This window comes from Oncorhynchus mykiss, chromosome 6 (genome assembly GCF_057628025.1).
Source record: "Oncorhynchus mykiss isolate SJ-2025 chromosome 6, ASM5762802v1, whole genome shotgun sequence".
Lineage (NCBI taxonomy): Eukaryota > Metazoa > Chordata > Actinopteri > Salmoniformes > Salmonidae > Oncorhynchus > Oncorhynchus mykiss.
The window spans coordinates 17,945,646-18,089,824 of NC_143027.1; the positions used below are offsets into that span (position 1 = coordinate 17,945,646).

Consider the following 144,179-nt stretch of genomic DNA (forward strand, 5'->3'; position numbering starts at 1 on the left):
ATTTTATAATGAGAAAGGAGTATCCTGTAGCCAGATAGCATTCGCTATAAATTATTGTTCAGTTTGGTCCCTGAGATGAGGTTCTCATCTCGTTCCTGGTACTTCATAACACAAAATATCCAACTCATCCAATGGCATAAATCAATTGTCAACTCTAGATCTTCCCATCTCAAGTAAAACCCCTTCTTGACCCTTCTCCTGGACAAGCTCACTGAGGGGAGTGAGCCTCTATGTCATACACTATCCCAGGATAAGTGCAACATCAGAAAGGACATACAATGGTTCCAGACACTGCCATACACCTCCCCCCAATGCCAAAGGAGGGAGTGACTTGCGCACAGACATTGTGGAGACAAGTAATCGGTTCCCCATTAATCACGCCATCCCTTCACAAGATTTAAGAATAGGTAAAGACACATTCACATATGAAGACAATGTTCCATCCGGTCCTCTTCCCTTTCTGATATTCTGCATAGCACCAGAGACATGTAAAAGACAGGCCTGACCTCTCCCCTCTCTGGGCCCCAAGTGACTGAGCCCCAGCTGAGGGAAAAGTGCAACTGCCAACACCAAAGTCCAAAGGGATGCATTCTAATAACAAGTATATCACATCAGCATATTATGCAGATAAGACATCTTAATTATTGTACACCAAGTCAGAACCGTAGGATAAATTAAGAGGTGGAAATAGACCAAATTATTAGGATGAGGCACATGGGCTACTAAGAGCTTACTACACAACATAAACTTAGAATTATTTTCTTAGCTACAGTATACATAATTTCCTGGCACTTTACAATTATGGAGCAGCATACAAGACATTTTTGGACTCATCTCATTGTGCTGTGCTCACTTGAACAAGGAGGTGGCGCTGCTGTCCTTTGTGGGCAAATTTTGTCATCAAACTTTGCCATCGAAGTCTGGCATTTTCTGGATTTATGGTGCATTCAAGACAACTGGGAACTCTGAGAAAAAGAAAAAAAATCTTCAGGTCGTAGCTCCAGAAAATCTTCAGGTCGTAGCTCCAGAAAGAGGCCAGAGTTCCCCATTTACAATTCAGAGTTGGATGAAAGTTCAAAACTTTTTTTCCCCAGTCGTAGCTCATTTTTCCAGAGTTCCCAATTGTCTTGAACTCACAGTTAGCCACTGATTCCTTCCAAACCACTTTCAGTTGAATTTACGATTTCCAACTTGTTGTGTAATGTTTATGTCCAATGGCCGATGAGAACCGATACATTTTATCTATATTGTTTCTTCATTATTTCTCTTCATATGACAAGGATTCAAAAGGATTTGCCAGTAGATTGTTGACTTGATTCATGATGATGACTGCTAGTTAAGATATTGAAAGTATGATGATGTTGAAAGTATGAGATCCAAACAAAGCTACTGTAGATATAACGTGATTTGACATCATTTTATGTGTGGCCTATGACCTTCAGCCTTCTTGGATGGGCACTTCTGATGTAACTCTATGGCAGCATCCAAGGGGCTAGAATGTTCTAAGTCTACCCTTAGACTTGGTGGTGACGTAGTGTCCCCATGAGTGACAGAACACTGAGCCAATCACAGCGCAAAGCTCCATATCTTCTGCTGGCTTGCACCACCACCACAGAAAGCACTGAGCTAGGCCGAAACACCTGCATTTTGGAGCTCCGTTCCTCAAGAAAACAAAGAGACCATGTTTGTACGCAGCTTTATTACCTCAATGATATATATACACAATTTTACGTTGTTTGCAAACTGATGTGACACGTATTAAAAAACATATTGTATTTTAATTTGATGTTTTGCAAAAAATGTGGGGCTCAAAACAGGTTAACTAGTGTCAGTGGTTGGCAAAATACAATACACCCAGCTGATCTAAAGCAAAAAAAGTAGAATTAAAAACATGGACCTGGGTTGTAGTGCTGCTTGTATTCTTGGCATTCTTGACATCCAGACAGCTGATGTTCAGAAAGAGCGGCAAAATCTGGATTCCTACAAATCAGCTGGTTTAGACAATCTGGACCCTCTCTTTGTAAAATTATCCGCCAAAATTGTTGCAACCCCTATTACTAGCCTATTCAACCTCTCTTTCATATCGTCTGAGATCCCCAAAGATTGGAAAGCTGCCGCGGTCATCCCCCTCTTAAAAGGGGGAGACACTCTAGACCCAAACTGTTATAGACCTATATCCATCCTGCCCTGCATTTCTAAAATCTTTGAAAGCCAAGTTAACAAACAGATCACAGACCATTTTGAATCCCACCGCATTCCCACCGAATCTCACCACATTCTTATCGCCAGACTCAATAGTCTTAACTTCTCAAATGACTGCCTCACCTGGTTTACCAACTACTTCTCAGATAGAGTTCAGTGTGTCAAATCGGAGGGCTTGTTGTCCGGACCTCTGGCAGTCTCTATGGGGGTGCCACAGGGTTCAATTCTCGGGCCGACTCTTTTCTCTGTATATATCAACGATGTCGCTCTTGCTGCTGGTGATTCTTTGATCCACCTCTACGCAGACGACACCATTCTGTATACATCTGTCCCTTCTTTGGACACTGTGCTAACAAACCTCCAAACGAGCTTAAACACCATACAACACTCCTTCCGTGGTCTCAAACTGCTTTTAAATGCTAGTAAAACTAAGTGCATGCTCTTCAACCAATTGCTGCCCGCACCCTCCTGCATCACTACTCTGGACGGTTCTGACCTAGAATATGTGGACAACTACAAATATCTAGGTGTCTGGTTAGACAGTAAACTCTCCTTCCAGACTCACATTAAGCATCTCTAATCCAAAATTAAATCTAGAATCGGCTTCCTATTTTGCAACAAAGCATCCTTCACTCATGCTGCCAAACATACCCCCGTAAAACTGACTATCCTACCGATCCTTGACTTCGGCGATGTCATTTATAAATTATTCCACAACAGTCTACTCAGCAAATTGGATGTAGTCTATCACAGTGCCATCCGTTTTGTCACCAAAACCCCATATACTACCCACCACTGTGACCTGTATGCTCTCGTTGGCTGGCCCTCACTACATATCCATCGCAAAACTCACTAGCTCCAGGTCACCTATAAGTCTTTGCTAAGTAAAGCCCCGCCTTATCTCAGCTCACTGGTCACCATAGCAACACCCGAAGTCTGGCATGCGCTCCAGCAGGTACAGTGCCTTGCGAAAGTATTCGGCCCCCTTGAACTTTGCGACCTTTTGCCACATTTCAGGCTTCAAACATAAAGATATAAAACTGTATTTTTTTTGTGAAGAATCAACAACAAGTGGGACACAATCATGAAGTGGAACGACATTTATTGGATATTTCAAACTTTTTTAACAAATCAAAAACTGAAAAATTGGGCGTGCAAAATTATTCAGCCCCCTTAAGTTAATACTTTGTAGCGCCACCTTTTGCTGCGATTACAGCTGTAAGTCGCTTGGGGTATGTCTCTATCAGTTTTGCACATCGAGAGACTGAATTTTTTTCCCATTCCTCCTTGCAAAACAGCTCGAGCTCAGTGAGGTTGGATGGAGAGCATTTGTGAACAGCAGTTTTCAGTTCTTTCCACAGATTCTCGATTGGATTCAGGTCTGGACTTTGACTTGGCCATTCTAACACCTGGATATGTTTATTTTTGAACCATTTCATTGCAGATTTTGCTTTATGTTTTGGATCATTGTCTTGTTGGAAGACAAATCTCCGTCCCAGTCTCAGGTCTTTTGCAGACTCCATCAGGTTTTCTTCCAGAATGGTCCTGTATTTGGCTCCATCCATCTTCCCATCAATTTTAACCATCTTCCATGTCCCTGATGAAGAAAAGTAGGCCCAAACCATGATGCTGCCACCACCACCTTTGACAGTGGGGATGGTGTGTTCAGGCTGATGAGCTGTGTTGCTTTTACGCCAAACATAATGTTTTGCATTGTTGCCAAAAAGTTCAATTTTGGTTTCACATGACCAGAGCACCTTCTTCCACATGTTTGGTGTGTCTCCCAGGTGGCTTGTGGCAAACTTTAAACGACACTTTTTATGGATATCTTTAAGAAATGGCTTTCTTCTTGCCACTCTTCCATAAAGGCCAGATTTGTGCAATATACGACTGATTGTTGTCCTATGGACAGAGTCTCCCACCTCAGCTGTAGATCTCTGCAGTTCATCCAGAGTGATCATGGGCCTCTTGGCTGCATCTCTGATCAGTCTTCTCCTTGTATGAGCTGAAAGTTTAGAGGGACGGCAGGTCTTGGTAGATTTGCAGTGGTCTGATACTCCTTCCATTTCAATATTATCGCTTGCACAGTGCTCCTAGGGATGTTTAAAGCTTAGGAAATCTTTTTGTATCCAAATCCGGCTTTAAACTTCTTCACAACAGTATCTCGGACCTGCCTGGTGTGTTTCTTGTTCTTCATGATGCTCTCTGCGCTTTTAACGGACCTCTGAGACTATCACAGTGCAGGTGCATTTATACGGAGACTTGATTACACACAGGTGGATTGTATTTATCATCATTAGTCATTTAGGTCAACATTGGATCATTCAGAAATCCTCACTAAACTTCTGGAGAGAGTTTGCTGCACTGAAAGTAAAGGGGCTGAATAATTTTGCACACCCAATTTTTCAGTTTTTGATTTGTTAAAAAAGTTTGAAATATCCAATAAATGTCGTTCCACTTCATGATGGTGTCCCACTTGTTGTTGATTCTTCACAAAAAAATACAGTTTTATATCTTTATGTTTGAAGCCTGAAATGTGGCAAAAGGTCGCAAAGTTCAAGGGGGCCGAATACTTTCGCAAGGCACTGTATATTTCACTGGTCATCCCCATAGCCAACCCCTTCCTTTGGCAGCCTTTCCTTCCAGTTCTCTGCTGCCAATGACTGGAACGAATTGCAAAAATCACTGAAGCTGGAGTCTCTAACTTTAAGCATCAGCTTTCAGAGCAGCTTACCGATCACTGTACCTGTACACAGCCAATCTGTAAATAGCACACCCAACTACCTCATCCCCATATTATTACTTACCCTCTTGCTCTTTTTCACCACAGTATCTCTACTTGCACATCATCATCTGCTCATCTATCACTCCAGTGTTAATGCTAAATTGTAATTATTTCGCCTCTATGGCCTATTTATTGCCTACCTCCCTACTCTTCTACATTTGCACACTGTACATTGATTTTTCATTTTTTCCCCCTATTGTGTTTATGTGTAAATGTGTTGTTATTTTTGTCGCACTGCTTTGCTTTATCTTGGTCAGGTCGCAGTTGTAAATGAGAACTTGTTCTCAACTGACCTACCTGGTTAAATAAATGTGAGAGAAAAAAAAATGCATTCATCATTACAATGCCCTACTCATCGAGCTGTTTGACCCTTGTGAAGCTCCGTAGTGTAACTAGGAAGGGATTTGGTTACTAAGCGAAACGGGAAGAGAGAAATCTAAGGATTTTCTCCAGCCGCAAACTAACATAACTTTGAAATTATATTTTGGAGAGGGAACGTTGACTGGTAAGCAATTTGATGCAAAAAGTACTTTTGTAAAGACAAATGTCGATTAGCACTTTACGCTAGCTAACTTTTGTTAGGACTTTACTGATGGCGTCATATTTTGAATCTAGCTAGCTACGCTATCTACTGTAGCTAGCAAGTAACGGCTTTGTCCATTGCTTTTGTCTAACAGAAGCAGTTGTATCCGTTTCTAAATAGGTAACTGAATAGAGTTTTCCCATCTAGATCTATATGGCTCTACCAACCCTCTCTGCCCACTGGCCTAGTCGAGTTCGTTCTCTGGAAAGACAGATGATGCGGCACTGCCGGCAGCGGGAACAGGAGGCATGTTGGCGGCAGCAATGGGAGATGAACTCGAAGTACTACAGACAACAGAACGTTGTAAGCAGTAAGCAGGCACACTGGAGTTCTCGTCAATCATACCAGGAGAGGTAGGCCTAATTCTCAAGGGCTGTATTGTTTGTACTTCAGAAACGGATAATTGACTGAGATACTATGATGGGAATTAGGCTATAACTAATTTCATGCTTAAAAAAATGTCCTGATTCTCCAGTCGTATTGATCCAACTTTTCTTGTAGTGGCAATAGTTCAACAATGATAAGAACACCATCAGTAGATCTAATGGATGATACTTGAAAACCATTATCACTAGTTAATGGCTTATCTCCTTTCTCTCCCATCCATCAGTATGTCAGCATACCACAAAGAGAGACTGAAAGAGGAGAAGGTGGTGAGTCTGGAGAAGCGCAGGGAGCGTCTCAGGACCCTGCTCCAGAAGGAGCGGGACCAGCTTGAGGCTGAGTTACGGGATGTTGTCCCTGACAGGAGTACACTGACTAGGCAACTGGTGGACAAGACCAAAGACCTCCGCTCAGGCCGAGAGGAACGAAGGAAGAAGGTATAGAGGCACCAACCTCATCCGGTTTATTCCTCAAAAACAAATAAGATACACGAGCATTGAGCTGGCAGAGCGCATGACCATTGACATATGATTTTTGTTGTTTTACTATTCCACCACACAGCTAGCAGAAGAGCTGTTGAGGGAGCACTGGAAGAAAAACAACCCTGAGTTGCAGAAGGTTAGTGGCCGACGAATTGGAGGTTTAGGATGCCATGACTAGCCCTTGACAGTTCGTCACAACAACATGTGTTTCTTATTGGACAAGTCCTTCCCGTTTCAGTCCATTTGGTGCATAATGAACACAACACTGGTGACTAAGTGCTGTATAGTACAACTGTATAGTACACTTGATCTGGAAACCAAAGGGCTTGTGATGCAATTGTTCCATCTCGTCTGTGTATCGAATCCTGATTGAACAGTTTGTGTCTACAGGTCGAGTCAACTTTACATAAAGATCATGTGGTGAGCCAATGGCAGACACAGACCTTGGTGAAAAAACAGGTATGCGCTCAATGCTACAGCCAGTATTACCTTTTTGTCGGAGGGTTTAGTTCACTTCAGTTAGTGCGCTTTAACTCAGGTTTGAGTATTTAATTTCAAGATGGTCATTAGTATTTAAAGAGCATTCTTTCATCTGTGAGTACAGTATTCTTTTATGGAAATAAACTCCAATTAGACTGCTCTTTACTCAGGGTGAAAAATAAGGCATTCCTTAAATATGTGGATATCCAATGCTTATTCAAAATAAGACAAATAGTGTAGACATATCTTAAACTGATTATCATTGAAAGACAATGAAGTGGTAAGCCAAAGTAATCCCTGCATTGAAACCTGCAGCATGAGGAGGCAGCCCAGGAGGAGAAGAGGCGCTTTGAGAACGAATACGAGACGAGTCGACGGGAGGCGCTGCAGAGGATGAAGCAGGCAGAGGAGAGAAGAAGAGGAGAGGACAGGGAGAGAGCCAAGGAGCTCCGCAAACAGATGGAAGAGCTCAAGCTCCGGGAGGAAGAGGTAAGCAAGCAGCTGTCGTTCAGTCTCTGGACACTTTAGTTCTGCAAAGGAGGAAAATGGTACTGTTAAACCATAAGAAGAAGCACCGTACATGGTGTAGTGCATTGAGTAAAGCAAGACTATGGAGACCAGTCAGACGACATATTAATACAAATTTGTCCATTTCAGAAAATTTGTCTTGCATCTCATCTCAAAGTCAACAGCATCACCACATATACTGCGTAAATACATACAACAATATAAATCACAAGCAAAATACAACAAAAACAACACGTGGATACAGTCCATGGGGTAAGCAACATTTCAGATTCATGGGGGTGGCGGGCAGTCGTTTGTTTGATACTGGTGAGGACGAATGATTTCTGGTATTGGCAGCCTGTTGGTAAGACCTGGTAGTCCCGCATAAGCCTAATTTGGAATTGCACTGTAAATGCTGGTAGTGTGACTGAGCCCCTATGCTATCTCTGTTTCTCAGGCCAGGTGTCTGAAGAAGGAGCAGGAGGCCCTGCTGTCCCAGCGCTGGGAGGTGGAGAAGCTAGAGGAGGAGAGAAGGAAGGTGGAGGAGTGCCACAAGAAATCTGAAATGGGGTAAGTGACTCTCCCATTGGAAGAGTTCAGTCAAGGATGAAAACTATAAATAAACCATCTGGACTGAAAAACTGCCTCATGTCCAGTAGTTGTTGTTTTGTGGTTTGATCAAACTGTTTCCTTTCTCAGGCGATTCTTGACCCGCCAGTACCGCGCCCAACTGAAGAGGAGAGCCCAGCAGGTGCAGGAGGAGCTGGTTTGTCCGCTTGTTTTTTTAATTGCTCAGCTGTATGTGAATTGACACACCCTTCACCAGTGACCACTGCTTGCAATGCCTGTGTCGTTCACCAGGAGGCGGACCGCAAGATTCTGGCAGCCCTGCTAGAGGGGGAGCAGGAGGACCAGCGTCTGGAAAGCGTTCGGCGGGAGAGGGCAGTGGCGGATGCCGCCTGGATGAAGCACGTCATTGAAGAGCAGCTCCAGCTGGAGAGGGAGAGGGAGGCAGAGTTTGATGTCCTGTACCGGTCAGTAGAACCAATACTATCATGACTCCCCCTGCCAGTCTAGGTCTGACTATGGGGTGGAGATCTAAGTTTGTATTGTATAAGTTAAATTATTGGTCTTGTCAGGGAGGAGGCCCAGCGTGTTTGGGAGAAGCGGGAGGCAGAGTGGGAGAAGGAGAGGAGAGCCAGGGAGAGGCTTATGCAGGAGGTGAGTGGGCCTGAGGGGAAGGGAGGGTAGGACATGAGCAACACACCAAGGAGTGCCAAGCTTGCGTCTTTGTATCTACAGAAGACTAGAGAATCCAAGCGTCTCCTTTTCTCCCTGGAAGGTTCTGGCAGGCAGACAGCAGCAGCTGGATGTCAAGATGCAGGAGAACCGTCAGGCTCAGGAGGAGTCTCTGAGGAGGCGCGAGGAGCTGATCGAAGAGCTAGAGCTGGAGCGGCAGACCAGACGCCAAGAGAGGGAGGAGGACGAGGGTCACAGGACGGCTCGGATGCAGGAGATCAATGCACAGGTTGGCGGGGGCCTTCAAACTCCAATTCTAAAAGGATGTATGAAAGGCCTTGAACAGCCTGTGTTGACCTGGATCAGTTGTTGACATGGGTTAGAGGATGAAGCTGTCTGTGGCTCATTGTTCTCTCTCCCCTGCAGGTAGAGCAGCGGCGTCGGGAGCAGTGGGAAGAGCAGCGACAGAGGGAGCAGATGGAGGAGGTGGAGAGGGAGGCCCTGAGGCTGCAGGAGGAGGAGCTGAGGCTGGAGACTCATAGAATGGCCCAGCAGGGCTACCAGGACAAGGTACTGAACCACGGTCCTGTTCATTTGGGCACACAATATCAACATTTTTACCTGGCAGCTATACAGATAACAATTCATTTGGAAAATATACTGAACAAAAATAAACGCAACATGCAACAATTTCTAAGATTTTACTGAGTTACAGTTCATATAAGGAAATCAGTAAATTTTAATATATTCAATAGGGCTGAATCTATGGATTTCACATGACTGGGAATACAGATATGAATATGTTGGTAACAGATACAGTACCTTAAAATTATAGGGGCGTGGATCAGAAAACCAGTCTATCTGGTGTGACCACCATTTGCCTCATGCAGCGCAACACATCTTTGCATGGAGTTGATTGGGCTGTTGATTGTGGCCTGTAGAATGTTTTCCCACTTCTCTTCAATGCCTTTGCGAAGTTGCTGGATATTGGCGGGAACTGCAACACCCTGTTGTCGTGTCTTGGCTATCATTAAAACCTCTTCAGTCTCCCCCTCCTTTTTCGAACATTCTGTTAAAAATCGTGCAACATTTCAGCGTCCTGCTACTCATGCCAGGAATATAGTATATGCATATGATTAGTATGTGTGGATAGAAAACACTCTGAAGTTTCTAAAACTGGTTAAATCACGGCTGTGACTATAACAGAGCGTGTGTTTCAACGAAAAGCGCAAGAAAAACTGGTCACTGAAAGCTGAAAATAATATCCATGCGCCACTTGCATGTATTGTTTAAAGGACACCAAATTAAATATGGCCACGGATGCAATTCCTACAGCTTCCACACGATGTCGCCAAAAATCCTTTGAGACATGACCAATAGATCCTTCATTCCATCCAGCCTACAACAATCGATTTTGGAAGAGAGAAAAATGGACATTGTTTTCTTGAGTAGCTGCTATTGAATACAGATCGCCCAGTGATCAATTTGATCGCTTATTAACGTTTACAAATACCTAAAGTTGGGTTACAAAAGTAGGTTGAAGTGTTTTGTCAAAGAATATAGGCAACTTATATCATTTTAAAAAATGACGTTGCGTGTTGGAAGAGAGCTTTTTTCCTGAACCAGACAGGCTATACAAATGGATATTTTGGGCATACATGGACGGATTTAATCGGGAAAAAGACCCAATTGTGATGTTTATGGAACATATAGGAGTGCCAACAAAGAATATCATCAAAGGTAATGAATGTTTTATATTTTATTTCTGCGTTTTTGTGTAGCGCCGGCTACGCTAATTCTTTTGTTTACGTCCCCTTCAGGTATATTGGGGTGTTGCATGCTATCAGATAATAGCTTCTCATGCTTTCGCCGAAAAGCATTTAAAAAATCTGACTTGTTGGCTAGATTCACAACGAGTGTAGCTTTAATTCAATACCCTGCATGTGTATTTTAATGAACGTTTGAGTTTTAACGAGTACATTTAGCATTTAGCGTAGCGCATTTGCATTTCCAGGTGCCTACTTGAGACGTCTGCGTCTCAAGTAGGATCAAGAGGTTAATGTTATGACAATTGTTTTATCAAATCAATTAACTATGTTTAATTATTACGTTGTTTAAATGAATCATCGCAACCATTAAAACTCATTAGCAATCTTTGGGGCACCACAGAAAAAGTTTATTTAACGAGTTACCGTTTACCTTCTATCAGTCTCATTCTGAACATTGTTGACTTCAAATCTGCACAAACCCTAGTCTCCATGATGAATTAGCGATACACAAATTGGCGTAATTATTTATTTACTAACTAAATAATCACACAGAATTACATAAACACACGGTATAGTTATTGGTTACTAACACAATGCAATGAAAGGTCCCTAGTGGACTAAACCGTTATGATGGCTCGTTACACAAACTGAAAAGGGAGGGGAATGTAAGAAAGTGGGAGAAAAGACAAAGGACTTCACTATTGTACATACAGCTGATAACTATGCTCATGGAAATACTATGCACATGAACGGCTGGCTGCTCATTCGAAAATAATTGCAATGTACATATTTACGATTGTATGCCTTTGTTGTCTCTGTGTTGAAATCGCCGGTCCATTTTCTGAAGAGTCGACAGTTGACAGAAAGTCTGGTTGTCCACCAGAGATCCCCCCTCCTTTTTAGTCGTAGCTTGTTCAGCAGCTCAGTTTCTTAGAATAGAGTGGTGAGAGGAAATTGTTCTTTGTTTCTCGTCTTCGGTCGAGTTTCCTAGACTATTTTACATATACAGCAGCAGACTGTGAATGTGTAGTCTTTAGTTTTGTAGATTTCTTAACCATTTGTAACATATTCTGCTGGCGCTGCTGGTAGCTGGTCTATAGAGTCTAACGTTTCGTGATGTCCGGTTCACACCGTCCACCTGCTTGGTCTCTTTTTTTTAAATATATTTTTTATTTAACTAGGCAAGTCAGTTAAAAACAAATTCTTATTTACAATGATGGCCTAGGAACAGTGGGTTAACTGCCTTGTTCAGGGGTCTCTATTGTCTAACCATTGCAACATGTAGCCACAGCTCCATGCTCTCTGGTCTTGTAGAGATTTTCTTCTTCTCTGTTAAAAGTTTCGGAGTTTCTAGCCATTCCGTACCTTTCAGCTCACACTGTCGGTCTCGCTGGCCTAATATACATTTTGTCACGAGTCCTATTTAAGCACTCGGGGGGTAATGTCTGTGCTCACGTCGGTGTGGTGACTGAGTGGTTAAGACTTCCTATGAAAAACAATTCTCTCATTTAGAAGGCTAACATCACATTACATCTTCTCACAAATAGTTTCATATTTCTGTCAGCTATGATCCTCACCCAAAAAGGCAAGTCATGACACTGTCGTACACGTCGATCCAGAGCATCTCAAAAACAGCTCAATTTGTGACATGTCTAGTGAGTATGCAGGCCATGGAAGAACTGGGACATTTTCAGCTTCCATGAATTGTGTACAGATCCTTGCGACATGGGGCCGTGCATTATCATGCTGAAACATGAAGTGATGGCGGCGGATTAATGCAATTGTGTTCGTTGTCCGTAGCTTATGCCTGCCCATATCATAGCCCCACCACCACGCCATACACGTGGTCTGCAGTTGAGGCCGGTTGGACGTACTGCCAAATTCTTTCAATTGACGTTGGGAGGCGGCTTATGGTAGAGAAATTATCATTAAATCTTCTGTAACAGCTCTGGTGGACATTCCTGCAGTCAGCATGACAATTGCACGCTCCCTCAACTTGAGATATCTGTGGCATTGTGTTGTGTGACAACCACTATTTTGTGTAAATATCATGCTGTTTAATCAGCTTCTTGATATGCCACACCTATCAGGTGGATAGATTATCTTGTCTAAGGAGAAATTTGTGCACAAATTGAGTCGCTTTTGTGCATATGTAAAATTTCTAGCATCTTATTGCAGCTCATGAAACATGGGACCAACACTTTACATGTTGCATTTATATTTTTGTTCAGTGTATAAGCCTATTGCGGTTGATTTGGATTGATATCTTACCATGTTTGCTCTTAATTGCTAAAGCACTTGATTAGTTTTGTCTCATATTCATACTGTCTTCCTCTCATAGATTCGTAGCAGACCCCGATCAGCCTGGACATGACGATCCTGTGAGGCCAAAAAAGACACGGCACAATCATATGTTTTTATACACATTTGTCCAAAAAGTTCATCTTAATGCGTTTAGAACTCATCAAGTATTCCAACACCATGCTCGTCAGTTGCAGAAAGTGGTTGTAGAGTTTTACAAAATGGTGTGTAAGGGATAGCGTTACAATCTTGGGTTTTATGTTTATATAATCTTTTTGATTTAAAATTGTTTCATTAAAATAAATCACTGTTCCTTTCTTTGCACATTTTTCTGCTCTCATGGACGAAGCACATCACACAAGAATATAACAAACAATTACTTGGTCATTAATAGACAGAATAACTACATTATCACAAATGCAACATGAGAAGGTTAATTATAAATTACTTTTATAAAAAAAACACACAAACACTGCATCTATGATAACTGCAGGACTGACACCTATTGAAAGTCCATTCAGAACAAGAGAAGCACAGAGGGACATTTCCTTGATCACATTTCAAGTACAGTATAACACAGCTCTGAACCATCTGCTAATAATGACGACCACCCGCTGGCAGAATTGTAGAGGAGATATCTACAGGGGATATCTACAATCCTATCCAATTAGTTGCACATTTAATACAAAATTAGTAGCATTACGAAATGGAGCACAAAAACACACGGAAGAGGAAAAATGATTAATAAGCTACAGATCTAGCTATGGTCACAGCACTAACACTGTTCACACAAGCAAATAGGGCACCCTGTCTACCATCTTAGATGGTTCAAAAAATATATCACTAGAATTCAATACAAACAACATTTTGCTGGTGAAGAGCATCATTTTCCCCCCCTGAATAAGTGTTGATATGAAATAGGCATAGATAGCTGTAGATGCATTTCAAAATGGAAGCAATAACACAGGGGAGGCACATTGGCATTGCAGGGATACGCAAATGTGCACAGATGAGATGGTTCAAGTCAGTTCCAAATCTCCCAACATTCCTTCCTACACTTGCTGGAATCACATTAAATTATACATTAGAATTCCATAGTTAGGTTACAGCAGGGATCATCAACTAGATTCAGCTGCGGGACTATTTTTTTGTTGAGTACATTTTCAGGGGGCCGGAACATAAATACTAATAATTTGTAGACTGCAAATTGACTGCAAGAAGCCCAAACAGATTGTTTTTAAGTTATATATATTTATATTAAAATCACTGGAAAAATATATATATATACACACAGTACCAGTCAAAAGTTGACACACGTTCTCATTCAAGGGTTTTTCTTTTACTATTTTCTACATTGTAGAATAATAGTGAAGACATCAACTATGAAATAATACACATGGAATCATTTAGTAACCAAAAGTGCTTAACAAAGCAATATATTTTAAGTAGCCACCCTTTTGCCTTGATGACAGCTCTGCACACTCTTGGAATGCTTTTCCAAAAGTCTTGAAGGAGTTCCCACCTATGCTGAGCACATGTTGGTTGATTTTCCTTCACTCTGCGATCAAACTCATCCCAAACCATCTCAATTGGGTTGAGTGAGGTCAGGTGATTGTGGAGGCCAGGTCATCTGATTCAGCATTCAATCACTCTCCTTCTTGGTCAAATAGCCCTTACACAGCCTGGAGGTGTGTTGGGTCATTGACCTGTTGAAAAACAAATTATAGTCCCACTAAGGGTAAACCAGATGGGTGGCGTATCGCTGCAGAATGCTGTGGTAGCCATGCTGGTTAAGTGTGCCTTGAACTCTAAATAAATCAGACTGCCCTTGAAGAAACTGTCAAAGTCCTTGAAATTTTCCTGATTGACTGACCATGTCTTAAAGTAATAATGGACGGTCGTTTCTCTTTGCTTATTTGAGCTGTTCTTGCCATAATATGGACTTGGTCTTCTACCAAATAGGGTTGTCTTCTGTATACCACCCCTACCTTGTCACAATACAACTGATTGGCTCAAACGCATTGAGGAAATAAATTGCACAAATTAACTTAACAAAGCACACCTGTTAATTGAAATGCATTCCAGGTGACCTCATGAAGCTGGTTGAGAGAATGCCAAGTGTGCACAAAGCTGTAAACAAGGCAAAGGGTGGCTACTTTGAAGAATCTCAAATATAACATATTTTGATTTGTTTAACACTTTTTTGGTTACATGATCCCATATGTGTTATTTCATAGTTGATATCTTCACTATTATTCTACAATGTAGAAAATAGTAAAAAAAGGAAAACCCTGTAATTAGTTGTGTCCAAACCTTTGACTGGTAGTGTGTATATACACACACACACACACACACACACACACACACACACACTTTTTTCCCCCAGAGCAAAATAAATATCTAAAAACTAAAAATAAACATCCTCTCACCTGTCAACTGTGTTTATTTTCACCAAACTTAACATTGGTAAATATTTGTATGAACATAAGATTCAACAACTGAGACAAACTGAACAAATTCAACAGAAATTGAATAATGTGTCCCTGAACAAAGCCCTCACCCTCCGATCCAACAGGTCCCAGACGTGCTCAATGGGATTGAGATCCGGGCTCTTTGCTAGCCATGGCAGAACACTGACATTTCTGTCTTGCAGGAAATCACGCGCAGTATGGCTGGTGGCATTGTCATGCTGGAGGGTCATGTCAGGATGAGCCTGCAGGAAGGGTAACACATGAGGGAGGATGTCTTCCTTGTAACACACAGCGTTGAGATGACAACAAGCTCCGTCCGGTGATGCTCCAAATTGATCCCGCTCCAGAGTACAGGCCTCGGTGTAGCACTTCAACGAAAAACGCAAATCCGACCATCATCCCTGGTGAGACAAAACCGCGACACATCAGAGAAGAGCACTTCTTGACAGTCCTGTCTGGTCCAGCGACGGTGGGCTTGTGCCCATAGGCGACGATGTTGCCAGTGATGTCTGGTGAGGACCTGCCTTACTACAGGTCTACAAGCCCTCAGTCCAGTCTCTCTCAGCCTATTGTGGACAGTCTGAGCACTGACGGAGGGATTGTGCGTTCCTAGTGTAACTCGGGCAGTTGTTGTTGCCATCCTGTACCTGTCCCGCAGGTGTGCTGTTCGGATGTATTGCTCCTGTGCAGGTGTTACACGTGGTCTGCCACTGCGAGGACGAACAGCTGTCCGTCCTGTCTCCCTGTAGCGCTATCTTAGGCGTCTCACAGTAAGGACATTGCAATTTATTGCCCTGGTCACATCTGCAGTCCTCATGCCTCCTTGCAGCATGCCTAAGGCACGTTCACGCAGATGAGCAGGGACCCTGGACATCTTTCTTTTGGTGTTTTTCAGAGTCAGTAGAAAGGCCTCTTTAGTGTCCTAAGTTTTCGCAACTGTGACCTTAATTACCGTCTGTAAGCTGTTGGTGTCTTAATAACCGTTCCACAGGTGCATGTTCATTAATTGTTTATGGTTCATTGAACAAGCATGGGAAACAGAGTTTAAACCCTTGAAGATCTGTGAAGTTATTTGGATTTTTACAAATTATTTTTGAAAGACAGGGTCCTGAAAAAGGGATTTTTTTCGCTGAGGGGGGGGGGGGGGGGGGGGGGCAAATTAAACCACCCATGGGCCAGGTGGAAATTATAGGCAATTAGCAAGACACCCCTAATAAAGGAGTGGTTCTGCAGGTGGTGACCACAGACCACTTCTAAGTTCCTATGCTTCCTGGCTGATGTTTTGGTCACTTTTGAATGCTGGCGGTGCTTTCACTCTAGTGGTAGCATGAGACAGAGTCTACAACCCACACAAGTGGCTCAGGTAGTGCAGCTCATCCAGGATGGCACATCAATGCGAGCTGTGGCAAGGTTTGCTGTGTCTGTCAGCGTAGTGTCCAGAGCATGGAGGCGCTACCAGGAGACAGGCCAGTACATCAGGAGACGTGGAGGAGGCCGTAGGAGGGCAACAACCCAGCAGCAGGACCGCTACCTCCGCATTTGTGCAAGGAGAAGCAGGAGGAGCACTGCAAAATTACCTCCAGCAGGTCACAAATGTGCATGCGTCTGCTCAAAAGGTCAAAAACAGACTCCATGAGGGTGGTATGAGGGCCCGACGTCCACAGGTGGGGGTTGTGCTTACAGCCCAACACCGTGCAGGACGTTTGGCATTTGCCAGAGAACACAAAGATTGGCAAATTCGCCACTGGCGTCCTGTGCTCTTCACAGATGAAAGCAGGTTCACACTGAGCACGTGACAGTCTGGAGACGCCGTGGAGAACGTTCTGCTGCCTGCAACATCCTCCAGCATGACCGGTTTGGCGGTGGGTCAGTCATGGTGTGGGGTGGCATTTCTTTGGGGGGCCGCACAGCCCTCCATGTGCTTGCCAGAGGTAGCCTGACTGCCATTAGGTACCGAGATGAGATCCTCAGACCCCTTGTGAGACCATATGCTGGTGCGGTTGGCCCTGGGTTCCTCCTAATGCAAGACAATGCTAGACCTCATGTGGCTGGAGTGTGTCAGCAGTTCCTGCAAGAGGAAGGCATTGATGCTATGGACTGGCCCGCCCATTCTCCAGACCTGAATCCAATTGGGCACATCTGGAACATCATGTCTCGCTCCATCCACCAACACCACGTTGCACCACAGACTGTCCAGGAGTTGGCGGGTGCTTTAGTCCAGGTCTGGGAGGAGATCCCTCAGGAGACCATCCGCCACCTCATCAGGTCATGCCCAGGCGTTGTAGGGAGGTCATACAGGCACGTGGAGGCCACACACACTACTGAGCCTCATTTTGACTTGTTTTAAGGACATTACATCAAAGTTGGATCAGCCTGTAGTATGGTTTTCCACTTTAATTTTGAGTGTGACTCCAAATCCAGACCTCCATGGGTTGATACATTTGATTTCTATTGATAGTTGTGTTATTTTGTTGTCAGCACATTCAACTATGTAAAGAAAAAAGTATTTAATAAGAATATTTCAGTCATTCAGATCTAGGATGTGTTATTTTAGTGTTCCCTTTATTTTTTTGAGCAGTGTATAATGGGCTTCTTAAATTCACTTCCAGGCCGCAAGCTGGACTGGGGACCGCCGGTTTGAGACTCCTGGTTCAGATAAGGAGCATCAAAGTGGATGACAAGCCTTAAGGAGGGTATATGCGATAGTTGGGAGTCTTTGTGGGCGAGGAAGACATATCTAGAACCACAAAAAAAAAAAAAAAAATATATATATCAAGAAGTGCGGTTTAGAAACTGCACATTAGCGACAAAGGATCTCCACAATCATCTTGTCAGTATTTGGCTGTACTGTAGATTCCTGAAATAGCTCACGACAAATCAAGTCCATAGAAATAAATCTACTAGTACAGACTCTCCCTTGCAGTTAGTAGAGCTCTGGACACTTTCCCATAGCTCAAGTTAAGTTGTATTTTTGTCCCAATGTTTTAACTTCAACACTCTTTATAATTGCGTACATTTGTCTTTAAATAAAAAATGACATGCAAATATCACATACACATTAAAAACAGAAATAAATGTGTTTTTTTTATATATAGATTTTTTACAACAAAGTTAAAGGATGAACAATACGGAGACATTTCGGGCCTTCAGATATCTAAAAGGCCTGCGACAGGCGGCAGTGGTTATAATGGTCAGTTGCTGTTCTCCTTGGTGGTAATGGTGACAAGCTGCTTGGCCGCCTTGGCGATGTCATAGGCACACTGGATAACCTGCTGGGTGACCAGCTGCATGTCAGGCCCTGGACTTCCCTCTGGGGGCACTGCCTTCTGACACTCTCCCTGGAGCCGGAAGGCGCTGGACGTCAACAGGCGCAGGGGACCTCGCACTGTCTCCGAACGTGGTCTCTGAAAGGTGAGATGAGGTTACAGGGTTCATCACAACACACAATCAAACTTTATTTCTATACCACATTTCTTAGAGGATGCAATTCAAATTGATAAACATAAAATACAAGGTGAGGGGAAAAAGGGTTAAAAGGCCTTTGCGTGTGTGTGTGTGTGATGGTACCATGGACCGTTCAGTGAGCTTACCTTGGGAAAGAGGGCAGCCATTTCCGTCACAGCCACATGTATTCTTTCGGAGCAGGGTATAAAGCTTTAAGAGGAAAGCATCAGGAGGAGAGAGGTTAATAAGACAGACTTTTAATGTCATCATTATTTCATGGAGAAAAAAATAAACTTATATTAAAATGTTTTGCAATCCCAAAACAACCATTTTCAAAACAAGACAGATCTGAGTTTTTAGTCTAGGTGAAGAGGCAAAACACAATTCAACACTCAGAGCTACATGCTGAAAAGCAAACTGCAGTCCATTCTTCGTGCTTGGCTAATCTATTATGCTATTCCAAATATTGCATTCTGACACGGTCAAACTGCAGCTGCCATAATTACCGTAGCCTGGGTGCCAATCAGTTTCTGCACTGAGGAGTTGGCAAGAGAGCAGAAACATATTGGTACCCAGGCTATAAATCATGGGTAATATAGACAGGAATGAGGGATTAGAGCTGATTATGTGTGATGAACTATCAGCTATGACAAAACAAGAAAATAAAAAATATAATTGCTCATTTGGACATTACACCATTCCCTAACATAAACACATATAGAAATAATCGTATAAAGTTGATTAGCCCTCTTATCTAATTTAGATGACTACTAAATATTCAACGAAATACCAACTAAACAAATCATTGGTACCTTGAATATCAAAAGTTTAGTTTTGAGGTAGTGGTGTTTGTACTGATGTTTGCAATGGAAGTAATGAAGAGAGTAGGTGAGTGAGTTCTTTAGGATCAACCTTACACACTAACGCCTAGCAGGCCACACATAGCAAAAGGAGGGAATCAGTCATCAGAATTTGGCAACCGAGCAGGGGTAGGCAAGACAGAGAAGGTGTGTAAGAGCGAGGGAAGGTGTGTAAGAGAAGGTGTGAGGGAGAGGGAGATGAGACACTGTGCCTAAGAAGCAGGGGCAGAGGCCAGTAAAGTACCAGGCGGCAGGATCGAGGGAGCGCAGGTTGAGGGGCTGCAGGGGAGAGGGGGCCTTCTCGGCCCAGGGCACCAGGCTGCTGAAACAGCCTAGACTGTGCCTGAGCCGGCGGACACCCTCACAAGGTCTGCTTACAGGAATAGAGGGGGAGAGACCAGAGGACCACAACACCCTCGAAATAATGACACGCGAGAGAGGACACGGGGTGGGAGAACACAGAAAAAGACAGAGGTGAAATCATAGAGGGAATAATAAAAACACTGAACTGAGAAGAACACACAAAATGCAGAGCTCCAGTAACCAAATCAGTGACAGTGGGGGAACTCAATCTAGGAAGTGGAGGTACTTTGATGAATACACAATAGAGAATTTGTGAAGCTGTGATGAATTCTGTTAGACAGAAAAAGCCTAGTTTTATCTCAATAGAGATAGTTACAACATAGGAGTTATATTTAATTTGTTTTTTCGATGTTGAGCTCATGACCTGCCACTTCTTCCTCACCTGTCGTGCTTGTTCTCCTGTGCAGCGCGGAGCAGATCCTGGATGTTCTTGGTGATCTGCTCTGTCTTGCGAATGACATCCTCGGTGCTGGGGAGCGCAGAGTCTGGCTCGGCTTCAAGATCATCCAGTTCAGGGATGGAGCTGCCCTCCCCAAGCCAGCCACTGCTCCTAAGCCTCCCCCTCCTGCCCACACTGCCAGGGGGGGGAGAGACAGCGAAATTAAGGATGTTACTACAATCTCTGCACCCTTACATCCAGACCTAACTTTCACCACCTGATGTGTAACACTGGAAGCAGTGGCAACTTTGAAGGGCCGATTTCAAATCTGACAGTGTGCCTTTGCTTTGTGTGGCTTGTATCAGTGAATTAGCTGTCCGTGCACACAGAAGTGTGTGTGTTCCTACCCTGAGTCCTCCAACTCAGAGTCATTGGTTGTGTTGTCATAGTCACCGTCTGACATGCTGCTCTGTTTCTCCATCTTAGAGGCCTAACATGAGAGGGAGAGAAAGGAGAGTAAAACAAATTGTCACTGTGACAAATACCAATGAAAATGCAAGCAAGAACTGCCAATGCATCATACAAAATAGTTTCTAGTGGTATAGCACAAACCATTACATCATACCTAGGCATAAACGTAAATAGAAACTTGGACAGAAATTTTCTTAAACAGTTTCACTAACAACTTACAGTATAGTATGTATGGCAGTGACAAATTGAATGAACTAAAACCATGGGAAAGAAACACAAAGACGACAATGCATAAAACAAGTCAACATCGAAAGCAAAACAGAGAAGCCTTTTGAATTTCATTGCCAGGGTTAGTAAAAAGAGGTTATCCGGGGTTCAAAACTGTTTTAGTTTTTTTGCCCTCAATATGAAACCTATCCAAATTGGTAACATTTGCAAATTCAATGTCGATAGGCTACTGTAATAGAAACCACACTGGTTGATTGATTGGTACCATGCCAAGTTGGGATGCTAGGCTTGTCCAATGTCAATGAAAACCTTTGAACTCCTGCTAGTAAAAGACGGAGACTCGTAGACAATATTAAAACTAACAAAGTAATAGCCTAAACCATGGCAGGGAATGAAGTGCCAAATGTAGTCCAGGAAAAGCTTCAAACACTGCCATGCTGGCTGCACCCTTTTTAAAATGCACACTCCAAGACAGATGAAGTCAGGGAATGACTGGATATCTATCAGACAAACAACCTCCAATGAATTACATCAGAACCATGATCCATTCTTTTCCAGAGCTCTGATCCAAGACTTTCATTCAGAGTCATAAATTTCATGACATCATGGAATCAAGGTTCTGATTAATTTGGGTCAAAAGCTTAAAAGCTGCACTGAGTCATCGACTGAGGCGATGCTGATGGAGGTGCTGGATAACAAATGTATCTGACCATTTAAAGTTAACTGTGCTCAATACTGTATACTACGTGCTCCATCCAGCCTGTAAGCATTGTGTGCTGCGTCACAAGACTGGTGGATAATAGCTTTACTCTAGTATCAGATTGGAAGCTTGGGCGCACAGCACTGACCCTGCACTGTCGCGTCCTTGCACATTCCTCGCTCTTTCAGCAGAGAAGAGAAACTATGTAGAAGCAGTGAGTTTCAAAGAAAAGAGCAGAGACAAACACCCAAAGGGGGACACAGGCCACATACAATAGTTACATACCCTTTCCAGCCTAGCCCAATAGACCCGATCAAAAAACATCCTCTTCCTGTCTGCAGGGCAAGATGCCACAGCCCACACAAACACAATACAGCAAACTGCTGAAAGTGGGGTTAGCTTGTACAAGTGTTTTGTCAATTTCTTTACCACTGGGTTTGAAGTTTTACACATTGGTCAGTCAAAGGCCCTGTCCAGAAATAACCCCTAGCCCTTATGCACTTGTGGAGATCTGAGAGCTTCCCCTTGCCCACTGATAGGTTAGATAGAATTGTTAATATATTGCTTAAACCTTCACCAGATCTCCACAAGTGTCTAGGGGGTAGGGGCTAAGGGCTGTTTGCTTCTGAACAGGTCCCACCTCTTGGTGCGGGACAGACTCCTGGATAACCGGTGAGTTTAGATGTTACTAGAGGCGAGGGAGGGCATGCTGGATGACGTTTACTGGGCAACGGCCATGTGCTGGTTAGAGGGAGAAAAGAGGTCATCAAGTTTAAAAGTATTGCAAAATTTTAGCTTGGAATGTGGAAGGAATTTGCATTAGGAATGAGGAATTTGGGAAAATGGGAAAATTCTCAATAGGCTGACTTCAACTGGCAACTGGTCTCACGGAGGGTAGGCAAACCTTTGCATTGAGATGGGTGTGTGATCTTGGCGCATAGTGCTGCTTCATTGAAAACACTCTAGCTGATTGTAACAGGCATGATGAGGACAATGATCGTGGAGATGTATGGGTGGTTGTGGTGGAGATTATATATACACACAAAAGTATGTGGACACCCCTTCAAATGAGTGATTTCTGATATTTCAGCCACACCGGTTGCTGACAGGTTCAAAATAGAGCACACAGCCACATTATCTCCATAGACAAAAAAATTGGCAGTACAATGGCCTTACTGAAGAGCTCAGTGACTTCAACGTGGTACAGTCATAGGATGCTACATTTCCAACAAATCAGTTCGTCAAATTTCTGCCCTACGAGAGCTGTCCTGGTCAACTGTATGGGCTGTTATTGTGAAGTGGAAATGTCTAGAAGCAACAACGGCTCAGACGGAAAGTGGTAGGCCACACAAGCTAACAGAATGGGAACGCAGAGTCCTGAAGCTCGTAAAAACCATGTGTCTTCGGTTGCAACACTCACTACCGAGTTCCAAACTGCCTTTGGAAGCAAAGTCAGCTGTTTGTCGGGAGCTTCATGAAATGGGTTTTCATGGCCGAGCAGCCGCACACAAGCCTAAGATCAACATTCACAACGCCAAGCGTTGGCTGGAATGGTGTAAAGCCTGACGCCATTGGACTCTGGAGCAGTGGAAACGCGTTCAGTGATGAATCACGCTTCACCATCTGGCAGTCCGACGGACGAATCTGGGTTTAGCGGATGCCAGGAGAACGCTACTTGCCTAATGCATAGTGCCAACTGTAAAGTGGAGGAGGAATAATGGAATGGGGATATTTTTCATGGTTCAGGCTAGGCCCCTTAGTTCCAGTGAAGGGAAATATTAAAGCTACAGCATACAATGACATTCTAGACGATTCTGTGCTTCCAACTTTGTGGCAACAGTTTGGAGAAGGCCCTTTCCTGTTCCAGCGTGCACAAAGCGAGGTTCATATAAAAATGGTTTGTCGAGATTGGTGTGGAAGAACTTGACTGGCCTGCATAGAACCCTGACCTCCACCCCATCGAACACCTTTGGGATGAATTGGAACGCTGACTGCGAGAAAGACCTAATCGCCCAACATCAGTTCCCGACCTCACTAATGCTCGTGGCTGAAGGGAAGCAAGTCCCCACAGCAATGTTCCAACATCTAGTGGAAAGCCTTCACAGAAGAGTGGAGGCTGTTATAGCAGCAAACGGGGGACCAACTCCATATTAATGCCCATGATTTTGGAATGAGATGTTCGACAAGCAGGTGTCCACATACTTTTGGTCATGTAGTGTGGTGGTAGAGATACTTCACACAAGCTCTGTGTGGCACAAGAAGTAAGAATGCTCTGACTTCTGCGGTGGCGGGCATCGTAGACGTCACCAGGACCCTGAAAGCCAGGTCCTGGTGACGTCCCTGGAGACCTATATGGGTGGTGGTGGTGGTGCTAGAGATATGTATGAGTGGTGTAACGAAGGCAGCCCATGGGGTGGTGGCTTGGCTCATGCAACAGGACAGGTAGGGAGGAAGCAGCATATGAAGGACAAAAGGAGGGAGGGAGGAGAAGGGCTCCCAATGGATTTGCTGTGTCAAGAGGCATGGACCAAGTGAGGAGGTACTTAACCCTTTGAGCACTTTCGTCCTGTGACCAGGACAGGGTGGATGGGAAGGAGGGGAGGGATGAAGAGGTCACAAAAGCACCCCTTCCCATCTAGAAAAGGGTTCAAATTATATGTAAAAATTAAAATAAAATTAAAATAAGAATTGTTAGTGCTCCCATGAACAAAGACTTAATGCAAGTAACAGTTTTTGGGAGTACTAAAATACATTTTTAATAAAAACAAATCTTTAAGAAACCAAAATCAAAGTAAGAATGAAGAAAACCATAAAATGTGATGATAAATGAGACTGTATGACAAGACATTTGACTTGAATAACTGCATTACAATCATTGCCATGTTGGATCTGGGAATACTGGACCTCATCCCATACCTAGAACATTTTAAACATCTAGACAATGAACATATTCTACCTTTGATACTGCATAGTACAAGATTGTTTCATAGCAATATTGAAAGGGGCATTCCGGGATTCGAAAAACAACAAGGCAGTCACTCCACCACTTGTTTTTGTAAACACCTGAGTGGTGGGGCTAGATAAATGCAACCATTATAAAATCCATAGACAGAAGGAAAGACCATCAATGAGGTAAAAAAGTATAGTTTTAACCATGTTCTGCAGCTACAGGCTACAGCAGGGTTTATTCAAATCTTACCCTACGAAGTCCGGAGTACTGCTGGTTTTCTGTTCTACCTAAACATTAAAATTGCACCCACCAGGTGTCCCAGGTCTAAATCAGTCCCTGATTACAAGGGATGAATGGAAAAAAGCAGTGGAACTGGCTTCGATGGGTAGATTTATAATTACATTGTTCACAAACAATGGAGGAAAGCAAACTTATATTTTGGGTTCTGATAGAGTAGGACACGAAAATTTGCTCCGACAGTGAGTCACGTGGCTGCGGCTCGCTATATAAAGCAGGCAGACCGGCATCAACACTTTCAATTACTATTCGATTGAATGTTAGAATGACAAAAACGAGTGACCTAAGCGACCGAGCGTGATATGATCATCGGTGCCAGACGCGCCGGATTCAGTTTCTCATAAACAGCCGTCCTTCTGAGCTTGTTATGCACGACAGTGTCTAGGGTTTACAGAGAATGGTGCAACAAATAAAAAAACATCCAGTCAGCGGCAGTCCTGTGGGCGAAAACAGCTCGTTGATGAGATCGAAAGGAGAATGGCAAGAACCAGGCGGGCGACAAATAACCGCGCAGTACAACAGTCATGTGCAGAAACGGCATCTCAGAACGCACAACTCGTCGATCCTTGTCACGGATGGGCTATTGCATCAGACGAACACACCGGGTTCCACACCTATCAGCTAGAAACAAGAAAAAGCGGCTCCAGTGGGCAAGCGATCAACAATACCAGACAATTGAGGAGTGGAAAAACATTGCCTGGAACATAACAGTGAGTTCGGTTTAGTCTGCACTGTCTGCACAGTCCTCAGACCTCTACCCAATAGAGCATCTTTAGGATGAGATGGAACAGGCTGTTCACAGCATGAATGTACCACCGTCCAATCTGCAGCAACTGCATGATGCCATCACGTCAGCATGGACCAACATCCCTGTGGAACGTTCCAGACACCTTGTAGAATGCCCCAAAGAATTCAGTCTGTTCTGGAGGCAAAGGGGGGTTTGACCTGGTACTAGATGGGTGTACCTAAAATCATCCAGTGAGTGGAGATGTACCAATCCCGGAATGCCTCTCGAAATACCAGAACAGTTTAGTTCAATTACAAAAACACCAAATTCCTTTTGTTTAAAAATGAATTTATACACACCAGGATTTAGAACCATAAATTAATGTTAGTTCAAGGGTTCAAACTTTTTTTTGCCCGCCGACCCCATTTCAGTATAAATAAAGTAATGTAACCAACGGCCAATGTGAATTTTATTTATTTATTGGGGGTATGACAATCTATTGCAAATCAGTCTGACACCATTTTTGACAGTATCTCAAGCTGAAGGTTTGAAGAGACTGAAATGCATCAGAAAGGTAGTTCAGAAGATCATAATGATTTTTTATGGTCTTCTGTGTAGAAAAGAACACCATCATTGATGACGTTCTTCTCCCCCCTTCTGTTTTAGTGCTTGGTCTTGTGCACTTGTTTTAATAAAGATTGTGGGCATTGTAGAGGGAAACAGAAGACATGAGTTTTATCTTTCAGTGACAGGGTCATAATATTTTGTAGCTTAAACAGTTCAAACGGTAGAGCCATATTTGTAGGCAGAAAACAAAAACCGCTCTGTTTATTACAACCACATCTAGCGACTACTGGAGGTTATTGACATAAACCCAGTTCTATCAACCAAGCGTGAGTTTCTCTCACGACCCCATTTCCAAATCACCACATGAGGTCGCGAGCCTAGTTTGGGAAATTCTGTGTTAGTTTGTCATGGAGACATAAAAATAAAAAAAACTCTGAACATTTTTTATGGGATGTTAATGTTTAATGCTTATTTGAAATGAGATACAAACCTTCCAAATATTTCAGATTGAAATTAAAATAACAAGTGTGATTCTGACATCTTTCATATTGTCTGAGACAATGTCTGAACAGAGAGTACTCCAAGGGCCCTGTTCAAATACCTTAAAATGCACCCATCACAGATCTAACACACTAAGATTTCTGAAAGCAATTGAGTGGAAATGTTTTCACATATCTACGCACCTATAGATCTGTGATTATCTTAAAGGGATAGTTCACCCAAATTACAAAATGATACATTAGTTTCCTTACCCTGTAAGCAGTCTATTGACAAGGTATGACAGCAATCCATGCTTTGTTTTGATTTGTTATGGTACCAATATCAGCATTTTTTTTTGCACCATGTTCAAATCTATGAGCTTCACAATCAATTTGAGATTATTTCGGATGATACAGATGTTAATATCGGTACCGTGACTTGAATAGGATTTGTGCCACAAATGCTAACACATTAGCATTTGGAAACAGTGCCAGGGAAACTAAACCAAAGCATGGATTGCTGTCATACATTGTCCATAGACTGCTTATAGGGTAAGAAAACCAATATGTAATTTGGTGAACTATCCCTTTAAAGAAAGGGAGAAGATGGATGCATTCTAAAAGGTCTTGGAACACAGCCTAGGAAACACTGTGGAAACCAACAGCCCAGAGAAGAATCCTATGAGACTGCAGGCATTCAGAGCAGACACAGAGTTGAGACTAGCTGCCTGTGACCTGTGTGCTTGACATTGTATTGGCTGATTATCACTATCAGGTTCAAGATGCCAAATAACAGCTACCAGCAAACACTACAGTACACCAAAGAAAAACAGAAAAATAAATTAAAAGCAGAAAGGAAAACGGAAGATATAAAAAAATATTTAAAAAGGCTGCAGGAAAAGAGAATGAGAAATGGTTGAGGAGACTACAAGAAGATGGAGATGGGAGAGCGAATGGCAAAGGAGGCTGGCTGCGGGATATTTACTTACATGAGGTGGGAGGAAGGGTTGCAGGGTGGGGATACCCTCCTCTGGGTAGGGGGTCTCCCCCTTGGGGAGGTAGGGCTTCAGGCCCGAGCCAGTCTCATAAATAGACATGGACATGGGCCGGCTGGCCCGCGCTGACTGCCGGCGCTTCATGGCCGAGGGGCTGGAGGAAGGAGGGTCAGTGTACTCTGACCCACTGCTGATGGGGACCTGATAGATATGGGTGGTTGGGCCCTGTCGCCTGAGAGACGTGTTCTCGCTTTGCAGAGAATGCAGCTGGAAGAGACGGGTCAGCAAATACACTAAAAGGGCGCTTTTCTTATCAGCAAGCAAGGTGTTTAAGTTTTCTAGCTTTAACGCATGCTTTATTCTCCACGGGGCGAATCCTAACTTTCACTTAAGTTGAATTTCACTTGCCATGAATTGGTGTCAATGGGAGACTAAGTGAAAGTTAAGATTTGCCCCCATTTCTCTACTTCTAAATGGTTGATTTCCGGTGTTGGGAACCGTCAGCATCAATCTGTACTAAGCTAAGTCCAATGTTATAGGCTACTACTTATGTCTTTATAACATGCTAATTAAAATAGTTAATCTTCTTGTTAATCATGTCCCCCCCTGGTGTTACTCATGCTAGGCATTCGAAAAACTCCACTCAAATCACAGCAAGAGAAAGCAGAAAGGGCACCAGGCAAGCCAGGCAGTTCAGATAGCTCCCGTCTCTGTTTGAGATGATTGACAGATAAGATATGAGTACCAGGGACAAAAATTGTGTGCCAGGGATGCCCAGACAGTGGCAGAGAGGCATCCAGAAAATACAAAGACCCTGTTAGATCTTGATAGTCAAAGAGATATGACCCCATCAGTGTTCTCCATCTTGTGCAATTGCATTATCTGGTTCATAGAGTTGGAAAGAGGGCACACCCCCACTTTTCCAATATTGCTCCTGTGACAGCACGAGGAACATCACTGACTGGTTGATTCTGAATGGTCAGATAGCTAGCAACAATGACAAGAATTTGACTTGTGGGGAAACGTAGGTGTCTCATTTCAGCTTGTATCTGGTTAGTGATACCATGTCTTGCTTTTAGGTGTTTTGACTGATATCATGGCTATGCGAATATGGATAGAATTTGCTAGCTAGCTAACCAACAACTGTAACAATGTATTTGCGAGACAACAAGTGCTCATGGTGCAAATGTATTTATGTTTTCAATAAACATTTGGAGAATAAATATAGTTTACATGTTGTCAACAGTCTAAGCCAACCCCATCTGTTTTGCCGCATAGTTGCACACGCATGGGTATTGTTGCTAAACAACCAACCCGTCTACAGTGGGCTTTCAATTTTAAAGTAGTACATTTCTTATTCTTCTACTTCTATGAGATTACTAGTGGTTCATAAACAAAATGAAGAGATGCATACCGCCACCTACCGTGCTGGAGTTTATATAGTCTGAACGGGCATAAACCCAAGTTTGTTGATTTACTGCCACCTGCCGTGCTGGAATGTTTTCTCAGGAGTAAAATTAATTGGCTGATCCCTCCTACTGACCTGGATGGAATTCTGTGATCCAATTGAACCCATAGGAAGTCCCACTCAGTTGACTAGTTTAAAACAGTGTAAGACCTCAATGACGCTGCACATTCCAAAACAGGCTTTTGCAAGTGCGCACTCTATCCAACTCTATGGTCTGGTTGAAATCTAATGCAGGGTGAAGTGTGCCATTTCATTCATAGAGGGCAAGGGGGAAGTTCTCTGACAGCTAAGACAGAGTATCCTATCAGTTAAAACAATGCCAGCCCACATAGCTAAATCACATACTGTACACATCCACCACTGAGGAATCCCAGTTTGGCTTGTACTGTTTGTCCCATAGAACAATAGTATTCACGACCCAGGGCAAAGTGGTTCAAAGCCACGATCCGGAGCCTGTATGGCTGCTGTGGCTACAAAAACAGCTATTCAAAACAGCTCACCACCTTGTAAAGGCATTCCCCATATTTCTAGGGTTTCTCAAATCGGTCCTTTTAAAGGCCGTTTGTCACACCATGTACGCTTTTTAGGTCGACAGGCAGCTGTTGATTGGAGGAAATTATAGTTTGGTCTATTCCAAATCAAGTGGTGGGACTGCTGTTGAGCTGAAACAAACTCCGGATTGTGGGATTTAGTATGATACATTATTGGGGTCATAGAGGTAGGGAAGACTCCAGGTTAGAGCAAAACATTCTGTTAACACCCACTATGCTGAACTCTGGAAGTGACTGTACTCCTGGGCTGTAAATAATATTTACCACAACAGAGGAACAATGGGACCTTTTCGTTTGACAAGGTAAATGTGGCACCTGTGTAAAAGTAAGACCGGTGTGATCTCACACCTTCAAGTGGACAATTCTGATGAGCGACATTTTTTTTTTTAAGTGTAAAAACAAAAACCCTTATTAAAAATGACCGATGCTATGCTTGCCATGTTAGTCACTGTGGGAACGACAAGGGGATGGAAACTCACAGTGCGAGTGATGTCATGCTGATTACTTGAGCATGCCTGTTAGTCATACCATATGAAATAACATGGGTTTTACTGTATCATACACTGTATTCAGGGGAGGAGGGATATGGTTTTCCACAATGCAGTGGCGCAAGAATGCATCTATTTAACACAAGTAAAAAAAATAAAAATAATAATAATAATAATAATAATAAGTCAAGCTATAGAAGCCATTGTCTGAACATGGACTGAAACATGCTGTCCCAAACGGTGGAGCAAGAGGGAGAGTCTTGCCTTGCAGGAGAACCTCCCCAGCAGTCTGGTGGTTACTGGTTAGGACCCTCATAAGAAGGGTGGGGAGGTTACTGCATGGGGGAGGGACCAGAGCTCGGCTGACCAACCACAGTGCCTCCCCGAGTCCAGCCCTCCATCTCATCGGCCAAGAGGCGGACGGACCGGACCGGTGGTGTTAGTGATCTGATTGGTGGATCTCTGCAGTGGGTGGTACCTTTTTCTGCATCAGTCGCAGTTCGCCGCTTAAGTTGCTGTTGACCTTCATCAGCTGCTTGATCTTGGCCTCCGAGGCAGACAGGGCGTGCTTCACCTCCAGGAACTCCTGCACCGTGACAGGTCCGTCTGACAGGTCCGAGTCCAGACTCTGTAGAGGAAAAAGTCAGCGATTGAAAAGCCAGACTGCAGGTGCTCAATTTCAGTTTCCATACAGTCCTGTACTTGAAATCCTTTACTTGGTTTGCGTGCTACGCCATCGCGTTAGTTACCTTGGTCCGGTCCTTGCCCGAGGGTGGCTCCTGATCCGTGTCCTCGTCAGAGGCCACACTGTCGTAGTCCGGCTGGTCATTGTCCAGACCCTCACTGCCGCGCCGGATGCTCACGCTTTTTAGGATAAGTTCAATGTTTTCTGTAAGCACAAAGCAGCAAATGAGAAAATAAATAAAATGGGGCACCTTTCTCATTTCGTCGAAAGAACAATTTTGATTGCATGCGTGTGAGCTATGTGCGTGTGAGAGAGAGGTAGTAGATCCATTATTGTCCAGTACTCTACCTTTGGGACTCGTCGTAGAGTTTCCCAGCTGTCGACGCTTCGCGTCACTTAATATGTCGATGACAAGTGTTGCAAATTCATGTGCATTGAATCTCGCAAGTTTTTGCCGTCCCTGGAGAAAGAAATATTATACATAATGTATCCTTTCCTATTGCATCTGATGACATTTCCTGATGTATTTATTTACTTACTTACTCGTTTGACATCTTACTGCATTGTTAGGACCTGGTAATATAAGCATTTTTCTGCACCCACTATAACGTCTGCTAAACGGTGTACGTGAACAATAAACTTTCATTTGAAACTGAGAGAACCGGTCATATTTAAAGGGAGGGAGAAAAACAGAGGGGAGAATATACAGTTGAAACAAAAGTATCTATATCCACAGTATGCAGCAGGCTTGCCTGGTTTCGTGTTGATGAGTACTCTGGGTTCACAGGAAGGAAAGGCACCACGGTGGTGTCTGTCACCAGCGTGCTGTGGTTCTGTGTTGCCAGCCATACTGTGCAGAACATAGGGGTGTTGCATCAAGGCCATGTTTATTAGGAAACGTAAACAGAAAACTTTTTGCAACAGGAAACAAAAAATGCCTGTTTCTTATTGGACAAGTCAAGGTAGTCCCTCCCAGTTTCAGTCGGTTTTCTTCAGTTTGTTGCCTAATGAACACCATCAAGATGTTTAACTGGACATGGTGGACTAAATGCTAAGAAACATGCACTGATGTTACTCCACATCACTGTCGGTCCCTCAGTGTGTCTTACCTGCATCCGTCTCCCGTCTGTCCACCTCGTCATACACGTCCATCGCCAGCTCCTCAAACAAATGATTACTGAGCTGAAATGAAATTTGTGAGAAATCAAACCAGAACTAGTTCTATGATATGCTTTGGTTACATTATATGCGTCTCTATGCATTATGTACTGTATGATATTACAATCAAAACCTGAATGACTAGAACACTTACAGACTGGAGTTTCTTCTTGGCTGCCTTTGCCAGTTCTGATAAATCTAAACTGCTGTAGATGGGAAAAAAATACATCTGCTTAGCCTCTGATTTAGAATGGGAGGGAAAATGGTCAAATCGCATTATGATCAAATACTTACATGTTCCTTATCCATCAAAAGAGAGCAATACAAAAAGAGAACATGCTTCATTTGAGTTCAAATACCAGAACTATGCTATAATAAGACCAGAAATGTCAGATTTTTCTCAGATATGCATTATTATAACAATAATTTTGTTGTTTTAACTATGAAACAACTGTTTTGGCCTATTTCCTGTCATGCTTGTTACAAAAAGCCACAGAACATGTCCTGGCAGGCCCAAGAGTTGGATTGCACGGTCAAAGAAACAGCTCATGGTTTATTTATTTATTTTTATATATATATATATATATATTTTATCTAAGAATGATCCCCATAAAGTGATATATTTCATTAGTCTGGTCCCAGATCTGTTTAAACTTTTTTGACAAATCCTCTGGTTGCCATTTGGCATGACAACAAACATAGGGGTTGGCTATACAGCACAAACAGTCTGGGACCAGAATAGTATATTATGCATTGACCTACACAATGCTTCCTTACCTGTCGGCCATCTGTGGGACGATGAAGTGTTGGCCATTTTTATGATCTGAAAGCAAGCACGGACATAATATGGATTGTTGTGATCTGAACTCATGGGAGTTACCGTATGTGATGTTGAGTAACCCCCGAGACTAGGCTGCAAACATTGAGTGTGTGTTGATTTAGCAAGCAAAAAACTGCAGCTGACAGAGGTTTGTAAAAATGGACACACAAGGCTTGCACCCTAGCTTGAGAAGGCGAAGGACTCTCGTCACTTACCAGGCTTTCTTCCACAGAGATAGAAAGCCAGTCTGTCGGTAAGTTCATACTGAATCTCCACCAGCCTATCAGCCAGGTCATGGTAGCCAGCTTGCCTGAGAAACACACGAGAGAAACCAGTTATGCCTCTTCTTACCCATAACAGCCAGCCTGGTAGCAAAGCCACACTCTTATTTATGACTTGGATAAAAATAAGTTTAATATTCTGAATGGTGAACTATCCCTTTAAAAGGCTGGATGCTGCAGTACCTTGCATAGTCAATGGGAGTCTTGGCGCTGGTGTCGGGGGCGCCGGGGTCGGCCCCGTAGACTGTCAGCAGCTCGGCCTGAAACACCTGGCCTGCCTTGGCAGCCACATGCAGCGGCGTATTCCCTTTTTCCTGAAGGAAAGGTAAGACACCACCCATACGGGAACAATTAAAACTAGGAAGAAAGAAAGACTTCAACACATAGATAGGGTGTGAGAAAGGGTAAGGGTCTGTTCACACTGCTTGCGGCATAAACACTATGCCACAAAAGGTTAAACCTATGAAAATAATTCCTTTTTGGAATGTTTTTTTTCCACAAGCAGTGTTCTATTAAGTTGCTCTTGTACCTGTGAGCAAAACAGTAATACTGGTAGTAAAAATGTAGTATTAACATGCTGTTAAGGATATGTTTAGAAGCTAGATAGGGGAGAAATGAGATGAGTGATCATAGAGTCTTACTGGGTGAAAGAAGTTGGCCTGGGCTCCCAGAGAGAGTAACCTCAGACATGTCTCCAGGTTACCAGTTCGGACACTGGAGTGAAGTTGCTGAGAGAAAATAAAATCAACATCTATTAGTAAAATATTGCTCATTCAAGCCAAATAAACCTTCATTAGCACAGAGTGGCCGAGATCTCACCTTGCTTAAGTCCTTGGCAGTGAAGCTGTCGTCATCTCGACAAGGCATCCGGTGGACAAACGCCAGCATTTGGTATTTGGCCTTTATGAACTCTGTCTTATTTGGGCTATGGGAATGACAAAAAGAAGAGGGGGTAAACAGCAGAGAAATGGAGTAAAGAGCCTCGTGGGAGGATATCCAGCACTTCAATTTCAAGCAACACTCACTCTTAAGTTCCCAATACCCTTGTCACGCTATCGTGCTGACCCAAACCAGCACTTTGGGGAATGTGTAACCAGGTCAATGCAGTTTAGCATGGTTCGTATCAGCTCAGTAGTGTGAAAAGGGTACTAGTGCAACTGGGCCAAATGTCCCTCCTTCACTTGTGAATAAGTGTACACTCCTGGCTCACTAAGCAGCCATCAAACACTCATGACTCACTGTACTTTGTCCTGAGGGTTGGCCTTGCGTTTCCCACTCATCACAGACGCTGGGTCCAGTAGAGAGTGTTCCCATATCGAATTTGCACTGTTGTTGTATAACATCTGAACCATCTGATTAAAAGACAAAGATATGATCAATTAAACTAAACATACCAACAGCCTGTTCTATCACAAAAGCAGAAAAGGGGATAGCTTTGACCACAGTAAAGGGGTGTGTGTGTGTTGGGGATCTTACCTGTAGCTGTGTAGGAGCCCATGGTGTGTGAGTCAGGTGACGCACTTGGGAGCTGTGTCTGCCCAGACTCCGATGAACACTACAGCACTCGTCGCAGATCAACACGCCCCTGTTCACAGAGGCCCAACGAGGCTCTAAGCATAAAGGAAACAAATACATACCTACAGTAAATACATACATACATACATACATACATACATACATACATACATACATACATACATACATACATACATACATACATACATACATACATACATACATACATACATACATACATACATACATACATACATACATACATACATACATACATACATACATACATACATACATACATACATACATACATACATACATACATACATACATACATACATACATACATACATACATACATACATACATACATACATACATACATACATACATACATACATACATACATACATACATACATACATACATACATACATACATACATACATTACATACATACATACAGTGGGGAGAACAAGTACAGTGCCTTGCGAAAGTATTCGGCCCCCTTGAACTTTGCGACCTTTTGCCACATTTCAGGCTTCAAACATAAAGATATCGAACTGTATTTTTTTGTGAAGAATCAACAAGTGGGACACAATCATGAAGTGGAACGACGTTTATTGGATATTTCAAACTTTTTTAACAAATCAAAAACTGAAAAATTGGGCGTGCAAAATTATTCAGCCCCCTTAAGTTAATACTTTGAAGCGCCACCTTTTGCTGCGATTACAGCTGTAAGTCGCTTGGGGTATGTCTCTATCAGTTTTGCACATCGAGAGACTGACATTTTTCCCATTCCTCCTTGCAAAACAGCTCGAGCTCAGTGAGGTTGGATGGAGAGCATTTGTGAACAGCAGTTTTCAGTTCTTTCCACAGATTCTCGATTGGATTCAGGTCTGGACTTTGACTTGGCCATTCTAACACCTGGATATGTTTATTTTTGAACCATTCCATTGTAGATTTTGCTTTATGTTTTGGATCATTGTCTTGTTGGAAGACAAATCTCCGTCCCAGTCTCAGGACTTTTGCAGACTCCATCAGGTTTTCTTCCAGAATGGTCTTGTATTTGGCTCCATCCATCTTCCCATCAATTTTAACCATCTTCCCTGTCCCTCTTCGCTGCATCTCTGATCAGTCTTCTCCTTGTATGAGCTGAAAGTTTAGAGGGACGGCCAGGTCTTGGTAGATTTGCAGTGGTCTGATACTCCTTCCATTTCAATATTATCGCTTGCACAGTGCTCCTTGGGATGTTTAAAGCTTGGGAAATCTTTTTGTATCCAAATCCGGCTTTAAACTTCTTCACAACAGTATCTCGGACCTGCCTGGTGTGTTCCTTGTTCTTCATGATGCTCTCTGCGCTTTTAACGGACCTCTGAGACTATCACAGTGCAGGTGCATTTATACGGAGACTTGATTACACACAGGTGGATTGTATTTATCATCATTAGTCATTTAGGTCAACAATGGATCATTCAGAGATCCTCACTGAACTTCTGGAGAGAGTTTGCTGCACTGAAAGTAAAGGGGCTGAATAATTTTGCACGCCCAATTTTTCAGTTTTTGATTTGTTAAAAAAGTTTGAAATATGCAATAAACGTCATTCCACTTCATGATTGTGTCCCACTTGTTGTTGATTCTTCACAAAAAAATACAGTTTTATATCTTTATGTTTGAAGCCTGAAATGTGGCAAAAGGTCGCAAAGTTCAAGGGGGCCGAATACTTTCGCAAGGCACTGTATTTGATACACTGCCGATTTTGCAGGTTTTCCTACTTACAAAGCATGTAGAGATCTGTAATTTTTATCATAGGTACACTTCAACTGTGAGAGACGGAATCTAAAGCAAAAACCCAGAAAATCACATTGTATGATTTTAAGTAATTAATTTGCATTTTATTGGATGACATAAGTATTTGATCACCTACCATCCAGTAAGAATTCCGGCTCTCACAGACCTGTTAGTTTTTCTTTAAGAAGCCCTCCTGTTCTCCACTCATTACCTGTATTAATTGCACCTGTCCACACATTCAATCAAACAGACTACAACCTCTCCACAATGGCCAAGACCAGAGGGCTGTGTAAGGACATCAGGGATAAAATTGTAGACCTGCACAAGGCTGGGATGGGCTACAGGACAATAGGCAAGCAGCTTGGTGAGAAGGCAACAACTGTTTGCACAATTATTAGAAATTGCTGAAGTTCAAGATGACGGTCAATCACCCTCGGTCTGGGGCTCCATGCAAGATCTCACCTCGTGGGGCATCAATGATCATGAGGAAGGTGAGGGATCAGCCCAGAACTACACGGCAGGACCTGGTCAATGACCTGAAGAGAGCTGGGACCACAGTCTCAAAGAAAACCATTAGTAACACACTACGCCGTCATGGATTAAAATCCTGCAGTGCACGCAAGGTCCCCCTGCTCAAACCAGCGCATGTCCAGGCCCGTCTGAAGTTTGCCAATGACCATCTGGATGATCCAGAGGAGGAATGGGAGAAGGTCATGTGGTCTGATGAGACAAAAATAGAGCTTTTTGGTCTAAACTCCACTCGACGTGTTTGGAGGAGGAAGAAGGATGAGTACAACCCCAAGAACACAATCCCAACCGTGATGCATGGAGGTGGAAACATCATTCTTTGGGGATGCTTTTCTGCAAAGAGGACAGGATGACTGCACCATATTGAGGGGAGGATGGATGGGGCCATGTATCGCCAGATCTTGGCCAACAACCTCTTTCCCTCAGTAAGAGCATTGAAGATGGGTCGTGGCTGGGTCTTCCAGCATGACAACGACCCGAAACACACAGCCAGGGCAACTAAGGAGTGGCTCCGTAAGAAGCATCTCAAGGTCCTGGAGTGGCCTAGCCAGTCTCCAGACCTGAACCCAATAGAACATCTTTGGAGGGAGCTGAAAGTCCGTATTGCCCAGCGACAGCCCCGAAACCTGAAGGATCTGGAGAAGGTCTGTATGGAGGAGTGGGCCAAAATCCCTGCTGTAGTGTGTGCAAACCTGGTCAAGAACTACAGGAAACGTATGATCTCTGTAATTGCAAACAAAGGTTTCTGTACCAAATATTAAATTCTGCTTTTCTGACGTATCAAATACTTATGTCAGGCAATAAAATGCAAATTAATTACTTAAAAATCATACAATGTGATTTTCTGGATTTTTGATTAAGTCTCTCACAGTTGAAGTGTACCTATGATAAAAATTACAAACCTCTAGATGCTTTGTAAGCAGGAAAACCTGCAAAATAGACAGTGTATCAAATACTTGTTCTCTCCACTGTACATACATACATACACACACACACACACCTGAATATTTCACCAACTCAATTGCAAAGCCTCATTTGGCTTTTGTTCATTCATTTGTAGTTGAATACACTGAGAAGGACCTGTGGGTGAAAATGCACTGACACAGTGCTTGTCTGATTCTCATCCTAGCCTACAGCTTAATGATCACTCATTACAACTGCCACTTTTCATATCATCTAGAGGCTACATCAGCAGTCACTGTTTGAAATCAATCAAGCCAACACTTACACGGCTTTCCTTGGTTACTGGCACCTTCCTCATGACTGGGCTTTTCCATTGCTCCCCTCACATTCATTATTCAAATCTCTGGCATGCTGCCTTTGGCAGCCAGGCCACTTCACTTCTCACTCAGCTGCAAACTCACTCTGGCCCCAGCCTCTCCATTCTCGTGGCATCCCAGTTGGGCTACACTGACAAGACAGCCGGCCCAGATACACCCTTGGAATCTATATGCCTGAACTGATCCTGCCTGAACGGATCCTGCCTGTAGATAAAGGAAACCCTATTGAGGCTAACATGGAGACAACTTCAGGGCACATTATTCTGATAGCACTAACTTCTATTGACAGACTTTTTTCAAAGCTGTCACATAATTACAATGCAAGTCATATAAGAAATAGCAAATAGCTCCTACAGGCTAAACTGTCCGTTTAGGTAGTGAAGTCATGCAGAGCGCAAAGTGGAAGTTGAACCACATGTCCTCTTTCACTAGCTAACGTCCGTCTAAACAGCCACAAAATATGTGCACATTACAGGATTGTGCACTCCACCGAGCAACGTCTTGGGATGGTAGTCTCATTCTAGGCTCATGATGGGGGTGAGCATGAGAGATTCATCATAGATCACGCAGACCTTCAAAGAGAACCACTAACTGCAGAGAGAACTGAAACTTATTTGAACTTGCACACCGTGCTGCTGGTAAAGTAACAGCAAACACCCAGAGAGAGGAAGGGACAGGCCTACTGAGACAGACTGTATACAAACCATGGAGCAAGACATCATTCACTTTCAGTCTCATCAAAACACAACAACGGCAGTATTAAGGGATGTTAGATTTCTGTATTTTCAGCAGCAGTCTCTTCCCTAGTTTAATTTCAAGGTGTGATGCAAATGACTCCAAAACATAGGCTAATCTGGACCCACTTTGTCAATTGAAACCAACAGGCCAGCTCTTAAGGCAGGGGGCAACAGATGTACCATGAGGACTGCCTTAATGCCCCTGACCTGCATTCTCCTCACCATGTGACCCGATAAGCACAAGGAGAGAAGTGATCTGCTGATCATTATTTCCAGTCAGAGAATGCTCAGTTTTCAACAACTGAGCCCTGGAGTCAGAACTAAGTAGGCTAGGCTGTTTTCTTCTAAACCCCCGTTTATAATGTTTGAGTTGGTTGAGACTTGAGTAGATGTTCACGCCCCCTGGGTAACTTGCTCTTTCACTTCAAAATAGATATATGCAGAACCTTCAGTCAAGAATTCTGTCGAGTACTGCAATGAATGTCTAAATACAGTATCGGTGTCGACAGTGTGTTAGCTTAAACACTATGTGGCATTTCATTGAGATGCATGCTGCTAGCTCATGTTACTGACCAACTTACAATTACTCACTATTGGACAGGAGCGTCATAACATCTAAAATGACTACATTTCACTGACAAACTTACCAACATATAGGTTAACTAACAAACAAAATTGCAACTCATCAGAGAAGCAAATTGCAAAACTGGTCGACTGGGTGACTGCCACTCTGAAATGATGAGTGGCAGTGGGGTTGTCACGTCTCTCTGGCGACAGCTGAAATGTGTGTTGGGGCTGCAGACCAGTCAGGCTCCTGCACCTGGTGTACCGTTCTGCGTCTCTTCCTCTTCCTGCTCAGTGAGATCTGGGTGCTGAGAAGCCCACCCTTTCGTCAACAAGTGTAAAGTGCTGCTAAATTAAAACGCACGTCTGTACCCGCTAAAAATATTCAGACCCCAACAACAACTGGTAACAGCCCCACAGAGGGGCAGTCCAGGCCAACTGGTGTCAGGAGGGAGGGACATAGACACATTTTTAGTAGGACTGTCAGGGAACGGGATATAGGAAAATGCCGAAATGGATATAATGAAGTACAATGAGTGGTAAGATACATTGGGTATGGGCTAGCCTACTTCAGAATGGCTCTAGGCTACTACAGGGCAATTCCACAATAAGAGAATGATACTTAGACTCCGATTTGTCACTTTAAAATGTGTGTCAAACAAAAATCAATGGTTGCAAAGTTAAACAAACCGTACAACTTTCCACATGCACAACTTTGAACAATTTCAACTGAACATTTTATAAAAACAGATTTCCTTGAAGAATAGTGTAGGTACACGGTCTCAGCATAATTCTGTTACTGTAGAATTGCCCTACAGCTTAACCATCGTTCCCAAGTTTAATTGCAAGAGAGTGCCGGCTGGAGGACGAGATTACATACAGCTAGGCCTACTTATTGTCACAATAAATTAGGCTAGGCCTATTTACTAAGTAGGCTTTTCAATATTATTCTAACCAAGTAGCATTCTTCTTTTAACTTGGCACATCAACAACTGACAAAATGACAATAGAAAGCCCCATCTACCACTATTTGTTTGAGAAACAAGTGCACATGCTTTAAGCCTAAACAGATTTAAAACTCTGTGAGAGAGTCTAATGTGTACTATGTACTGATAGAAGAACTTAAATCAGCAGTGGAGGATGAGGCACAATAAAGATGTGGAACATTTTATACAAAATCAAATACAATAGCAACAATTGTCACTGCATCCTCAGCAACTAGTTAATTCAGTCAACATCCTGTTTTTCTTCCTATGTTAATTGGACAACATCATTCCAGTACGAAACGGACTAAACATTATCCAAAACGGCCCCTCACGACGCAGCACTGAAGCCATTAGACTCTCTCACAGAGAAACAGCATGGTACATGTTTTCTACCCATTTCGGATGAGCTCTAAGGGTGTTTTCACATATAGTCCTCCAAAATAACAGATCTCAGTCCTCTTTAAAAGAGAACTCTGGAGTAAAAAAAAAAAAAAAGAAGCAAAAATAACTTAGTTATCGTTGTATTCACACTGCCCATGCCATTGAATGAGGACTCAACTCTTCTGCCAGTTCACTTCACCCATTTTGTGGTCTCAGTCCTCTTTGCATTCACATTGCTACATTCAGAAAGGAACCAAGATCATTTTACAACATTCACTCAATGCACTCTGGGTTTTCACAAACTGCAGGACAAGCCATTCCATCAGAACATGTTATCGGACATCTAGACACCTACTTACATTTTGGAAGTTAATAGATTGCATTTGGTTAAAATCTGACATAATAATTGTAATCAGAAGATACCAATAATATTTACATTTTGATAGTAACAAAATAAAATAGGCCTATCAGAAGAATAACTGCAGATTAAATAATGCTGTAATTGAAAATTGTACACCCAATGTAGACTACTGCCCCTAAAATAGAATTCAGCTAGAATTGATTTTGTACCCAATGTTATGATTCTCACCAAATATGTTGTCGTCCTCACACTATTCAAACCCCACAATCCAATAAACAATTTATGAAGCTCTCTTAGCCGATAGAACAAATATTGAAAACAATTAATCTGAACTGAAAACACTACAAATATTTTTTTTATTTCTGTGCATCCAAAAATGGCACACATTTTTTTTCCACGAACCTGCACATCTTCTCTTGTTTGAGGAACCAATGTGAGGGGTTATGGCAGGGGAAACGGTGTTGCATTGCGGAGCGGTGTGTTCACATTGCCCTAAAAAAGGAAACCGGACCACTAAATTCAAGCGAACTAAACTCAGACCACCTCTCAAGATGGTCTCAGTTCAGTTTGCTTTGTGGCCTCTTTTGAGGGATCTGAGTTCCTTTAGAGTGCTCACACACTGCACAGAAAATTAATAGAACTGCACTGAGTTCACAAAAATGATCTGAAAGGGACCAAGTGTGAAAGCACCCTAAATTGTTAGGATATTGTAATTATTCTATAAGATAACAATGTATGTATGGTATTTGTAATGGATTGTTTTGTTTACTAACCACTGATAAAGAGAGCCTCTGAGTGAAGTGACAACACCATCAATCTTAATTTTTAAAATAAAAATGTCACCTTTATTTATCTAGGCAAGCCAGTTAAGAACAAATTCATATTTACAATGACGGCATACATCGGCCAAAACCTGACGATGCTGGGCCAACTGTGCGCCGCCCTATGGGACTCACAAACACAGCAGGTTGTTATACAACCTTGTAATCTCAGGTTGACAGTTGGTTCATTTCCCCCAAAATGAACAGCAGAGATTGTAACTATAGGACCCAACCAGTTCAGATGTGGAAGAAGCGCGCACCTGGTCTGATCTTCTACTCATCATCATGAGTTGACAACTTAAAAAAGGTACTCAGCAATATGACTTAAATGCAGAAAATAAACAGCATAGTGTGTCAACTTCCACAACTGAGTTGAAGCTCAACTTCTCCTCTGTGTTGGTCCCGTGGCTACCACGCTGTAACAGCACGTGTGTGAGTGAAGTCTTGTATCTCGCTCAGCTCAATAACTGCAGTGCTGCTTGTGACAACATCCTTTTGTGGAGTCTACCTTTAAGTTGTCAAAACTCATTCCGGAAAGGCAATAAAAACAGAAGCGCCTCTATCCAGGGTTTCCCTAACTCGGTCCTGGCCCCCCCCCCATATTTTTTTTTCCCCCCTAGCACTACACAGCTGATTAAAATACTCAAAGATTGATGAGTTGGTTATTTGAATTAGCTCTGGGGGGGCCCAGAACAGAGTTTGGGGAACCCTACCCTAGGGTAGTGGAATCTAAAACCATGACCACAGGGAAATCTTATCCTTTGTCATGATTCTTCAGAAATCTGCAGCCAGCCAGACACAGACACTAAACACCCACAGTCAGTGGTGTATTCATTATGTGAAACACAAACAGAAATTGCTTGCAACAAAAACTAGTTTCTATTGGTCAGATTCATAAAGGTCCTTCCCCGTTTGGTTCCTAGAGTAAACAGTTTCGGTATTTTGCAATACACAAAACATTTTGCAACGGAATCCACGTAATGAATAAACCCCTGGTGTTCAAAAAAGGCCATGGTGAACACAACTACACCACATTGTAACAGTATATTCTGATATTTGATAGTAGAGACACTTGTTGTGTGTGTATGCCATGTCATACACTTACAGCTGAAGTCGGAAGTTTACATACACCTTAGCCAAATACATTTAAACTCAGTTCATTACAATTCCTGACATTTAAGCCAAGTAAAAATTCCCTGTCTTAGGTCAGTTAGGATCACCACTTTATTAAGACTGAAATGTCAGAATAATAGTAGAGAGAATGATTTATTTCAGCTTTTTTTATTTTTTTATTTTAAGAACAAATTCTTATTATCAATGATGGCCTAGGAACAGTGGGTTAACTGCCTGTTCAAGGGCAGAACGACAGATTTGTACCTTGTCAGCTCGGGGATTTAAACTTGCAACCTTCCGGTTACTAGTCCAACGCTCTAACCACTAGGCTAACCACTTTTTTCTGAGGTCTTGGCTGATTTCTTTTGATTTTCTCATGATGTCAAGCAAAGAGTTTGAAGGTAGGCCTTGAAATACATCCACAGGTATACCTCTAAATGACTCAAATTATGTCAATTGGCCGATCAGAAGCTTCTAAAGCCATGAATCCTTTCTGGAATTTTCCAAGCTGTTTAAAGGCACAGTCAACTTAGTGTATGTAAACTTCTGACCCACTGGAATTGTGACACAGCGAATTATAAGTGAAATAATCTGTCTGTAAACAATAGTTGAAAAATTATGTGTGTCATGCTCAAGGTAGATGTCCTAACAAACTTGCCAAATCTATAGTTTGTTAACAAAGACATTTGTAGAGTGGTTCTAAAACGAGTTTTAATGACTCCAACCTAAGTGTATGTACACTTCCAACTTAAACTGTACCTTGGCAGATTATTTAAAAAAAGTGTATATTCAAATGTACACAGACTAAAGAGACAATGGTCTGTGAGACACTTAAAACTTCAACTGATAATCACATCAAATACATTGTTATTGCAGCAACACTTTGATAGGAATTTGATCCTTTGATCCTCTTTGAAATGATTATGCCTGTAAAATAAATAAAAAAACATTGCATTGGAATAACCACACCATGATGACATCATGCAAAAACTGGCATGACTCATGCACGGACTCAGGAGATGGCTCTGTGCATTATTGTACATCCAATGAACCAGCAGTAACTACATGTTACACTGTAGTTGACAACGTTGGCTACATAGGGGAAGACACTGCTTGTAACAAAACTGAAGGCCACAGCTGCCAACAACTCAACTGTCCTAGGTACCTAGTTTATCTAACCTAATATCACGCTTAATTTGAGCTCATATACGTGCTAGCTACATAAACCAACAAATCAGTCTATGTAACTTGTTATAGCGAAATCTATTAGCCATATTAATACTTGACAGGTATTCTGCCTGGATTATGTATGGTTTGGCTAACCACAGCTAGCTACTCACATTTGATCAGTAACGTTAAGTGACTTACCTGGCACACTGCAATCCGCGCATAGCTCACTATTCCTTAATCGTTTAGACATCCTTGCAGAGATACAAATGTCAATGAAATCGGTGAATCTGTTTATTTACTCATAAAAAAAAAATACAGATCAGTTTGGCAAGGAGCAAATAGGAAGTACAAAGAAGATCTGGTTCCTCTATTTAGTTTCTTGCTCCAACAACGCTACCGTACCACTAAATTAATTATGTTAGCAGCTTGCACACAACAAGCAGCTGCGATTGTCACGACGGAAACTCTCTTGCCACTAGTCTGTAACAGCCAGAGAGGTAGAGGCGAGATGCTCTTTGCGTTAGCCGAGCCAGCTCGTCAAAGTCACTCTGGAATTACGAAATATATCCAACGTGGACAGCAGCAATACACTACGTAAAAATTATGTCTAATTCGGTGGCTGACAGAACGCAAACCGCTAGTGGATGGTGTAGCTACGGGGTGAACTACCTGTGCATAATGTAAAATGGTCAGCCAAACGACTAGCTAGGTAGCTAGCTACTGACATCACTTTAATTAAACAAATTGAGCAAACTAGCCAGCCGTCTGCCAGATATGTGCGCTAGCATAAGAAGGCTAACGAGTTGTTGTTGTGTGAAAGGGATGTGACGTCTATGGTAAACGAGATTGGGGGAATTGTGTAATTCATTTGCAGTTTAATTACGCAACATGCAATATTAAAGCATATTTCTATATTTACCATACTAAATCAAATTATATTTACGAAAAATTATTTGGCACAAATGAGTAAAGACCTGCTTGCCCTGTGCATAGCGTAAATGGTTACGTCCTTGCTTGGAACAATCCATTTTTAAAGAAGGGTACTATATTATTAGTAAATATTGAACTTAACTTTTTTTTTTTTCAGAAATATATACCTGTACTTATATTTATTCTGAAAAATAGTTAAATATTGGTATTTATCCTCTGCCAAAATTGGTTTGTAGAACAAAGTTTATTTCAAACACCCCTATCACAATAGTCTCAACTTGACACTTCCTTGTTTTTCGAAAGTTTTATTTTGTAGAAGTTGGCTAGCAAAATTTGACATGAATCATGACGGAATATGGAGATGACTTGATTCATATTTCTTCAACTTGAACGTTTAGCTTAGGTTGTCCATGGCTGTAAATATACGCTAGCTACATTTAGAAGTTCGAAGTAGGGGAAGATGTTATCCGCGGTCAACGAAGATTTTAGGATGAAGTTTCCACTACATTCATTGGTCTGGGAAAATGATTACAGGAATTTGGAAAACGAGTCAACAAAGGTATGTCAACATATGGACACTGAGCTAGCTACAACTACTCACCTTTTTCTAGCTACATCTCTATCTGCTTCAAAATGGCTGAAACCAGCGTTAGCTACTTGGCTAACTTCTTGCTAGGTACCGGCGTTAGCTGCTTGGCCTGACATGCATAACCATACAATTTGACTGGTCTAATTCCAATTATATCCGTTCACAGATTGCCATGTTGCAACAATGATCGAGATGATACACGTGTATTTTAACATCACTAACTAGTCAGCCTTCTAGCGAATACTTTGCATGGGCTATTAACTGGTGTTCGACACGACACCAGGGGTGTGTTCATTAGTCGCAGACCGTTGCCGGAAACCGTTTAATTTAGGATCCAAAGATTATGGAAATACTGACAAGATACATGTCTCTCCGCACTAACAATCGGAGTCGTTGTCCACAAAGCGGCACGGTGGGCTGTCTGTCTCTCCTTTATTTGGATTGGTGGATACATCTCATTATTGTAATCTGTTTTTGAATATTCGATGGGGTTGTTGACGTCAACTGCCTGTATTGAATGGAGAGAGATGCTATGCTACAGGGAGTTACCGGCTTTCTTAAAGCAAGGTGTAATATCTTTGATTCCCGACGCTAATAAGGATAGACTTTATATAGACAACTGGAGGCCCATAGCTTTTCAATAATGATGAAAAATGATTTGTATTTGCTAAGAGGATGAAACAAGGCTTATATCATATAATTGATGAAGAACAATCTGGTTTTATGCATGGTCGACACATTAGTCATAACATCAGGTTGATCTTAGATATGATTGACTATAATGACCTCATCCTTGATGATAGTTTTCTTATGTTTGTTGATTTTTATAAAGCCTTTGACACTGTAGAACATTAGTTTATGTTCAAAGCAATAACTTTTTTGCGGTTTGGTAACTTTTTTTTAAAGCACTCCCAACTTTATATAGTGCTTGTACTAGCTCTGTGAAATTAGCTCACGGGACATCCCGTGGCATTAGGCAGGGCTGCCCAATTAGTCAATTTTTTTTATTGGTTACTCAAATTATGGCTCTTCATATCAAGAAAGGGACTTTTCAAGGTGTTTCAGCACTTGGCAAGGAATTTAAACTATGTCAACTGGCTGATGATACCACCATATTTTCGAGAGACAGGAATGAGGTTTCTAAAGCAGTTTCCTGTATTGAAGACTATTCCATAGTTTCAGGTTTGAAAATTAATATCAATAAATCAGTCTTATTTCCACTCAAGGACTGTGTTTTACAGGAAGTATATGGTATCCCAATTAAAGATAAGGTGACTTATCTTGTAATTGTTGTATGCAAGGATGAAAAACAAAGGAGTGAATTAAACTTTAACCCCATTATTGAGAAAACAAAGAAGAAATTGAACCTCTGGATAATGAGAGATATGTCATTATATGGTCGGGTTTTATTGTCCAAAGCTAAAGGTTAACGGTTTATGTCTTGTTATCACTTGACTTACCCCCTAAAATTGTGAAGGACTGAGAAGATTGTTTTATAATTTTATTTGGAGGAACAAGCCTCACTATCTACGGAAAGATATTCTCAGTATTACCCAAGAACAAGGAGGTCTTGAGGTTTTATATTTCAATACTCTAAATAATACTTTTAAAATAAATTGGAATCTGAAGTATATTAAGAACCAGAACAGTATTTGGAATGTTTTCCCTAAGTATTTATTTGACTCTGTTGTTGGTTTAGAATTTCTGTTTTGGTGTAATTTTGATGTTGATAAAATCCCAGTAAAATTGGCCAAATTCCATAAGGAGACACTTTTAGCTTGGATGTTAGCATATAAACATAATTATTCCCCTCACAGATACTTTCTATGGAACAACAATGATATACGATTTAAAAACAAGTCATTTTTTTCTAAACTGGTTTGAGAATACAATTATTTTGGTTGGTCAGTTACTGAATGAGGATGGATATCTACTCTCATATGGGGAATTTCTTGATAAGTTTCGAATTCCAATAACCCCAAAATAATATGCATTTGTTTTTAATGCAATTCCAAGGGGTGTTGTATTTTATTTTATTTTTCATTCCTCTGTGTTTGATGTAAGTAACAGATTTACATTCAAATATATTCATTTTCAATATTAACATCCTCAAAGGTAAATGTAGTAATAAACAGATTAGGAATATTGTTTGTGATACTACAATTCCCTCAGCAAGATTTTTTGGTTGAATGTCTATGGTGATATACAATGGGGGAAAGCATGGAAAATTGCTAACAAATATTGTATCAGTAACAAGGTAAAGGACGTTTCATTTATAATATTACATAGAATTTATCCTGTGGAACATGTTTTGGAAAGATTCAAGCTGAATATTGACTATAATTGTGATTTCTGTGGAATGGAGAAGGAGACCATTTTTCATTATTTTTTTGCCTGTATTTATAGTATAATTTTTGTGATTGACATATAGAACTTTCTTACAAAGAAAACAGGACCAGTTATTAAATTGAATGGTTTTGATATAATTTACTTCAAAAATTCTGACATTGATAAAGATGTAGCATGATTCATTCAACTGCTAATAATAATAGGTCCGTTTCATATTCACAAATGGTCTATTTCAAAACTTAACTTTTTTCACTTTATAAATGTATTTAAACAATATGGCACTAGTCAACTAAAATGAAAAACAAAAAGGCAATTCTAACCTGTTGTATTTTTAATGAATATGATTTGTTTGTTTAGGATTCCTGGCAATGTAAATAGTTTATGTATGCTTGTTTGCATGTGACTATTCCTCTTTTGTTAATAACAAATAAAAATAATAAATGAATGAAAAGCTATGCTGATACCTGATGCTATAAATATGCATAGCCATCTCGAGACAACTCCGCTAGTGTTTTTCTTCTCAAATTTGCCAGGATGTCATGTGCCCCACTTTTTATTTAACCTTTATTTAACTAGGCATGTCAGTTAAGAACAAATTGTTATCTACAATGATGGCCTAGCCCGGCCAAACCCTCCCCTGGACGACCCTGGGCCAATTGTGCGCCATGGAGTGGCCCACTGGCTTAGATCGCTGCGCCACTCGGTCCCACTTATATCGGTACAGTCGTAAAAACATAATCATTACGAAACTTCTATTAGATCAAATAAACATCACATAGCAATTAAACCATCATTTTTTTGTTGACCAAATTCGACACTCTCTCATTGACATTCATACAAAACGTATTGCTTGGATGGCAAAAGAATGGAAAAAAAGCCACCTGCTGGAAGGAGACAGATTTTCTGTCAAGTTGGTCCTTTCTTTTCCTCTTCTTCTCCCGGTGTAATCATAACACCAAAAACGTACAAAACATTTCTATTGGACAGGTTTAGCAAAGAGGGCGGGACCTACCAGAATGTGTCCAATATAAACACTTGTTTTTGTTGCTTGGGGTAATGATTACGCCCCAGAACTTGTCCAATAGTAGGCAGGGCAAACCCATTTTTGTGATCTCGGGTCTACACTGAACAAAAATTTGAAAGCAATATGTAAAGTGTTGGTCCCATGTTTCATTAGCTGTTCCATATGCACAAAAGTCTTCTTTCTCTTAATTTGTTATCCCGCTTAGTGAGCATTGCCAAAATAATCGATCCACCTGACAGCTGTGGCATATCAAGAAGCTGATTAAACAGCATGATTCTTACACATCTTGTTCTGGGGACAATAAAAGGTCACTCTAAAATGTGCAGTTTTGTCACAAAACACAATGCCTGCCACATATGTCTCAAGTTTTGAGGGAGTGTGCAATTGGCATGCTGACTGCAGCCAAATCCACCAGAGCTGTTGCCAAATAAATGAATGTAAATTCAGTAAAATCTTTGAAATTGTTCACTGTTCACCAAAATAAATAACTAGCAGCATGTTTTTAGACTCATTCAGTAGTTTTGACCTGATTTAAGTACAATACAATTGGAAATTAATGTTGAAAGTTCAATTTATATTCCTAAAATGTAATAAAAAATGTATGCCGTCTCTGCTTCCTGTTGACAAGACATTTGGATAAATAGCCCAATGTCAACTGTTTTAAAGTGCCCAAATTAATGACTAATATGCAGAAACAGTTTGTTTTATATATTGAAAACCTTTTTGTATATTGAAAACCTAAACATGAAATGTACTATCTACACATACAGTGCCTTCAGAAAGTATTCATATCCCTTGACTTATTACACATTTTGTTGTTACAACCTGAATTCAAAATGGACTAAATCAACAAACAAAAATATTCACCTGTTATATAATACACAATACCCCATAATGTCAAAGTGAAAACTTGTTTTTAGACATTTTTGCAAAAATAACTCATCTTCATAAGTATTCACATCCTGAGTCAATGCATGTTAAAATCACCTTTGGCAGCGATTACAGCGGTGAGTCTTTTGGGGTAAGTCTCCAAAAACTTTGCACACCTGGATTGTACAATATTTGCCCATTATTCTTCAAAAAATTATTCCAGTTCTGTCAAGTTGGTTTTTGATTATTGCAAGACATTCTCTTTCAAGTCTTGCCATAGATTTTCATGCAGATTTAAGTCAAAACTGTAACTCGGCCACTTAGGAACATTCACTGTCTTCTTGGTAAGCAACTCCAGTGTAGATTTGGCCTTGTGTTTAAGGCAATTGTCCTGCTGAAAGGACTTGCCCAGTGTCTGGTGGAAAGCAGACTGAAACAATTTTATCCTGGAAAAACTCCCCAGTCCTTAACTATTACAAGCATACCCATAACATGATGCACTATGCTTGAAAATATGGAGAGTGGTACTCAGTAATGTGTTGTGTTGTATTAGATGTGACCCAAACATAACACTTTGTATTCGGGACAAAAAGTTAATTGCTTTGCAAGATTTTTTAGCATTATTAACTTGCCTTGCTCCAAACAGGATAAATATTTTTGAAATATTCTGTACAGGCTTCCTTCTTTTCACTCTGTCAATTAAGGTTAGTATTGTGGAGTAACTACAATTTTGTTGATCCATCCTCAGTTTTCTCCTATCACAGCCATTAACTTATGTACAGTACCAGTCAACAGTTTGGACACACCTTCTAATTCAAAGGTTTTTCTTAATTTTTTATATGTTCTACATTGTAGAACACCCCAACACCATCACACCTCCTCCTCCATGCTTCACGCTGGGAACCACACATGCAGATATCATCTGTTCACCTTCTCTGCGTCTCACTAAGACACTGCGGTTGGAATCAAAAATCTCAAATTTGGACTAATGTCCATTGCCCGTGTTTCTTGGCCCAAGCAATTCTCTTCTTATTGGTGTCCTTTAGTAGTGGTTTCTTTTCAACAATTCAACCAAGAAGGCCTGATTCACACAGTCTCTTCTGAACAGTTGATGTTGAGATCTGTCTGTTGCTTGAACTCTGTGAATCATTCATTTGGGCTGCAATTTCTGAGGTTGGTAACTCGAATTTATCCTATGCAGCAGAGGTAACTCAGGGTCTTTCCTGTGGTGGTCCTCATGAGAGCCAGTTTCATCATAGAGCTTGATGGTTTTTGCGACTGCACTTGAAGAAACTTTGAAAGTTCTTGGAATATTCTGGATTGACTGACCTTCATGTCTTAAAGTAATGATGGACTACTTAAAGTAATGTTGTTTCTCTTTGCTTATTTGAGCTGTTCTTGCCATAATATGGACTTGGTATTTTACCAAATAGGGCTATCTTCTGCGTACCACCCCTACCTAGTCACAACATAACTGATTGGCTCGAAGTCATTAAAAAGGAAAGAAATTCCACAAATTAACTTTTAACAAGGCACACCTGTTAATTGAAATGCATTCCAGGTGACTACCTCATGAAGCTGGTTGAGAGAATGCCAATAATGTACAAAGCTTTCAAGGCAAAGGGTGGCTACTTTGAAGAATCTCAAATTTAAAATATAACACTTTTTTTTAGTTACTACATGTTTCCATATGTGTTATTTCATAGTTTTGCTGTCTTCACTATTATTCTAGAATATAGAAAATAGTACAAATAAAGGAAAAACCCTTAAGTGAGTAGGCGTGTCCAAACTTTTGACTGATACTGTAACTGTTTTAAAGTCCCCATTGGTCTCATGGTGAAATCCCTGAGTGTGTCCTTTCTCCCTGGCAACTGAGTTGGGAAGTATGCCTGTAACTTTTTAGTGGCTGGGTTTTATTGATCCGCCATCCAAAGTCTATTTAATAACTTCACCATGCTCAAAGGGATATTCAGTGTCTGCTTTTTTTATTTTAACCCATCTACCAATGTGCCCTGCTTTGCGAGCCATTGGCAAACCTCCCTAGTCATTGTGGTTGAATCTGTGTTTGAAATTCACTGCTCGACTGAGAGACCTTACAGGTAATTGTGTGTGTGAGGTACAGAGTTGAGGTAGTCATTCAAAAATCATGTTAAACACTATTATTGCACACAGTGTGAGTCCATGCAATGTAATATGTGACTTGTTAAGCACAATTTTACTCCAGAACTTATTTAGGTTTGCCATAACAAAAGGGTTGCATACTTATTGACTGAAGACATTTCAGATTTTGTATTTTTATTCATTTGTATTAATAAAAAAAAAACATAATTCCACTTTGACATTATATGGTGTTGTGTGTGTGTGTGTGTGTGTGTGTGTGTGTGTGTGTGTAGGCCAGTGACCAAAAATCTGAATATAACCCATTTGAAATTTGGGCTATTTTTTAAAAGTTACGCCGACAGCGTCTTTGCGTTTTGGTACACCAGAATTACATTCATTTCCAATTAAACGTTGCGTTTGCCTTGCAGCATTGCATTGCAGAGGCAGTTGCAGTGCGTTCAGTGTTGTGCATACAGATGGACTGTGTACAGCTGCAGTGATCGGTTAGCTGCTCAGATAGCTGATATTTAAAGTTAGTGAGGGAAATGTAAGTGTCCAGCTTCAGCGATTTTTGCAATTCGTTCCAGTCACTCGCAGCAGAGAACTGGAAGGAAAGGCGGCCAAAGGAGGTGCTGGCTTTGGGGACGACCAGTGAGATATACCTGCTGGAGCGCGTGCAACGGGTGGGTGTTGTTATCGTGACCAGTGAGCTGAGGTAAGGCGGAGCTTTACCTAGCATAGAGTTATAGATGACATGGAGCCAGTGAGTCTGGCGACGAATATGTAGCGAGGGCCAGCCGACTAGACTAGCCACATACAGTTCGCAGTGGTGGGTGGTATAAGGGGCTTTGGTAACAAAATGGATGACATTGTGATAGACTGCATCCAGTTTGCTGAGTAGAGTAAAGGAAGGTATTTTGTAGATGACATCGCTGAAGTCGAGGATCGGTAGGATAGTCAGTTTTACTAGGGTAAGTTTGGCGGCGTGAGTGAAGGAGGCTTTGTTGCGAAATAGAAAGCTGATTCTAGATTTGATTTTGGATTGGAGATGTTTGAAATGAGTCTGGAAAGAGAGTTTACAGTCTAGCCAGACACCTAGGTATTTGTAGTTGTCCACATATTCTAGGTCAGAACCGTCCAGAGTAAAATAACTATTTTATGATTTTGAAGTTTAAAAAATGGTGAAGTTTTCCTTTAAGTGACAGTTGGACTGTCAAATCTGTGTATTGGTGTGTGGCCAGCGACTTTTATAGACCACTTTCTGTGTTTGCAAACATTGCCGCACAGGGGCGATGCTCGCAAGTTGGTGGCAGAGCACTGGGGAATTCTTATAGAATGGCAGCAAAAAAAGCCTCTATTTGCATGTTGCTTTTGAGTGCATTTCACACATTTTAGATTAAAATAGGATTTTAAGGCTCTATATAATGTAATATAATGTCTGTCATCGCAAATCAACTGCATTATACTAAAAAAAACACTTCAGCTTCAACCAGTAAAATGCTACAGCCTATGTCAATGAGCGTTAGCATTCTAGCTAACAATGGCGGCATCCAAAATAGTTATTTTGCTAGATCACAACCTAGTATAATCAAAACATAGTTGTAAGCATATGAGAACCCAAAATACACTACTGTTCAGAAGTTTGGGGTCACTTAGAAATGTCCTTGTTTTTGAAAGAAAGGCAAAAATAATTGTCCAATAAAATGACGTTTCTTGGCAATTTCTCACATGGAATAGCCTTCATTTCTCAGAACAAGAACAGACTGGCGAGTTTCAGAAGAAAGTCCTTTGTTTCTGGCCATTTTGAGCCTCTAATCGATCCCACAAATGCTGATGCTCCAGATACTCAACTCGTCTAAAGAAGGCCAGTTTTATTGCTTATTTAACAGCACAACAGTTTCAGCTGTGGTAACATAATTGCAAAAGGCCTCTGTACTCCTATGTAGATATTCCATAAACAAATCAGCCGTTTCCAGCTACAATAGTCATTTACAACATTAACAATGTCTACACTGTATTTCTGATCAATTTGATGTTATTTTAGTGGACAAAGAATGTGCTTTTCTTTTAAAAACAAGGACATTTCTAAGTGGCCCCAAACTTTTGAACGGTAGTGTAGTTATTTTGTTTAGAAGTAATAAAATCAAAATCTAGGTTATGTTGAATGGGCGCAGATGGCGATGGCTTTCTTACTGCAGCCAAGAGTCTGTGCGTGACGTCAGTGTGTTGTATACTGGAAAGGGGTCCATAAAGAGTCCGCCCCGAATTGTCCGTGCCATTTGAGAGTTAGACCCCATGGTTAATTTTCTATTTCTATTCTTTTTGGGAAGTATAGAAATAGTGCACATAGAATATATATACCCCTTGCTAGACTTGCTTTCAATGAGTGACAGATCTATAACTAATTTTTCTATGTGAATTTGGTGGGTCGCCCAAAAAGTTACATATTGCAGCTAATGGTAGACTCAGCGAAATGATGTTAGCAAGAGAACCACAAATATCGAGATGAGTGAAATGCAAGACTTAGCTCTCACAGTCACATGTTATCTGTGCATGTGCAAGGGATCACATCACGCTGTTCACAGCAAGGTAGGCAGGGCCCAAAAACGACAGAGAATTTGAGCCTTATGTTTCAATGCTCTTAGTTGTTGCGGAAATTGACCCACTATGCTGTTTACTTTCTGCATTTATGTCATAACACGGAGTCCTTTAACCTTTAAGCACTCGATCTTATGTCACCTTGATGAGTAATTCCTCTAAATGTTTAAACCGGACACTCTAGACTAAAGCCTCCGTAGTGTCTGTGCAGCAACTTGAATGTTTGACGTCCCTACAAATAGAAACTCTCGATTTCATTGCAAAATATTTTCCATTTGGAGTAGGGATGCGCATTTGTAAATGATTTCAGTATTCAAATAATATGATATTTTTTCGGTTAACCGGATAGTTGAAATACTTGGGGTAAACTTCAATGGAGACTTTCTCACACAACTCGAGAGATGGAGTCAGTGCGCTGGTGGGGGAGGGGCGAGAGAGGAGCAGGGGCCTGTGTTTGACAGTATGTGTGTGGCACAGCACAAGAGAAAGTAGCCAAACTGACTCGCTACTTAGACAAACTTGTTGCTGCCATAGATTAGATTATCTATCATACCATCAGGTAGTGCCTGTCTTGACTGCATCAAATCATTTGTAAAGAAGCTAGTTAACTACAGTAGCCAGCTAGCTAAAATAATAAAGCTAATTGAGACTATTTTGCTGCGCTCCCCAGTCCTTGTCCACAACAACTCAATCAGTGGAGGCTGGTGGGAAGAGCTATAGGATGACAGGAATGTAGTGGTATCAAACATATGGAAATCACATGTTTGAATCAGTTCCGCTTATCCCATTCCAGCTATTACAATGAGCCCATCCTTCAATTGCTCCTCCCACCAGCCTCCACTGAACTCCATTCATATGAAACAACAGCCTATGTGTTGGTTGATCATTGTAGCCTACCGACATAGGCTCACTTATAAAACGGTCATAACGCTGTTTTATTAAAATGTTGAATGTAGTGGTCTATCGCTGTAAGCTGTTTAGCCAAATCACATAGATCATTTCATTTTAGACAAATCCTTTAAAAAATATATATTATAGGCCTTTCTTTTCTCAAAATGAATACTCTTCCAAGTAATCAAATATGAATATCCATTCAGATATTCCAATAAGCGTGCCCATCCCTAGTTTAGAGTAAACAATTTCCAATGCAAAACATTTTGCTACCGACTAATGAATACACCCCAGGTACCCACTGACTCCTGAAGAATAGAAATGCCTCAAGCTTATAACTGTCTTTCCCTATCATAACCCAAATATATGGTGGTTTTACTCCATTGGAATTGTTTATTTTTGTTGCCAGTTGAGTCTTTAACAGGCATTATATCAATAGCTTCCAGCATAGAATTAGGAATGAGAAAGCTAGCTAATAATTTTAAAGGATCTCTATGGCTTCCAGTGTGTATGATGTCGATCTGATGTGCAATTCTCTTTAGGTAGCTAGGCTATTTGTTTTTGAAGGCATTGCAGTTTGTTTCTTTCTTTCAGAATGACATTGAGGCTGTGGATCCCAGGGGAAGGACACCACTCCACTTGGCTGTGTCGCTGGGACACCTGGAGTCAGTGAGAGTGCTTCTAAGACATGGCGCAGAAGTTACCAAAGAGAACACCAATAATTGGACAGGTTAGGCTGTTCTCCATCACAAGCTACAATTGTCCAAATGTAATTGTGTATTATTAATATTATGAATTCTGCACACTATTTACATTTCCTTCAGAAAGTTTTCACACACCTTGACTTTGTCAACATTTTGTTGTGTTACAGCCTAAATTTAAAATGGATTAAATTGAGATTTGTGTCACTGACCTACACACAATACCCCATAATGTCTAAATGGAATTATATTTTTAGACATTTAAAAAAAATAATAATAATTGAATATTTGAAACATACAATATACTTGCAGTGAAGCCGCTCAATAACTACATCATACCAGTCATCCAACAGATTCCCATTCAGAGTGACACACTGAAGCATCCAGGGTCAATGCCCTGCTCAAGGGCATGTTGACCGATCTACCACCAGGCCAAAAAACGTGAACTCGAACCCTCCAAGATCCACTGACCTGGTCTTGGAGTAATTGACTGACCCAGTCTCTCCAGATCTCCTAACAGTACTATTTCTAGGGTCAATTTTAGATCAATGCTATGCATTTTCAGCCAGACCAGAAACAGGCTACCTGTGGGCAATACCAAAATAAATGGTCTATTGATTCTGTATCCTCACACCAAAATCTGCAAGAATTCTATATAATAATTTTAGCTGAAAATCACTAAGTCTTGAATCTTGCGTTTTTATATATCAACTCATCAACATTTAAGCGTAAGGGGCCTCCAGTTTTTTAGATAGACTGGGTCTTTATATTTTCCATCTGGGTCTTGTTTTAATAATAGAGAAATCAGACCTTCCTGCTGAGTACCTGACAGACTACCATTTCTATAGGAGAAGTTAAAACAGTCTAACAATGGAGCTTTTAGTATATCAAAAAATACTAGTATATCAAGCCCTGGGGTTTTTCCAGACTGAAAGGATTTAATAGCCTCAAAGTTCTTCCTCTCTAATTTGGCCTTCGCACAGATCTTTCTGTACATTTGTTAATTTTCCATTTTTTTATATTATTTGGAAAGAATTCCTTACCATAATCTTCATTCAGTGAGAAAGGATGAGATGGAAAGAGAACATCTGCCTAAAATAATTAGCTTCCTCTTTTAAAATATCATTCAGAGAATCATAGATGACTCCGTCTTCAGTAACGAGTTTCTGCAAATTATTTTTGCGTTCCTGTATTGGAGATTCAAAGAATTTTGCATTTATCTCCATATTCCATCCAGTTTGGTTAATTGTTGTAATAGATTACATTAGATCGTTCTTGAATAAGTTCCTCAAGTTATTTTTGTTTTTCCTCTAACTTATTTTGTATCTCTGTAATATTATTTTTACTGCTATCTACCTGTACTATTAGTTCATGAATTTCCCTCCCTCTTTAGCCAGAAACTGCTTGTTTATTATTGATGAATATTCAATTGAATGACCCCTGAAGGTACATTTAAAGGTATAATAAGGTATATATACAATAAGGGGATTTGCTGAACCTATATTATACTGGAAAAATTCAGGTATAAATTATTTTGTCTTAGTTAAAAATAAGTTGTCCTCCAGTAAACCTTGATTCAATTTTCAATATCCCCGTCCATTTAGAAAATCTATAAGAGTTATGTGAATGCCAATTAGATGATGAGCCGATCACATTCTCCTATTAAAACTTTTTTAACCTTTGATGCATGAGAGAAGAGACAAGAAAGTAGTCCAGATGACTAGCTTGATTAAGTCTCCTCCATGTATATCTCAATAGGTCTGATTTTTTTGTCTCCAAATATCCACTATTTCTAATGTGTCCATAATATTTGTGATTTCCTTAAAACCTCTTAGTGATCCAATCCCGCGCCAATCCCGTTAATCCAGCCACAGTGTCAGATTTCAAAAAGGCTTTACGGTGAAAGCAAACCATGCTATTATCTGAGGATAGCACCCCATCAAACATACACATGAAAATCTTAATTCAACCCGCCAGGCACAACACAAAAGTCAGAAATAACAAATAATGCATGCCTTACCTTTGAAGATCTTCTTCCGTTGGCACTCCAATATGTCCATTAAACATCACAAATGGTCCTTTTGTTCGATAACCGTTATATATCTGCCGTTATATATGCCGTTATATATCCAAAATGTCTATTTATTTGGCGCGTATGATTCAGAAAATACACCGGTTCCAACTCCCGCAACATGACTACACATTATCTAATTATTTACCTGTTAACTTGATCCAAACATTTCAAACAACTTTCCTAATCCAACTTTAGGTATTTTTAAACGTAAGTAATCGATCAAATTTAAGACGGAATAAACTGTGTTCAATACCGGAGGAAAACAAAGTGGAGCGTGCTTTCAGGTCGTACGCCTCAACCACAACAGTACACTTCACCTGACCCTCGTTCTGGACAGCCCTACTTCTTCATTTCTCAAAGGAAAAACATCAACCAATTTCTAAAGACTGTTGACATCTTGTGGAAGTGATAGGAACTGCAAGCAACTGCCTTAGAATTATAGATTTCCATTGAAAACCCATTGAAAAGAGAGTGACCCAAAAAAAAGATTCCTGGATGGTTTGTCCTCGGATTTTCGCTTGCAAAATAAGTTCTGTTATACTCACAGACATCATTCAAACAGTTTTAGAAACTTCAGAGTGTTTTCTATCCAAATCTACTAATAATATGCATATCCTAGTTTCTGGGCCTGAGTAGCAGGCAGTTTACTTTGGGCATCTGGATGGGGAAATAGTGCCCCCTAGCGTTAAGATGTTTAAGGGCGCGGTGATGATAGTTTGTAGAGTGATGACCTTTACGGTCCATTGAGGTACTTAACACTGTGTTATAGTCTCCTACCATAATGATTAGATCATAATGATTAGATCATTTGGGGCGGCAGGGTAGCCTAGTGGTTAGAGTGTTGGACTAGTAACCGGAAGGTTGTGAGTTCAAACCCCCGAGCTGACAAGGTACAAATCTGTCGTTCTGCCCCTGAACAGGCAGTTAACCCACTGTTCCCAGGCCGTCATTGAAAATAAGAATTTGTTCTTAACTGACTTGCCTGGTTAAATAAAGGTAAAAAAAAATTTAAAAAAAAAATTAAAAATTTGTTGCCTGTAAGTTCAATAAATTGTTATAAATGTTTTCGAAGAAGTGTGGATCATCCTGATTTGGACCATATAGATTAATGAGAGAGATCTCTTTTTTGTCCACTTTCATATTCAAAAGGATCCACCTTCCTTGCGAATCATTCCTGACTATTTACACATTCAGATCAACATTTTTGTTAATGAATATCATCACACCCTTCGAGTTCATTTGTCCATGACAGAAAATGATTTCACCACCCCATTCCTTTGTCCACGCTACTTCATCTAAGGATGTAGAGTGAGTTTCCTGTAAACAGTATGTGTTATATTCCTTTTCTTTTAGCCATGTAAAGACTGATCTTCTTTTTTTATAATCTGCTAACCCAATTATAACTGACTATACTTATTTCACCCCTTACCATAACTAGATACTATTCTCAGTCTAAATGGACCATAATTAGTTCTTGTAAAGTTACTGCCATCAGAGGTATTATGAAGTTTAAACTAGAGCTTTCAAATATCTGATATTTAGAATTCAAGAAATAGGTTCTAGCTATATTTGTTTTATTCCCTTGCCTGTTTGTCTGTGAGCCAATGCCACAGATGTTAGGAAATTGAGACAAGATATTATGTGTGTAGCCAATCTGAGTAGGTTGAAGTGTATGATATTGGATGTGATATAGTGAGAGTGTATACGATGTCTGTATAAGAGTAAGACCATAATGTGTGATGCCCAAGTAAATAATAACTCTGCCAATTTGCATGGTTGAGTGTCTGTGGGTAACATGTAGTGCATATAGCCTTAATATTCATAATGATAATTGTAATCCATATCGTATCACAATCATAGTTACATCATAATTACCTTTAACATAATTGAAAAAACATCCCAGCATTTCCATAGCAATTGACGTTTTACGTGATCATGAAAGAGACCTTGCATTACTCTAGAGATGGCCTCACTGCAGTACAGATGTATTCCGTACAATATGTTATTATTCCCCAATGCTCCTATTCTGATATCTTCCCCTTGCTTGTTGTAAACATATAGAAACTTGTAGACAAATACATAAAAAAGATAGACAAACAATAAACACGTTAAATTATCAAACAGTTCTCGACAATAGAGGGAGAGAAGAGAGAAAGCGAGAGTGAGAGAAGAGAGCGAGATTAGGTGTGTGTATAAGTCCGTATGTGTAAGCAAGCATGTAATTGAGTGTGTGTGTTCATATCCACTTCATAATGTTCAGATATTTTTACAGTTCCCATACCTTCTTTTCGTAACCTGAAGTCCCTGTAGAATTTAGTACAGCCATGGTGTTATGGAGCTGTCCCGGAATAGCTGTCCATCTACAAAGAGTTTGTCCACAATATTAAAGGCACGCCTACCATCCTCCCTTTGTTGTCTTTGTACCGGATACAGTCTCTTACGACGTCCGTTTATCTCCCTTGGAAATTGGTCATTGAGACTGAATTTGGTCCCTTTAAGCTCCCTTCCCCTGCTTTTGATCAGCTCCTTTTGTTGGTAGTGTTCAAATTCTCCCAGCCGTAAAGGCTAACCGCGTTGTGGAATCCTTAGCAACAAAACTTTAGTTCGGATTAAAATCGATTTAATGAAAATGTTTTAATATTAACAACAAAGTGTACAATGTTCTGTTGCGCGCTCTGATGACGTATCTCATTTTTACTAATTAATGAAAAGCTGAAATGTCTTGAGTCAATAAATATTAAACCCCTTTCTTATGGCAAGCCTAAATTAGTTCAGTAGTAAACATGTCCTTAACAAGTCACTTGATAAGTTGCATGGACTCACTCTATGTGCAATAATAGTGTTTAACTTGATTTTTGAATGACTACCTCAAATCTGTACCCCACACATACAATGATCTGTAAGGTGTGGTGGTTCATTTCTTTACTATCAAATGAGGAGAGACAAACTTATCACACAAGTCAGAGTTATACTTAAACTGAATCTTTTATTCACTTATTAATAAGCGAGAAGGTCAATACAACGGACATATATAAAGTGAATCGATTGAGTGCTCTACGATAATGATGGCTGGTCGACGATACAAGATCAAATGATTTGTTGAGAGCCCCGAGACAAAAGTACAAAGGTATTTTATAGCCAAGATACACCCCTTTCAACCTACCTACATGAAGAACAACAGATATATAGAATGAGTCACAAGGTTAAGATGTGTATGAAAGATGCCTGTAATACATAGCAGACAGTATCTGCTGTGTCAACAGTTTTCATTGTATCGTGAACCAGTATCTGTCCCTCCGACTCCATACTGGAACCATCTCTCCCTGGTACGGTATAGAACAGAAACATTAACTCATGCTCTGGAATGCTCTTTAGGTTTTATCACTCAAAAGACATTGTAAATCTCCTGTCAGTGTTATCTCCCAGAGTCCCATCCTCAGTAGAACACACACACAATAGTTAAGAATACTCTATTCTGTTGCATAAAACAACCATTTGATGCAGTAAAAGTATTATAACATAGTCTTGCAATTTTGCTCTCACAAAGGTCCCTCAGTTGGGTAGTGAATTTCAAACACAGATTCAACCACAAAGGCAAGGGGGGCTTTCTAGTGCCTCGCAAAGAAGGATACCTATTGGTAGATAGGTTAAAAACAGACATTGAATATCCCTTTGAGCATGGTGAAGTTATTAATTACACTTTGGATGGTTTATCAATACACCCATTCACTACAAAGATACAGGCGTGATTCCTAACTCCGCTGCCAGAGAGGAATGAAACCGCTCTGGGATTTCACAGAGGCCAATGACTTTAAAACAGTTAAGAGTTTAATGGCTATGATAGGAGTATCAACAACATTGTAGTTACTCAATAATACTAACCTAAATGACAGAGTGAAAAAAAGGAAGCCTATAGAGATTTTTTTTTAAATAATAATGTGCAAATATTGTACAATCGAGGTGTATTTGTATTTATTGTGGGTCCCCATTAGCCAAGGGAGCAGCTACTCTTCCTGAGGTCCAGCAAAATTTAAAACATTACATTACATTTCACAACACATTAAGTGTGGGCTCTCAGGCCACTACTCTACTACCACTACTCTACAACACAAAATCCATGTGTCTGTGTATAGTGCGTATGCTATTGTGTGTGCGTGTGTGTGTGTGTCTTACACAGTCTCCGCTGTTCCAGAAGGCGTATTTTTTTTAATCTGTTTTTTAAATCTGATTTTACTGCTTGCATGAGTTTCTTTATGTGGAATAGAGTTCCATGTAGTCATGGCTCTATGTGGTACTGTGCACCTCCCATAGTCTGTTCTGGACTTGAGGATTGTGAAGAGACCTCTGGTGGCATGTCTTGTGGTGTATGCATGGGTGTCTGAGCTGTGGGCTAGTAGTTTGAACAGACAGCTCAGTGCATTCAATATGTCAATACTTCTCACAAATACAAGTAGTGATTAAGTCAATCTCTCCTCTACTTTGAGCCAGGAGAGATTGACATACATATCATTTATGTTAGCGCTCCGTGTACATTTAAGGGTCCGCCGTGCTGCCCTGTTCTAGGCCAATTGTCATTTTCTTAAGTCCCTCTTTGTGGCATCTGACCACACAATTAGACTGTAGTCCAGGTCCAGGCCTGTAGGACCTGCCTTGTTGATAGCGTTGTTAAGAAGACAGAGCAGCGCTTTATTAAGGACAGACCTCTCCCCATTTTAGTTACTGTTGTATCATCATGTTTTGACCAGGACAGTTTACAATCCAGGGTTACTCCAAGTAGTTTAATTGCCTCAATTTCTACATTATTCATTACAAGATTTAGTTGAGGATTAATGAATGATTTGTCCGAAATACAATGCTTTTAGTTTTTGAAAAATGTAGGATTTATTTATTTATTGCCATCCATCCTGAAACTGACTGTAGCTCTTTTAAGTGATTTCTCTCAGCCAATCAGTCATTTGTGTAAGTGTCATACATGTTGAATGCCCTTCCCCATAAAGCGTGCTAAAAATCCTCTGTTATTAATTTGTTTACTGTGAAATAGCATTGTATCTGGTCAAACACAGTTTACTAAGGGTTGGTAATAGTCTGATTGGTCGGCTTTTTGAACCTGTAAAGGGTTCTTTGCTATTCTTGGGTAGTGGAATGACTTGCTTCCCTCCAGGCCTGAGGGCACACACTTTCCTATAGGCTTAGATTGAAGAGATGGCGAATAGGAGTGGCAATATCGTCCGCTATCATCCTCAGTAAATTTTCATCTAAGTTGTCAGATCCAGGTGGCTTGTCATTGTTGATAGACAACAATAATTATTTCACCTCTTCCACACTCACTTGGCCAAAACAATTATTTGTTTTGAATACATTTGTCATCACAGAAGTGTGGTATATGTTTAAATTAACTTCTCATCATAAACATGTTTGTGTGTAGTGCTGCAGGAGGCGGTCAGCACTGGCGACCCAGAGATGGTTCAGCTTGTGCTCCAGAGGAGAGACTACCTCAAAGCCTCTACAGCCCTGGGAGGAGTACCTGAGCTTCTGAGCAAGATCCGTGAGGTGTTCTCTCTCTCTCTCTCTCTGTTTGCTCCCCTCTCTGAAATGTTTTTCACTCATGCATTCAAATAAAAAAATGTAAAGCTGTAAACTCATGCCTCTTTCCAATCCCCCCAGTCCCCAGATTTCTACATGGAAATGAAATGGGAGTTCACAAGTTGGAGTAAGTTCTAGTTGATAACCCCCCCCCCCCCCCCCACCCATTTGAATGTGCCATGTGTGGATGTTTGAGACTTTGTCGTTTATGTTGCTTTCCCATCTGTTCCCAGTCCCCCTCGTATCCCGGGTTTGTCCCAGTGATGTGTGTCGGATCTGGAAGAGCGGAGCCAGCCTACGAGTAGACGCCACCCTGCTGGGCTTCGAGAACATGACTTGGATCAGAGGTCGTCGGAGCTACATCTTCAGAGGAGATGGTGAGTCCCCTTTTCCCTGAGTAAGGCTTTCCCACAACAGCGTTCTACTGACCACTGTTTCAGCAGGCCGTCTCATTTTTTACCTTGTCTTTTACTCTGTTGGCGTATGTTTCACAGTGTGTGCTTGTGCCCATTGGCAGATACCTGGACTGAGTTGTTGGAGGTGAACCATGACGAAGAGGTGGTGGACACGGACCGCTTTGACATCTCCCGGGAGATAGAGGATGTAACACTGAACTCCATGCAACCTGCCGAACAGGAAGTGGCCAAGCGGCTAACCACGCCCATCGTCAACACTTTTCTGGACACCAGGCACATTGCTTTTGAGAGGTAAGATCCAAACCATACTACACTTATCTTGTTTTTCTAATGTGTCATATTCAGTTGAGGTCGGTAGTTTACATACACTTAGGTTGGAGTCATTAAAACCCGTTTTTCAACCACTCCACAAATTTCTTGTTAACCTTTCTAGGGTAGAGGTGGAACGGTAGCGTGCCACCTGGCCAACATCCAGTGAAATTGCAGAGTGAGAAATTCAAAAATACTAAATTCAAATATTTAACATTCTTGAAAATATATGTGTTATACATCAAAATAAAGCTTAACTTCTTGTTAATCCAGCCGCCGTGTCAGATTTCAAAAAGGCTTTACGGTGAAAGCAAACCATGCGATTATCTGACGACAGCGCCCCGCATACAAACACATGAAAATCATATTTCAACCAGGCAGGTGCGACACAAAAGTCAGAAATAGCGATAGAAAAAATGCCTTACCTTTGATGATCTTTTTCTGTTGGCACTCCAAAAGGTCTCAGTTACATCACAAATGGTCCTTTTGTTCGATAATGTCCTTCTTTATATCCATAAAAACTCACTTTAGCTGGCACCCTCCATCAAAATGCATACAAAATGAATCCCAAACATTACTAATAAACTTTTCCAAACAAGTCAAACAACGATGATAATCAAACCTTAGGTATCCTAATATGCAAATAAACTATAAAATTGAAGACGGAGAATCGTTATTGTCTTTACCGGAGAAAAATACCAAAGAACGCGCTTTCTATCACGCGCTTGGAAACACTATAGCCAAAATGGAAGCCATCTAGATAAACTACAATTTTTGGGTCATTTTTCCAAAAACCAGCCTGAAACTCTTTCTAAAGACTGTTGACATCTAGTGGAAGCCCTAGGAACTGCAATCTGGGAGGACTTGGCCTTATAATTAAAGTAATAGCCATTGAAAAAAGTGATAAGCTGACATTTTTTTTGGGGGGGGGGGTTATCCTCAGGGTTTAATCTACCAATTATATGCATATCCTAGCTTCTGGGCTTGAGTAACAGGCAGTTTACTTTGAGCACGCTTTTCATCCGGATGTCAAAATACTGCCACCTACCCCAGAGAGGTTTAACAAACTACAGTTTTGGCAAGTCGGTTAAGACATCTACTTTGTGCATAACACAAGTAATTTTTCCAACAATTGTTTACAGACAGATTATTTAACTTATTATTCACTGTATTACAATTCCAGTGGGTCAGAAGTTGACATACACGAAGTTGGCTGTGCCTCTAAACAGCTTGGAAAATTCCAGAAAGGATGTCATTGCTTTAGAAGCTTCTGATAGGCAAATTGACATCATTTGAGTCAATTGGCGGTGTCAATTGTAGACCTCCACAAGTCTGGTTCATCCTTGGGAGCAATTTCCAAACGCCTAAAGGTACCACGTTCATCTGTACAAACAATAGTACACAAGTATAAACACCATGGGACCACGCAGCCGTCATACCACTCAGGAAGGAGACGCATTCTGTCTCCTAGAGAATAACGTACTTTGGTGCGAAAAGTGCAAATCAATCCCAGAACAACAGTAGACCTTGGGAAGATTCTGGAGGAAACAGGTACAAAATACTATATCCACAGTAAAACGAGTCCTATATCGACATAACCTGAAAGGCTGCTTAGCAAGGAAGAAGTCACTGCTCCAAAACCGCCATAAAAAAGCCAGGCTACGGTTTGCAACTCCACATGGGGACAAAGATCGTACTTTTTGGAGAAATGTCCTCTGGTCTGATGAAACAAATATAACTGTTTGGCCATAATGACCATTGTTATGTTTGTAGGAAAAAGGGGGAGGCTTGCAAGCCGAAGAACACCATCCCAACCATGAAGCACGGGGGTGGCAGCATCATTTTGAGCTCTGACCTCAATCTCATAGAAGATGTGTGGGCGGAAATTAAAAAGTGTGTGCGAGCAAGGAGGCCTACAAGCCTGACTCAGTTACACCAGCTCTGTCAGTAGGAATGGGACAAAATTCACCCAACTTATTGTGGGAAGCTTGTGGAAGGCTACCCAAAACGTCTGACCCAAGTTAAACAATTTAAAGGCATTGCTACCAAATACTAATTGAGTGTATGTAAACTTCTGACCCACTGGGAATGTGATGAAAGAAATAAAAGCTGAAATTAATTAATCTCTCTACTATTATTCTGACATTTTTAAAATAAAGTGGTGATCCTAACTGACCTAAGACAGGGAATTTTTACTAGGATTAAATATCAGAAATTGGGAAAAACTGAGTTTAAGTGTATTTGGCTAAGGTGTATGTAAACTTTCGACTTCAACTGTAAGTCTTCGTTGAAGGACAAGTAAACTTGTACAGGGTTTTATAGTAACAGGACTACAAATTGTTTTCCGCAGAAATAAGTCTGGGATTTGGGGTTGGAGGAGTGACAAAACGGAAGTTGTCAGTGGTTTCGAGGCTAAGGTTTGTGCATTTATTATAACATTCTTGCCCTGTTAATGTTTAATTATTTTGTTGCTTGTCTAGGTTTACTGACCTTACACAAGTTCCTTTCTTTAAAGCTGCAATGAAATCAAATCAAACTATTTGTCACGTGCCGAATACAACAAGTGTAGACTTTAACGTGAAATGCTTACTTACAGTGCCTTGCGAAAGTATTCGGCCCCCTTGAACTTTGCGACCTTTTGCCACATTTCAGGCTTCAAACATAAAGATATAAAACTGTATTTTTTTGTGAAGAATCAACAACAAGTGGGACACAATCATGAAGTGGAACGACATTTATTGGATATTTTCAAACTTTTTTAACAAATCAAAAACTGAAAAATTGGGCGTGCAAAATTATTCAGCCCCTTTACTTTCAGTGCAGCAAACTCTCTCCAGAAGTTCAGTGAGGATCTCTGAATGATCCAATGTTGACCCAAATGACTAATGATGATAAATACAATCCACCTGTGTGTAATCAAGTCTCCGTATAAATGCACCTGCACTGTGATAGTCTCAGAGGTCCGTTAAAAGCACAGAGAGCATCATGAAGAACAAGGAACACACCAGGCAGGTCCGAGATACTGTTGTGAAGAAGCCGGATTTGGATACAAAAAGATTTCCCAAGTATCAGACCACTGCAAATCTACCAATACCTGGCCGTCCCTCTAAACTTTCAGCTCATACAAGGAGAAGACTGATCAGAGATGCAGCCAAGAGGCCCATGATCACTCTGGATGAACTGCAGAGATCTACAGCTGAGGTGGGAGACTCTGTCCATAGGACAACAATCAGTCGTATATTGCACAAATCTGGCCTTTATGGAAGAGTGGCAAGAAGAAAGCCATTTCTTAAAGATATCCATAAAAAGTGTAGTTTAAAGTTTGCCACAAGCCACCTGGGAGACACACCAAACATGTGGAAGAAGGTGCTCTGGTCAGATGAAACCAAAATTGAACTTTTTGGCAACAATGCAAAACGTTATGTTTGGCGTAAAAGCAACACAGCTGAACACACCATCCCCACTGTCAAACATGGTGGTGGCAGCATCATGGTTTGGGCCTGCTTTTCTTCAGCAGGGACAGGGAAGATGGTTAAAATTGATGGGAAGATGGATGGAGCCAAATACAGGACCATTCTGGAAGAAAACCTGATGGAGTCTGCAAAAGACCTGAGACTGGGACGGAGATTTGTCTTCCAACAAGACAATGATCCAAAACATAAAGCAAAATCTACAATGGAATGGTTCATAAATAAACATATCCAGGTGTTAGAATGGCCAAGTCAAAGTCCAGACCTGAATCCAATCGAGAATCTGTGGAAAGAACTGAAAACTGCTGTTCACAAATGCTCTCCATCCAACCTCACTGAGCTCGAGCTGTTTTGCAAGGAGGAATGGGAAAAATGTCAGTCTCTCGATGTGCAAAACTGATAGAGACATACCCCAAGCGACTTACAGCTGTAATCGCAGCAAAAGGTGGCGCTACAAAGTATTAACTTAAGGGGGCTGAATAATTTTGCACGCCCAATTCTTCAGTTTTTGATTTGTTAAAAAAGTTTGAAATATCCAATAAATGTCGTTCCACTTCATGATTGTGTCCCACTTGTTGTTGATTCTTCACAAAAAAATACAGTTTTATATCTTTATGTTTGAAGCCTGAAATGTGGCAAAAGGTCGCAAAGTTCAAGGGGGCCGAATACTTTCTCAAGGCACTGTACAAGCCCTTAACCAACAGTGCAGTTCAAGAAGAGTTAAATGATTTACCAAATAGACTAAAATAAAAAGTAATAATAAAAAGTAACACAATAAGAAAAACAATAACGAGGCTATGTACAGGGGACACCGGTACCGAGTCAGTGTGCGTGCGGGTGTACCGGTTAGTTTAGGTAATTTGTACATGTAGGTGGGTGTGAAGTGACTATGCATAGATAATGAACAGCGAGTAGCAGGAGTGTACAAAATGGAGGGGTGTCAATGTAAATTGTCCAGTGGGATTTTTATTAATTGTTCAGCAGTCTTATGGCTTAGGGGTAGAAGCTGTTGAGGAGCCTTTTTGTCCTAGACTTGGCACTCCGGTACCACTTGCCGTGCGGTAGCAGAGAAAACAGTGTAACTTGGGTGACTGGAGTCTCTGACAATTTTATGGGCTTTCCTCTAACACCGCCTATTGTATAGGTCCTGGATGGCAGGAAGCTTGGCCCCAGTGATGTACTGGGCTGTTCGCACTACCCTCTGTAGTGCTTTACGGTCAGATGCCGAGCAGTTGCCATACCAGGCGGTGATGCAACCAGACAGGATGCTCTCGATGGTGCAGCTGTTGAACCTTTTCAGGATCTGGGAACCCATGACAAATCTTTTCAGTCTCCTGAGGGGGAGAAGGTTTTGTTGTACCCTCTTCATGATTGTCTTGGTATGTTTGGACCATGATAACTCGTTGGTGATGTGGACATCAAGGAACTTGAAACTCTTGACCCACTCCACTACTTTTCCTGTAGTACACGATCAGCTCCTTTGTCTTGCTCACATTGAGGGAGAGGTTGTTGTCCTGGCACCACACTGTCAGTTCTCTGACCTCCTCCATATAGGGCCATCTCATCTTTGTCGGTGATCAGGCCTTCCACTGTTGTGTCATCAGCAAACTTAATGATGGTGTTGGAGTCGTGTTTGGCCACACAGTCGTGGGTGAACAGGGAATACAGGAGGGGATTAAGTACACACCCCTGAGGGGCCCCAGTGTTAAGGATCAGTGTGGCAGACGTGTTGTTGCCTACTCTTACCACCTGGGGGCAGCCCATCAGGAAGTCCAGGATCCAGATGCAGAGGGAGGTGTTTAGTCCAAGAGTCCTTAGCTTAGTGATGAGCTTCGTGGGCACTATGGTGTTGAACGCTGAGCTGTAGTCAATGAACAGCATTCTCACATAGGTGTTCCTTTTTTCCAGGTGAGAAAGGGCAGTGTGGAGTGCGATTGGGATTGCATCATCTGTGTTGGGGCGGTATGCGAATTGGAGTGGGTCTAGGATGTCCGGGAGGATGCTGTTGTTCAGCAGTAGAAACAATAACAAAGCATACTCCCCACTCCTGTTTTGGTAAAAGGCTGAGGGATGGTGCTGGAGAAATGTAACCGGATCTCATATTCATAGACCAAGCTATAGATGTGTTGGACTGACCATCCATGATATCAAAATTATAGTTTTAACCATGTTTTGGGGCTATATAGTGTTTGTTTACATATAAACATTTGTGTAAAACAAGCTTATGCTTTGGGTTCTGATGGGGTACGACAGTTGAACTAAGCTCATTAGTCATTTTAAAGTTATATTCTTCAAGAATCAATGGGTACATATCATTAATTTACAAATCCCAAAATTGATGTAGCAACTGCTGATTGCCCCTTTAATTTGACAATATCTATAGTAGATTTACAGCTTTTTTTAAAGGCTCAGTAGTGTTATTACCTAGTAGCAGTAAAGGGAAGAATAGTATGCTGTATACTGCATGAGTTGTTTTTCTTTTCATTGCAGGTTTTCACTGTGAACAATGTAAATGTGGTGATCCGGACGAGGACAGAGCATCTCACCAATGAGGAGAAAGCTAGAATAAAAAGTAAACACTCTATAATTCCTCTAGGTGGAGGTAGAGAGACATAACAGTTAGATTGTGTCTGAAATGGCACCCTATCCCTATATAGTGCACTACTTCTGGTCTACGAGAGATGGTCCTCATCTCAATGTTTAATAAGCTGCGTCTTTAGTCCCTTTAGTCAGCTACACTGTCACAGTTATAATAACCCAGAGAGAGTACACAGATCCAAAATGACCTGGCTCAGTTTAGGAGCAGACTTGTTGGAGACCAGCGCTGTGTCTGACACATAACGCATTGTCTCTTCTTTTTTTTGTCTTCTAGGTGAGAGGAATGTTCTGGAGTCTCTTCTTGGGACTGTGGAGCAGCAGATCAGCGCTCAAGGGGTAAGAGATCAGTAGACCAGGATTTAAGGTTATGGAGGATTATCTCATCTAATTGTTTTATTTCTTAGCTACATGAACAGAATTTTACTTGCCTTTTTGACTTCAATAAGAACGCTTCATCTTGGTTGATGTTGGCTTCAATGAGAACACTCAACTTGGTTTGTAATGGGTTCAATAAAAACACTCAACTCTGTTCATATTGTGGATAGGACCTCACTCTGGAGTACGCAACACCCACCAACCCCACCGCTATCACACCAGAGGAGTACTTTGACCCTGAGTTTGACCTTGAAGACCGAGACATTGGCCGGCCCATTGAACTCACCATCCGAACCCAGAAGTAAGAAAATGATGCTGTTAAGCAAGGCTTTTTCATTAATATTCATGTCATCAGAAGTCTTGATTGTTTTTATAATGGTTTCCCTCAGTTCATATGAAGGTGTTGGTGTCTAGGTTTTAGCATAAGAGTGGGTATATTAAGATGGGACTACATTGCAGTTCAGTTGAACTACAAATCATCAGATCTACAAATCACCCTGCATCCCAAATAACTACTCATGATGTGATTAAGATTAGTCATTCTTCACCTCCCCTTGCGCAAACTGATTCTTAGGCACCAAAACAAAAAAAATTGACTGAAACAGGGAGAGAAGACCTGAACTTGTCCAATAAGAAACACATGTTTTTGTTTTCCGTTGCAAAAAAGTATTGCTACGGTGTGCACTAATGAATATGACCCTGATATGTCCAGGTTCAAGGGCACATTGTGGATGAGCGAGGAACACCCTCTCTCCCTGGTGGAGCAGGTCACCCCTATCATCGATCTCATGGCCCGGACCAGCAGCCACTTCGCCCGGCTACGGGATTTTGTCACCCTCAAGTTCCCTCCGGGCTTCCCTGTAAAAATAGGTACAGTTAATCCTCTGTGGAAGAGTGAAGAAATGAGAATGTTTACACAAAATGCTTGTGCGGCTCATTCAAACACTACAGATCTGGGGCTGACTGAATCGAGTATCTCAGAGGAGTGCTGATCTAGGATCAGGTACCCCTGTTCATGTAATCTTATTCTATGTGAACTATAAAGCAAAACTGACCCTAAATCAGCACTCATACTCTGACACGCTTGATAAATACGGCCCCTGATTGAGAAAAACTGCGCACACACACATACTCATCAAGTACCACTATGAAAGGCTCACCATAGAGGCATTTGCTTTTAAATAACGGGATGCATAAAGATTATACGTCTTTGTTTCCTCTCACACAGAGATTCCCCTGTTCCACGTGCTCAATGCTCGCATTTCATTTGGTGGTGTCAACAAATGCAGTACGTGCGAACCCCTGGACACGCCACCCTCGGCTGCCACGCCCACACCCTCGGAGGAGGACGGCGGTGAAGCTGCAGGTAGGCACACTCATTCCGCTGACCTGGGTGAAGTGACCACGGCATTCATTCCCATGGGTTATTATGAACACATTTTTTAAATAAATTTATTCAGTTGCTTCTGACAGCTGAACAACAAATAGGAATGTTTGGCGGCTGGTAGCCTAGCGGTTAAGAGAGTTGGGCCAGTAACCGAAAGTTTGCTGGTTCGAATCCCAACGCCGACTAGGTGAAAACTTTGTTGATGTGTCCTTGTGCAATGCACTTAACCCTAATTGCTTCTGCAAGTCGCTCTGGATAAGAGTGTCTGCTAAGTGTATGTAAATGTATCCATATCAATTTCATCTGAAATGTCGATATTGACAGCTTACCAATAATAACAACATTCTCGATTTCTGTTCCCTCCAGTTCCCCCTCTATTCCAGGTGTGTCCCTCTGTATTTGAAGTACCTGCACACTACCGTCACAGAGGAGGAGGGGGCGGCAGCCGCCACATGCCCGTATCCAACCACGACGAGGAGCTACTGCAGTATGCCATCCACCAGAGTTTACTGGAGTCCGGTGGTGGAGACCCGGAACAGGTCTGAGACGCCACACACACACACACGCCACACACACTCCTCGTCAGGTCCTCTTGCTCTCACGGACTCCTCCTCCTCATTTCTCATCTTTTTTACCTGGGATCTGTGTCTGTTCAGGAGGCCACAATATTACAAAACAGATTGTGTAGAACTGATATTATAGGGAATTATGTCCGTTGCAGATAGAACTGGTATAAATGTGACGTGCCAAGCATTTTACCTTACCTACTCCACCCTTAATTTTGACCTCTAGGAAGTGACCTGGGAAGATGCCAATGGGGACCTCACGGACCCTATTCTCAGTAGCCAGAGTGACAGGTAAATCAAATTGTATTGGGTGTGTACACATATTTTTCTAAAGTTGTTGCTGGTGCTTATGTTTCTAGCTCCAACAGTGCCGTATACCTAACAATATAAAACAATACACACAAGTCCACAAAATACAAAGAAAGTAATTAAGAAATATCAGAACGAGGTGTGTGTGTGTGTGTGTGTGTGTGTGTGTGTGTGTGTGTGTGTGTGTGTGTGTGTGTGTGTGTGTGTGTGTGTGTGTGTGTGTGTGTGTGTGTGTGTGTGTATTTATGTATATATATATATATATATATAAAGGTATGGACAGTATATGAATAGAAAAGGTTTGTACAGCAGTAGTTATATAGGATGAGCCATCACTAGAATACAGTATATACATATAAAGTGGGTAAAACAGTATGTAAACATTATTAAAGTGACCAGTGTTCTATGACTCTGTACATAGGGCAGCAGTCTCTAAGGTGCAGGATAGAGTACCGGGTTGTCGCCAGGTAGTAACAGTGACTAAGTTCAGGGCAGGTATTCACAAAGTATTCCTGCACATCACTGGCTACACTATTCACTTTTGCCCAAAGTGACTTTCAATTAGCACAAAACCCACAGACCTGGTATTGCAAGCACGTGTCCAAACAACTTAGCTTTAAAAGCACAATTTTCTCAGCTTTGCTGAGGAATGGCCGGGTGTGCAGTATGTGGATAGGTGCTTTTAAAAGGAAGTTGGTAGTTATTCACAATGGACAACTGTCGTCCAGGAAAGAAACATTCCAAGCCTTTCTTCTCTTTCTGATACCAACACCTGTTGTTCCAGAAGCATCACAGAGGGGGCGCTGGTGGACTTGGGAGACACCACATCGAGTCTGGCCAGCTCAAGCACCTCGACCTCCAGCCCTGACATGGACCTCCGCATGGCCATGGAGCTGTCGGCCCGGGCCCAAGCCGAGGAGGAGAGGAGGAGGAAAGAGGAAGTGGAGGAGCTGGAGATGATATTGCAGCTCTCGCTCACAGAGAAGTAAAAATAGGAAAATATGAGGGGGAAAAATGGTCATTAAGACCACGCCTTGCCATACCTGCATGAACTATTTATAAATCAAGAAGCAGCCACCATCACAACCCTCCCAGTCCAACCCCCACACCCCCCCTTCTCCAATGCAATCCACCATGACACCGGCAAAACCTCCATGTAACAACATTGTCATTAACATAACCATCTGTATTTAATACTTTGATACCTATTTTTGTTTAAAAAACATCAACAAAAATGTTGCTATATTTGTATTTCTATATAACACTTAGGCTCTGTCTCAAAAGTGTACACGCTGTCAAATCCTTGATTCCTCCTGTCCTTCTAAGAGTCATAGCCACTCCTCTCCCGAAGAGGAATCCATGTATTCTTTGAGATTATTTTGGGAACTGTTTCATTTCACTGGAATGTCAGGGTTGCAACCTGTGATTTGAATTAGTTGGGTGTTGCCAAGAGCCGGTTAAACCTGTGGCAGGTAGCACAGGAGGCTGGTGAGGGTAGGGCAGATGACAATAATGGGGGAATGGAGTCAAAGACAAGGAAACCATGTTTGATGTGGTTAATACCGTTCCATTGATTCCATTCCAGCCATTTCTATGAGACCGTCCTCCCCAATTAAGGTGCCACCAGCCGCTTGTGGCTGTTAGCTGCTTTAGTTGTGGCTCTGGAAGGTTGTTCTTTCAGAGCTCTGGGTCATGTCCACGAGGCACTGACTGAAACAGGTAGGGACTACCTGCCCTGTTATGAATATGACTCTGGGAATGGAACTCCAGTGTTCACACAGCCATTTGACAGAGGTTCACGGCCAGACTGAAAGATTGAATATCTCAGGGTTCCATTGTTCTACAGTTCCTTTTCGTTGAAACTATAGTGAAAGTGCAGTATATTCGTTTATTGTAGACACATCGAATGCAGTTTTCTGGTCATGGATTAGGATTTGTTCTACTTTGAACAGGATGGCATCAAACAGTATGACTTGGTGGTGCTGCCGTCCCTTTTTCTTGTTTGCCTGACACTGCATAACTTGAGTCCTTTTCAATCAAAACCTGTAATTCATGGGAAAAGACAAAAGTAAGATTCTTCTTGTGCTGCAGGAATTTATGTTTTGTATTCGTGTTGTAATTGACACAGTGTGAAAATGAACATGATAATTCAAACATGCACAAGAAGACGGAGGTTCTTGACTTGCACCAGAAACCAGGTGTTATTAAATTGGTTGTTATTTTGGAGGTGGTCCGTCTTGTTGGCCATCACCAATGGTCCTTGAGCACCGTTAAGCATCAGCACCACAACTCAACAAAGCAATAGCAGAAGCCACAGTGCCTACCTGTGGTGGATGATAAAGTAGCATACACATGGTTCAGAGGCGCTCGCAAGCAACCAGGGTCCAAACATGGATCATTGTAGGCTATCTATTGGCGATGACATTTTTCGTCCCTTAAATGTAGAAGAATATGGCCATCAGACCTCAAACACAACAGGGTTCTAAGGACTGCTGTCTCTTTTTTTTAATCTTGCAACTACAGACCGACCTGTGGGCTGAGTGACGTGCAAGAAATCTGAGATCAAACATGGATGCCAGCTCAGTGTAGGATCAATATTTTGTACTGAAGGGAGCATTTCCTAGTCTGGGTACCAGTCAATGTCTTTGGCACATGACATAGAGTACAAAGATTGGAATGTTAGCTAAACAGACTGGCAACCAGGCTAAGCATTCCCCTCTCACATGTCCAATTCTAAATGGATCCCTAGACCCTACCTATGCTCTTGTACAGATCTGATAAGATTTGACAGGTGTATGCGATATGGTAATGTGGTAATAATACCTTTTCCTCTGATGGGCCATTTTCACCATATTGCAGATCTCCCCAATAGGGCATAGTAGGGTCTAGGGATCCATTTGGGCTTAGGCCACAGACATGATTGGTTTTGGGACGGGGAGTCCGTGTTAGTGTTATAATGCCACTCAGGCCAGACCTACTAAAGACACCGGAGAACATTTGAAAGGTCTCATCTTTAAAGCTGTGATCAAGGTGCTTCAAAAATGTTTCCTATCCAGTGGTGTTGGTGGATAAAAAAGGAATTAACCAATGTAGTTAATTACAGTGATAACCAACAGCACTTTGGACATGTTTCTGATGCATCGCTTCGCTTCGTCTGTTGTGTTTTCTGGGGGCTAGAGCTGTAAACAGCTAATGATCAAATTGCCAAACCGTAGGACAGTCTCTAATGTACCAGGGTTCGCTTTGATTAGATTTCTTGGGAAAAGTCTTTGTACTGCTTTATTTGCTAGCAGGTAAGCTTATTTTTTAACATGTTAATAAGAATTTGTGAAAACATTTTAAACTGTGATGTTGGATTAAAAAACATTTCTTCAATAAATGCACTTTATTTCAATTCGGGTGAACTGCGGCTGATTCTGTTACAAGTAAGTCTGCTTTTTGCTAAGATTAACAGCAGATGGCACAAACCTATTCATTGTTCAGATCACAAAAGCACAATCCTTAATTTGTTTTTCAGACATGCCTGCTCTGATCATTAACCATTCAATGACTAGCTGTCCATTTCACAGATTTTAAACACTGGATTAATATGTCACAGCAATTTCCTGTGCATCGTTTCATCAATAATCATTGGTATATACTTTATGGTTGGATTACCCTATACATCTATGAATTAATGGTATATTTTGTTGGGCTAAATATAGTAACTGGCTTCATTCAAATCCTGACATCTGCTCCATGTATCCACACTGACAAATTAGAGCGTCTGAACTGCTTATAGTAATTAAATTGGATGCCATAAGAATATTATGGTGGATATACAGTACAGTACATGAGCACTATATTGTGTAGAAGGAATCAACTCTGAAATGTAATTGAAAATTCTATTAGCCCTCTTCATGAACTAAGAGTGATTTCATAATCAAACATCCGTCATCTTTCCAGATTTCACATGAAAAACCAAAATTATAGACACAAAATTAGCAACAAGGGATAAACAAATTTTCCAATCGTTTTGGGTGTCTTTTCCAAATATTCTTATTCATTGTGGATTTTTAGTACAATTTGACATTTCAGGCGAGGGATTTATGGTTTGGGGCAGATTTTCATTTTAGATGCTTATAGAAAAATGCTGTCACCTTTTCTGTCACGTAATGTGTTATTGATCCCTTCTAATTTTGACTGGCATGTGAGTGAGTGCCATTTGAGAATCTCTTTGAAACCAACAGCTACATCAGGGCGTCTTACGTGTTTTCAGCATTATGCAACCGGTCTCACTTTTGTCTGCTGCAACACTTAAAGATGTCGTCCGGGATCTTAAGCACAAAAAAACCTTAACATATTGTATGAATTTGATTTATAATGACTTTTTCGCAATTAGGGTTCCAATTAATCTAAAAGATGTTCGATGGGGTTGAGGTCAGGGCTTTGTGCAGGCCAGTCAAGTTCTTCCACATCGATCTCGACAAACCATTTCTGTATGGACCTCACTTTGTGTACAGGGGCATTATCATTCTGAAACAGGAAAGGGCCTTCCCACAAAGTTGGAAGCACATAATCATCTAGAATGTCATTGTATGCTGTAGTGTTACGATTTCCTTTCACTTGAACTAAGGGGTCTAGCCCGAACCATGAAAAATAGCCCCAGACCATTATTCCTCCTCCACCAAACTTTACAGTTGGCACAATACATTCGGGCAGGTAGCGTTCTCCTGGCATCCACCAAACCCAGATACATCCGTCGGAATGCCAGATGATGAAGCATGATTCATCACTCCTCAGAATGCTTTTCCACTGTTCCAGATTCCAATGGCGTCAGGCTTTACACCACTCCAGCTGACGCTTGGCATTGTGCATGGTGAGGTTAGGCTTGTGTGCGGTTGCTCGGCCATGGAAACCCATTTCAGGAAACTCCCGACAAACAGTTCTTGTGCTGACGTTGCTTGCAGAGGCAGTTTGGAACTCGGCATGGAATGTTGCAACCGAGTCCAGACGATTTTTACACATTTCAGCACTCTGCGTTCCTGTTGTGAGTTTGTGTGGCCTACCACTTTGCGGCTGAGCCGTTGTTGCTAGACCTTTCCACTTCAGAATAACATTACTTACAGTTGATCGGGGCAGCTGTAGCAGGGCAGAAATTTGACGAACTGATTTGTTGGAAAGGTGGCATCCTATGGTGGTGCCACATTGAAAGTCACTGAGCTCTTCAGTGTGGCCATTCTACTGCCAATGTTTGTCAATGGAGATTGTATGGCTGTGTGCTCGATTTTATATACGTGTCAGCAACAGGTGTGGCTGAAATAGCCGAATCCACTCATTTGAAGGGAGAGAGAGAGAGAGAGAGAGAGATATATATATATATATATATATATATATATATATATATATATATATATTGGTGTAGCTTAATTTATCAGTCTCCCATTTCTTCAGGTTTGTTGTGTGCAAATGGCCCAAATTATTGAGTAACACTTTATAATACATTAATAATCCATTATACATGTTTATATATTTTAAATGCTTATGAATATTAATAATGCTTAAGCTATACGTTTCTAAATGTTAACAAATAATTAAAGTTATATAATAATAGTTTATAGTTAGTTTATAGATTGAGCCAAAGCATTTGGGATAAAAGCTTCTGCCAAATTGCATAAATAAAAATAAAATAAAAAAGTAAATTCTGTACAAACAAATGGTTTCAGGTTTGAGAAATGTGCACTGAAACGAGTGTAAATGTGATTGAGAGAGGGCAGACAAACAGCTTGGGGGCATGCCACTCAACACAGCCTCTTCACGCATTTGATCACCACACGAACGTGTGTGTTGTGCATTAGCACTCTTGATGGGAACACTCATCAATGAGCATCAGACTTATATTCATCATTACATTCACTAAACAACAGTTTAAAGAGGCTGATTGAACTTATCCCTTTAATCTATAGTCATGGAAACAGAGTGCACTGCTGGATCTGGGCCCATATTTCTAATGCTTGTCAGAGTAGGATCTAAGATCATGCCCCAATCAACTTGGGCTTGTACCTTACGCTGGGGAGGGATCTACTCCCCAGATCAAGGTATGATAACCAAAGCATGAAGAATTACTGTTGCGTCTACACTGATAAAGATTGATAATAAAGTTACTGGTCCCCTCCCCATGTCAAACACTTGGATTCAGGAGGCAGGACTATTGAGGGGATAGGGTGACATCTCCCTAACTCTTACCTCAACTCCATTCAACACCTTTGGGATGAATTGTAACGCCAACAGGGAGCCAGGTCTAATCGCCCAACCTCACTAATAATCTTGTGGCTGAATGGAGGCAATGTTCCAACATCTAGTGGAAAGCCTTCCCAGAAGATTGGAGGCTGTTGTAGCGGCAAAGGGGGACCAACTCATTATTAATGCTCAGGATTTTGGGATGAGATGTTCGACAAGCAGTTGTCCACATAGCTTTGGTTACGTATGACTCAGTTGGTAGAGCATGGCACTTGCAACGCCAGGGTTGTGGGTTTGATTCCCACAGGGGAGTAGTAAGAATAAAACATTTATGCATTCACTGTCGCTTTGGATAAGAGCGTCTGCTTAATGACTAAAATGTCAACGTAGTATATCATTCATGTCACTCAACACACACAGTCAACCCAATGTATGTTAGTTTTTTTTATCATGTTTTTTTTCAACTTCAGTAGTACCTTGTGGTGGGGTATTTTAAGAATATTCCAATATATCAGGGTAAATAAGCAAAAATATAAATAATATAAGACAACTATAAACAATACATTAAAATTCCTTTAAACGATGACAGCAGCAGGAATATTAAATTACCTTAACAAAAAATATAAAATAATCATATCAATTAACATTTTATATGGCCTATTCAAGACACACGCAGGTAACCTAGTGGTTAGAGCGTTGGACTAGTAACCGAAAGGTTGCAAGCTCGAATCCCCGAGCTGACAAGGTAAAAAAAATCTGTCGTTCTATTCCTAGGCGTCATTGAAAATAATAATTTGTTCTTAATTGACTTGCCTAGTTAAATAAAGTTTTTTTTTTTTAAACACAATAACATCCCACTGGGCACAGACATCAACATCTATTTCACGTGGAAACAACATTAATTCAACCAGTGTAGTCTATTTTATATAAAAATGAGGGACCCCGTGCCTATTGTCTAACATTCCAGTTTATCAGACAGATATGCGTAGACTAGGGTTTTTTTGATTGTTGATTCCCTTGATTGTTGATTCCCTTGGATCCAGTCGGACAGTAGGCATGACGTTGCTGTACACTGCTTCACCGGCGATGCAATGGTTTATACACACAAACTGCCATGACAATCATCACCACCAGCAGGATAGATAAGACGCTAATAAGTACAACTGCAATAGAAAAAAATACAATGTTACAAGCACATACATGAAAGAGATTTTAGACCATTCGTTGCGGCTCCGCCCTCTCACGAGAACACATCGCAAATAAAGAACTACAGGTTAGGAGGACTTTGCTGAAAAAACATGGCACTAATAGCCTTCAATTAACAGTAAAATAACAAAATCAAGGTTGCATACATCTACACACGTTATTTAGAAGATAAGCCTACATTCTTATTTTATTGCCAACAGGTGCGCCCCTGTCGTCTAGGAACACGGGCCTGCAATAGGCAACACATTAACCCGCATAAAACCTTACCCAAATTTTGATTCTGTAGGACTACATACGGCCTTTCATTTAGTTTAGAGTCACCTAGTTGTCCGTTCCCGTTCACAAACGCGCCAAAGGATAGAAAATACAGAATTAGGCTTTGTCGACTAGGATACAACATGATTATGCGAGAGGGAAAATAAGCTTCCACTTTCCCAGCATAATAATAGCAAAGACGATACAGTATGAGGATGGACAGAAACTGCTTCTCCAATACAACGTCCCCGATCACGCTTGTAGGTGACGTCATGGTGACGTTGCCTAGCTAAGATCATGCGCAGATACTCGTCATCGGTCTAATGATCGTCTCGCGCAGAACTGCGTATGTGCAGACCGACAAATCGAAGGCAATCCTTTGATATAAAGTTGTTTTTCACGAAAATGAAATCCTTTCAGTTTATCGCTTTCACAAGGTTGCAGTAAAAACATGTTCAGCTACTTAAGAAATTGGCTCGAATCTCGGTTGTACCTTTAGATTTTGAGAAAATTAACAACCAAGGAATAATTTTTCACTTCTCTCTTTGGCTTCTCAAACCCCATACTCCGGACTGGTCTGCCCATTGAGCTGAGTCTGTCTGCAGAGACCCAGTGGCCAAGTTTGATTCGCAAGCGTTCCCGGAAGTTTCGCGGCACCCTCGTGATATCACATTAGCCTACACTGGGTCCTAAAGCTGCCAGGTAGTACTAAAAATTAACCGTTTTACGCCGTATTTCAGTTTCATATCCAGTCTATCGATCAGTGTCATCTAGTCTAGTGATTGTACTCGGTTACTTATTTAATTGGGCCTACAGTGTGATTTGCGGATAATGTATTTTTTAACTTCCTTGTTATTTTAACTGAATAGGGAATTATGTAGTGGTGGGTTATCGGATAGAATATAAAGGATGTGTTACTCTTTCGGTATTTTGTTCTCGGTTCTCTTATATTAGGAATTCTATAGCCTAATAAACATCTGGTAAGGAAATAAAACAATTCAGTTTTTATAGTGCATATATAAGTCATTACTTTCTCTACATTCCTGAAATGTCAAAGAGCAATGGGGTAAAGTTATAAAGGTTAAGATGCTTGGGGTTATAGACTTACATCATTACTGTGCATGACTGATGTATTTGGCCTTTATCACATCATTTGTTGCCACGAGTAAAGCACATGTACCAGTACCAATACAAACACTATTTTCTTGTAATGAGCCCCAGAAGCATAATTGTTTCTGGAAAGTGTCTCTCTACCAAATGGGGATGGAAATACATTTGGTGTCTTCCTGGCCCCATAAATCATCACTGCAACAAGGAACCTGTAGGGAAACCGAAAACGAAGCACTGTGGAACTAGACTTCTCCACCAGTGATTTTGTGCTTGTGGTAAGATGGGAGGGAGAAGGTATTGTTCAAAGGCCAACGAGTTGGTGGGTTGATGTTTCATTTTGCAAGGATGGGTGATTGTGGCAATTAGACATTATGCTTGCTCTCTCGCTCTCTCTCCCTCCCTCTCTATGTTGTTCATTGTTGCTTAGGAGGTTTGACCAATGAGAAGACATGCAATCAGGCTCTGGACCAAATTATCAATTTCTAAGCAATCACGGGTGCATGTACTAGGTTCCATCAATTGACCGAACTCTGTTTTTGTCTTCAATGTTGTTATTTTTCTATCTTTGGAACATGAATTTAGGTCCCAGGTTAATTAACGTTGTATCTCTCTTCTTCCCTAAACACCAGAAGGTTCATCTACTCTGTATTTGCGCCTCATATTGATTGACACCCTTGAAATGAAACAAGACAGATTGCATAGTGGTAGCCTAGAGGTTAGAAAGGCAGGCCTGCAATTTGAGGGTTGCTACTTCGAATAGCAAAAGTAAATCCCTGATCTGAAAATGACGAGACAAAATATTCCCCTTCTTGTTCATCATGTTATACATTATACACTGAGGGTGTCTGCCTTTTGTCTAACATTGTGGCAAGCTGTGTAGTTCCTTTGGTGACAGTGTAGTCCTTAAATTTCTCTGCAGCGTTTCTTCACATAGTGAAGTAATAAGCAGATGGTAATATAGGAGCAGCCATTGAGCCAGTGCTCCTTTCATGTCTCTTCTGCAGGTCTGTTTGAGATACAACTCTACTGCAACGACCCACACAAAGGGGCTTTGATGTGTGGCGCTCAGCTCCCCTATGTAGAAATACCCAAATGAGGAATTGTGTAAACAAACCCATTGATATTCTGTTCTCCTCATACCAGAGGACCTTGACGCGATCAAGGTCTTCTGGGGCAGGGAGGAGTTGTTCTGTTTAATAAAACATTTAATTAAAACCATTTGAAGCCGTTCTATTCCGTTGTATGTTGATGATTTCTGGATATTGCAAATCAGGCTTTTAATTAGAATCGCTCATTAGGGTGTACAGCGACGGCAACCACAATGACACGAGAGGGACAGCTATCTATAATGGACACCCCTGCCTCCGCACACGTTCAGCTCTGAACATTTACTTACGTTTACTGTTTCTGTCAAGATGAACAGCAGCAAGCGATCAAATCATGGTTTTGTTGTTATAAAAAAAAATACAATATATAGTAATGGTAAGAAGACGAAGAAGACAAAGAAGAAGAAAGTGGACAAAACACAAAGATGTAATACATATGTTTATATATATTTATTTTTTTACTTCTCATTACATGTATACGATAACATTTGCTGCCACATCCTACAAATACAGGGACCTCCATGCTTCCTTTTCTATTTAGAAAGACCGAAATCACAAAACATTCCAAATATTATATAGCATAATTAAAAAGGCTCAACACATTATTCTCTGAAGATAAATTAAACGAAGGTTGAGAATAAATGGAAACATGTTACAATCTCTGATAGGCTTTGATTTGAGTAACAGTTCAAACAGTCTTATCAAATAGAGAGACAATAAACGTTTTTGTTTTTTGTCTGGAGAAGCGAAATATCAATACATATTATATAAAGCTTTGACCTATCTACAATATTTAGGCAGATTTAAGGCAGAAAACACTGGAAGTTGTTTATCCCAACAACAAACACTTAGGAGAATATATTTTGTAGTCCCTTTGCAACTGGTATTTACTAAGAAACTGGTAAAATGGGTACCAACTGGTTCAAACAATTGGGAAAGGCCCAGAAACCAAATACATAACAATAATTATGTTATTATCATTTCACCTACATTTCCAAGTAAATTCCAGGTAAATAAAGGACTATGAAATAAAGCATAACCACAAATGAAATACTTTTAGCAGCTTATTTGGTCTCATCTGCTAACTGCATTCTTTGAGGTAGGCCTAATCCTTTTAACTTGCATGTTGGTGAGGAACTATTGTTGGTAAAAATCCATTGAAAAAACGTTTAAGACATCAACCATTTGTCAGCCACACAGTATAACTTGTTTTACTTATCGCACATAACAAATTACATTATCTGTATGAAAAACAGTTATTGACATGTATATTAATACATATTGGTTATTCATCTTATTGAACTAATACTCTTAAAAAATATCCCCTGCATTTTATGTTTTGGGATGTTGATGAGATTTTTTCCAGAACTGCTTCTCACTGTGGTTGCTTAAAAGGGTACGCCACAAAAAAAACAATGGTAATTTAATGTGACTGGGTCATGTTTTTGAACTCTTAATAATAACCTAGCAAAAATAAGTCATTGATGAGAAGTGACTGCATTGTGTCCTTCAGTCTTACAACCTTATCTTATTATGACAGTCTTAGTAAGATGCTCTTTGTGATTGTGTGGTTGTCTCAAGCCGTAGAAACCTGTCTTGGGATCAGCCATACATTTTCTGTCCAAAATAAAATGTATTTTAAGGATGCTTTCAGACTGAATATTCATTCATATTTCATTTTATCTTTACATTAAAGTCCCCTGTTACACTTTACTTGGATAGTCATACCATCAACAAACTATCTGTTGATAAGCAACTGCTTGCTAAGGTTACAGTTAGGGTTAGGTTTAGAATAAGGGTTAGGGTAAGGGTGAAGGTTAGAGTTAGAGCTAGGGTTAGGATTAGGGTTAAGGTTAGGGTTAGGATTAGTAGATAGTTAGTTGAAATGTTACCGATAGTCTGTAGATATTCTGTAGAGCATCTACAGATGTACTAACAGACTATTTGTGTTTATTGTACTCATTGAGCTACAGAAAAAAAGATTTGTCGAATGCTCCATGAGATTGATCTGTGTCTGCTGATTTGGCTCTCGTTCAGGAGTCTGTTGGTAGCAACATAATGTGCCTGGCTGGGTTCTTGGCAACGTGGGTGCTTCTATGGAACAGTACTCATGTTGAGGGAGTCTGTGTGGATCTCTGGCATAATGGTCCTCTCAGGTCTCAGACACACAGCTAGGCGCTGGGGACAACAACAGGTAGACACCAAAGATGTGGAACAAGAGATAGTTAAACCATGTGTCATCCACTTATCACATATTGACACTGTATACAGTATATAAGATATATGCTTCTTTTACACCACACATACCACACTACTCATCTATGTCTTGTCAATAGCCAGCACAGTGCATGACTGTACATACAGTTGAAGTCGGAAGTTTACATACACTTTGGAGTCAGTAAAACTCTTATTTTAACGACTCCACACATTTCTTGTTAACAAACAATAGTTTTGGCAAGTCGGTTAGGTCATCTACTTTGTGCAGGACACAAGTCATTTTCCAATAATTGTTTACAGACACATTATTTCACTTATAATTCACTGTATCACAATTCCAGTGGGTCAGAAGTTTACATACACTAAGTTGACTGTGGCTTTAAACAGCTTGGACAATTCCAGAAAATGATGTCATGGCTTTAGAAGCTTCTGATCGGCTAATTGACATCATTTGAGTCAATTGGAGGTGTGCCTGTGGATGTATTTTAAGGCCTATCTTCAAACTCAGTGCCTCTTTGCTTGACATCACAGGAAAATCAAAATAAATCAGCCAAGACCTCAGACAAAAATTTGTAGACCTCCACAAATCTGGTTAATCCTTGGGAGCAATTTCCAAATGCCTAAAGTTACCACATTCATCTGTACAAAAAATAGTATGCAGCTATAAACACCACGGGACCACGCAGCCGTCATACCACTCAGGAAGAAGACGCGTTCTGTCTCCTTGAGATGAACGTACTTTGGTGCGAAAAGTACAAAACAATCCCAGAACAACAGCAAAGAACCTTGTGAAGATGTTGGAGGAAACAGGTACAAAAGTATCTATATCCACAGTAAAACAAGTCCTATATCGACTTAACCTGAAAGGCCGCTCAGCAAGGAAGAAGCCACTGCTCCAAAACCGCCATACAACAGTTTGCAACTGCACATGGGGACAAAGCTCGTACTTTTTGAAGAAATGTCCTCTGGTCTGATGAAACAAAAATAGAACTGTTTGGCCATAATGACCGTTGTTAAGTTTGGAGAAAAAGGCGGAGGCTTGCAAGCTGAAGAACACCATCCCAACCGTGAAGCACAGGGGTGGCAGCATCATGTTGTGAGGGTACTTTGCTGCAGGAGGCACTGGTGCACTTCACAAAATAGATGGCATCATGAGGTAGGAAAATTATATGGATATATTGACGCAACATCTCAAGACATCAGTCAGGAAGTTAAAGCTTGGTCGCAAATGGGTCTTCCAAAGGGCCAATGACCCCAAGCATACTTCCAAAGTTGTGGCACAATGGCTTAAGGACAACAAAGTCAAGGTATTGGAGTGGCCATCACAAAGCCCTGACCTCAATCCTATAGAAAATTTGTGGGCAGAACTGAAAAAGCGTGTGCGAGCAAGGAGGCCTACAAACCTGACTCAGTTACACCAGCTCTGTCAAGAGGAATGGGACAAAATTCACCCAACTTATTGTGGGAAGCTTGTGGAAGGCTACCCGAAATGTTTGACCCAAGTTAAACAATTTAAAGACAATGCTTCCAAATACTAATTGAGTGTATGTAAACTTCTGACCCACTGGGAATGTGATGAAAGAAATTAAAGCTGAAATAAATAATTCTCTCTACTATCCTTCTGACATTTCACATTCTTAAAATAAAGTGGTGATCCTAACTGACCTAAGACAGGGAATTTTTATGATGATTAACTGTCAGGAATTGTGAAAAACTGAGTTTAAATGTATTTGGCTAAGGTGTATGTAAACTTCAACTGTACAACACCAGGCTGGATCATGTCTTGTAGATTACATTGGAGCAGTGCTTCTCAGCTGGTTTACTCTCGGCACCCAAACTGAACCAGGTTGTCTCAGTCGCGACCCAATATTGGCATTGCGAAAAATAATTGCCAAAATACAATTTGGGAAACTACTTGTAATGTAGTAAATGTAGCAATTATATGACAAGGGAACAGCATTCCAACTTCTTTCGACGTCAATAATAACATTTTGTCCATATTCTTGATGAAGAATGTTAATAAACTCACTGGTTTGAGACACAAACCAAAATAGCGCTGCTAATAGCTCTATATTGAAAATACTGTGATTGAAGAAAAACATTTCAGAGATGTTTAAAAATGTAAGTTCATTATCATTTCTACCACAAGAGGTTGGTGGCACCTTAACTGGAGCGGTATCAGTGGAATGGTATCAAATACATCAAAAACATGGTTTCCATTTGTTTGATGCCATTTCATTTACTCCATTCCGGCCTTTATTATGAGCCGTCCTCCCCTCAACAGCCTACACTAATTTTAAGCCGTTTAAGTTCAGACTGGAGTCCCAGGTCGTGACCCACCAGTTGAGAATCGCTGCATTAGAGGGCCTGACCTGTTTCAGTGATCCGGGGGTCCACACCAGCTTGTAGACCATATATATGGGGATCCACATGAAGGACGAGGCACCGATGATGTAGCCCACCGTAATGCTCCAGTCTGGGTACTTGTAGTCAAAGAGTTGGAGGGGCGCAGGCTTGAGCAGGGAGCTCACTATTATATACTGTGAAAGCAGAGCGACAAAGACAAACAGTAAAGTCTCACACGCCACACTCATATTTTTCTCAATTAGAATTTACCTGTGACAATGGCATGCACCCTATTAGATGCCCGTTGTGCCTCTACAAATGTTTCTCTTTATTTTGTGAGATGATCACAGACCATCTAGGGAGATGAGGGCAGAAACAATTTAGCCCATACAAAAAAGGGAGAATAATAAAGAAGGCTAGCTCGATGAAAATGTCAGCTCTTTCAGCAGTGGAAGGCTAAGAGAGATTAAAGGAGATGTATGCAAAGTGAAGGCAGGGATATTAAGTTATGCAGGTGAATGAAATTGACATTTACAGGGAAAATATTGTAGAATATAAACAGGAGAAAACAAGATTTGGATAAGACATTGATGCAGGAGGGAGATGTGTGTCCCCTACTTCAGATTGAATAATTGAAGGTGGAGAAGGGTTCTATGCTGAAATGCTTAAATTCTGCAGGTATAACCCATAATGGTGCAGTTATAATACATTGCCATTCTTGCCATGTGCATTTATGACCCTTTTATAATGTCTCATAATCAACTCATAATGAGCCTGATTAAATAACAACCATTTTGAGTCAGTTGATATTAGGATAGTTTTTAGATACATAGCATTTTACAAACTGTATTTTAAGCCACTTTAAAGACTTATACATTCCTATTACAAGTTATAAAGCATTATACCTGTAGGATTTAAGCAAATTGTAACCATACAGTCTCTGGCAAAGTCCAAATGAAATGTTAGCACATCTGATCCTACACTAACCATCCACCCAGGCCTTTTAACCTGCCATGACGATTGGCATGTTAGGGCAAGTTACCCAAAAGGGCCATGTGGAGGATTTGACGTTTGAGATCTTTGAGAGGTTTACAAAAAACTGATGGGGCGCTGTAGGTCAATCAGATTGAGTCAGATTTGTGAACTAATGGATGGCTAACAATGTTAAATCCGTTTGAATTGTTACAGTATGAGGACAGTGCTTGCTTGAATGTGAAACCAGTAGTTCATTGTACAATATATTCCATAATTTCAAATCTTATCGGTTGGTTGCCCTACGGTTGTGCTTACCGCTAGAAATGCAGGACTAATAGCCACCCAGCACACCTTCCAGAATAATCCAGGATAATAGCCCAACATGGATTTAATGTCATTGCTGAATCTTGTGATACCTGAAACAAATGAAAATTGAAGAGAGAGGGTTAAACAACACTATGACAACAACTTGAAAAAAAAATATTCTAAAAATAACTGTCATTTGCAATCTGAAAAATGTATTGTTAACAGGATGCATAATGCACTTCTTCAGCTTTTACAACCACAACAAAATATGGAATTACATGTTAGTCATTTTAGCAGACACTCTTATCTAGTGCAATTTACAGTAGTAATTAGGGTTAAGTGCCTTGCTCAAGGGCACATCGTCCGATTTTTCATCTGATCGGGGATTCAAACCAGCGACCGTTTGGTTACTGACCCAGCGCTTTTAAACGCTGGGATACCTGCAGTATAAATGAGTCAGTATGAATTAAAATGTCTTTCTAATGGAAGATACTACTAGCAGTATAGGAAGCGTAAACTGTAATATCACCATTAGTTCACCATTCTTACCATAGAACCAGGAAACAGCGATGGCCTCAAGAAAACCAACAGCAATGATGGAGGAACCCACCCCAAATTCCTCCAGCAGTTTCACCACATAGGCCCCACCCTGAGAGAAACACATGTTGTCACTCGTGTGGCAAATGTATCATTCTAATCAAGTTACTCAAAATAGAACGGATTGTTAATTTACTATTCATTTATATTATATTATTTAGCCTGTCTACAGTGCCATCTTGAAATGACAACTGTAGCATCAGCCGCTTCCACATTCTAGTCCTCAAGTGCTCTAAGAAATATTTTCTTAACCTGTTGTAGTCTGTCTTCAAAGTGCTAAAGTCTTATTTACATTGGTAAGAGTGCTGAGGGAGCCCAAAAAGCACACAACGACCAAGCCCAGTACAAACAGCTCCCGTCTGTGTGCCAGGTATTCAGGGTATTCATCCATCACAGCAGTAATGATAGCCTCCAGTCCTCCGAACTTAGACAGAAATTAGAGCGGGCTACGTCAATGAGAGTGATTACATACAACAATTAAAGATCACTTAATTTAGAGATAATCTGATACATCAAATTAGGCAAGTCTTCATACCGTGCTGTCAAGCCCAAGAGTGATCATCATCACGAAGAAGATAATGGCGAAGAACGTTGATCCTGTCATGTTGGCTATGGCCTCTGGATATGTGATGAAGAGTAGGCTTGGACCTGGGGGTAAATCCCAGGCTGAGAACAATCTCAAAGCTACAATGTCCTATTCTTGTTGTAGATATAGAAATACATTCTTATTGAACAAGTACAGTCAGTTACAGCAGTGTATCAAAAACATATAAATACACCAAAAACAGCTATTGGAGAAACTTTTTAAGTGGTTTTAGAGAGTTAGAGAGTTTTGGCCACTTACCTTTGTCTCTGGCCACATCCTCCACATTCACATTTCTTTTCTCTGCCATGTACCCCAGCATAGTGAAGATCACAAACCCAGACATGAAGCTGGTCAGGCAGTTCACCAGGCTGGTCACTATGGCGTCACTACAGCGTCACAACACAGAGGCAAACATGGTGCCTGTCTGATCATCTCAAGTATTGTCATTCATATACCTTACTCTGGTTTGGTTGTGAACAGTTGTTACATTGGGATTTTGTAAATGTGGCAACTGCCCCCCAAAATGGATTACCCTTGTAAGACATGTTCTCCAAGCTCGCTAGCCAGCAAGCAAACATAGACAGTGGACCATTGACATACACAGTATTCTAAATGCCATTTTTCATTTCTATGGGGTGGGCATTCACTTTCTTTTCATTAGGATAACCCTGTCAGTAAGAGTAAGTCCATTCACATTCTGTGTGATTCATGAATGTCTCTGAGAAGCAGCAGTGCCACTGTTTCCTCACCTGTACCACTGTTACACTACTAACCACATTAACCATGTCCACGCCAGCCGTCTTACAGGGAGCTTATAATTCAATTTGTCCTTCAGGTGAGCCCCGTCACCCATTCATCTCCCGCGACGCTGGACTCACCACTCCCTCTTTCTAATTATAATTACATTGTCTTAAAGAGTTGCTGTGGGACATCGTAAATAAATCCCTGTGATTGGCCGGTGCTTCCTCCCTCCCCTCCTACATGGGGCTGATGTGTATGAAAATGAGAGCTATAGTTAGCCTGCCCGAGACACATGTTTCTGCCACTGGATGTCAATGCATGACGGCTTTTTGTGAGAGAGATTGGAAACGCTATTGTGGAGATCCAGCCTCACTTCTACCTACCTCACTGGTGTGTGGGGCATTCAGGATGAGGAGCAACTTCCTTTTCCACCCTGGACAAGCTTACCTCCTCTAAGTCATACTGGGTTTTACTTTTTAATTGTTTGGAAGTGATTGATTGATTGATGTGGTTCACAGTTTCAGCAATGGAAGGTTTGTGGGTTTGATTCCCACTGGGGCCACCCTTAGTGTAAGTCGCTTCGAATATAAGCGTCTACTAAATGGCATATGTGAATACAGGCAGATATACTGTAGCTTAATTGATCAAAGTCTCCCATTTCTCCAGGTGTGTTGTGTGCAAGTGACCCAAAAGATTGAGTAACATTTTATAATACATTTCATGAATAATCAATTATGCATGTTTATAAGTGGTTTATATATTTTAAATGCTTATGAATATGAATGTTAATAAGACTTAGGCTATATGTTTCTAAATGGTACCAACCAAATAATTAAAGTTATTTAATAATAGTTTATAAATAGTTAATTTAATGCTTTTTCATGAAGGTTATCACAAAGAGGTGGGCATAATTGAGCCAAATCGTTTGGGATAAAACTTCTGCCAAATTGCATACCTTTTTAAAAAAGTTACTTCTGTAAAAATGGATAATCAGAAGTGTGTATTTACTATTATTCAAAGGAGTTTTAGTATCAGCTCTTACCGATAACAGTTGTTGGTGAAGGGGTTGTAGCTGGAGAGGGCAAGGAGTACCCCAAAGCCTGGCCCCAGGGAGAAGAAGATCTGAGCCGCAGCATCTACCCACACCTACAAAACACATGGAGATGAACTACATTCACATGACCGAACCTGTGGAATTCTATCTCACCATATTCACTAAATAAGCACTTAGGAAATTTACCTGAACTCTCATAATGTCAGACTTGGTGCTTTGACCTGTATTGTCTCCGTGCATTACTCAACAGAATAAAGACCTGTATTAAGCTACTGAAGCCTAACTGTTCCTGTCTGTCTGTCTTTCTGTTTGTCTCTCTACCTGTCTGTCTGTCCAACCTCGACTCAGTGATCGACTAAACATAGTAAATTAACATTTGTATCCCTCCATTTAGTATGATATGTTAAGTACTGAATTTCATACAATATGTTATGAATTTGCAATATGCATGATATACAACTAATTCCAATTTGTTGTGGCTAACATTAGATATGTGCAGGCCCGTGCACAGACCTTTGGTGGAGTAGGTGCTTAAAGTGAAAAAAGGGCACACCCCCAAATACACTGAGTGTAAAAAAATATTAAGGACACCTGCACTTTCCATGTCATAGACCGACCAGGTGAATCCAGGTCAAAGCTATGATCCCTTATTGATGTCACTTGTTAAATCCACTTCAATCAGTGCATATGAAGGGGAGGAGACAGGTTAAAGAATGCTTTTTAAGCCTTGAGACAATTGAGACATGGATTGTGTATGTGTGCCATTCAGAGGGTGAATGGGCAAGACAAAATACTTAGGTGCCTTTGAACGGGGTATGGTAGCAGGTGCCAGGCGCACCGGTTTGTGTCAAGAGCTGCTGGGTTTTCCACACTCAAGAGTTTCCTGTGTGTATCAAGAATGGTCCACCACCCAAAGGACATTCAGCCAACTTGACGCAACTGTGGGAAACATTGAAGCTAGCATTGGCCAGAATCGATGCAGCGCGACATATCTCCGTCGCATAGAGTTGATCAGGTTGTTGATTGTGGCCTGTGGAATGTTGTCCCAATCCTCTTCAATGTTCAATGGCTGTGCAAAGTTGCTGGATATTGGCAGGATATCCTCAATGGGTGACATGTCTGGTTAATTTGCAGGCCATGTAAGAACAGCTTCAAGGAATTGTGTACAGATCCTTGTGACATGGGGCAGTGCATTATCATGCTGAAGCATCAGATGAATGGCGGTGGATGAATGGTATGACAATGGACCTCAGGATCTTGTCACGGCATCTCTGTGCATTAAAATTGCCATGGATAAAATGCAATTGTGTTTGCCTGCCCATACCATAAACGCACCGCCACCATGGGGCGCTCTGTTCACAATGTTGACATCAGCAAACCGCTCGCCCACACGACGCTATACATGTGGTCTGCGGTTGTGAGGCTGGTTGAGGTACTGCCAATTTCTCTAAAACGATGTTGGAGATGGCTTATGGTAGAGAAATTAACATTCAATCATTCAACAGCTCTGGTGGACATTCCTGCAGTCAGCATGCCATTTGCATGCTCCCTCAAAACTTCCCCTTGAGAAATATGTGGTATTGTGTTGTGTGGCAAAACGGCACATTTTAGAGTAGCCTTTTATTGTCCCAAGCACAAGGTGCACCTGTGTAATGATCATGTTGTTGAATCAGCTTCTTGATATGCCACACCAGTGAGGTGGATGGATTATCTTGGCAAAGGAGACATGCTCACTAACAGGGATGTAAACAAAATTGTGCACAAAATTTGACATAAATTATATTTTTGTGCATATGGAAAATTTCTGGAATCTTTTATTTCAGCTCATGAAACATGGGACCAGAACTTTACATGTGACATTACTATTTTTGTTCAGCATATACAGCATATACAGTACCAGTCAAACTCATTCATGGGTTTTTCTTTATTTTTACTATTTTCTATATTGTAGAATAATCCAAACTATGAAATAATACATATGGAATCATGTAGTAACCAAAAAAGTGTTCAACAAATCTAAATGTGTTATATTTGCGATTCTTCAAATAGCCACCCTTTGCCTTGATGACAGCTTTGGACGCTCTTCGCATTCTCTCAACCAGATTCACCTGGAATGATTTTCCAACAGTCTTGAAGGAGTTCCCACATACGCTGAGCACTTGTTGGCTACTTTTCCTTCACTCTGCGGTCCAACTCATCCCAAAACATCTCCATTTGGTTGAGGTCGGGGGATTGTGGAGGCCAGGTCATCTGATGCAGCACTCCGTCACTCTCCTTCTTGGTAAAATAGCCCTTACACAGCCTGGAGGTGTGTTGGGTCATTGTCCTGTTGAAAAACAAATTATAGTCCCACTAAACCCAAACCAGATGGGATAGAGTTCTAAATAAATCCCAGACAGTGTCACCAGCAAAGCACCCACACGCCATAACACCTCCTCCTGCATGCTTTACGGTGGGAACCACACATGCGGAGATCATCCGTTCTCCCACACTCCAATTTGGACTTCAGACCAAACAACAAATTTCCACCAGTCTAATGTCCATTGGTGGTGTTTCTTTTCCCAAGCAAGTCTCTTGGTATGATTGGTGTCCTTTAGTAGTGGTTTCTTTGCAGCAATTCGACCATGAAGGCCTGATTCACACAGTCTCCTCTGAAAAGTTTATGTTCAGATGTGTCTGTTACTTGAACTCTGTGAAGCATTTATTTGGGCTTTTGAAATTTCTGAGGCTGGTAACTCTAATGAACTCATCCTCTGCAGCAGAGGTAACTCTGGGTCTTCCATTCCTGTGGCGGTCCTCATGAGAGTCAGTTTCATCATAGCGCTTGATGGTTTTTGCGACTGCACTTGAAGAAACTTTCAAAGTTCTTGAAATGTTCCTTATTGACTGACCTTCATGTCTTAAAGTAACAATGGACTGTCGTTTCTCATTGCTTATTTGAGCTGTTCTTGCCATAATATGTACTTGGTATTTTACCAAATAGGGCTATCTTCTGTTTACCACCCTACCTTGTCACAACACAACTGATTGTCTCAAACGTATTAAGAAGGAAAGAAATTCCACAAATTAACTTTTAAGAAGGAACACCTATTAATTTAAATGCATTCCAGGTGACTACCTCATGAAGCTGCTTGAGAGAATGTCAAGTGTGTGCAAAGCTGTCATCAAGGCAAAGTGTGGCTATTTGAAAAATCTCAAATATAAAATATATTTTGATTTTATTAACACTTTTCTGGTTACTACATGATTCCATATGTGTTATTTCATAGTTTTGATGTCTTCACTATTATTCTACAATGTAGAAAATAGTAAAAATAAAGAAAAACCCTTGAATGAGTAGGAGTTCAAAAACGTTTGACCAGTAGTGTATAAACAGTGCATTCGGAAAGTATTCAGACCCCTTCACTTTTTCCACATTTTGTTACGTTACTGCCTTATTCTAAAATGGATTAAATAAAAAAAATCCCATCATTCTACACACAATACCCCATAATGACAACGTGAAAACAGGTTGTTAGAAATGTTTGCAAATGTATAATAAAAAAAAAACTTAAATACCTTATTCACATAAGTATTCAGACTCTTTGCTATGAGACTCGAAATTGAGCTCAGTGCATCCTGTTTCCATTGATCATCCTTGAGATGTTTCTACAACTTGATTGGAGTCCTGCTGTGATGACTTCTATTGATTGGACATGATTTGGAAGGGCGCACACCTGTCTATATAAAGTCCTACAGTTGACAGTGCATGTCAGAGCAAAAACCAAGCCATGAGGTTGAAGTAGTAGTCCGTAGTGCTCCAAGACAGGATTGCAAGAAGTTTGGAACCACCAAGACTCTTCCTAGAGCTGACCGCCCAACCAAACTGAGAAATCGGGTGAGAAGGGCCTTGGTCAGGGAGGTGACCAAGAACCCAAAGGTCACTCTGACAGGGCTCCAGAGTTCCTCTATGGAGCTGGGAGAATCTTCCAGAAGGACAACCATCTGTGCAGCCCTCCACCAATCAGGTCTTTATTGTAGAGTGAGATACAGTGCCTTGCGAAAGTATTCGGCCCCCTTGAACTTTGCGACCTTTTGCCACATTTCAGGCTTCAAACATAAAGATATAAAACCGTATTTTTTTGTGAAGAATCAACAACAAGTGGGACACAATCATGAAGTGGAACGACATTTATTGGATATTTCAAACTTTTTTAACAAATCAAAAACTGAAAAATTGGGCGTGCAAAATTATTCAGCCCCCTTAAGTTAATACTTTGTAGCGCCACCTTTTTCTGCGATTACAGCTGTAAGTCGCTTGGGGTATGTCTCTATTAGTTTTGCACATCGAGAGACTGAAATTTTTTCCCATTCCTCCTTGCAAAACAGCTCGAGCTCAGTGAGGTTGGATGGAGAGCATTTGTGAACAGCAGTTTTCAGTTCTTTCCACAGATTCTCGATTGGATTCAGGTCTGGACTTTGACTTGGCCATTCTAACACCTGGATATGTTTATTTTTGAACCATTCCATTGTAGATTTTGCTTTATGTTTTGGATCATTGTCTTGTTGGAAGACAAATCTCTGTCCCAGTCTCAGGTCTTTTGCAGACTCCATCAGGTTTTCTTCCAGAATGGTCCTGTGTTTGGCTCCATCCATCTTCCCATCAATTTTAACCATCTTCCCTGTCCCTGCTGAAGAAAAGCAGGCCCAAACCATGATGCTGCCACCACCATGTTTGACAGTGGGGATGGTGTGTTCAGCTGTGTTGCTTTTACGCCAAACATAACGTTTTGCATTGTTGCCAAAAAGTTCAATTTTGGTTTCATCTGACCAGAGCACCGTCTTTCACATGTTTGGTGTGTCTCCCAGGTGGCTTGTGGCAAACTTTAAACAACACTTTTTATGGATATCTTTAAGAAATGGCTTTCTTCTTGCCACTCTTCCATAAAGGCCAGATTTGTGCAATATACGACTGATTGTTGTCCTATGGACAGAGTCTCCCACCTCAGCTGTAGATCTCTGCAGTTCATCCAGAGTGATCATGGGCCTCTTGGCTGCATCTCTGATCAGTCTTCTCCTTGTATGAGCTGAAATTTTAGAGGGACGGCCAGGTCTTGGTAGATTTGCAGTGGTCTGATACTCCTTCCATTTCAATATTATCGCTTGCACAGTGCTCCTTGGGATGTTTAAAGCTTGGGAAATATTTTTGTATCCAAATCCGGCTTTAAACTTCTTCACAACAGTATCTCGGACCTGCCTGGTGTGTTCCTTGTTCTTCATGATGCTCTCTGCGCTTTTAACGGACCTCTGAGACTATCACAGTGCAGGTGCATTTATACGGAGACTTGATTACACACAGGTGGATTGTATTTATCATCATTAGTCATTTAGGTCAACATTGGATCATTCAGAGATCCTCACTGAACTTCTGGAGAGAGTTTGCTGCACTGAAAGTAAAGGGGCTGAATAATTTTGCACGCCCAATTTTTCAGTTTTTGATTTGTTAAAAAAGTTTGAAATATCCAATAAATGTCGTTCCACTTCATGATTGTGTCCCACTTGTTGTTGATTCTTCACAAAAAAAATACAGTTTTATATCTTTATGTTTGAAGCCTGAAATGTGGCAAAAGGTCGCAAAGTTCAAGGGGGCCGAATACTTTCGCAAGGCACTGTATGTAGTTGTAGATATGTAGATGTAAATGTAGATAACACTTTTATTTCCCTTTTGACCCCCCATTTTAATTGCATAGACAATCAGGGGAAATCCAGATGATCAAATGTGTCACACAAGCATGAGGATGTCGTGCTCGAAGGGGGTGTTCATGAAGGCACCAATGGGATGCTCGGGGGGGGGGGGTTATGCAGCAACCCATGGGATACGCCAACGGGACAAGTGCATTAGCGCATTGCTCTGCTTTCGCGGTGACAGAAGGGCAGAAGAGAGGACTTTTTTCAAGATTTATGAGTTTATGAGAAATTATCTAATTTGATGGGCAATTTGTTACATTTAAAGTTACAAGGCCACCAATCAAAAGGGCACTTTTTTCACAGGAGGGCAAAAGGGCAGGTGCTCCAGCATCCCTATGGCTCTATCTGTGCACGTGCCTGGCTAGGTGGCTAGGTGGCTAACATTAGCTAGGCTAGGGTTTAGGGTTAGGGTTAGGGGTTAAGGTTAGGTCTTTGAGGCCAGGCTGGTCTGCCTGCCTGCCTGTCTATCTGTGATAATCCTCTGCTATTCTAGAGATTTAAATGCTATGCAATTTATGTTCTCATTTTAAAATTGTTCAATTTCAGGCAGCTGATTCCATCCAAGCATCAAATCATATCAAATCAAATCAAGCCTAGTGTTTCTTGCTGAATACATAATAAATACCATGTAACACTTCAAATTAAAGTCTGCACATAATAATATAGTACTTTTTATTAGCATGTATGCACCTTTATGTCTATGCACATTTTGCTGTTTTGTAGTCAGGTAAGCTATTATAAAGGGGGTCATACATGCTGATGTCAAGTCTTGTAATGCATTGCACATCATAATGCATTATACCTGCAGCGTAAGCACAAATTAAAGGGTGTTCATTGAATTGAATTCCAAAATTGTAATTTTCTGTATTTTCCGATGGATTTCTGTGACCTGTTGTGTCCAATGACAGTTGTGCTGAATTATAGCCTCATACAGATCCTATTTCACAGCTGTACTGAGTGATCTGAAGAGGAGCGTGCATTTGGAGAGGGAGAGGAGGACGAAAAGAGAAAGTATATGTGTGATTGCGAGAGAATGGAGTGGGGGGCTTTGTTAATGTAAAAAACATCTAAACCAATTACGCATCTCATTATCGCATGCTGTGGCTTATTTATGCATCTCATCTCATTATTCCCTTGAACCAAAGCACTCACTAATACTGAGCCAACAACACAGCACTGGACCATCAGACACTAGAAAAGGACATATGATAGACTGTTCCCAATATACTGGTTGCAATGAACTCAGGCTGCCATCCCCATCACCAGAAAGGCAAGTTTACAGATGCAGTATTTTTTGTGATGCGCATCACAGCACAGCATACTGCACTCGCCTGGGTCAAAATCACCTGGGGAAAAACATTTTACTGCATTGAATTGAAATAACAAATGCCACACATCCTCTTCATCACCAGGGAAATAACATTATTTTGTATGGGATTGACTGTGTTTGACCACTGCTGTGCACTTCCTTTCTTTGATGGATTTTGACACAGGCGGGTGCAGAATGCTGTGCTGTGACGTGCAAAAAAAACTACTGCGTCTGTACAAACAAATAATGACATCCTTCTAACATCCCATGCCAAGTTTTTGCCCGCTCAGTCTACTATACCAACTCCCATTTGGTACCAAAATCATCAGACAATTACGCAAAATTCTTCAAGCTAGTTGACAGTGTTTCCTGCTCCAAACGGATGATCATATTGAATTGATGTGATCATGTGGAATCTTATCATAACTCACACTGGTCTCGAAGAGTTTCTCCCACTTGGGCTGGAGGTAGAAGACCACTCCCTTCCATGCACCTGGTAGGGTGGCACCACGGATCAACAGGATGAAGAGCACCACATAGGGCAAGGTGGCTGTCACCCACACTACCTGGCACGGGACGGGCAAAGCAGCAGACAGAGAGAGAGAGAGAGAGAGAGATGAGAAGGGAAGAGAAATTGAGATTATAGCCTTGTGAATCACACTGGACAAGGTATTGTAATGACCCTAGTCTATGAACGTCCCCAACTGAAATATCTCTCTGTGGCCAGTGTGTTTGCCTTTGGGTCGAATGACCTGGTACTAACCACCACCATTTTGCTATAATATGCTCAGGTAATTTTCCCCACACACTGACACCCCTTTCCTGGAAGAGTGGCTTGGACTTGTTACCTTCCCTGATGTCTTCACTCCCTTCCAGAGACTGAAGTAAACGATAGTGAAGATGAGGAAGAGGCAAAGCATCAGCTGCCAGCGAACACCCCCCACGTTACTCAGCCCATCGGACTTGTGGATTTCCAGAACATTCCTCCTAAGGTGGAAGAATATATGAGTTGTTTACATGTACTTCCGTTGTCTGTAAGCCTCGGCCTACATACACTGCTAAAACTAAGGATGCTTTGTGGTTCGATATAGATCCTTTTTGAGGGCCATATAATACAGATGTAGGATCTTAATTTGATCACCCTGTTGCAGGAGGAAATTTAATATTTGTAGTGTATTTGAGGTTTAAAAAGGCTTTCCACTTTCCACTTTGAAATTTCAGACTTAATTTACCAAACCCTACAAAAATATCAATTAATTATAATCCACATAACAATTCACATCCTATTGCTGCAGGATTATTTTCCTGCTGTAGCAAATTGGCTCAAATTAAGATGCTACGTCTGTGTAAGCGAGCCATTGAACTATCATTGGTTAGCTAAATAGAGCACCAGTTCTTCTTGCAGTGTGCTAAGTTAATTTCCTGTTTTCTATATAGCTTTACATAATCACAGCATGTTTCAACACTTGTAAGCAAGTGCACTATGACAATGCACTATTGTGAAATGTAAAAGATATCTAAATATTTTAATGCAATGAAATGATAAAAATGATGTCAACCCATTGACGTGGTTTTTCGAGATGATGGTAACAGTATTTCACTGTGCTGTCTGCCACTTACATGCACTTACGTGTAAAATTCCTCAGCAGGTGACCTGGAGTAGTTATTCCAGGTCACGTTGTCTTTCAGGAAGTAGTTGGTGCAGTTTTCAGTGTTCCAGGCATTGTCACAGTTGGTCCAGGGCAGGACACTGGCGAAGGACGAGTAGAAGTAGAAGAGTGCCCAGGCGATGATGGTGTTGTAGTAGAATGAGACGTAGAGCGAGATGACACAGATCGCATACCCAATGCCTGAAACCATGGACAGATGGATCAATGTCATCAGAGAGTAGAGGTGTGTGCCTCAGTGTAAATAGGCCTATTATGCCATTTTGAAATGACCAAGTTACTTTGTAGTAGGTCTAGTGTAAATGTAATGGTACTGTACTTCAATTGACCCACTGTACAAATTATTCCACAGTCACCTTGTGCTGTAAATACACTGTTGAATTGTCAACAGTAAGGGTCACCACGTGAACGTGATAAGAAGATGTGTAGTATGCAGGTAATGTAAAGATGTGCACTAGTGTGGGGTCAGTGAGTTGAGGTGGGTTGTGTATGAAGGTAGATGATTCCAGTCCTACCTTTGAAGATGGGGCATATGTGTTTCCATATGGATATGGCACCAGTTCTGTGGAACTGTCCCAGTGCCAGTTCCATGTAAAAGAGTGGCACCCCTCCAAAAATCGCCATGACAATGTAGGGGATTAGGAAAGCCCCTATACACAGATGTAGAGAGGCAAAATCACAGGTCTGACTCATCACTTTAAGAGGATCACATTGTGTAGATGAAGATGTAGGCCTAACCTCCTCCTCGGGCTATTGCCACAGCGCATAAAGTGTCTGGTGTGCAAGCTAAGATGTGAGACATATTAGGAAGGACAGGCCCTTTACAAATAGTTACTTCTACTACTTCATAGTTTAATGTCTGAGTAAGAAAATCATCCATGTCATGAATTATGATGCAATTATAATGCATTGTAAGACTTTTAAGTCATATATGAGGCCCTATATTATGTATTATAATAATTTAGTAATGATCTAGACTAATTAATAGCCAGTTTGAGACAGTTAAGATATTATGCATAGAGATACCTAACATATTATTTATAAGCATTGCTATAAGACATTATAAAGGCTCATACATTTGTATTAAACAGGTTATAAAGCATTATTTATCTTTAGATACACTTAAACGACTTTTTTGTATTTTGTTCGAAAGGAAATCTTGTTGCGCACATGTTTGGGTAATGTTATAGCGTCTACGTTTTGGTGACAGTTACTTTAATTGAAAGGAATTACATTATTAAAAGATGTGAAATGTCTTTACTTTTCAAACTGACCATCCGTTAAATGATTGGTAGTTTAAGAAAATATATATATATAAACTGTATATCCCTACACATGTTATAACTTTAGAAATACATGCAAATGGCTACATGCGCTACTTTTAAAGAAGCAGTTCTGTCACTATGGTGGATAAAATCAGTGCATCAAGAAATACTCCCTCGAGTTAAATTGCAAACGATAGCCTTCTACAAACGTGGTGTAAATATAACGGTAAATACAAATGACAGACAAAATAACACAAAAAAAGACATTAATCACAGACTGTTTAATTCGTTTATAGCCTATAACCTCGATAGGATATACATTTCCCACTTTCCGTTTTCCATAATAGTGATTAGATTAGAGGTAGGCCTATGCTTTGTAGCCTCATTTAGCGTCCAACAACATTTGGGACATCGAAACTCGTCTCTTTCGAACTAATCTTGGCGGATGAACTCTCCTAGCTAATACTCTAGGCTATATTTCAATCATAAACAGTAAAAACTATGGTACTGTATACGTAGTTCAATGTTTTAATTTGAAGATGAACTAAAAAATATATTTAAGTGTGTTTCAGTGAGTTTATTATTGTGGGTTGCAGGCTATACAGCCTGTGAAGCTTATTTCAGCACCATGGACAGCACAAGGTATAGCCTGTCTACCCTGGTGCGCGCATAAGAGCAACTATCATTTTCAAAATCTTTATTACAAACAGGTTGTGTAAAGAATAATATTTATTAATGGCAGCCTACTATCATATCTACTATCAAGAAAGACGAGACCACATGAATCTAACTAAGGGCATAGATTAGCCCACTAAAATATAAAGCAAATAAATCAGTAATTAGAAAAACTCTTACCGCCTCCGTTTTGGTAACAAATGTATGGAAATCTCCACACATTTCCCAAGTCTACCGCGAAGCCAATGACTGATAAAAGAAAATCCATCTTTTTGCTCCATTTGTCTCGTGTGTCCGTCTGTGTGATCACAGGTACCGGCACAGGGTTGGTGTTGTAACCGGGGTTTGAGGGGCCCTGGACGCTCAAGCTTCCCGCTGGGGCCGCTGAGTCTTGGCGGGTCATGGTTGGCGGACTATCAAAACTCAGTCCGCCGTCTGAGCAGGTAAGTTTTAAAAAACTGACAAGCTTCAGAGGCACTGAAGATTCACGTATTGTGGGCGATGATAGGTCAGACTGGGAGGAGTAAATTGCCAATCACTAGGCTAGTGGAGTAGAACTCCCTCTGCGCACACTAATCAACAAAATGAGCTCCACTCCAACGTCGACGAGTTTTAGGTTCCCTACTTTTTAATAGGTAACATTTTAGACACCCTGCCGTTTTAATGTTGAATTTAGAAGGCTTACAGCCTATTCAAGAGTAGGCCTACTAGGTTATTTGATAAGCAGTTATGTTGAATTGATGTTTTGTTTTAGGTTACCAATATCATTGTTAGGTCACAACAAGTGTCATGATGTATCTTGTCAAGATTAAATTGAGAATGAATTTGACTGGCTGTGGATCTAAATGGTAACTGGCTATGGAGGGAAGGAGGAACTAGCTGGCTATTCAAACTCAATGTAAGCAAATGTTCTAATCTAAAACATATTTGAAGAGGTTTTGATGTTATGGTTCAGGTGGTAGTGTGTTTGCCCATGCAATGTCCCCTGACAAAAAAATGAATAAAGATGGCTAAAGAAGGTTGTGTGTGTGTGCGTGTGTGTGTGTGTGTGTGTGCGTGCGTGCGTGTGTGTGTGCGTGCGTGTGTGAGAAATAAACCTTGACCATTTTGACCTCTTTAATTAGACAAAGTCTCAAAGGGTCTTTGCTTCTTGAGCATAGGGAAATGCTTTTGGTGAGGAGACAACAGCTTAACTGAACCTGGTTAGGGAATCCACCGCTTTTAGCACAGGCCAATTTCAAAAGTCCTAAAGAGTCCTAACCAAATATATATACTGTTGTAATCTTGCAGGTCATTGAGTCGAGAGTGCACCAAATGAGGTTAGTTTGGAAAATGGATATGACAACGAGATAGGACCCGCAGCATTTAAAGACATCATGAACTTTACACTTAATGCAGTCTGACCTGTCGTGAAGAGTTCTAATGTAGGCTTCTGATGCTACACTATTGTTTTATACCATTTATAAAGCAAATTATTTAATTAGAACATTTTGTAAATCACCTTTTAGAGCTGAAAATACAATAATAATTCCAAGGTAACACATATTTACAGCAGCTTACTGTATGTGTCAAAAGCTGTCTTGTTTTTTTATAATCATTCATATCTCATGATGAGGACCTTGTTAACGGCTCCTGTAGCTCAAACCTTATTATATTTCAAACGTCAACTCGCTACCAACGCTGTGACTGGAGACTGAGGATAGGGTAAGGAGCTAGTCAAGGGGAAACGTCATGGCTGCTCAGGCAAAGACTGCGGGGCCCTGAGGGTCAAACCACTACAGTCACAGATCCTGCACTATATGGCACAGGCCATCTTCCACATACAGGCCTGTCAATCTGCGTTGGCACATGGTCAAAAGAACATCGGACTGACAGGGCCTCCCTGCACATGCCCTGGTGCCCATTAGAGACTGTCGACTCTGATCACACATGGACGTGTGCATGATGGGGGCCTTACACTCATATCTCAGGGGAGCTGTCACTGACATCGCCGCTCCCACATTTGGAGCGATATGGATATGCACCATTGTTGTTTCTTTCTTACTATTTTTTGCATTTGTGGTTGCTGGTCTTGTTCTTGTTGGTTTTGGTACTCTTATACATGTATTACTTCTCTTTTTTCTTCTTGTTCTTCTTGTTCTTCTTCTTGTTCTTCTTGTTCTTTTCTGTTCCTATCCTCATTGGTGTCCACATTGTTTTTCTCCGGTGCATCAGAAGCCCAGATCTTTTTAATTGTCTTCTGTGAACTCATCCTTTCTGATTCACAGGAATGCCCTATGTGTTGTTATCAATCTGAGCAGAGATTTCCAGCTATCTACTGGTTCTGTAGTCAGCCGGGGTTTACAGGGGATTACAGACAGGTGAAGGCATCATTTGGCTGCATTCCTATGAGGTTAAAGGGCATTAGGTACCAAACAAAAGAAAACAGACTGAAACATTGCTAAAAGCTTTAAAACATTTCCCCTTGTGTGCCTAAATGAATACAACCCTGTTGTGCTTTGTGTATTGTGCTGGTGTGAGCACTGTGATGGCGTGATAATTGATGGGCCTCCCATCCATGAGTAAGCGAATGGGAGCTGGTACAATGTGTAGTCAGGCAGAAGTTCTGGCATGGCATTAAGGCTACTACATGATCTAAAGCAACAGTAATGAGTGAGTCAACCCAGGAAGGGAATCCCAGTTTTAAAGGCACACTACAGATTTGATGCTGTCGGTAGAAAAAAACAATCACACAATAAGTAATTGTGATTACAACGTGATAATAACTCTCATTAATATCTCATTAGCCAGAATTTAGTGGAAGAAGAACGCTGTCCTTTTGAGGCTGAGAAGAGGTATAATAATAATAATAATAATAATAATAGGTCAAGAAGAGGTATTACATTTCACCGCCAGCATAGCCACTTTGACAGGAGCCATTCAATGTCTATTGAAATTGTGAAATTAGAGTACCTAGAAGTATGGCTATTTCACACTCTTAGTTTCCTAGTTATTTAAGAGTTGCCAAATAGTGTCAGGCTTACCAGTGAAGAGGGTTGCAAAATCTGAGACAGTATTGCTTTCCCCTGGCTTTATTCCAGCTCAGTGTTCATTTCAAACTCAAGTGACCACACCTTGACCCTCTTCAAAACGAGTATGTGAACATGTCTACATGTCATGATGTAAAGCATGTGTCTCCTCTTTGGTATTTTGACAGGCATCAGAGAATAGAAAGCCCAAGCTTTAGTGGGGAAATCAAACATCCTCAGAGGACAGGAAGGCAATGAGAGAGAAATGGTCCAGGCCCACAGAGTAGGAGGCCTGTGTATGGCCTTGCTAAGCAATGTCCACGTCTTCCTCTGTCATCCTACATTACCTGCCTGCCCTTTCACCACCTGATCTAGCTGACAGGTTGGCCCCCCAGGGCCCCCCACCTGCAGCCAGGGGCCAGAGGGAACTCATGCTGTTTACACTCCAATGGGCTGCACCACCAAGGGTTTAGTCAAGTCCACAACCATCACATCTACTGTACTACCTGTCCTCGTCCTTAGACAAGCCCAAACACAGAGTTTCACTTACCATGCTGTCAGTAAATGATACACACTGAGTTCACCCCCCCCCCCCCCCCCCTTGCCCTCAGGACAACCTCAATTCATTGGAGAATGTACTCTATAAGGTATCGAAAGTGTTCCACAGGGATGCTGGCCCATGTTGACTCCAATGCTTCCCACAGTTGTGTTAAGTTGGCTGGATGTCCTTCGGGTCCTACTACCATACACTGTTCAAAGGCACTTCAATCTTTTGTCTTGCCCATTCACCTTCTGAATGACACACAAACACAATCCATGTCTCAATTGTCTCAAGACTTAAAAATCATCCTTTAAACTGTTTCCTCCCTTTCATCTTCACGGATTGAAGTGGATTTAGCTTCCACCTTGATTCACCTGGTCAGCCTATGTCATGGAAAGAGCAGGTGTTCTTAATGTTTTGTATACTCAGTGTAATTATGGGCCCACCAAACAGAAGAAACTACTGTTTGGTGCAATCTAAAATGATGCAGTAGGAAATCATTGTAACGTTAATGACTTAAGAATGACTCTAGCATGACATTTATGCATTCATGATCTATTTTGGTCTAGAAAAATTCTCACTTTCTTTCCTGAATAAATCATTTCCAATGACACTGTCACCATCTACTGGACAATGCCAACTCTGCAATTTATTTCTCAAAAACGTCCATGAAATGTTTAACGATTTCACCAATCAAAACGTAAATGTAAAAAAAGAAGAAAATAATTAGATATATATATATATATATATATATATATTTCTTTATAAAAATAAAGAAAAACCCTTGAATTAGGGTTTTCAAGGGTTTTTCAAGGGTTTTTCAAGGGTTTTTCAAGGGTTTTTCTTTATTTTTACTATTTTCTACATTGTAGAATAATAACACATGGAATCATGCAGTAACCAAAAAGTGTTAAACATATCAAAATATATTTTGTATTTGAGATTCTTCAAATAGCCACCCTTTGCCTTGATGACAGCTTTGCACGCTCTTAGAATTCTGCCTAGAAGGCCAGCATCCTGGAGCCTGTTCACTGTTGACGTTGAGACTGGTGTTGTGCGGGTACTAAACTCAGCAAAAAAAGAAACGGCCCTTTTTCAGGACCCTGTCTTTCAAAGGTAATCGGTAAATATCCAAATAACTTCACAGATTTTCGTTGTAAAGGGTTTAAACACTGTTTCCCAGGCTTGTTCAATGAACCATAAACAATTAATGAACATGCACCTGTGGAAAGGTTGTTAAGACACTAACAGCTTACAGACGGTAGGCAATTAAGGTCACAGTTATGAAAACTTAGGACACTAAAGAGCCTTTCTACTGACTGAAAAACACCAAAAGAAAGATGCCCAGGGTCCCTGTTCATCTGCGGGAACGTGCCTTAGGCATGCTGCAAGGAGGCACGAGGACTGCAGATGTGGCCAGGGCAATAAAATGCAATGTCGTACTGTGAGACGCCTAAGACAGCGCTGCAGAGAGACAGGACATATGAGAACTTCAGTTTCTTGGCAATTTCTCTTCATTTCTCAGAACAAGAATAGACTGACGAGTTTCAGAAAAAAAGTTATTTGTTTCTGGCCATTTTGCGCCTGTAATCAAACTCACAAATGTTGTGTCACACCCTGTCCATGGCAGGAGCTCTCCTCTGCGCCGATGCCCAGTCCAGACACGGCGTCTAGTCCCGCTCCATGGCAGGAGTCTTCCTCTGCACCGATGTCCAGGCCAGGGCTGGTGTCCAGTCCCGCTCCATGGCAGGAGCCTTCCTCGGCATTGAGATCCAGTTCAGGCACAGTGTTCAGGCTGGATGAGCGTGTTCTCCGGCCCGCACCAGAACCACCACCAAAGATATTGGATCCGCGAGCTGAGCGGGTTCTTCGTCCCGCACCAGAGCCTCCCCCGATGCTGGTGGATCCGCGGGATGAGCGGGTACTTCGTCCTGCACCAGAGCCGCCACCGACACTAATCACCCCCCTACCCTCCCTATTTGGTTTCAGGTTTTGAGGCCGGAGTCCGCACCTTTAGGGGGGGGGGGGGGGGGGGGGGGGGGGGTACTGTCACGCCCTGACTATAGGGAGCCATTGTTTCTCTATGGTGGAGCAGGTCGGGGCGTGACTGGGAGTGATGTAGATGATATTTTTCTATGTGGTGTTCTAAGTTTATTTGTTGGTGATTTGTATGATTCCCAATTAGAGGCAGCTGGTAATCATTGTCTCTAATTGGGGATATTTAAGTAGCTGTTTTTCTCACCTGTTGTTTGTGGGATATTGTTTTGTGTTTCACGTTTCGTTCTTTCTTTATTGTTTTGCTTAAGTTTCCCTTAGAAATAAAGATGTGGAACTCAACCTCCGCTGCGCCTTGGTCCTTCTCTACACACGGTCGTGACATGCTGATGCTCCAGATACTCAACTAGTCTAAAGAAGGACAGTTTTATTGCTTCTTTAATCAGGACCACAGTTTTCAGCTGTGCTAACATAATTGCTAAAGGGTTTTCTAATGATCGATTAGCCTTTTAAATGATAAACTTGGGTTAGCTAACACAACGTGCCATTGGAACACAGGAGTGATGGTTGCTGATAATGGGCCTCTGTACACCTATGTAGATATTCCATAAAAAATATGCAGTTTCCAGCTACAATAGTCATTTACAACATTAACAATGTCTACACTGTATTCCTGATCAATATGATGTTATTTTAATGGGCAAAAAAATTGCTTTTCTTTAAAAAACAAGGACATTTCTAAGTGACCCCAAACTTTTGAACGGTAATGTATGTATATTACCCTTAGTGCACAGACAGTGCTGTAACCTACAAAAGGAACTGTTCTTAAGGAAATGCAGAATGAATAATGTTTTTAGTACTCTTAGATAGCATTTCAGTGCTTTTACATCCTGTATGTGAATAAGTGCAGTTCAGAGGAGGCTGGTGGGAGGAGCCAAAGGAGGACGGGCTCATTGTAAAGACTGGAATGGAATATCCATGTACTCTAGGACAGTGGTTTCCAAACTGAGGGATCGGCCGGGGAGGTGCGGGGTCCCCCCCTAAAAAAAAAAAAATTGAAAGTTGTAATAGTAGAATGCACAGACAACAATTTCAAAATTGGGTAGTGCATCATCAGTTTTCCTCTTGTCATGTCAGTCATTGTATACCTTAGAGAGATATTATTAACTTGTTAGAAATCAACAAGCCCATGCCAGCTAATGTTTTTTAGCTTATTTTTTTAGCCCATAGATTTTGTTGTGTTTGAGTCACTTGAATATCACATGAATACACTTTAAACATGGCAAAATGTATAGAAGTGCAAGAAAATTAGCTCTATAATGGCAACATTTTTTCTGCCCCATGATAAAATGTGTAGAATTTCAGGAAATAAGCTTTAAACTTACAACAACAAAAAATCTGCCAACAAGAGGGGTGTGAACAGTTTGTGTCATGAACAGTGCTTGTGCCCATAGAAATATATGTGGTGCGCGCAGGGAGAGGTGGGGATGTTGCCCAAAACTGAAAGGGCAGCCTGAGTGAAAAAGTTTGGGAACCCCTGCATCTAAGTCTACCAGAATCACGGTACAACATTTCACCACAAGACAGAGTAATAATAAAAGGAGATGCTACTGAGTGTCTAAAACAAAATGCATGTGGAAACCGCACAGTATAATTAAGCAATAAGACCCGAGGGGGTGTGGTATATGGCCAATATACCACGGCTAAGGGCTGTTCTTAGGTACGAAGCAAACTCCCAATGTGCCTTATTGCTATTATAAACTGGTTACAAATGTAATTAGTAAAAATAGTACAACTAAATGTTTTGTCAAACCCATGGTATATGGTCTGAAATACCTTATTATAAACTGGGTGGTTTGAGCCCTGAATGCTGATTGGCTGACAGCTGTGGTATGTCAGACCGTATACCAAAGGTATGACAAAACATTTATTTTTACTACTCTAATTAAGTTGGTAAACAGTTTATAATAGCAATAAGGCACCTCAGGGTTTTGTAATATATGGGAAATATAACATGGCTAAGGGCTGTGTCCAGGCACTCCGCATGGTGTCGTGCATAAAACAGCTCTTAGCCGTGGTATATTGGCCATATACTACACCCCCTCAGGCCTTATTACTTAAATGTACTCTGAGTACACAAAACACTAAGAATACCTGCTCTTTCCATGATTTAGACTGACCAGGTGAATCCAGGTGAAAGCTATGATCCCTTATGGATGTCACTTGTTAAATCCACTTAAATCAGTTTAGATGGAAGGAAGAAGACAGGTTAAAGATGGATTTTTAAGCCTTGAGACATTTGAGACATGGATTGTGTATGTGTGCCATTCAGAGGGTGAATGGGCAAGACAAAATATGTAAGTGCCTGAATTATTATGGTAGTAGGTGCCAGGTGCACTGATTTGTGTCAAGAACTGTTTTTTCATGCTTAACAGTTTTCTGTGTGTATCAAGAATGATCTACCACCCAAAAGACATCCAGCCAAATTGACACAACTGTGGAAAGCATTGGAGTCAACATAGGCCAGCATTCCAGTGGAATGCTTTCGACACCTTGTAGAGTCCAAGCCCCGATTAATTGAGGTTGTACTGAGGGGGGTCCAACTCAATATTAGGAAGTTGTTCCTATACACACACCTCAAGTGACGTAATTTAATTAATTCTAATCTATATGAAAGAATGTTGTGTCCCCACTCTGCAACCTGAAGGCAAATGGGATATGTGAATTTAGATATGATATCCCCAACGCACAAGATTCCATTCACACCACTATTGTCCACAGCTTTTTTAACTCCTCCTAACCACCACGGCTTTATTCAAGTCTAGAATAAACAACATGGATAGGATGATTTTTATTGCAGTGTTTAATTCCCAGTGAGTCCAGATCAATGTCTTTAAACAGGAATATTGATTTCTCAGTATATGATAGTGTCATTTACCCCAGAGAAAGAGGCTGTAAGACCAGGACACCAAATCTACTGGATCTGCTCAATTAGCTCTGCTAATATGTTTCAGGGGGTTGCTTAGCAACACATCTTATTGGTGAGGGAAGGCTTTTGTGTATTTTGTAACAAAATGTGCTCTAGGCCAGGGCTCCGGATGTCTACTTCTCTGCAGGATATGGTGAGGATGGATACACGAGACATTTGAAAATGGTAGGCCTAGAATTTTGTGTCTAAACAACTAGACGCACGTGTAGGACAAATGTCCAAACATATCCAATGCATATGATTAGGCCTATGCAGAAAATACAGTATTTCCTGCTGTCTCTGGCTATTTTGTCTTCTCAGTTTTGTTATGGATGATGGTGCATCATCTGTAAAAACTGGCATACATGTGAAAATATGCATGAAGAATATGATGAAGCCATGATAAAAGTTATAGGAATGCTTCATTATTATGGAAATGATTCTAGAAATGAATGGTTAATGATATGCTCCTGACTTTATAAGGCCTCGTGAAGAATACGTCACCTGTTTGGACAAAATCAGGCTATTCAATAACGAATAGGTTACATTATGCCTAAATGGCACTGTCTTTGACTTGTACTCACAGACAATGCAGAACTAAATGTGAAACATCACGGCAAACAGGTGTAAAATAGTCTCTTATTATTCTTGTGTATCATTTTTATCTTGCGTTTCTGGAAAAAGTCTATATAGACTTATTCGAATTTAAGAGATTACTGTAGCTTTAAGAGGTGTGAGTAAAGTATCGAGCGCAGTCTAGCTCTTTTGCTCCACACAGCCACATTGAACTGACAGGAGCAGTGTGAAGGAGCTACGTAAAGTGGACCCGATTCCATAGCAACATAAACAACAACATAAACAACAACAACAACAGCAACCACAATGGCAGGTGAGAGAACACAGGACCGTATAGAACAACCAAATTCAATATCCATCATGTGCTGAAGATGTAAATGTGAAAGGAAATGTGTTATAAAAGAAATGACATGAAATCCTTTCTGTTATGTTTTACAAGCAGAGACGCGACAGAAGCTGCTGCGCACTGTCAAGAAGGAGGTGGGTGTTTTTGCCAGTCTGCAACAATTATCAAATAGGAGAAACAAACACTTTGGTTATGCGTATGGCTAAAATACTCCCTCCCTGTGTAGATACGCTATGCTTGTTTTTTGTTCATTAATTTACTTTTACAGTAACTATTACCATTTTCTTTTTGTGTGCACATATTATGAAAATAGTAGGCTACTACATCCACTCTTGTATTTGCTGTCAATTTTCGCAAATAAGATTAACATTAGGGCAAGGTGTAATATATATTTTGAAGTTGACCATATTCTTATAACTAATGAAGTCTTTAATTATGGGTTAGGGTAAATAGTTGAACTATAAATAATATATGTATAGGGAGGGTCCTGTCATGGAAATCCAGCTAGCCTGTAGAATGCAGTCATGCAAGACTACATTCGCCCTCTAATGTCTTACTAGCATCTCATTATGATACTGACTAAATAAGCTATAGATGTTGAAGAATTGAAGAAGTGTTGCATAGAAATGCTTGTCATTTTAAAGGTATAGTGCAGTTTTAGATAATTTTCGAATTCCCAAAACGTTTTTTAACACAGAGCTCTTTCCCTAATGCACCGCTAATGGATACAATCCGTGTCAACAAGTATTGCTACATTCTCCAAACATGTCTAGCCAAAACGACTCGAGAATTTTTAAAACGGTTAAGAAGAAGATTCGCTAAAACGGTAAAATAAATGATTATCACTTTAATAATAAGGGTTCATACATGCGATATCAAGTTTTAACAGTTTTAAGTAAACATGTATCAACCCATTTGGATTAAAGAGTCCACCCTAACCTCATTGCACAGTTGTGAAATCTTGTGAATAACTTTTTTTGTTTTGTTCAACCTTTATTTAACTAGACAAGTCAGTTAAGAACAAATTATTATGTACAATGAGGGCCTACCAAAAGGCAAAAGGCCTCTTGCGGGGACAGGCGCGGAGTATTGGTGGCAAATCTGATGGCCGAATGGTAAAGCACATTTTATCTGCCGATCTATAAATTACCTCTCCATAATCTAGCATGGGTAGGATGTTCATCTGAATCAGGGTTAGATTGGCAGCTGGGGTGAAAGAGGAGCGATTACGATAGAGGAAACCAAGTCTAGATTGAACAGCTTTGATATGTGCTGAGAGAAGGTCAGTGTACCGTCTAGCCATACTCCCAAGTACTTCTATGAGGTGACTAACTCAAGCTCTAAACCCTCAGAGGTAGTAATCACACCTGTGGGGAGAGGGGCATTATTCTTACCAAACCACATGACCTTTGTTTTGGAGATGTTCAGAACAAGGTTAAGGGTAGAGAAAGCTTGTTGGACACTAAGAAAGCTTTGTTGTAGAGCGTTTAACACAAAATCCGGGGAGGGGCCAGCTGAGTATAAGACTGTATCATCTGCATATAAATGGATGAGAGAGCTTCCTACTGCCTGAGCTAAATTGTTGATGTAAATTGAGAAGAGCATGGGGCTTAGGATCGAGCCTTGGGATGGCTAAGACAGCAGATGTTCTGACTTTATACACTGCACTCTTTGAGAAAGGTAGTTAGCAAACCAAGCCAAAAACCCCTCAGAGACATTAATACTCCTTGCACTCAACTCTGAAGTGGAGGCTGAGGTTTCCCCCACTCTATTTCTATTGTCATCTTCAGCATCTTCTTCATCAAACAATTTCAATCTTTCCAGGATGTCTTTGGGTCAGATTGTTAAACGTCTCATACTTGGTGTAGTAGACCTATAATGGATCAGAGAAATAAAGTTATTTTCCTCTCCTGTCTTCAGGGAATATTTGTGAAGTGATTGTTCGGTTTTGTCGGAAGACTCAGACTTTATCTTTATTGGTCTCATAAAAGCGCAAGACCTTGTGTCAAGCACACAAAGACATCAAATTGTCCATGTCTGGGTATGAATGAAAGAGAGATTTAATCTCCTGTCACTTACTCCTGATCTTCATAAATGCCTGTCACCAGCCTTATCAGCAGAGTACAGACCAACCCTGTATTTAAACCTGCCTGTGTTAAGAGAGCCTACTGAGATTCACTTTCCTCAGGATCCCCCCCAGGTTTAGCTCCCTAGTGCTCAGCGCTTACATTGTAGCTGATTTTTAAATAAACTGCAGTGGAGTGAAGACGGATCACATGACCAGAGCAGTCTGTGTTTCTCCAATTATACAATATGATTGCTAGACTCTCCAGCACACCTCTGAGGCACACAGAATAGTCTGAGTCAGTGATATGATTGCCCAGTAGCAACTATTGGAGTGAAAATGGAAGTAAACGGATTTAGATTATTATTTTATTTTTTTAAAGCACAGATGAAAAGATATCTTACGCCAGGGTGATATCCTCTGAAGAGAGTCTTTATGGTAAGAGGTAGAGCACCCTGCACAAGAGGTTGCTGAAAGGAAATGGAACTTGAGTCACTAAAAGTGACTTAATAAAAGCTTTCTTTTTTGCCATTTCAATGCAAATAGTAGGCATAAAGGACAAAGGCAGTGGCCATCTGTTGAGCGTTTAGCTTAATGAACATTCAGCTGCTAGGCTACATGCATTGTAAGAAACTATGTCAAATGAAGGATACCACCAACAAATGTACATTTTAGTAATTTATCAGACACTCTTATCCAGAGCAACTTAGAGGAGCAATTAGGGTTAAGTGCTTTACTCAAGGCACATCAACAGATTTTTCACTTAGTCATCTCAGGAATTCGAACCACCAACCTTTCAGTTACTGGCCCAACCGTTAGGCTACCTGCCCCATCACAAATACGATGCAGTAGGGAATGTTCACCCGGACATATACGCCAGTAATGATAGTGATTCAGATGTATTCACTCTGTTTGTATTCATTAATTATTTCTCTAATTTCTTAGCTTGGGTACTGTTTGTTTGGTGGCTTGGCAGTGAATGCTGAAAAGCTCTCCCTTACTAACTGGTTACGTTCCACTTTGTGTACCTGGGTCTACACACAAAAAAGTGCTATACAGGTTATACCTGGAACCAAAAAGCGTTTCCTACAGGCGAAGAACCCTTTTTTATAAGAGTGTAGGCCAGAACAATATGCTTCATTGACAGAAGCATGCTTAAGAATAGCCCATACTGGGTGTATCTTGGTGCTCTCTCTATCACTCTCTCTTTCCCTGTGTCTCTCTCTTCCCCTCTGCTACACACATACACACGTCACAAAACACCTGTGTTTACATAAGGAGAGAGCTACACACTCATGAAAGAGTAGAGTACAGAGGACAACGGCTCATCTTTCATTTTCTTTTCTCTATCAGTCACCTTTTTTAGCATGGCTGCTTACTTAGGGACATATGGAAATTGACTGGTGGAGAGGGGCTGGTCCAAATCAAGGTAGACTATGTTAATCTTGACAAACAGAAAATACATCCATTCCTACCCAGTATCGAAGGTTTCTCCGAATGTAATTCAACTTTTTGGTGTTTTGTAGCGGATGTCTTTTCCCATTCATCTATTGGCTGCTGCACAGTTTGGATTGATTGACTTTATTTGTCAGTTAAAAAAATACATATAAACAGAAATATTTTTTAAAGTGACCGGGATTGCACAATAAAATCGGGGACTTATTTCCATTGTGGTCCTTATTTTTTACATAAATACATATATAATTACATAGATAGAAAGTAAAACATGCTCAATCTCTAGATGAGTATCAGGGGAGAGTTTTAGTACAATTCTTACAAGCTTGTTTGGCTGGTAGCTTATTCTTTAGATGTTTGGGGCTGCTAGTGAACCATGATGTGCAGGCATAATCAATGTGACATTGGACTAGCACATTTACAGCGTATCGCTGCAGAATGCTGTGGTAGCCATGCTGGTTATGTGTGCCTTGAATTCTAAATAAATCACTGACAGTCACCAGCAAAGCACCCACACACCATCACACCTCCTCCTCCATGCTTCACGGTGGGAACCACACATGCGGCAATCATCCGTACACCTACTTGGTCTCACAAATACACGGCTGTTGGAACCAAAAATCTCAAATTTGGACTCATCAGACCAAAGGATAGATTTCCATCGGTCTAATGCCCATTGCTTGTGTTTCTTGGCCCAAGCAAGTCTCTTCTTATTATTGGTGTCCTTTATTAGACGTTTCTTTGCAGCAATTCAACCACGAAGGCCTGATTCATGCAGCCTCCTCTGAACAATTGATGTTGACATGTGTCTGTTACTTGAACTCCATGAAGCATTTATTTGGGCTGCAATTTCTGAGGCTGGTAACTCTAATGAACTTATCCTCTGCAGCAGAGGTAACTCTGGGTCTTCCTTTCCTGTGGCGGTCGTCATGAGAGCCAGTTTCATCATAACGCTTGATGGTTTTTGCGACTGCACTTAAAGAAACTTTCAAAGTTATTGAAATGTTCCGCATTGACTGATCTTCATGTCTTAAAGTAATGATGGACTGTCGTTTCTCTTTGCTTATTTGAGCTGTTCTTGCCATAATATGAACTTGGTCTTTTACCAAATAGGGCTATCTTCTGTTTACCACCCTAGCTTGTCACAACACAACTGATTGGCTCGAACGCATTAAGAAGGAAAGAAATTCCACAAATTAACTTCCGCTACCTCATGAAGCTGGTTGAGAGCATGCCAAGATTTTGCAAAGCTGTCATCAAGACAAAGAGTGGCTACTTTGAAGAATCTCAAATATAAACAATATTTTGATTTGTTTAACACTTCTTTGGTTACTACATGATTCCATATGTGTTATTTCATAGTTTTGATGTCTACACTATTATTCTACAATGTAGAAAATAGTATAAATAAAGAAAAACCCTTGAATGAGTAGGAGTTCAAATACTTTTGACCAGTAGTGTATAAACAGTGCACTCGGAAAGTATTCAGACCCATTCACCTTTTCCACATTTTGTTACGTTACTGCCTTATTCTAAAATGGGTTAAATAAAATAAAAACAGAATTCGACACACAATACCCCATAATGACAACGTGAAAACAGGTTGTTAGAAATGTTTGCAAATTTATAATAAAAAAAAAACTTAAATACCTTATTCACATAAGTATTCAGACTTTTGACTGGTACTGTATATATTTTCAAATAACTGCCCTTTTTCTGGCCTCGCAATAGATTTGGAAAAATGGTCAAAAACAAATCTGTGTGGCGCTCGAAAAACCGATGTAGCCCTTGAGCCAAAAAGTGTGTTATTACCTGGGTGAGACACATGACGGATCACAGGAAAGGAAATCCTCTGTTGTCATTGATAATGAGGTAATCACCCGGGTTCCCATAGCTACATGGTTTTGCATATTTAACCTGTTTTACTCAGGGGAATGTGTTATCAAGCTTTGTGAATAAACAATGGTTATTACTAGTGTTGGCAGATTCATAATATATACTACAAAATAGTAATTAGTTAAACTACCTTTTTACCCTATTAATTTTAATGTGAATGAATTCATCAGTCTTGTCTCAAGACTATCACTTCTCAGTATGATGTGAGTCATTCACTCTAAACATGCACCGTAGGAACTGTCAACAGATGTTAGCCACCTACAACCATTTTCTGTCATATAAAATCTGGAACAGTCCATGCAGGAGTATGCCTGAGTAATAGGTAAGTCGCTCTGGATAAGAGCGTCTGCGAATTAAAATGTATTCTTGGTAAGGCTGACATGATTGTGCAAGTTGTTTTTCACTATAATAGCCCATGGGGATGAGAAATGGTGTGTCTTCCCTCTGTTCTGATTGTGGCTGTAGACGAGGAGTTCATGTGAAGACTGTGTAAATCCTGCTTCTGCTCTATCCAAGCCCCATTACACGGTAGTGGAGGGTTGCCAGGTTTGATATGATATTGTCCACCCTGTGACAGCAGAGATGTAGAGTGATAGTTGAGTGAGAACGTACTGAATGCTCCTCATCTAATGATGCCAGCCCTTGAGGAACGCAACAGTAAAGATTCACATTGTTTCAGCATGGAATTGATCTTGTCCTTTGGGCATAAACAAGGCTGCTGTTAGCTGTCAAAAGTATTATTGCTCATAGGGGTACCAAATCAATTTTGTCTAAATGTCATACAAGAGAAATGTTAGAAAAGAGGACTCCAGCCTCAAACGTGCACATAAGGATGACATTTCAACTTTTTGGGAAAGAACAATATGCACAGTTTCCAGGGTCCAACATATTTATTGTTCTGGAATTATGAAATTAAACTGTCTGTATCCCTCCACCTAACTGTTTCCTATGCTGATGAAGGGAAATGTGAACCTTATGATTATGCGTGATACCAGTTATCTGTGTTATGAATGGGCTTGTTGACGTACTCTATCTCTCAGAGATAGCTGCTGTGGACTCTGCTCAGGCGACAATGTGACTCGTGCTGTCACCATAGAAACCTGCAGCTTGTCTGCTAAGACATCTCACCAGTTAGATTCTGTGATGGCTGGATGGGATCCAGATTCTGACTGATGGGAGGATAGAACTAGTAAGACTTGAAAGAAGTGACGTGCCCTGCAGTTTGCACATTTACTTTTCAAATCAAAGTTTATTTGTCATGTACACAGATTCGCAGAGGTTAAAGTAGACTACATGACCAAAAGTATGTGGACACCTGCTCGTCGAACACATTCCAAAATCATGGGCATTAATATGGAGTTGGTCCCACCTTTGCTGCTATAACAGCCTCCACTCTCATGGGAAGGCTTTCCACTAGATGTTGGAACATTGCTGCAGGGACTTGCTTCCATTCAGCCACGAGCATTAGTGAGGTCGGGAACTGATGTTGGGCGATTAGGCCAGGCTCGTAGTTGGGGTTCCAATTAATCCTAAAGGTGTTCGATGGGGTTGAGGTCAGGGCTCTCTGCAGGCCAGTGAAGTTTTTCCACACTGATCTCGACAAACCATTTTTGTATGGACCTCGCTTTGTGCACGGGGGCATTGTCATGCTGAAGTAGAAAAGGGCCTTCTCCAAACTGTTGCCACAAAGTTGGAAGCACGGAATCGTCTACAATGTCATTGTATGCTATAGCATTAAGATTTCCCTTCAGTGGAACTAAGGGGCCTAGCCTGAAGCAAGAAAAACAGCCCCAGACCATTATTCCTCTACCACCAAACTTTACAGTTGGCACTATGCATTCGGGGAGGTAGCGTTCTCCTGGCATCCGCCAAACCCAGATTCGTCCATTAGACTGCCAGATGGTGAAGCGTGATTCATCACTCCAGAGAATTTGTTTCCACTGATCCATATACCAATGGCGACGAGCTTTACTCAACTCCAACCGATGCTTGGCAGTGCGCATGGTAATCTTAGGCTTGTGTGCTCATGATGAAGCTCATGATGAACAGTTATTAAATCCCAAGTGTGTGTCTGTGTGTGTGTGTGTGTGTGTGTGTGTGTGTGTGTGTGTGTGTGTGTGTGTGTGTGTGTGTGTGTGTGTGTGTGTGTGTGTGTGTGTGTGTGTGTGTGTGTGATCAGGCTTTGGGATTGCTATTGTTATCGTGATGGCATCATGAGTCGTGTTTGTGGCTCATCATCATTGCTGTAGCTGACAAGACAGTGGTCTCAGACAACCAATTGCAAGTCAACACTGCATCATGATTGGTTTGTAACCGGTATATATTTTTTCTATTTTAATGCTTTCAAAGGGCAACATTTTATATATGCTGTACTTACACACTTCACTTCATTACACACTTCAAGTCTCAGTTCGCTTACTTCATGAGTCACCAGTATTTTTCACTTTTCAGAAAACTATGTAAAGCGACTTTGGGTCCTAGAAAAGCGCAATATAAATACCATGTACTGTAGTAGTAATAATAATAATAATTAGTAGTAGTAGTAGTATTTCTGAAGGCATATTGAAAATATCTACCCTATATGTTCAATGTTCAAATTGACAAAAGCATTTTGAAAATGTTTCCTAAAGATAACAGCCATAATAGTCAACGGCTAACGCTTCCTTTCAGATCTCAATCTGCCTGGAGTGACTCACAGATGGCGGGCACCCAAGAGCGAGTGCAATCAGGGCTAGTTTTATTATAGGGTTCTGTTGTTGTTGTTTTCTCTTGTTGCTCTCTCCGTCAGTAGCCTTGTGGGAGAAAAGCAGGTGCTTCCTTTGAAATGACTGCTTCCTGCTTTAAAAGCACCTGGATGGGGAGGACTCAGGGAGAAAACAAGGGGATTTGGGTATTCAGAGCTACTTCACTTTTGTATAAAATGTATGCTTTTAATTGAAATGTTTTAAAGAAAAACTACAGTATCAGGAGTACATTACAACACTGTGAAGCTTTGCTTCAAAATGTTTATAGGGGACAGACAATCCTGTAATCCATTCCAGAGAAATACATTGAAGCACAAAGGTTAACGCACCAAAACCTACTTTGTGTGTGTGGGAAAAAATAAAAAGATGGAAGGTAATATCTCCAGCCAGTCAACTGGTCCGATACCATATCAGTGATGTCAGACAAATGAGACAGATTTGCTCTCAAGGCCTCGGGTTGCCTCATTGAATCAGGGTCTGGAGAGAGTGGCAGATCTATCAGGACAGGGCAGTCTGAACATTATACACTAGCTAGCACACTGAGGGCTATAGTGTGTGTGTGTGTGTGTGTGTGTGTGTGTGTGTGTGTGTGTGTGTGTGTGTGTGTGTGTGTGTGTGTGTGTGTGTGTGTGTGTGCGTGTGTGCGTGTGCGCGCGCGCGCGCGTGTTGGTTCGAATAACACATTTAGTTCCTTTTTTATTATTTTTGTACTAATATTTGTATTGTTTTTCAAGTGTGGGTTTACAGCACAGCAATTCATTATAGAGGTAGTGGAAACATCATGATCAGCGCCATCATTATTACTATCTGAATCGCCTACCCATTCCCCAGCTACCTTGAGTCAGTAGGTGTGATCTCCGACAGCAGGAGTACATTACGAATAACACATTTAGTTCCTTTTTTATTATTTTTGTACTAATATTTGTATTGTTTTTCGAATAACACATTTAGTTCCTTTTTTATTATTTTTGTACTAATATTTGTATTGTTTTTCAAGTGTGGGTTTACAGCACAGCAATTCATTATAGAGGTAGTGGAAACATCATGATCAGCGCCATCATTATTACTATCTGAATCGCCTACCCATTCCCCAGCTACCTTGAGTCAGTAGGTGTGATCTCCGACAGCAGCGGGGGTCTGGGTTGCTGTGTGTCCAGCTCCCATACCCTTTCCCAACTACTTTGTAGTGAGTGTCAGTACTATGTGTCAGTACTATGTGTCAGTGCTGTGTCAGTACTATGTGTCAGTACTGTGTCAGTACTGTGTCAGTACTATGTGTCTGCACTATGTGTCTGTACTATATGTCTGTACTATATGTCTGCACTATGTGTCAGTACTATGTGTCTGCACTATGTGTCGTACTATATGTCTGTACTATATGTCTGTACTATGTGTCTGTACTATGTTCAGTCAAGCTAGTATAATTAGTGTTTATGAAGTAAATATGATGGATATTATTAAGGATATGGTCTTCTGAGATACAAACAGGTATACAACAAACCAAATAACTATACAATTCAAATGAGGAAAAATAAATAAATACCAAAGTCATCACCTTTATCATATATTTCATTGCTTTTGTACCTTTTATTTAACTAGGCAAGTCAGTTAAAAAAACATTTTATTTACAATGACAGCCTACAAAAGGCAAAAGGCCTTTTGGGGGGATTAATGTTAATTAATGTTATTTTATTTTTTAAATATAGGACAAAACACACATCACGACAAGAGAGACAACACAACACTACATAAAGAGAGACCTAAAGACAACAGCATAGCAAGCTAGCAACTCATGACAACACTACATGGCAGCAGCACAAAATATAGTACAAACATTATTGGGCACAGACAACAGCACAAAGGGCAAGAAGGTAGAGACAACAATACATCATGCAAAGCAGCCACAACTGTCAGTAAGAGTGTCCACGATTGAGTCTTTGAATGAAGAGATTGAGATAACATTGTCCAGTTTGAGTGCTTGTTGCAGCTCGTTCCAGTCACTAGCTGCAGCGAACTAGAAAGACGCTCGACCCAGGGATGTCTGTGCTTTGGGGACCTTTAACAGAATGTGACTGGCAGAACGGGTGTTGTATGTGGAGGATGAGGGCTGCAGTAGATATCTTAGATAGGGGGAGTGAGGCCTAAGAGGGTTTTATAAATAAGCATCAACCAGTGGTTCTTGCGATGGGTATACAGAGATGACCAGTTTCCAGAGTATAGAGTGCAGTGATGCGTTTTATAAGGAGTACTGGTGGAAAATCTGATGGCCGAATGGTAAAGAACATCTAGCCGCTCGAGAGCACCCTTCCCTGGCGATCTATAAATTACGTCTCCATAATCTAACATAGTTAGGATGGCCATCTGAATTAGGGTTACTTTGGCAGCTGGGGTGAAAGAGTCTAGATTTAACTTTAGCCTGCAGCTTTGAAATGTGCTGAGAGAAGGACAGTGTACCGTCTAGCCATACTCCCAAGTACTTGTATGAGGTGACTACCTCAAGCTCTAAACCCTCAGAGGTAGTAATAACACCTGTGGAAAGAGGGGCATTCTTCTTACCAAACCACATGATCTTTGTTTTGGAGGTGTTCAGAACAAGGTTAAGGGCAGAGAAAGCTCGTTGGACACTGAGAAAGCTTTGTTGTAGAGCATTTAACACAAAATCCAGGGAGGGGCCAGCTGAGTATAAACTGTATCATCTGCATATAAATGAATGAGAGAGTTTCCTACTGCCTGAGCTATGTTGTTGATGTAAATTGAGAAGAGCGTGGGGCCTAGGATTGAGCCTTGGGATACTCCCATGGTGACAGGCAGTGGTTGAGACAGCAGATGTTCTGACTTTATACACTGCACTCTTTGAGATAGGTAGTTAGCAAACCAGGCCAAAGACCCCTCAGAGACACCAATACACAAGAATGGGATGGGGAGTCAAAACACAGGGAGTCGAAACTTCCCAATTCTACCATTAAAATTAAAATGTGCTAGTTCTAGCTTGTGGTTTGGATAATTGTGATGTTTATGATAAAAACGTAATGTTAAAATACTAATGACTATATGCCGTGGCAGAGCCAGGTTGATATTCCCCTTTAAGTGCCTTTGAACCGGGTATGGTAGTAGGTTTGTGTCGAGAACTGCAACGCTGCTGGGTTTTTCATGTTCAGTTTCCCGTGTGTATCAACAGTAGTCAACCACAAAAGGGACATCCAGCCAACTAGACACAACTTTGGGAAGCAATGGAGTCAACATGGGCCAACATTCCTGTAGAATCCCTGTAGAATGTAGAATGCTTTCAACACCTTGTAGAGTCCATGCCCCAACAAATTGAGGCTGTACTGAGGGCTAAAGGGGGGATGTTTTAGCCAACAGAGCAACAAAACTGGAACTCGGGGAAGGTGGTGTCACCAATGTACTCCAGCCAGCATGTTATGGGCAAATTTCACATCCACAAATTGAAATGTCTGTGTTTATCCTTATGTGACCTGACCTCAAACTCCTGTTAGCTTGCCTCTTACACTTTACACCCATTTGAGCTCTTTCTCCTCCTATGAGTCACATATATACCAATGTGACCATCTGGGTTCAAACACTGCGTTCTCCTGTATGCCAAAAGACTGTGTTTGCACACAGATCTGATTCTAGGGCATTAGCAAGTCTACAGGGGCAAGGTTATTCATCACATGATCATGGTTCACTGAACCACCTCTATTACACTTATGACAGATCATTTTACCTTCAGGGCCTGATTTCCCGATAGCAATGGAACTTCGGCTTACAAGTGTTTTAATGATACATCTTTCCTACAATGGCCGAAGATGTAACGTACATTTCCCAAAACACCATGCAGAAAAAACATTCAGTAAGTGTGTCGAAAGAAAGGCAGCACTGCTCTCTGATCAGATTTCTCCATTCAAATTTTACCTTAACATTATAATTTTTCCACAATACTGATGACGCATCAGCTCCTAGAGCAATATTATCACCTAATGGCTGCAAATATTGAGGTTGCTTATTCTAATGCTTACCCTATAATATTGCAATCAATCACAGATTAATTTGGGCACATCATTGTGCACGTGTTGTTACACATCATTCAATATATTTAGGCAAATTACAGGCAGTAGCCTACAATTAGAAAAATAGAGCTCAATTGAATTAACATGAAATTGATTTCAATATTTTTGTATTATATAGGTCTATGTAGCCTATACTGTAGGCTATTTATATTTTACTGCAGTCATCACAGTTTTCATTTGAAGCATCTTTTTATCCTTTTCTTGTTTTTAACAATTACAAAGACAGTGGCAACTTTGTGTTTGCAGTCAACTTCGTTGTGAAGTTATTGGTCACAGAGAGACAGTTAAACATCTTGATTCTATGTTTAGTGGATATCTTCTGTGTATAAAGTGATGTGGTAGGAAAAAAAACACATTGAACGATGCACTTAGTGGTCTGGGGCAGTCGGTAAATAACAAGACATTTCAAGTGCAACTTTAGAAACTATGGTTTTGGGAAACAGCTTGGCGATTTAACGTTGATCCGTTCCAAGGTCCTAACGATGAACATAGCCTTAAGATACTTTTGGGAAACCAGGCCCAGGTTTGTTTAACCATACTAGATTTACAATCCGAGATTGCAACATAGAGGCAGTTAAACAATCAAGTCGTTTGAAATATTTTGCTTTAATGGAGCATTATTTTTCAAATCTGCCCTCTGTAGTGATATTCAAAGCTCCTCTATGTCTGCACAGATGTTTGGGTATCTGTGTGTTTGTGTGTGTGTGGCGTTGTTCTCTAGGCAGGCACCACCTCTCTTTGTGCAGTGTAATAACTCCTCTGAGGAAAGACCCATTATAACAGGAAATGAGTGCTATCTGGGCTGCTCTATCTGCAGGCTGATTTCCAGGATACAGAGCAATGGCAGTGCTAGGATATGTCACCATATTCACCAGGGTCAGAGTTATCAGGCATCTGGGGCGCAGGTCTGATGTTGTCTCTCTCTGTGAGCAGCCTGTGTCCGGGTCAGCAAGGAGGAAACCTTGGTGTTGATTAAACCCACAATTTTTACTCTAAAACTCTCCTCCCGCTTGTTTTTCCGAGGCTGTGTGTCTGAGTGAGGTTTCTGCTGGTTGCGAAGTCACTGAATCAATTAGAGGTGCCAGGCCTGGTGAGACATGAAAAGCGTGTGGCACTGTGCTCTCACTCTCTTTTTCTCCATTCACATCTAAACAGGTTTGATTGTAAAGCCAGTCTGTCAGGTGGGCCCCAGAGGTGTGGATAAATTAGCCCCCCACCCACCCAACATCAGCCCTCTTCAGCCCTATCCATCTGTGATCTGCTTGATGCGAGTTGGGTGACTCATCCTTCAAACTTTGCATGGACTCTTCCCGCTCTGCTTAATCTCTCTCTCTCTCTCTCTCTCTCTCTCTCTCTCTCTCTCTCTCTCTCAACCTCCCTTCCTGTCTCCCTCCCCTCCTATCTGTTCCCAATGTAAACTAATTCTATACATGTTTACTGATAAATCCTTCCCTCCTCCTCACTCCCGTAGATAAGTGGTTTTGTAGAGAAGGTCTGAGTGTCTCCTCCCCCTGTCATTCACAGGTGAAGCAGATCATGGAAGAGGCTGTCACCAGGAAGTTTGTACATGAAGACAGCAGCCACATTGTCTCATTTTGTGGTGAGTTTCAACTATTGGGACATATTTGGCGGTATTTGCTCATTAATCACCTGCCCTACAACAGAAAAAAATCTAACCTTTTGTCATTGTGCCAATCAGAAGGAATAGGTATCCTGTCAGACACGAGTCAATGGTCAGGCGGTTTTTCCCAACATACAGTGCATTCGGAAAGTATTCAGACCTCTTGACTTTTTACACATTTTGTTACGTTACAGCCTTATTCTAAAATTAATTAAATAGTTTTTTTCCTCATCAATACACACAATAGCCCATAATGACAAAGCAAAAACAGGTTTTTAGACATTTTTGCTAATTTATAAAAAATAAAAAAGTTTTAACATACAGTACCAATCAAAAGTTTGGACACACCTACTCATTCAAGTGTTGTTCTTATTTTTTTTATTACTATGTTCTACATTGTAGAATAATAACACATAATGAATAATGTAGTACCAAAAAATATATTTAAGATTCTTCAAAGTAGCCATCCTTTGCCTTGATGACAGCTTTGCATTCAGGCCAAATAATTAAATCTTGGTTTCATCAGACCAGAGAATCTTATTTTTCATGGTCTGATAGTCTTTGGGTACCTTTTGGCAAACTCCAAGCGAGCTGTCATGTGCCTTTAACTGGAGAGTGGCTTCCACCTGACCACTCTATCATAAAAGCCTGATTGGTGGAGTGCTGCAGAAATGGTTGTCCCTCTGGAACGTTCTTCCATCTCCATAGAGGAGCTCTGTCAGAGTGACCATCGGGTTCTTGGTTGCCTCCCTGACCAAGGCTCTTCTCCCCCGATTTCTCAGTTTGGCTGGGCAGCCAGCGCTAGGAAGAGTCTTGGTGGTTCCAAACTTCTTCCATTTAAGAATGATGGAGGCCACTGCGTTCTTGGGGATTTTCAATGCTGCATAAATGTTTTGGTACCCTTCCCCAGATCTGTGCCTCGACACAAGCCTGTCTCAGAGCTCTATGGACAATTCCTTCGACCTCATGGCTTGGTTTTTGCTCTAACATATGCACAAACCGCCCCCCCCCCCCCCCCCCCTCATCTCACCAGAGTGTGCTGTTCTATCTAGCCAGTGCAGCGTATATCCTGCTAGCTGAATATCCTTGTCATCATTCTGACACGATTCCGTGAAACATAAAATGTTACAGTTTTTAATGTCCCGTTGGTAGGATATTCGTGATCGTACCTTGTCTAATTTAATATTGACGGTGATGGCAGCTTTTCCACTCGCCTTCTGCTGATCCTTACGAGGCACCCTGCTCTGGGTCCTCTGTACCTGTGTCTCTTTCTCTTGCCAATGACGTGGATGTTGTCCTTGTCGGGTGTTGGCAGTATATCCTGTCCTGCTTGTTGAAGAAAAAATCTTTGTCTAATCCGAGGTGAGTGATCACTGTTCTAATATCCAGAATCTTTTTTTTTGCCGTAAGATACGTTGGCAGAAACATTATGTACAAAATAAGTTACAAATAACGTGAAACAACCCCACATAATAGCACAATTGGGTAGGCGCCCGTAAAACTGTTGCCATTTCTTCCAGCGACATTTTAGTTAGTGACTATCTGCTGTACTGCATAGGGGGGGTGAAATAATAATTTCACAGTCCCTCAGACATTCTTCACAGGCTCATCAAGCCTTACTGACATCCTGCCGAAGTCGCAGGATATTTTATCAACTGATAAAAGTGGTAGAGGAAAGGTCCAAATCTGCATATCACATCAACCTGTGGGTGGAGGGTTTGAGGGTCTGCTAGCCATGTACAGAACTTTGGTGGGTGCTCAAAGTAAAATTTTAAAAAAGGGCACCTTAATAACATTACATTTTCTGCAAAAATACACTCACTCATCACACATTGTAGGCTAACCAAGCTAGAACCAAAGATGAAATTAACTATCTTTGCTAGAAGCGCTACTGGGCTGGGCTTTATCAGCTGATCATCACTAATCAGTGTTTCCTCTGGACATTTTTGTTCCAGTGTCGTTTATAGAACAACTGTGAAAAGGTCAGCTCAAGTGACTTTTTAAAAGGACATACTTCCCGATGTGTTTTCTTTTATGAACATACCATAAGCCAACATGTCATTGCAATAAATTAGTTTAAACGGCAACATTTTCTCTCAGCCTCATGCCATAAAGTGTAGAATAGCATGAGATTAGCTATAAAACAGAAAATGTTCTCTTTGCACCATGGTAAAATGTATAGAATTGCAGGAAATTAGCTTCAAAACAGCAACATTTTCTCTCTGTCTCATGGCAAAATGTGCATGGTTGAGACTTGACTGGGTGAGGGGTGATATCTGAGGAGGCTTGACAAAGTTCCTAATGTGCATGCCATACCACAAACTGGGGGCTAGGGAAGAATCTAATTTGCATACTCCTCGAGTCATCTCTCCAAAACTACATTGGAGGAGAAGATCAGAGGGGCGGGACCTCGGGCTTTCTCATCCAATGGGTTTTGAGAAGGAGAGAGGAAGAGGAGTATGCAATTAAGATCTTCCCAGTCTCTCCAATGTCTAGTGCTCTGTCTTGAAGACAGTGAACTGAGTTTTCTGCACAGGCAGTTTTGGCTGCCACAGTGGCACAAAGAGCCAAATAACCTTTAAACCGGTGCTTTACCCGGACATATTATTGAAAGTATGTTTGGTATAAATATTATGATGTAGCATTTTAGTTTTTTTTGTTTGCAGTGGCTACAATTACCAAATGAATGAATGTAGCGGATGTAGACTAGATGAATCAACTACTTAGCTAGATTATGTTCATCTTTACTTGATTTGAATTTGTTATGCTACTGACAAACAGTCGAACTGCTGTTGCCCCCTGAGACAACACATGCTAGCAACTCCAAAGTATCCTACTACTGGCTGTATTCATTTCAAACTCACCGCTCTGCACCGGTGGGTAGCCGTGCATGCAACAAGGAAGAGTGCAGCAATGCACTGCCGCTCTCACGGTCGCAGAAGGGCAGGGAGGGGGACTTTTGTTTTAAAGATTCATGCGTTTTATGAGAAATCATCTAGGTTGATAGTTGCGCCACCAATCATAAGGACACTTTTTTCATAGGAGGACAAATGAGCAGGTGCTCTAGCACCCATAGGGCTCTAGCTGTGCATGTGCCCACTGCTAGCTGATAACTGTGTGATCAATCTCCAAGGAAAGGCTCTTCCTCCCCGACTACAACAGGAGAGTATCCTGACTTTTAACAGACCTGGAAGTAAGAGCTTTCCCTTTACCTCATATACCATGGTGGCTGTTAGTGTTAGCTCCCCCCACGTTCTACTATGCTGTCCCAGGTTTTACACCAAGCTGTCACACAAATGTGTCTGTGTGCAGAGATCACAGGATGGAGATGGAGGGCGATGGGAGGGGGAAAGGGAAGGCGTGAGGCGAGGACTTGCTCAGGCAGGTCACCGGGGAGTAATTAGCCTCTATCATCATGGTCAAATATTCAAGTCGCCTAGGCAAGAGCGCCGGGGAAATATCAAGTGTTAGTCACGCCCGTCCCTTCTTCCTGTTCTCCTCACCAAAATAGCTATTATTCCCTTCCCTTCACATTGCTGTGACAGAGATAGTAACCATAGAATTAGGAAATAGAATACTAATTTAATAGGATCTTTATTTAGTCATCCAATTGTTAATGAAGCCGAGCTTTAAAGGTGTATCTTTCTCAAAGTGGTCATGAAGTAGCCTGAGTGCCAATCTGTTTCTGCACTCTTATCAACTCGTTATGGAATTGCCATACCATTTCAATAAGGATATAGCAAGAGCGCAGAAACAGACTGCCCAGGGTAGGCATGATGTTGGCATTCAATAATTAATATAAGCCAATAGTGTGGTTGGCCATATTTAGAATGTGTTGAGTGTGTCGTAGTGCTGAGAATTCCTGGTCAGTGGCAACACAGACACTCTGAGTCCCCTAATGTGTTCTGTTGCCACAGATACGGGGCTGATTAGGGGTCATTACTCCAGTAGCTGTAATTACCTTTTAAATAAGAGTGCCTCCTGTGTCGAAAGTGGACAGGGTCCAGCCACTCGTTTCCTTTAAGTGTTTATTTGACACAAAGGATATTGCTTTGGTTGCATGGCTCCCGGGGTTATGTTAGGCCAAAGTACCGCAAAGCCAAGGAGGTTTCACCCTCTGGAAATGCTGATTTCTTTTCAATATTGGAGTGTATTTTCTAGTAGTTTGAAAGACGAGGGTCACCCTATTGAGACATCTTTGTCACGGAATTACATTTCTCGCCACCTCCTCCATGCTTCATGGTGGGAACCACACATACGGAGATCATCCATTCAGATTACATAGTTTTATGTACTCTGATTGCTCCGTTTTTATTTAGATTTTAGTACATGATAAGTATAGTTTAGTTATTCAGTGCAATAATGGACATGGTATGGAAATTATTTTGACATAGGCTAGGTTATAGCTGTATTGTACTGCCGGTGGGCAAAGTTGGTTGAAAGTACATCACAGGCAGAGAAAGATTCTCCCTCCACTGCTTTCTTTCTCAGTGCTGGTGCACTCCATCAGCAGGGGTTTCCATGACAACCACGGGGTTAGTCCTTAGAGAGAGAGAGCTCAAATGTCAAAACCGCTCAAGGCACTGCCACGTAGGCCTTATAGAAAGATGTGTCTGTTTGTGTGTATGTGTGCATACGGTGCGTGTGTGCACTAGTGTTTACTGGATAAGCTCTTGGCTTAGGAAAATATAATTATGTTTATGGATAACGTAATAAAAATGATTGGCTTATTTGAGTCACTTTCATAACAGCCTCAAGCTGCAGAGCTTGGTCTGAAGTGTCCATCATATGGCTCAGTCACAATTACACAGAAGCTAAGTACTATAATATGCAGATTCTCTATGGGTGTTGAGAGATTTTTATTTAGGACCATGTATCATATTTTTTACAACACAGTATGATGGTAGATGTGTTTTTTTAGAATGTGAATTCCCTTCTATTGACACTACATTTGTGTGCATCACAGGAGGTTGGTGGCACCTTAATTGGGGAGGACCAACTCTGGCGGCTCATAGTAATGGCTGGAACTTAATAAATGTAATGGTATTGAACTCATCAAACATGTAGTTTCCATGTGTTTAATATCATTCCATTCACTCCATTCCAGACATTATGAGCCGTCCTCCCCTCAGCAGCTTTCTGTGGTGTGCATTCATCATCGAATGTCATATAATGTATTGTAACTTGTAACTCACCACCAGCATCATACAGTGATATTACATTTTTAATGAAGTTGAATGAAATATTAAAATGCAGAACATAATGGTGACAAGTTTCAGTGAACTCTCAAATTGTTTCTCATCTATATTTTGAAATGTACTATTATTTCTGTGCCTATTTGTGTGTGTGTGTGTGTGTGTGTGTGTGTGCAGCTGCGGTGGAGGCGTGCGTTCTCCATGGGCTTAAGCGGCGAGCTGCGGGATTCCTGCGTAGCAACAAGATAGCAGCGCTCTTCATGAAGGTGGGGAAGAGCTTCGCCCCGGCAGAGGAGCTGTGCAGAAAGGCTCAGGAGCTGGAACAGATCACGGAGAGCAAGTGAGAGCACACACACCTTTGTACAGACACAAACACACCACCGAATCCCTGTACAGACAGACCATAGCACTCAAAAGCAAAGAGCTGTTACTGTATATTACTGCTAACAAATCCTAAACATGATTTATGTCATACACAACAACTCTACTCACACATAATTATAGTTTACTGATGCAATGCAGGTGTAACATAAGAAATGATCACTGGTAGAAAATAACCAAAAGGTAACCTCTGAGTTCCTCCCTCCCTCCCTCTCCCCTGTTTCTACATTGCAGACGGAACCAAAGTTTGCCCAACCAGGATAGCTTACGGATACTGTCCAGGCTGCCCAGCCTCAGCCCGCAGGTGGTCAGAAACCTTTGGATCCGCACGGCCCTCATCGAGAAGGTGCTGGACAAGATCGTGCTCTACCTCGTGGAGAACAGCAGGTGAGTCACAGGAGGGTGAAATGGCATGGTCACCTGCGGGGAGGAGGCAAAGGAAATCCAGAAATGCATGGCTCACCTCCATAACGTTTTTATGTTCCAGTAAATTCTATGAAAAAGAGGCCATTCTGATGGATCCGGTGGACGGACCCATTCTGGCCTCTTTGTTAGGTAATGATTCCACATGGTTAAGCTTTTATTCATAAACATCTCATCTCAGACAATATACCAGTGTAGTAGGGGATTTCCTCTCACACGGGGCACCAATTTATGTCAGTGATTCTCCTCACACTGGGCACCGATGCGTCTTTTCACGCTATTGTTCTGTACTCTGGCAGTGGGGCCCTGTGCCTTGGAGTACACAAAGATGAAGACGGCGGACCACTTCTGGACAGACCCCTCGGCCGACGAGCTGGTCCAGAGACACCGCATCCACAGTGGCCACTGCAGACAGGACTCCCCCACCAAGAGGCCTGCTCTCTGTGTAAGTTTCCTGGGAAGGGTAGGGGTTCTAAATAATGTACCACTACTCTACCAAACTCCTCCAAATAAGATTGAACATGACCACATTATCCCCTGGTATACATTTCTCTATTGATTATTTCATATCTTTCTTTTGCTGACACTGCACACTATTAGCTCAAACGTAGCGGGGATATCCGTGACCAATCCTGTCATTGAAGCCTCCCCCAGCCTCTCTCTTTCAGTAGTAGAAGACCTGCTGTTGTCAATGCATTAAGGAGCACATTGTGTCCCGTGGGAGAGGACAGAGTGTATTTTCTGGAACTACTCTTCACATTATCATTGACCCCTGCAGCTAGAAACATCTCGCCATGTAGCACCATTCTCATTCTACATTGACAACTGAGAGCTGTTTATTGCAGCACTGTATCTTTTGTACCCTAGAGGCAAACATAATGGGCTTTGTCATCAGAAACAGAGTGGCAAATGGTTTCCCATTTCATTTTTCTTCAATCAACCAAACACATTTCTGATGTTACGTCGTTTGAGCCAGTGTAGCAGCCTGAAATCAAATACATGGCTGAAAGGGTTTCTAAGAGCTGTATAAGCTGGGTAACATTATAATACTTGATTAGCCGTTGCTAATTCATTCCCAGTGGATGATCATTGTGGTTAACTGTATGGAATTAACTAAATGTGCTCAATGGTGGATGAACAATATGGCATCATACATTAATTTTGCACCAGTGATGTGTGAAACTAACTGGCCAATATATGGAAGTTGGCTGGACGGATGGGAGGGTGGATTGAGATGGGGTAAAAACAAACACACTGTCTGTGTTTCCAGATCCAGAAGAGGCATTCCAGTAACAGCATGGAGGAGCGTCCCTCACCTTCAGCCCGGGACTACGTGGAATCCCTGCACCAGAACAACAGAGCCACCCTGCTGTTTGGAAAGAACAACGTGCTGGTGCAGCCGGTAAACAATTCATCCTCCTCCCATCTCTAGGAGGCTCGCCAGTTTGAGTGTGTCAAGAACTGCAACGCTGTTGGGTTTTTCATGCTTAACAATTTCCTGTGTCTATCAAGAATGGTCCATCACCCAAAGGACATCCAGTCAACTTGACACAACTGTGGGAAGCATTGGAGTCAACATTGGCTAGGCGAACTGAGACTGAGGGCAAAAGGGGTTGCAACTCAATATTAGGAAGGTGTTCCTAAGGTTTTGTACACTTAGTGTATCTATAGAGAGATTCGCCATATCGCGCTTTCTGTGGAAGATGATCTCTCAGTGCCCCAACTCCTCCATATTTATGATAGCATTCAGAAACTCAAATATTCAGTGAAAGCAATTATGCCAGTTGTTAACCTTTCTCGGGCAGCGACAACATTCCGCTGAAAAGGTGCGAAATTCAAAAATATTTTTTTGAAATATGTAACTTTCACACATTAACAAGTTCAATACAGCAAATGAAAGATAAACATATTGTTAATCTACCCATTGTGTCCGATTTCAAAAGTGCTTTACAGCGAAAGCACAACATATGATTATGTTAGGTCAGAGTCAAGTCACAAAAATACACACAGCCATTTTCCAGCCAAAGAGAGGAGTCACAAAAATCAGAAATATAGATAAAATGAATCACTAACCTTTGATGATCTTCATCAGATGACACTCATAGGACATCATGCTACACAATACATGTATGTTTTGTTCGATAATGTGCATATTTATATCCAAAATCTCAGTTTACATTGGCGCGTTACGTGCAGTAATGTTTTGATTCCAAAACATCCGGTGATTTTGCAGAAATACTCATAATAAACATTAATTCACAGAATTAAAGATAGACTTCTCCTTAAGTTCTTGGTGACAGGGGGCAGTATGAAATGCATGCCCAAATTCAACTGCCTGCTACTCATCCCCAGAAGATAAGATATGCATATTATTAGTATATTTGGATAGAAAACACTCTGAAGTTTCTAAAACTGTTTGAATCATGTCTGTGAGTATAACATAACTTATTTAACAGGCAAAACCCTGAGGACAAAACAGATTTTTGTTTTTTGAGGTCACTCTCTTTCAAATGGTTTTCATTGGGAATCCAGATGTCTAAGGGACCTTCTTGCAGATCCTACCGCTTCCACTGGATGTCACAAGTCTTTAGAAATTGGTTGAGGTTTTTCCTTTGTTTAATGAAGAAGTAGCCCTGTTCAAAACGAGGGTCACTTCAAGTGTACTGTTAGATAGAGGCGCATGACCAGAAAGCTAGATACAGTTTGTTTTCCTCCTGTATTGAACACAGATCATCCCGTCTTCCATTTTATCGATTGTTTACGTAAAAAAAATACCTAAAGTTGTATTACAAAAGTAGTTTGAAATGTTTTGGCAAAGTTTACAGGTAACCTTTGAGATATTTTTTTGTCACGTTGCGCAAGTTGGAACCAGTGTTTTTCTGGATCAAACGCGCCAAATAAATTGACATTTTGGATATATACCGACGGAATGAGTCGAACAAAAGGACCATTTGTGATGTTTATGGGACATATTGGAGTGCCAACAAAAGAAGCTCGTCAAAGGTAAGGCATGATTTATATTTTTATTTCTGTGTTTTGTGTCGCGCCTGCAGGGTTGAAATGTGCTTCTCTCTCTTTGTTTACGGAGGTGTACCCTCAGATAATAGCATCGTTTGCTTTCGCCAAAAAGCCTTTTTGAAATCTGACATGTTGGCTGGATTCACAACAAGTTTAATTTCGTATCTTACATGTGTAATTTCATGAAAGTTCGATTTTTATAGTAATTTATTTGAATTTGGCGCTCTGCATTTTCACTAGCTTTTGGCCAGGTGGACTAGCGTCCCACATATCCCAGAGAAGTTAATGCAACCGCTGTGTCAGATTTCAAAGAAACTTTACGGAAAAAGCATAATCTGAGGACGGCGCTCAGAACCCAAAACAGCCAGATGAATATCCACCATTTTGGAGTCAACAAAGTTAGAAATGACACCATAAATAGTCACTTACCTTTGATGATCTTCATCAGAAGGCACTCCCAGGAATCCCAGTTCGACAACAAATGACTGATTTGTTCCATAAAGTCCATCATTTATGTCCAAATAGCCACTTGTTGTTAGCATGTTCAGCCCAGTAATCGATCTTCATGAGGCGCAGGCACTTCGTCCAGACAAAAACTCGAAAGGTTCCATTACAGTCCTTTAGAAACATGTCAAACAATGTATGGAATCAATCTTTAGGATGTTTTTAACATAAAACATCAATAATGTTCCAACCGGAGAATTCCTTTGTCTGAAGAAAAGCACTGGAATGAGAGGTAACTCTGCCGGGAGCGAGCGTCATGAGGCCAAGGCACTCTGAGACCAAGGCCACTGACTCAAAGAGGTCTCATGAGCCCCTCCTTTATCGTAGAATCCTCATTCACGTTTCTAAAGACGGTTGACATCTAGTGGAAGCCGTAGGAAGTGCAACTTTATCCATTTCTATTCGGTAGGCCAAGCTTTGAAAAACTACAAACCTCACATGTCCCACTTCCTGGTTGGATTTTTCTCAGGTTTTTGCCTGCCATATGAGTTCTGTTATACTCACAGACATCATTCAAACAGTTTTAGAAACTTCAGAGTGTTTTCTATCCAATAGTAATAATAATATGCATATATTAGCATCTGGGACAGAGTAGGAGGCAGTTTACGCTATTCATCCAAAAGTGAAAATGCTGCCCCCTATCCCAAAAAGGTTAACACCACAACACAGTAGACCTATTTGGAGACACACTGTGAATGCCAATCTGTAAAATCCGGAACAGCTCGGTAGGATCTTATCTCCTGTTTTTGTAGCATAAGGCAGTTTGAAGTATATGGTGTCAAATCCGATTCAAAAGTCGAACGGGCGCAGGATGGATCATCATTGCGCGAGCAAACACTTGAGTGGAGAAAGAAGAAATGTGGTCGAACGAGCAGAGGAAGGGTCCCACGAGCGCAGGCCAGCATGGTGCGCGCAAGTTAAACATTTTTATGTCACCTTTATTTAACCAGGTAGGCCAGTAGAGAACAGGTTCTCATTTACAACTGCGACCTGGCCAAGATAAAGCAAAGCAGTGCGACCCAAACAACACAGAGTTACACATGGGATTAACAAACGTACAGTCAATAACACAATAGAAACATATATATACAGTGTGTGCAAATGGAGTAAGATTAGGGAGGTAAGGCAATAAATAGGCCATAGTGGTGATATAATTACAATTTAGCATTAGCACTGGAGTGATAGATGTGCAGAAGATGAATGTGCAGTTAGAGATACTGGGGTGAAAGGAGCAAAAAATAAATACCAATATGGGGATGAGGTAGTTGGGTGGGCTATTTACAGATGGGCTGTGTACAGGTACAATGATCAGTAAGCTGCTCTAACAGCTTATGCTTAAAGTTAGTGAGGGAGATATAAGACTCCAGCTTCAGTGATTTTTGCAATTCGTTCCAGTCATTGGCAGCAGAGAACTGGAAGGAAAGGCAGCCAAAGGGGTGTTGGTTTTAGGGATGACCAGTGAAATATACCTGCTGGAGCATGTGCTACTGGTGGGTTCTGCTCTGGTGACCAGTGAGCTGAGATAAGGCGCAGCTTTACCTAGCAAAGACTTATAGATAACCTGGAGCCAGTGGGTTTGGCGACGAATATGAAGCAAGGGCCAGCCAACGAGAGCATACAACTCGCAGTGGTGGGTGGTATATGGGGCTTTGGTGACAAAACGGATGGCACTGTGATAGACTGTATCCAATTTGCTGAGTAGAGTGTTGGAGGCTATTTTGTAAATGACATCATCAAAGTCAAGTATCGGTAGGATAGTCAGTTTTACGAGTGTATGCTTGGCAGCATGAGTGAAGGATGCTTTGTTACGAAATAGGAAGCCGATTCTAGATTTAATTTTGGATTGGAGATGCTTAATGTGAGTCTGGAAGGAGAGTTTACAGTCTAACCAGACATCTAGGTATTTGTAGTTGCCCAGATATTTCCTTTGCCTAAGTCAGAACCGTCCAGAGTAGTGATGCTAGACGGGCGGGTGGGTGCGGGCAGCGATCGGTTGAAGAGCATGCATTTAGTTTTACTTGCATTAAAGAGCAGTTAGAGGCCACGGAAGGAGTGTTGTATGGCATTGAAGCTTGTCTGGAGGTTTGTTAACACAGTGTCCAAAGAAGGGCCAGATGTATACAGAATGGTGTCGTCTGCGTAGAGGTGGAGCAGAGAATCACCAGCAGCAAGAGCGACATCATTGATGTATGCAGAGAAAAGAGTCAGCCCGAGAATTTTGACACCTGAAGAAATACATACTACATGTCAAAGACTGCACTTTCACAAATACACGCGTCCCCATATGGATGTCTTTTCTCTCTCTCACATCAACTTTCCAGTTTCCTCTCCAAAATCCATTTTGCTCTCGCAACTACTAACTATAATTGTACAATAGGTATAATTCTAGCCAATGAACATAACCTGTAGCAGTCTACTGAAACGCAATTGGTCAAGTTTTTGGACCAATCACGTATTGACTGCTCTCTAATCTGATGTTTTAGCATAGAGATGAAAAGGGATGGTGAAAGGTGAACGATGTCTGACAATGAAGAGGTAAGTTCCATAGTTTTTCATTAGAGAAACTTGCTAACCAACTAGCTAGCTAATTAACTATGAGTTCAATATTGAAATTAAGTTAGTAGTTATTTGATCTTCTGTTATTAAAGCAGGCTATTGATGAAGCAAGCTATGTTAACATCAGCTAGCTAGCAAGCTAACTAGCTAACGGTAGCTAGCTAGCTAGCTAGCTAGCTAGCTATCTAACATTTAACCATGTGGTTTAACTACTGGACCAGTGTCCCGAAATCGGGAGAGTTGCTGCTCAATATGCGATATTTGACTAGAATGGCGTTGTAAACAAAAGCCAACTTTTTGGGACATAGACATGTCTTATATGGTCAGAAAGCTTAAATGATTGATAATCTAACTGCAGTGTCTAATTTACAGTAGCTATTACAGTGAAAAAATACCATCTATTGTTTGAGGATAGTGCACAACAACAAAACACTTTTATCAAGGCAACTGCTTTGATACATTCACCTGATGGTATATAATGTACTTACATTCAGTAATCTTGCTCTGATTTGTCATCCTGAGGGTTTCAGAGATAAAATGTAGCATTGTTTACATTTGATCAAATCATTTATTATACCCTAACACGATCCATGTTGTGTACAGTGTTTCGCATGAATTCCGACTCTTTCAACTTGCAACAAAACAATCTATGAAATCTAAACAGCTAAACTTTGTTTCACCCGGTCAAATTCAGTTTTTGTGCAATCTTCAGACACTCTAGAAGGCAACCAAACTTTGTTTCATCATTCTACATTACGTATTGGCTACACAACATGTCTAATAGCCCACAAAGGACAGCCATCATAACGCACCAATGAGACTCTTGGACCAAGAGACCAATGAGTCTCTTGGTCCAATGACCACCTATCGTTTTGAAACATAGCTAGTTAGATAGCCAATGCTCTGGGCTTTACATGAGTATGTGATGGCCCTTTGTTGGAGTAATGGCCATTGTCATATGACTGCGCGCAATGCGATTCATTCTACATTGAAAATCTACAGGACACAGGGGAGTTTACGTTACGCAGTGCTCGCTTTCTTCTACAAAGTTTTCTCAAACATAAAAAGTCCAATATGGCTACTAACAGTATAAACTTCAAGTATACACATTTGGACGAGATTATTGCAGAAATTGACCGGGAGAGTGACATGAGGAGTCCTGCGCATAAGAAAGATTGGAAGGAGAAGGTAACCTTGTTTTTTTAAATCAGTAAGTAAAATATGTTTTTGCTTCTCGTGCTAATCCAGTTTTTTAAATGGTTTCATATTCATTTAAGATTTTTGTCTTTGATTTATATACAGTGGGGCAAAATAGTATTTAGTCAGCCACCAATTGTGCAAGTTCTCCCCCTTAACAAGATGAGAGAGGCCTGTAATTTTCATCATAGGTACACTTCAACTATAACAGACAAAATGAGGAAAAACAATCCAGAAAATCACATTGTAGGATTTTTTATGAATTTATTTGGAAATTATGGTGGAAAATAAGTATTTGGTCAATAACAAAAGTTTATCTCAACACTTTGTTATATACCCTTTGTTGGCAATGACAGAGGTCAAACGTTTTCTGTAAGTCTTTCACACACTGTTGCTGGTATTTTGGCCCATTCCTCCATGCAGATCTCCTCTAGAGCAGTGATGTTTTGGGGCTGTTGCTGGGCAACACGGACTTTCAACTCCCCCCAAAGATTTTCTATGGGGTTGAGATCTGGAGACTGGCTAGGCCACTCCTACGAAGCCACTCCTTCGTTGCCCGGGCGGTGTGTTTGGGATCATTGTCATGCTGAAAGACCCAGCCACGTTTCATCTTCAATGCCCTTGCTGATGGAAGGAGCTTTTCACTCAAAATCTCACGATACATGGCCCCATTCATTCTTTCCTTTACACGGATCAGTCGTCCTGGTCCCTTTGCAGAAAAACAGCCCCAAAGCATGATGTTTCCACCCCCATGCTTCACAGTAGGTATGGTGTTCTTTGCATGCAACTCAGCATTCTTTGTCCTCCAAACACGACGAGTTGAGTTTTTACCAAAAAGTTATATTTTGGTTTCATCTGACCATATGACATTCTTCCAATCTTCTTCTGGATCATCCAAATGCTCTCTAGCAAACTTCAGACGGGCCTGGACATGTACTGGCTTAAGCAGGGTGACACGTCTGGCACTGAAGGATTTGAGTCCCTGGCGGCGTAGTGTGTTACTGATGGTAGGCTTTGTTACTTTGGTCCCAGCTCTCTGCAGGTCATTCACTAGGTCCCCCCGTGTGGTTCTGGGATTTTTGCTCACCGTTCTTGTGATCACCGTTCTTGTGACCACGGGGTGAGATCTTGCTTGGAGCCCCAGATCAAGGGAGATTATCAGGGGTCTTGTATGTCTTCCATTTCCTAATAATTGCTTCCACAGTTGATTTCTTCAAACCAAGCTGCTTACCTATTGCAGATTCCGTCTTCCCAGCCTGGTGCAGGTCTACAATTTTGTTTCTGGTGTACTTTGACAGCTCTTTAGCTTGGCCATAGTGGAGTTTGGAGTGTGACTGTTTGAGGTTGTGGAAAGGTATCTTTTATACTGATAACAAGTTCAAACAGGTGGCATTAATATAGGTAACGAGTGGAGGACAGAGGAGCCTCTTAAAGAAGAAGTTACAGGTCTGTGAGAGCCAGAAATCTTGCTTGTTTGTAGGGGACCAAAAACGTATTTTCCACCATAATTTGCAAATAAATTCATAAAAAATCCTACAATGTGAGTTTCTGGATTTTTTTTTTCTCATTTTGTCTCTCATAGTTGAAGTGTACCTATGATGAAAATTACAGGCCTCTCTCATCTTTTTAAGTGGGAGAACTTGCACAATTGGTGGCTGACTAAATACTTTTTTGCCCCACTGTATATGTATATAACGTGATGCATACAATATATTAGTACAGTCTATGCGTCTTATTGCCTATTGATGCACATATTTCATTATAGTGATTGTGTTCCCCATACTTATATATATATATATATATATATACAGTGCCTTGCGAAAGTATTCGGCCCCCTTGAACTTTGCGACCTTTTGCCACATTTCAGGCTTCAAACATAAAGATATAAAACTGTATTTTTTTGTGAAGAATCAACAACAAGTGGGACACAATCATGAAGTGGAACGACATTTATTGGATATTTCAAACTTTTTTAACAAATCAAAAACTGAAAAATTGGGAGTGCAAAATTATTCAGCCCCTTTACTTTCAGTGCAGCAAACTCTCTCCAGAAGTTCAGTGAGGATCTCTGAATGATCCAATGTTGACCTAAATTACTAATGATGATAAATACAATCCACCTGTGTGTAATCAAGTCTCCGTATAAATGCACCTGCACTGTGATAGTCTCAGAGGTCCGTTAAAAGCGCAGAGAGCATCATGAAGAACAAGGAACACACCAGGCAGGTCCGAGATACTGTTGTGAAGAAGTTTAAAGGCGGATTTGGATACAAAAATATTTCCCAAGCTTTAAACATCCCAAGGAGCACTGTGCAAGCGATAATATTGAAATGGAAGGTGTATCAGACCACTGTAAATCTACCAAGACCTGGCCATCCCTCTAAACTTTCAGCTCATACAAGGAGAAGACTGATCAGAGATGCAGCCAAGAGGCCCATGATCACTCTGGATGAACTGCAGAGATCTACAGCTGAGGTGGGAGACTCTGTCCATAGGACAACAATCAGTCGTATATTGCACAAATCTGGCCTTTATGGAGGAGTGGCAAGAAGAAAGCCATTTCTTAAAGATACCCACAAAAAGTGTTGTTTAAAGTTTGCCACAAGCCACCTGGGAGACACACCAAACATGTGGAAGAAGGTGCTCTGGTCAGATGAAACCAAAATTGAACTTTTTGGCAACAATGCAAAACGTTATGTTTGGCGTAACAGCAACACAGCTGAACACACCATCCCCACTGTCAAACATGGTGGTGGCAGCATCATGGTTTGGGCCTGCTTTTCTTCAGCAGGGACAGGGAAGATGGTTAAAATTGATGGGAAGATGGATGGAGCCAAATACAGGACCATTCTGGAAGAAAACCTGATGGAGTCTGCAAAAGACCTGAGACTGGGACGGAGATTTGTCTTCCAACAAGACAATGATCCAAAACATAAAGCAAAATCTACAATGGAATGGTTCAAAAATAAACATATCCAGGTGTTAGAATGGCCAAGTCAAAGTCCAGACCTGAATCCAATTGAGAATCTGTGGAAAGAACTGAAAACTGCTGTTCACAAATGCTCTCCATCCAACCTCACTGAGCTCGAGCTGTTTTGCAAGGAGGAATGGGAAAAAATTTCAGTCTCTCGATGTGCAAAACTGATAGAGACATACCCCAAGCGACTTACAGCTGTAATCGCAGCAAAAGGTGGCGCTACAAAGTATTAACTTAAGGGGGCTGAATAATTTTGCACGCCCAATTTTTCAGTTTTTGATTTGTTCAAAAAGTTTGAAATATCCAATAAATGTCGTTGTCTTCATGATTGTGTCCCACTTGTTGTTGATTCTTCACAAAAAAAATACAGTTTTATATCTTTATGTTTGAAGCCTGAAATGTGGCAAAAGGTCGCAAAGTTCAAGGGGGCCGAATACTTTCGCAAGGCACTGTACATATACACACTACTGTTCAAAAGTTTGGGGTCACTTAGAAAACAAACACATTTTGTCTATTAAAATAAGATCATATTGATCAGAAATACAGTGTCGACATTGTTAATGTTGTAAATGACTATTGTAGCTGGAAACGGCAGGTTTTTTTAATGGAATATCTACATAGGCGTACAGAGGCCCATTATCAGCAACCATCACTATTGTGTTCCAATGGCACGTTGTTTTTGCTAATCCGAGTTTATAATTTTAAAAGGCTAATTGATCATTAGAAAACCCATTTTCAATTATGTTAGAACAGCTGAAAACTGTTGTCCTGATTAATTAAGCAATAAAACTGGCCTTCTTTAGACTAGTTGAGTATCTGAAGCATCAGAATTTGTGGGTTCAATAAATGGCCAGAAACAAATCATTTCTTTCTTCTGAAACTCGTCAGTCTATTCTTGTTCTGAGAAATGAAGGCTAATCCATGCGAGAAACTAAATATCTCATTCAACGCTGTGTACACAGTACTACTCCCTTCACAGAACAGCGCAAACTGACTCTAACCAGAATAGAAAGAGGAGTGGGAGGCCCCGGTGCACAACTGAGCAAGAGGACAAGTACATTAGAGTGTCTAGTTTGAGAAACAGACGCCTCACAAGTCCTCAACTGGCAGCTTCATGAAATAGTACCCGCAAAACACCAGTCTCAATGTCAACGGTGAAGAGGCGACTCCGGGATGCTGTCCAGTGTCTGTGTTATTTTGCCCATCTTAATCTGTTCTTTTTATTGCCCAGTCTGAGATATGGCTTTTTCTTTTCAACTCTGCCTAGAAGGCCAGCATCCCCGAGTTGCCTCTTCAATGTTGCCGTTGAGACTGGTGTTTTGCGGGTACTATTTAATGAAGCTGCCAGTTGAGGACTTGTGAGGCGTCTGTTTCTCAAACTAGACACTCTAATGTGCTTGTCCTCAGCCATTTCCAGCTTCAAAAGTCAGTTACAACATTAACAATGTCTACACTGTATTTCTGAACAATTTAATGTTACTGTAATGGACAAAAAATGTGCTTTTCTTTCAAAAACAAGGACATTTCTAAGTGACTCCAAACATTTGAATGGTAGTATATATATATATAGTTGAAGTCGAAAATGTACATACACTTAGGTTGGAGTCATTAAAACTTGTTTTTCAACCACTCCACAAATTTCTTGTAAACAAACTATAGTTTTGGCAAGTCGGTTAGGACATCTACTTTGCGCATGACACAAGTAATTTTTCCAACATTTGTTTACAGACAAATTATTTCACTTATAATTCACTGTATCACAATTCCAGTGGGTCAGAAGTT

General features: G+C 41.1%; 5 protein-coding genes and 3 long non-coding RNA genes across 28 annotated transcripts in view; 4 read left to right on the top strand and 4 right to left on the bottom strand.

Annotated features, from left to right (window-relative positions):
• Positions 1 to 5,350: 5,350 nt before the first annotated feature.
• Positions 5,351 to 13,056, top strand: tchp (trichoplein, keratin filament binding). Of its 2 annotated transcripts, none has more exons than XM_021605407.3 (13): positions 5,351 to 5,492; positions 5,718 to 5,923; positions 6,181 to 6,391; positions 6,516 to 6,572; positions 6,827 to 6,895; positions 7,232 to 7,405; positions 7,881 to 7,993; positions 8,123 to 8,189; positions 8,285 to 8,457; positions 8,563 to 8,644; positions 8,766 to 8,951; positions 9,089 to 9,232; positions 12,773 to 13,056. In XM_021605407.3, the coding sequence occupies exons 2-13, from the start codon at positions 5,724 to 5,726 to the stop codon at positions 12,803 to 12,805; spliced, it is 1,509 nt and encodes a 502-aa protein (XP_021461082.2). In that variant the 5' UTR covers positions 5,351 to 5,492; positions 5,718 to 5,723; the 3' UTR covers positions 12,806 to 13,056. The 2 variants fall into 2 exon arrangements, with proteins under 2 accessions (XP_021461082.2, XP_090093228.1); XM_090237102.1 differs by having other exon boundaries at positions 5,371 to 5,492; positions 5,665 to 5,923.
• A 109-nt stretch (positions 13,057 to 13,165) lies between these two features.
• Positions 13,166 to 46,299, bottom strand: git2a (GIT ArfGAP 2a). Of its 16 annotated transcripts, XM_021605409.3 has the most exons (21): positions 44,560 to 45,187; positions 34,591 to 34,724; positions 34,354 to 34,466; positions 33,934 to 34,039; positions 33,756 to 33,842; positions 33,298 to 33,428; positions 33,049 to 33,143; positions 32,791 to 32,836; positions 32,168 to 32,219; positions 31,965 to 32,037; positions 31,608 to 31,705; positions 31,204 to 31,315; positions 30,920 to 31,059; positions 30,649 to 30,798; positions 27,658 to 27,930; positions 24,197 to 24,283; positions 20,657 to 20,739; positions 20,253 to 20,444; positions 19,752 to 19,877; positions 18,794 to 18,857; positions 13,166 to 18,607 (listed from the first exon to the last, which is right to left on the bottom strand). In XM_021605409.3, the coding sequence occupies exons 1-21, from the start codon at positions 44,609 to 44,611 to the stop codon at positions 18,395 to 18,397; spliced, it is 2,427 nt and encodes an 808-aa protein (XP_021461084.1). In that variant the 5' UTR covers positions 44,612 to 45,187; the 3' UTR covers positions 13,166 to 18,394. The 16 variants fall into 16 exon arrangements, 13 of the variants coding, with proteins under 13 accessions (XP_021461084.1, XP_090093220.1, XP_090093218.1 ...); XM_090237094.1 differs by lacking the exons at positions 19,752 to 19,877; positions 44,560 to 45,187 and adding an exon at positions 45,893 to 46,299; XM_090237092.1 differs by lacking the exons at positions 24,197 to 24,283; positions 44,560 to 45,187 and adding an exon at positions 45,893 to 46,197.
• Positions 44,852 to 76,894, top strand: LOC110525368 (ankyrin repeat domain-containing protein 13A). 2 transcript variants are annotated; one of them, XM_036979499.2, is made up of 15 exons: positions 44,852 to 45,850; positions 56,307 to 56,442; positions 63,913 to 64,037; positions 64,152 to 64,197; positions 64,304 to 64,447; positions 64,588 to 64,777; positions 67,146 to 67,212; positions 70,756 to 70,837; positions 71,138 to 71,199; positions 71,409 to 71,539; positions 71,951 to 72,108; positions 72,467 to 72,604; positions 72,992 to 73,164; positions 73,418 to 73,482; positions 74,285 to 76,894. In XM_036979499.2, exons 1-15 carry the CDS (start codon positions 45,752 to 45,754, stop codon positions 74,487 to 74,489), a joined length of 1,821 nt encoding a protein of 606 aa, XP_036835394.2. In that variant the 5' UTR covers positions 44,852 to 45,751; the 3' UTR covers positions 74,490 to 76,894. The 2 variants fall into 2 exon arrangements, with proteins under 2 accessions (XP_036835394.2, XP_036835395.2); XM_036979500.2 differs by having other exon boundaries at positions 74,288 to 76,894.
• A 3,254-nt stretch (positions 76,895 to 80,148) lies between these two features.
• LOC149982781 (uncharacterized) lies at positions 80,149 to 81,821 on the bottom strand. The gene is made up of 2 exons (XR_016496528.1): positions 81,193 to 81,821; positions 80,149 to 80,882 (listed from the first exon to the last, which is right to left on the bottom strand). It is a non-coding gene; the product is annotated as an uncharacterized LOC149982781 (long non-coding RNA).
• Positions 81,822 to 85,394: 3,573 nt separating this feature from the next.
• Positions 85,395 to 103,282, bottom strand: LOC110525370 (sodium-dependent serotonin transporter-like). Its single transcript, XM_021605422.3, has 13 exons — positions 103,042 to 103,282; positions 101,437 to 101,571; positions 100,885 to 101,104; positions 100,103 to 100,241; positions 99,686 to 99,820; positions 92,207 to 92,310; positions 90,682 to 90,809; positions 90,373 to 90,485; positions 90,130 to 90,261; positions 89,790 to 89,889; positions 89,250 to 89,350; positions 87,986 to 88,153; positions 85,395 to 85,574 (listed from the first exon to the last, which is right to left on the bottom strand). The coding sequence occupies exons 1-13, from the start codon at positions 103,262 to 103,264 to the stop codon at positions 85,491 to 85,493; spliced, it is 1,782 nt and encodes a 593-aa protein (XP_021461097.1). The 5' UTR covers positions 103,265 to 103,282; the 3' UTR covers positions 85,395 to 85,490.
• Positions 103,283 to 111,902: 8,620 nt separating this feature from the next.
• The window catches only part of LOC110525371 (small G protein signaling modulator 1), an 81,795-nt gene continuing 49,518 nt past the window's right edge, over positions 111,903 to 144,179 (top strand). For 2 of the 4 annotated variants that reach the window (XM_036979501.2, XM_036979504.2), the window contains exons 1-8: positions 111,903 to 112,262; positions 112,389 to 112,429; positions 126,050 to 126,125; positions 131,519 to 131,681; positions 131,957 to 132,109; positions 132,210 to 132,277; positions 132,445 to 132,590; positions 133,416 to 133,547. In XM_036979501.2, the coding sequence (XP_036835396.2) occupies positions 112,256 to 112,262; positions 112,389 to 112,429; positions 126,050 to 126,125; positions 131,519 to 131,681; positions 131,957 to 132,109; positions 132,210 to 132,277; positions 132,445 to 132,590; positions 133,416 to 133,547 (786 nt within the window). In that variant the 5' untranslated portion in view covers positions 111,903 to 112,255. The remainder of the gene's footprint in view (positions 112,263 to 112,388; positions 112,430 to 126,049; positions 126,126 to 131,518; positions 131,682 to 131,956; positions 132,110 to 132,209; positions 132,278 to 132,444; positions 132,591 to 133,415; positions 133,548 to 144,179) is intronic. The other 2 variants (XM_036979502.2, XM_090237103.1) reach the window with 1 other exon arrangement.
• Positions 130,976 to 138,965, bottom strand: LOC149982782 (uncharacterized). Its single transcript, XR_016496531.1, has 3 exons — positions 138,712 to 138,965; positions 131,992 to 132,142; positions 130,976 to 131,658 (listed from the first exon to the last, which is right to left on the bottom strand). It is a non-coding gene; the product is annotated as an uncharacterized LOC149982782 (long non-coding RNA).
• LOC110525372 (uncharacterized) overlaps positions 139,310 to 144,179 on the top strand; it is an 11,423-nt gene continuing 6,553 nt past the window's right edge. Inside the window, exon 1 of the long non-coding RNA XR_016496530.1 lies at positions 139,310 to 139,411. This is a non-coding gene — a long non-coding RNA (uncharacterized LOC110525372). The remainder of the gene's footprint in view (positions 139,412 to 144,179) is intronic.

What these genes read in the sequence shown, in the direction of transcription:
- LOC110525368 (XM_036979499.2), top strand. Translation starts at nt 45,752, where the DNA reads ATGTTATCCGCGGTCAACGAAGATTTTAGGATGAAGTTTCCACTACAT. An exon ending in CTACATCTTCAGAGGAGATG is followed by an intron (nt 64,448 to 64,587) that starts GTGAGTCCCCTT and finishes GCCCATTGGCAG; the next exon opens with ATACCTGGACTGAGTTGTTG. An exon ending in TCAGTGGTTTCGAGGCTAAG is followed by an intron (nt 67,213 to 70,755) that starts GTTTGTGCATTT and finishes TTTTCATTGCAG; the next exon opens with GTTTTCACTGTGAACAATGT.
- LOC110525370 (XM_021605422.3), bottom strand. Translation starts at nt 103,264, where the DNA reads ATGACCCGCCAAGACTCAGCGGCCCCAGCGGGAAGCTTGAGCGTCCAG. An exon ending in CCTGCTGAGGAATTTTACAC is followed by an intron (nt 100,242 to 100,884) that starts GTAAGTGCATGT and finishes CTTCCACCTTAG; the next exon opens with GAGGAATGTTCTGGAAATCC. An exon ending in GGATGTGGCCAGAGACAAAG is followed by an intron (nt 90,486 to 90,681) that starts GTAAGTGGCCAA and finishes ATTTACCCCCAG; the next exon opens with GTCCAAGCCTACTCTTCATC.
- git2a (XM_021605409.3), bottom strand. Translation starts at nt 44,611, where the DNA reads ATGTCTAAACGATTAAGGAATAGTGAGCTATGCGCGGATTGCAGTGTG. An exon ending in CGCGGATTGCAGTGTGCCAG is followed by an intron (nt 34,725 to 44,559) that starts GTAAGTCACTTA and finishes CTTTATGCTTAG; the next exon opens with AGCCTCGTTGGGCCTCTGTG. An exon ending in CTGCCAAGGACTTAAGCAAG is followed by an intron (nt 33,843 to 33,933) that starts GTGAGATCTCGG and finishes ATTTTCTCTCAG; the next exon opens with CAACTTCACTCCAGTGTCCG.
- tchp (XM_021605407.3), top strand. Translation starts at nt 5,724, where the DNA reads ATGGCTCTACCAACCCTCTCTGCCCACTGGCCTAGTCGAGTTCGTTCT. An exon ending in ACAACCCTGAGTTGCAGAAG is followed by an intron (nt 6,573 to 6,826) that starts GTTAGTGGCCGA and finishes TTGTGTCTACAG; the next exon opens with GTCGAGTCAACTTTACATAA. An exon ending in TCAAGCTCCGGGAGGAAGAG is followed by an intron (nt 7,406 to 7,880) that starts GTAAGCAAGCAG and finishes TCTGTTTCTCAG; the next exon opens with GCCAGGTGTCTGAAGAAGGA.